General features: G+C 48.7%; 4 protein-coding genes and 2 non-coding genes across 10 annotated transcripts; 2 read left to right on the top strand and 4 right to left on the bottom strand.

The window, feature by feature from the left end:
- The first annotated feature begins 1,758 nt into the window (after positions 1–1,758).
- On the top strand, positions 1,759–16,263 carry ntmt1 (N-terminal Xaa-Pro-Lys N-methyltransferase 1). Of its 3 annotated transcripts, none has more exons than XM_080212111.1 (5): positions 1,759–1,905; positions 2,422–2,504; positions 8,145–8,326; positions 10,796–11,048; positions 15,084–16,263. In XM_080212111.1, the coding sequence occupies exons 3-5, from the start codon at positions 8,165–8,167 to the stop codon at positions 15,338–15,340; spliced, it is 672 nt and encodes a 223-aa protein (XP_080068237.1). In that variant the 5' UTR covers positions 1,759–1,905; positions 2,422–2,504; positions 8,145–8,164; the 3' UTR covers positions 15,341–16,263. The 3 variants fall into 3 exon arrangements, with proteins under 3 accessions (XP_080068237.1, XP_080068235.1, XP_080068236.1); XM_080212109.1 differs by having other exon boundaries at positions 8,113–8,326; XM_080212110.1 differs by having other exon boundaries at positions 2,422–2,527; positions 8,113–8,326.
- A 5,964-nt stretch (positions 16,264–22,227) lies between these two features.
- Positions 22,228–22,438, bottom strand: LOC145358459 (small nucleolar RNA U3). Its single transcript, XR_013889481.1, has one exon. It is a non-coding gene; the product is annotated as a small nucleolar RNA U3 (small nucleolar RNA).
- Positions 22,439–25,878: 3,440 nt separating this feature from the next.
- LOC145358232 (paired mesoderm homeobox protein 2-like) lies at positions 25,879–43,036 on the top strand. The gene is made up of 4 exons (XM_080212070.1): positions 25,879–26,260; positions 38,487–38,665; positions 41,354–41,532; positions 42,385–43,036. The coding sequence occupies exons 1-4, from the start codon at positions 26,044–26,046 to the stop codon at positions 42,518–42,520; spliced, it is 711 nt and encodes a 236-aa protein (XP_080068196.1). The 5' UTR covers positions 25,879–26,043; the 3' UTR covers positions 42,521–43,036.
- A 9,768-nt stretch (positions 43,037–52,804) lies between these two features.
- card9 (caspase recruitment domain family, member 9) lies at positions 52,805–79,649 on the bottom strand. Its single transcript, XM_080211974.1, has 13 exons — positions 79,553–79,649; positions 74,014–74,232; positions 71,919–72,056; positions 68,457–68,782; positions 67,407–67,586; positions 63,766–63,909; positions 62,231–62,356; positions 61,525–61,716; positions 60,793–60,834; positions 59,001–59,046; positions 56,523–56,608; positions 54,252–54,334; positions 52,805–53,667 (listed from the first exon to the last, which is right to left on the bottom strand). Exons 2-13 carry the CDS (start codon positions 74,201–74,203, stop codon positions 53,541–53,543), a joined length of 1,680 nt encoding a protein of 559 aa, XP_080068100.1. The 5' UTR covers positions 74,204–74,232; positions 79,553–79,649; the 3' UTR covers positions 52,805–53,540.
- Positions 79,650–88,944: 9,295 nt separating this feature from the next.
- snapc4 (small nuclear RNA activating complex, polypeptide 4) lies at positions 88,945–132,139 on the bottom strand. 3 transcript variants are annotated; one of them, XM_080211865.1, is made up of 22 exons: positions 131,757–132,139; positions 129,405–129,448; positions 126,057–126,236; positions 123,929–124,051; positions 122,218–122,296; positions 120,216–120,297; positions 116,673–116,777; positions 114,692–114,764; positions 113,750–113,914; positions 112,346–112,493; positions 109,242–109,348; positions 107,802–107,896; positions 107,187–107,281; positions 106,021–106,106; positions 102,921–103,370; positions 101,574–101,784; positions 100,024–100,094; positions 98,592–98,639; positions 98,003–98,030; positions 95,659–97,400; positions 93,423–93,536; positions 88,945–89,215 (listed from the first exon to the last, which is right to left on the bottom strand). In XM_080211865.1, the coding sequence occupies exons 1-21, from the start codon at positions 131,878–131,880 to the stop codon at positions 93,435–93,437; spliced, it is 4,158 nt and encodes a 1,385-aa protein (XP_080067991.1). In that variant the 5' UTR covers positions 131,881–132,139; the 3' UTR covers positions 88,945–89,215; positions 93,423–93,434. The 3 variants fall into 3 exon arrangements, with proteins under 3 accessions (XP_080067991.1, XP_080067990.1, XP_080067992.1); XM_080211864.1 differs by having other exon boundaries at positions 93,433–93,536; XM_080211866.1 differs by lacking the exons at positions 120,216–120,297; positions 122,218–122,296; positions 123,929–124,051; ... (1 more) ...; positions 129,405–129,448; positions 131,757–132,139 and having other exon boundaries at positions 93,433–93,536; positions 116,636–116,740.
- Positions 129,791–129,886, bottom strand: LOC145358465 (Z30 small nucleolar RNA). Its single transcript, XR_013889485.1, has one exon. It is a non-coding gene; the product is annotated as a Z30 small nucleolar RNA (small nucleolar RNA).
- Positions 132,140–134,709: the final 2,570 nt, after the last annotated feature.

The following is a 134,709-nucleotide window of genomic DNA, read 5'->3' as shown; positions in this document are numbered from 1 at the left end:
TAAAGTTCTGGGGACCCAGGTTCTAATCCCACCACCAAAAATCAATCAAAATCTGGAATTAGAAGTATAACGATGACCATGGAACCATTGTTGATTGGTGTAAAAACCCATCTGGGTCACCAATGTCTTTTAGGGAAGGAAATCTGCTGTCCTTAGCAGGCCTGGCCTACGTGTGACTCCAGAGCCACCATAATGTGGTTGACTCTCAACTGCCCTCTGAAATATCTGAGCAAGACACGGTTGTATCAAACTGCCTCAATGAAAATAAACAGAACTGAAACCTCAGAGACCAGCCTGTTGACTCTGCAAAGTCCTGCTTACTAATATCTGTGGGCTTGTGCCAAAATTGGGAGAACTGTCTCACAGACTAGTCAAGCAACAGCCTGATGTAATCACACGCAGAATCAATGTCCCAGACACCACCATTCCTGGGTAAGTCCTGTCCCAGAGGTGGTGACACAGTGGTATACAGGCAGGAAGCTGGAAGTCCTCAACATCGACTGGACCCAGTGAACTCTCATGGCACCTAGTCAGTACTGACTCAGTTGTCCTCCATGTTGAATGTCACTTGGAGGAAACAATGAGGGTGGCATGGGTGCAGAATGTACTCTGGGTGGGGGACTTCAATGTCCATCACCAAGAATGCCTCAGTAACGTCACTACAGACCAAGCCCCAAAGGACTTCACTGATGGACTGGATCTGCAGCAGGTGGTGAAGGAACCAATAAGAGGGAAAAACATACATGACCTCATCCTCACAAACCTGCCTATCATAGGTGTACCTGTCCATGACGGTATCGGCAAGAGTGACCACCACACAGCCCCTGTGCAGACAAAGTCCTGTCATCACACTGAGAATATGTTCAATCATGTTGTGTGGCATGATCACCGTGCTAAATGGGATAGATTGCAAACAGATCTAGCAATGCAAGACTGGAAATCTATGAGTCGCTGTGGGCAATCAGCAGCAGTGGAATTGTACTCCAGCACAATCTGCAACCTCATGGCCCAGTATATTCCCCCATTCCATCATTACCATCAAACCAAAAGAGAAAATGCTGGAAAATCTCGGCAGGTCTTGGCAGCATCCTACAGAGATTTCAGATTCCAGCATCCACAGAAAATTTATTTTTAAGACGGGGATTAGCCCTGGTTCAATGGAGAGTGGAGGTGGGAATGCCAGGAGCAGCACCAGGCATACCTAAAAATAAGCTGTGAACCTGGTGCAGACATAATAAAGGACAGTATGGTGCTGGCAGAACCTGGCCTGGGCCCCGGGGTGCTGGCAGGGCCTGGCCTGGGCCCCGGGGTGCTGGCAGGGCCTGGCCCGGGCCCCGGGGTGCTGGCAGAACCTGGCCCGGGCCCCGGGGTGCTGGCAGGGCCTGGCCCGGGCCCCGGGGTGCTGGCAGGGCCTGGCCCGGGCCCCGGGGTGCTGGCTCTCACTGGGCATTGACCTTGCAGAGGGAACACTCACTGGGTTTCGGTGAGAATGAACCATTGTCTTTTCCCTAGACTACCCGCCCCCATTGCACCGGGAGGGGGGGGGGGGCGGGTTGGGGACTCTGTGAAGCCACCCCTAGCCGATCTGCCGCTCCCCCGCAGCCGGAACCTGAGGGCGCGGCGCCGTCTCCAATAGCAACCGGCTGGGCGGGGACAGGGGACAGGGGACAGGCACTGTGGGCGGGGACACTGTACGTCACGGCGATGGGCGTGGTCTCGGTGACGTGGCGGGGCGGGGCTGCCGTCAGTTGGCGCTGAGCGGCTCCGGCGAGTGAGAGTTGCGGGAGAGAGAGCGAATCCGGCCGGCCTGAGGCGCAGCCCGAGTCCCGGTCCCGAAGCCGCTCCCTCACAGCGCAGCGCCCAGGCCCCCCGACAGAAACTTCTGGAAGCGTCTCGAGCTGTTTAGTAAGTGCAGCAACCCCCCCACCCCCGACACCCCCCCCACCCCCGACACCCCCCCCACCCCCACCCCCGACACCCCCCCCACCCCCACCCCCGACACCCCCCCCACCCCCACCCCCGACACCCCCCCCACCCCCACCCCCGACACCCCCCCCACCCCCACCCCCGACACCCCCCCCACCCCCACCCCCGACACCCCCCCACCCCCACCCCCGACACCCCCCCCACCCCCACCCCCGACACCCCCCCCACCCCCACCCCCGACACCCCCCACCCCCACCCCCGACACCCCCCCCACCCCCACCCCCGACACCCCCCCCCACCCCCGACACACTCCCCCCACCAACCCCCGACACACCCCCCCACCAACCCTCCCACTCCCCCCTCCCCCCCCACTCTCCCTCTCCCTCTCCCCCTCCCCACCCCCACTCTCCCCCTCTACCCCCCCCCCCCCCCTTGCGGCCCTGAAGGTCTATTGTCACTTCTATTTATATTTTTAATCTGTGATTCCCTCTCCAGAGTGACCAGGCAGCTGGATATCCAACTGCTCCGTTGAGGTGTTGACTGCAGCTGAAATTGAGAGACTCCCTCGCTCTCGGAAGGTGAGAAGTCCCTGAGCCTGAAGGTATTCCACTCGTCCCCTTCTCTCTGACACTGTGAAGGACAGAAGGCTGACAGGGAGGGGATCATTTCCCCAATATAGCTGTGGGATTTCTGGCAAGGCAGCTCTGTGGGAGGCTTCTCACCATGTGTCTCAATCCCACAGCTGTTAAAGCAGTCAGACTATTCTGAGAGGGGACTGCCTCCCAGTTCTGTCCCAGGAGAGAACAGCAGTGTATTTGGAAAGTCACAACCTGATCAAGTAGAGGCAACATGGTTTCATGAAGAAGAAATCACATCTGCCAAATTTACTAGAGTTCTTAGAGGAGGTCTCAGCCAGAGTGGATAGAGGAGGATCAGTAGATGTTGTTTATTTGGAGTTTCAAAAGGCATTTGATAAGATGCCACTCAAAAGGCTGCTAAGCAGGATAGGAGCTCATGGTGTTGCAAGTAATATTTTGGCATGGATGAAGGATTGGTTCCGCATGCATGAGGACGGTCTCAACAGGGATCTTGGGTTTATGCCGCACTATCTGTAACCCCCCATGACTTGCCTGGGTTTGCAAAACCTCACTGTACTGTCTAGAGATAATACACATCTTTTTAATCTGTGCTTAATGCTCCTTCCACTCACATCGTCGGCCTCTTTAAGACTTGAATAGCAAGTTAGTTGTAAAGATTCGCATTCTAATCAGTAATCTGTAAACTGTCTGTGCTGTTATATGCTCTGTCTGAGGCCAGAACTCTCCATTCACCTGACGAAGGGGCCAACCCCGAAAGCTTGCAAGTTTACTGTCAGATAAATCGGTTGGACTTAACCTGGTGTTGTCGGACTTCTTACTAAGGGGGGGACTGCCATATGAGGAAAGATTAAACAGCTTGGGTCTGTATCCTTTGGAGTTTAGAAGAATGTGAGGTGATATAATTGCAATATAAGATTCTTAGGGGGTTAGACAGGATGAATAATTTGATTTATTACTGTCATATGTATTAACAGTGAAAAGTATTGTTTCTTGCGAGCTATACAAACAAAGCATACCATTCATAGAGAAGGAAAGGAAAGTGCAGAATGTACTGTTACAGTCATAGCTAGGGTGTAGAGAAAGATCAACTTCAAGGTAAGTCCATTCAAAAGTCTGACAGCAGCAGGGAAGAAGCTGTTCTTGAGTCGGTTGAGATGTGACGTCAGACTTTTGTATCCCTTTCCCAACAGAAAAAGGTGGAAGAGGGAATGTTCGGGGTGTGTGGGGTCCTTAATTATGCTGGCTGCATTGCCAAGGCAGCGGGAAGTGTAGACAGAGTCAGTGGATGGGGGGCTGGTTTGCGTGATGGATTGGGCTACATTCATGACCTTTTGTAGTTCCTTGCAGTCTTGGGCAGAGCAGGAGCCCATAGCAAACTGTGATACAACCAGAAAGAATGCTTTCTATGGTGCATCTGTAAAAGTTGCTAAAAGTTATAGCTGATGTGCCAAATTTCCTTGTTTTTTTTCCCTTGTTTTCTAAATGTTAATGTTGGGAGGATATTTCCGTTCGAGTGTCTGACCAGAGGGCAGAGGGGTGGCGTGATGGTTAGCATTGCTGCCTCTCAGCACCAGGGACACAGGTTCGATTCCAGCCTCGGGTAACCCTGGAGTTTGCATGTTTTCCTGTGTCTGTGTGGGTTGTGGGTTTCCTCCCACAGTCCAAAGATGTGCAGGTTAGGTTGATTGGCCATGATAAATTGCCCCTTAGTGTTGTAAGATGTGAAGGTTAGGGGGATTAAAGGCTAAATGCATGGGCTAATGGGGACAGGATGAGGACTCCTGGGTAAGATCCTCTGGAGATTTGGTGCAGATTCGATGGGCCATTTCTGCACTGTAAGGATTCTGTGATAGTCACAGAATAAGAGTGAGCTCATTTAAGGTGAATTTGAGGATGAATTTCTTCTTTCAAAGATTGGTGAATTTTTGGAATTCTTTACCCCAGGAAGCTATGGAAGCCATGTCCTGGAATGTTCTCAAGGCTGAGATGGATAGGTTTTTAATCAGTTGGGGAATTAAGGGTTACCAAGAGAAGACAGGAAAGTGAACTTGGTGAGTGTCGGATCAGCTATGACTTTATTAAATAGTGGCATAAGCTTGAAGGGCTGAACGGCCTACTTCTGTTCCTATTTATTATGGTTAGTCCCATCACTACACCGATCACAGTCCAAAACAAACCCTTGACCTGTTCCAGCTGAGACCTCCTTAACTTCTCAGCCTCTGACTACCCTCCAGACCACAATGCAGTCTCTTCATTATGGTCTGTGTGATGGATGTCGTACAGTCTGAAAGTGTACAGATTTATTGAATTGCAGCCTCTCTCACCTGTGAAAACAGTTTACCCCTTTACCTTATTGGAAATATTAATAGTTTACAATGAAGAACTCTGGCAAAATGTCATCCAGACTTGAAACATTGGCTCTATTCTCACTCTGCAGATGCTGTCAGCCCTGCTGAGATTTTCCAGCATTTTCTGTTTTTGTAAACTCTGCTAATCTGCTAGCTCATCCCTTAAATATCTCCATCTTGTGTGAAGGGATCAAAGCTCTCAGTCTCTCTTCACAACTGTAAGCCCCCCTCAGGTCTGTACCACGCCTATTCTATTTCTGTAAATTTGACGAATGAACTGCTAAAACCTGTACACAATGCTCTAACTGCAGCCTGTTGTTAACCTCCTTACATTTCCTACGTGGCCACATTTCAATGAGTACTCACCAGCTGTAACGAGATTTGAGAGGTTAGGTGGTTGTGAAAAGTGCTGTATAATTGCAAGTCTGTCTTTGCTTTTGTATTCCAAACGTCTACCAGGCCAGGAATTCTCTGCCTTTTGTGGCTCTCGATGGTTTTGTTCCTGCTGTACTTCCAAACAATACCCCACTCGTTCCCCCCCACCGCCCCTGTGCACTCGGTGTGGAATGTTACAATTTCAGCAATATTCAGCTTCCTGATTGAACTGTGTCTGGTAACCTTTCTATAACCTAATTACCAGAAATATCCAAACTACACCCGACACACATCACGCTCGTGTTTCACTTTCATCTTACTAGTTTCACAGAATCTCAGTGCAAAAGAGGCCCTTCAGCCCATCGAGTCCTCACTGACACATATGAAACATCTAAACTCCCATCCAACCCTGCTTGCCAGCACTTGGCCCAAAGCCCTGAATGTCACAATGTGCCAAGTCATCATCCAGGTATTTTTTTTAAAGAATGTGAGGCATCCTGCCTCCAGCACCCTCCCAGGCAGTACATTCCAGACCCTCACCACCCTCTGGGTAAAAAGTTTTTCTTCCTGCCCCTCACCTTGAACTTGTGTCCCCTCATAACTGACCCTTCAATTAAGGGGAACTGCTGCTCCCTATCCCACTCTGTCCATGTCTCTCATAATCTTGTACGCCTCGATCAGGTCACTCGGTCTTCTCTGCTCCAATGAAAACAAATTTTGAGTTAATGTAATCTGGGCTGAGAGTTGTGAGATGAGGGAGTGCTGCAAGGTTGCTGTCAGTTGAAAGAGATGTTAAACTGAGTCTGCTTATATAGGTGGACGTAAAAGACCATGCCATTATTTGAAAAAGCACAGAGGATTTCTCCCCATGTCCTGGACAGAGTTTATCTTTAAGCCAGTAGTGGTGATCGAGTACCTGGTCGTTCTCATCCTGCTGTGTACAAATTGGCTGCTGTCGTTTTTACATTACAGCAATAATTACACTTCCAAATTAATCACTTTGCAATGCCCAGAGGATATGAAACACACTGTATAAGTGTGAGCTTGTTCTTGGCGCAGTTACCTCATTGATGGCCAATTTCTACCAGTTGCAGTTTAAGATCTACGCAGATTAATGAGAATCTGGATCTCAGGTGTCTGGCTGATGCTTCTGGCATGTCCTCATGCAAGCGTGGATCTCGTGGCCTGTAGCTGACTGAGGTAAAGAGCAGTAGAAGGATCACTGATTCACTGCTTGGTACCTGAACAATCCTCTTCCTCGTACCCCTGTCGCAGCTGAGAAAGTGGGATCAGCTTTCTCCACCTGATGTACTTGTGACGGAGCGGGAGACTGACCTACGCTTTGTAGGGGAAGAATGTTTCTGGATCTTTGCAAAATAGTTGTTTTGGAATTGGTGATGAACAGGCTTGTCAGCTTTCTGGATCCTACAAGACAACTTAAGCTGACACTTTAACAATGTGTGACACTGCGACTCCAACATGGTACAGTCAGGAACTGGATATTCCTGTCACTGAGTGAACATTCTCAGAGGCTCATATTGACACAGGTTCATCAGCTTGAATCCGGTGCATTTAGTAACAGGCCTCCAGCTCATATCTCACAACATTAGCTGCATCACTGTAATAGGTACAGTACTGATGGGGACAGGTCTGTTGCTGTATAACACTGGGGTACAGTACTGGTGGGGCACGGGTCTGTTGCTGTATAACACTGGGGTACAGTACTGGTGGGGATGGGCATGCCCCTGTATAACACTGGGGTACAGTACTGGTGGGGACGGGTCTGTCGCTGTATAACACTGGGGTACAGTACTGGTGGGGGCACGGGTCTGTCGCTGTATAACACTGGGGTACAGTACTGGTGGGGGTGGGTCTGTCACTGTATAACACTGGGGTACAGTACTGGTGGGGCACGGGTCTGTCGCTGTATAACACTGGGGTACGGTACTGGTGGGGGACGGGTCTGTCGCTGTATAACACTGGGGTACCGTACTGGTGGGGATGGGCATGCCCCTGTATAACACTGGGGTACAGTACTGGTGGGGACGGGTCTGTCGCTGTATAACACTGGGGTACAGTACTGGTGGGGGCGGGTCTGTCGCTGTATAACACTGGGGTACAGTACTGGTGGGGGCGGGTCTGTCGCTGTATAACACTGGGGTACAGTACTGGTGGGGGGCGGGTCTGTCGCTGTATAACACTGGGGTACCGTACTGGTGGGGACGGGTCTGTCGCTGTATAACACTGGGGTACAGTACTGGTGGGGGCGGGTCTGTCGCTGTATAACACTGGGGTACAGTACTGGTGGGGACGGGTCTGTCGCTGTATAACACTGGGGTACAGTACTGGTGGGGACGGGTCTGTCGCTGTATAACACTGGGGTACAGTACTGGTGGGAGTGGGTCTGTCACTGTATAACACTGGGGTACAGTACTGGTGGGGACGGGTCTGTCACTGTATAACACTGGGGTACTGTACTGGTGGGGATGGGCATGCCCCTGTATAACACTGGGGTACAGTACTGGTGGGGACGGGTCTGTCGCTGTGTAACACTGGGGTACAGTACTGGTGGGGATGGATCTGTCACTGTATAACACTGGGGTACAGTACTGGTGGGGACAGGTCTGTCACTGTATAACACTGGGGTACAGTACTGGTGGGGGCACGGGTCTGTCACTGTATAACACTGGGGTACAGTACTGGTGGGGCACGGGCATGCCCCTGTATAACACAGACCTGTTGGAACGTATGAGCTGTTCCTGCACTGTAAATTCCTCTGTACCCTGGCTATTCTCTGTGATGTAATCTTCTGTCCAGTGAATCTGGTAATGTATACGTGGGATTTATTTCTTGTTTCTCTCTAGTCGACCCGTAGTTTCTACCTCTGTTCCCCCAGTTGGGCTGGGTATCAGCACCATGACTGCGGAGCTGATTCCGGATGAAGATGGGTTCTACTCCAAAGCCAAGAAATACTGGAAGAATATCCCCCCCACAGTGGATGGCATGTTGGGGGGTTACGGACACATCTCCAGCATTGACATCAACTCCTCCAAGAAGTTTCTGCAGAGGTTTATTGGGGTGAGTCTCTTTCTCGCTACTGTTCTTTCTAACATTTATTCAATCCTGCCTCTGAAACGGTTTTATTTTTCGTGATCCCAGACTAACCTCAGCATGTGCAAGTCTAACCGAATGACAAATGTGATGAGTTTAATGTGCTCCTAGGGGTATAAAAGTGATGGGACAGGCTAACAGATATTGGGTTGTAAGTGCTTTGGGCACTAACGGTGAGGTTACAATTTAATTTATCTTTTTAAGTACAAGTGTAAAGTTTGAACCAGCACAATTAGCTAATGTAAGCATAATAGAACCATAATACAGCAGAACATTCTGCAAGAGTAATTCACCGAGCGCATCTCCCCTGCCTTTTCCCCAAATCCTGTAAATTCTTTCTCTTCAGGTAAATTCTCTCTTAGGATAGGTTTCTAATGAGTTTGATCCTGTTTGGGGATTAATGTTTAAAGAAGAAATCCAGACAGTAGGACTAGAGGGCACAGCCTCAAGATAAAGGGGGGCAGTTTAGAACGGAGTTGAGGAGGAACTTCTTCACTCAAAGGGTGGTGAATCTCTGGAATTCTCTGCCCGTTGAAGTGGTGGAGGCTACCTCGCTAAATATATTTAAGACGCGGGTTGATAGGTTTTTGACAGACAAGGGAATTAAGGGTTATGGGGAGAGGGCGGGAATGTGGAACTGAGACACGACAGATCAGCCATGATCTTATTGAATGGCGGGGCAGGCTCGAAGGGCTAGATGGCCTACTCCTGCTCCTATTTCTTACGTTCTTATGAAATCCAAACACCTTGCAATTCAACTCATTGTCCTTGCTTGTGCATAGATTACTTTTCCCTAGTCTGTATTGCTCTTCCAAGCTGACTGCTTCCTGACACAAGGCTTTGTGAGGACCACTAGTTCTCTTCCATTAGCTGCAAACTAAGCAAATCTTCCTGCTGCTTTTCCCCCTCATCCCAAACTGAACTGCCTGCTTCTGTCAGCAAGCACAGATATTTTAAAATAAAAGAGCCTTCTACCCAAGGCCCTACTCTAAATCACTATCTCTGTGGCAATGTGGAACAGCACCACCTGGAGGTTCTCCTCCAAGTCACTCACCATCCTGACTTGGAAGTATATCGCTGTTCCTTTGCTGTTAGAACATAAGAACATAAGAAATAGGAGCAGGAGTAGGCCATCCAGCCCTTCGAGCCTGCCCCGCCATTCAATAAGATCATGGCTGATCTGTCGCTGCTCAGTTCCACTTTCCTGCCCTCTCCCCATAACCCTTAATCCCCTCTCCTATCAAAAACCCATCAACCCGTGTCTTAAAAATATTTAGCGAGGCAGCCTCCACCACTTCAACGGGCAGAGAACTCCAGAGATTCACCACCCTTTGAGTGAAGAAGTTCCTCCTCAACTCCGTTCTAAACCGCCCCCCTTTTATCTTGAGGCTGTGCCCCCTAGTCCTATTGTCTTTTTTGAGCGGGAAGAGTCTTTCCACCTCTATCCTATCCATCCCATTCATCATCTTATACGTCTCAATGAGATCTCCCCTCATTCTTCTAAACTCTAACGAGTACAAGCCCAGTTTATTCAGCCTCTCCTCATAGCTCAACCCCCTCAACTCCGGTATCAGCCTAGTAAACCTCCTCTGCACTCCCTCCAAGGCCAAAATATCTTTGTTACTGGGTCAAAATCCTGGAATTCCCTTCCTAACAGCACTGTGGAAATACCTACACCTCAGACTGCAATGAGTTCAAGAAGGCAGCTCACTGTCACCTTCTGAAGGGTAATTGGGGATGGGCAAAAAATGCTGGCCTAGCCAGTGACATCCACACCCCATAAACGAATCAAAAAAAGCTTTGTGTTTATGCAAACAACTGCAAACAAATAATTTGGCCTTCAACCCAATTCTGTAATTCTGCAACCCATAGGAATAATTTATCTTTATAATGGATAAAATTGCCCCTCTCCAGACTCCCTGATGCCTTTACACATTTAGTCGTTGATCATTTGTTCAAATTTTTATTTCTGCTGTGGTATAAATTCTGATTTTACACAACAAACACAGACTGCCTTATGTATGTCACAAACCCAGGCTTGTTTTAATTGCATTTACATCAGAGTTTTTAGCAGATTCACATCAGATGCTCACATTTTTCTACAGTTTAAATCTTTATTTCCTTAAGATAAAAGTTGTATTCTAAAACATTTATGAATTATAAGCCAGATATTCACAACAAACAGAACAGAATTGTTTCTTTCCTGTCTCCCACTCCAATAAAAAATGTTTTGATGTGTTTAAGCGTGAGAGCCAGGGGATGTTTAATTCATCCGGCTGTGAATGGGTTTATCCCAATCCATGGCCTCCCTCTTATTGGAAAATGACTGAATTTTGGTGCCTGCCCAGTACCCAATACAGACCTGATCGTTCTGGGCCACTGGAGAGTGACTGCACTGTCTTGCAACAATTTTACGCCATCTTTCACTGTCAACAGGAAGGCTCGGGGAAAGCCGGCATGGGCTGCGCTCTGGACTGCGGTGCTGGGATTGGCAGGATCACCAAGAGGTTGCTGCTGCCTCTGTTTAAAATTGTCGACATGGTGGATGTGACGGAGAGCTTCTTAGCTAAGGCGAAGGCGCATCTAGGGGAGGAAGGCAGTCGTGTGGGCAACTACTACTGCTGTGGCCTGCAGGACTTCATCCCACAGCCCCAGAGATATGATGTTATCTGGATCCAGTGGGTAATAGGTAAGGCACGGAGTGAAATTGCTGTTAGTCAGTGAGTCTGTCACACGTATTGAGACCAAGTGCAGAGTTAGAGGGCAGGGAATCAGAGCCAGAGTGTGAACATAGAATTCTAAAATGAAGACTGCGTTATATTCAGTCCTTACTGCATCCTCATTTATAATAGTATTTGCCCATGTAAACCTCTTACCCCATTACACTCTCCCACCTGTGGTCGCACTGAACTCCTCATCATGGAAGCATATAGTAACATGACGTGTTTACAAGGGAAGGTTTCATTATAAATGCAGATCATAGAATCCCTACAGTGCAGAAAGAGGCCATTCAGCCAATTGAGTCTGCACTGACAACAATCCCACCTAGGCCCTATCCCCACAAATTTACCCCACTAATCCCTCTAACCTATGCATCCCGGGACACTAAGGGGCAATTTAGCATGACCGATCAACCTAACCCACACATCTTTGGACTGTGGGAGCAAATTGGAGCACCCAGAGGAAACCCATGCAGACATGGGGAGAACATGCAAAGTCCACACACTGTGACCCAAGCCAGGAATCGAACCCAGGTCCCTGATGCTGTGAGGCAGCAGTGCTAACCACTGTGCTGCCAGTTACAGAATTTGAAATGTGTGTCCACATTTGTAGTGAAGTAAATTGATAGGATGTGCATGTAGACATAAGATAATATAATTTTTCACTGATTTCAAGAATCAAATTATGCATCAGGGTCTTGAGACCAAGTGTGATGTTCAGGTGAAACCAGGTGCAATGACTAATAACAGGTCCCATTCGATGCCCAATTTAAAAATCCTCCTTTCCATCTTTAGTTTCACAAAATACTTTTCACCTGATTATTTAAACTGAAATAGCAAAACATTCTGCAGTTTGAGGCAGAGAGAAGCAGTTAGTTACGGCAGGTGGACTTCTCTGTCGGGCTGACACCTGTAAATCTGAAGTGTGACAGGTTTTTACATAGGCAGTTTCTACTATAAACTCATGCAGAGGAATTTGAAAGAAGGGACCACAAGTGTAAGATTTTTAATGCACTCTGCAGCAATTCTGCCTCTTTTCCCCAATCTCTGGAAACTCTATCTCTTATTGAGGTACATCGCACAGGCATCAATAACTCTCTACTGGGTGAGCTTAATGCTGTACGAACTCCACTGCCTAAAACATCTGCATTTAAAATGGGCCGTCGGCTGTATGAACACCACGTTGAAAGCCATTAGCTGTTTAGATCAGCGACGCTCTCAAATCCTCAGTCATTAGGTCTTAATGCTGCTCTGTGTACTTCAGAGACAGCTGTGTTTGCTCACAGTTCATCCCTCCTTAAGGGGCACTTGAAGAAAAACCACTCAAGAAAATAGTAGCACTTTCAGATCCAATTACATTAGCTTTAGTACTTTCACTCTCCCATAACTGGTTTGGGGTTATAGTTTGCAGTAGCAAAGGTAATTTTCTTCAACAATATCAGTCAGTATGTATTAATGTACAGTTACACCAGTTACACTGCTCATTGTGTATGCTGTCTGATATTCATGATGGGAACTATATTGATGAGTTAGCTGACTTTGAGAGAACCAGAGAATGGTTATGCACAGATGGAGGCCGTTCTACCCATCGAGTCCATGCCAGCTCTCAATAGAGCAGTTTAGTTCGACCCACTCTTTGCTCTTTCCGTTCAGATGTTTATCTAATCCCCTGTCACAGGACACAATTAACCAGCCTTTCAGGCTGTGCGTTCCAGATTCTAACCACTTGCTGCATACAATCATTCGTTCCACGTGCCATGATCTTATTGAATGGCGGGGCAGGCTCGAAGGGCTAGATGGCCTACTCCTCCTATTTCTTATGTTCTTATGATGTCTTTGGTTCTGTTGCCAATTGCCTTAAATAGTCAGGTCCAGGCTTGTTCTCAGTTACTACTCACTCAGGTAGTCATAGAATGTGCAGCAGAGACAGGCCATTCAGCCCCACTGTTCATGCTAACATTTATGTACGTGGGCCAAAGGGCCTGTTTCCATGCTGTAAATCTCTGACTATGACATCAGATCATTGGTTTAAGGTAAGGAATGGAGACACCAGCACAAGTCAGGAGCATGATAGAATACTTCCCACTCGCCTGGATGGGTGCAGCTCCAACAACACTCAAGAAGCTCAAAACCATCCAGGACAAAGCCCCGCATGATTGGCACCACATCTACAAACATCCACTCCCTCCACCACTGACTCAGTAGCAGCAGTGTGTACTATCAACAAAATGCACTGCAGCAATTCACCAAAGTTCCTTAGCACCTTCCAAACCCACAACCATTTCCAGCTAGAAGGACAAGGACAGCAGATTCATGGGAACACCACCGCCTGCAAGTTTCCCTCCAAGCCACTCACTGTCCTGACTTGGAAATCTATCGCCATTCGTTCACAGTCGCTGGGTTAAAATCCTGGAATTCCCTTCCTAATGGCATTGTGGGTCGACCTGCAGCAATTCAAGAAGGCAGCTCACCACCACCTTCTCAAGGGCAACTAGGCCAGCCAGTGATGTCCGTGTCCCACAAATTAATAAAAATAAAACAGCTGATTTTCCCCAATCCCCATTGGCCCTGGGCCCTTTTCTACCCCCCCACCCATCATTCCAACTGAGTGATGCAGCTGAGAATCGAAGCTACGTCCTGAGCACAGAGCGAATAGACAGCTGCCCTGGACTGTGCACATTTACCCAGTACAACACAGACCAGAAACAAATGATACTTACCCTGTGAACTGAGCTGTTCTCTAAGGATTACTGTTGTCTTGTCATTGTAAAATCCAGCCTGTCTTTAATGAGCCTCTGCTGTCAGTGTCCCCTCGTGTGTCTGCGACAGCCCCTTATCACTCAGTAACACCTCTGAAACCTAACAACAGTTACCCGTCAGGGGATTTCCCACCCTGGAAATTCTCTCTGATCTTTGGGTGCTGAGTCAAGCTGGAATACCAGTATCTCTGCCCCCTCCCTGTCACCCCAATACCAGGGGCTGGGATACCGTTAGCCCTGATGCCCCTCCTTCCCAGTACCTCGCCTCAAGCACAACACTGGGGGTTGATCTTGCACTGAGCAGTGTTGAAGGCTAATGACAAGCTGTCCAAGCCTGGTGCCTCGAGGTGCAGTTCCGCAGGGATAGTGAGCAGCAGCAGGACTCAAGCTGCCAGCCCTCTAGCCCAGTAATTATGCAGACACTGTAGGTAGAGACTGTTCTTAGTGGCCATCACCCTCAGCACATGCTGGAGTCCGTGTACAGGGCACTCTTGTTGTAAGTGACTCGGCACAATGGAGAGTGATGTTAGCAATGAGCCAGTCAGCACAATATTCAGCTCACAAGAGGCGCTTGTATAAATTTCTGCTGTCAATTCAACTGGGCAATTCACAGGATTTATAAATAGAGGCAGAGAGTACAAAAGCAAGAGAGATTAAATTAAATCTTCATAAATCATTGGTCACCTGGCACATATGGTCTGACTGGGCTTTGCACTTTAGGGAAGAAGGCAAGGCCTTGGGGAGGGACGGAGGGGATGTTCCAGGGAACAGGGAGTTCAGATAGATGGAGAAGCTGGGATTGTATCCTTAAGAATAGTGATAGTTAAGGGGGAAGTATGGAGGGTTTTGATGGAGTACGTAAGGAGCAAGTGTTTCCAGTGGGAGAGGGTGGGTAACCAGAGGGACACAGATTGGAGAGAAAAGAACCAGAGGAGAAGATGTGGAGAATTAGATTTGACCCAACGAGTTGCTGTGATCTGGAAGGTGATGGAAGCAGATTCAAGAGGAACTTTCAAAGGGGAAATTGGATTCTCACTGGAGAAATTTGCCAGGCTGTAGGAAAGAGAATGAGACTAATTGAATAGCTCTTTCAAAGAGACAGCACCGGTGTGATGGGCAGAATAGCTGCTTCGTGCATTGTAATTTTTACAATTCTATGAATGTAGGCCAAGGTATGAATTATGTTCCACGGCCTCCTGTAGTTTCCATAAGGGGGTCACTGAGTCTCTCTCGACATTGTTTCAGGGCACTTGACTGACGCTCACCTCACCCAGTTCCTAAAGAGGTGCCAAAAGGGTCTTCGCCCCAACGGGATCATCTGTGTGAAGGACAATGTGAGTCAGGATGGGGTGATTGAGGACGAGGTGGACAGCAGTGTCTGCCGGGACCTGTCCTCTCTGCGGGCCATCGTGCGACTAGCGGGTCTTCACGTGCTAGCGGAGGAGAAACAGGACAACTTCCCGGATGAGATTTACCAGGTGTACAGTCTGGCCCTGAGGTGAAGCTCACTGACACCCCTACCTCGCACAGGGGGTCACTGGGGGAGAGTGAGAGAGGTAAAGAGAAGAGAATGGCACACGGCTCCAGGCACTGGGTGTGATCTAGAAGAAACCTGAAGCATAACACAGAGCACAACTGAATCAGACTTCATCCCAAAATGACCTGGAACCGCCTTTCCCCCAGTGGATATATCTGAGGGAAGCATTGAACAGGATGCTGAGAGACAGTGTAAACAGTTTCATGTCCTTTTCTGGAATCTGACTACACCTGTATCATCACTGCATTTCTTCAGAGCAGAGTTTCCAGGGAAGAGGTGGGATACTGGGGTATTTTGTATTTGTCGCGCAGAATGAGCTGGAATCAACTGGTTGTTTTTTCCGTTCACCAAAAGCTATTAGCTTTCCAATAACAAGTCCCTGGCAGGAATGAAGCTTCTGATCTGGGTGAGAGTTCAGTCCAGCAATGAGGGAATGTTGTACCCTTCAAGATCACGTCTTGTAACCAGAGGCCCAATCTGGCCAGTGTTTCTCCCTTAGCCAGAATTATCTATCCACCCACTGCATTAACCCCCTTGAGAAACCTCAGTCTGAGCAACCTTGGTTCCCCAGTTACCTCAGCTTTGGGGCGTTACTTACGAGCAGTGTCTCCTTGCTAATGTTAGCCCGGTATGAATCTCAGACTAAGTATTTCCAGGGTTTTGGCCTTTTTTAATCGATTACTCACTCTGGGGAATTCTCACCATTAGAGCCTTCCAGTCTCTGCCTCTGTGCTCTCTCTCTCTCGACCACCCCCCAGTCTTGTGTGGCGTTTGAAGTTTGGAGGAAACGCGTTCAGATCTCACAACAGGTTGAGGCCCAAGAAACTTGGTTCAATTTTTAAACAATACAATTTATCAGATATCATAATTTATTAAATAAATGGATTATTTTTGTGTGACATGTGTGTTTTGTCATTTGAAAGTATCACTGCTGTAGGAATTCCCTCCTACAGCTCTCTGTTATGGCATTTACTGCCTGCAGGAATAACCCAGGATTGCTATAATGTGTGTAATTATTGTGCTCAATGCACCAGTTCCATGTTTGATATTTATAAAGCTGACTGGCCCTGGACGATACGCTGCTTCTCTCACCTCTGGATCAGATGCTAATAGGATTGAATTCTACCCTTGGGGCTTGAATGTAAAATCTAGCCTGAGACTCCCAGGAACAGTGCAGAGGGGGATTCTGCACAGTGAGGGGTGGGGTGGGGGTCAGTGGAGAGAGGGTGCCACACTGATGGTGCACTGCATGATCTGGGGGGATGGTGCAGGCAGAGCACGCTGTGTAGTCTGGGGGATGGTGCATAGTCTGAGGGGAGGGTGGAGTGGATGGTACTGATGGGGCCTGGTGAGGAGTTAAAAATCACCAGAAGCTGCAGGTACTGAATTGTTTGAGCTAATTAACTTGGTGAAGGAGCACTACAACCCTCGGCCTTCTGTAATAACGCAAAGATATAAGATTAATTCTGCGGTTAGAGAGGAGAGACAGTCTCGAGCTTTGTGGCCAGACTTTGATGGCGAGCAGACCACACCGAGTTTGTAGCTGCACTGGGTGTTACGCTGAGAGACTGTTTATTATGTGGGATCAAAAATCCCAACACCCAAAAGAAGCTGAAACAAAAGTCTTGCTGTAGAAAGCAGTCAAAATGGCCCAAGTGACTGAAGCATGTGTGAGCTACCAGGCATGTGCAAGTCGTCTGGCATATGCAGGTCTCCAGGCTTGTACAAACCACCAGGCGTGCAGAATGAGGGACACAGTTGTGGTGGAAGCGGCTGCAGTGAGGAACAGGCCGGGGGAGGGCACAGCGGAGCCTGAGAAGAGTCACTCATAATCTGGGTTTTAGATATGCTTTAGGTGTGGAGGAAACTCCCCTTGAAGGACGTGCCGATGCTGAAATTATGTTTAATTGTAAAAAGAAGGGTCACTAGCAAGCTCAGTGTCAAGTCAGGCAGGCTGCATAAAATACTCCATTAAAAAAGATACAATAGGTACCACCCCTGTGAATAAACTAGTGGAGGAACCAGAGGTGGAATCCAAGGCTTCTACACACAATCAACTCAGCAAGGTGCCACTTATCAAGATTGTCCAAATGGTAAACAGCAGGCCCCTGAAGATGGAGGTTGATACTGGCACGGTGGTCACTGTCATTAGGGAAAAGACGTTCGAGCATCTCCTGAAGAGGCTACAGCCCTTGAGCCTCAGCCTACCTTGTACATAAACTGGAGAAACATTTAAGAACATTGGGCACAGTTAAGGCCCAGGCCAGAAACTCCAAGGTATTTGGTGAAGGCGGTAAGAAATCTCACGACACGTGGTTAAAGTCCAACAGGATTATTTGGAATCAAGTTTTTGGAGCGTTGCTCCTTCCTCAGGCAATTCCCTTTTATGAAGTTAGCCGAGACATTTGGATTTGATACAGGTGAACGTAAGATGTTTCATTCCAGGTATGATTCAGGTAACCCACGAGCATGCTCCTTTCAAACTAAGTTTATTTAAGAATGTAGTTAGAATATAACACAGAATTGGCATAACTTTTACCAATTACAAGATTTAAATATTACATAGTATAACCCCTAACAGCTAGCTATCTCTGTTGTTCCAAGTCAAACAGCATCTCACCCACATCCTTCTTCAGAGTTGGCACAGAAGTGATGCCGGGCTTGCAGCTTTTTAACACCTGCTGTGAATGGGCCCTTTGAATGTTGGATTAAATCTCTGCTCCCCCGTCTTGGAATTTCCAGAAAGTTCCTGGAGAGACAGACAGGGACACTGCCTTTTTCCATCAACTTCTCACAGCTACTGAAACAAAGCTAAAACCTTGGAAAGCTCTATTTAGAAAAAGCTGTCCACAGGCATGTCAGCTGACATGTCAATCATCCTCAATCAGGCTCCACTCAGCAATCCCCAAAGAACCATAAAACCACAGGACACTGCATTAGGCCAGATTAAACACCATGGCATTTAATCTGCCCCAGTAACAATACAGGACACCAGTTAAAGACATCACGGCACCAATAAAATGTCACACAGGAACATGATTGAAATACATTTCATAAAGACACAATACTGCCACAGGACAACCTCTGTGCTGGTTTTGTATAGCAGCCAGTCTGCTCCGCTGCCCATTATGGTGATTGAAGGACAACAGATCAGTCTCATGGGGTGGGACTGGTTAAAACCGATAAAACTGAACTGGCTGGAAATATTCAAGGACCAGGATGGACGATTTCAAGAACTCCAGATTTAGCACCGAGTTAAGGAGGAACTTCTTCACACAAAGGGTTGTGAATCTGTGGAATTCCCTGCCCAGTGAAGCAGTTGAGGCTACCTCACTGAATGTTTTTAAGGCAAGAATAGACAATTCCTTTACTGTTCAAAAATTTAAGGGTTATGGTGAGCGGGCAGGTAAGTGGAGCTGAGTCAGCGAAAAGATCAGCCATGATCTTATTGAACGGTGGAGCAGGCTGGAGGGACCAGATGGCCGACTCCTGCTCCTAGTTCTTATGTAAAAACCGGGAGATGTTCAAAGGGAGCTTGGTCAAATAAAAGGGGTCAAAACTAAATTTATTTGAGCCCTGTGCCTGCTCTTTCACCATGCGCGTTATATCAGAAAGTAAGGTCTAACTGAAAAGGCTGGAAGACTTGGGCACCATCAAGTCTGTACAGTTTTCAGAATGGGCCACACCCATCAAACCCACCCTGAAACCAGACTGTACCATGAGGATCTGTGGGGACCATAAGCTGAGAACTGGATCGTTACCATAGTCCCAGGGTGGAGGACTAAGTTAACAAGGGGCATCAGATACACTCCCACTCTTCCCTTCGCCAGCCCCACAATCCCAAGCTTCCTCTGGATATGGCCTCCTGAGCTTCCCCCATTTTAATTGCTCCACTGGCAGGAGTGTCTGCAGCTGCCTGAAGCTCTGGATTCCCCTCTCCAAGCCTCGTTTCCTGTCTGTATCTTTCCTCCTCTCAAGGTGATCTGGCCCAACATCTTCCCATATGGCTCAGCCTCAGGTTTTTGTTTGATAACACTTCTTGTGAAATAGCTCGGGATGTTATAAAGGTGCTACGTAAAGAAGAAGATGGCCTCAATTGCTTCACTTGATGAAACCTGTGGAATGAGCAAAAATAAAATCCTCTGGATCCTGTTACTCATTTTCCTGCTGCCTTTCATCTGGCTATTTGAAGGTTGGGAGGTTGATTTGAGAATGGCCTACTTGGGGCCCCTACCGGAGACCCCTACTGATAATCCCTGCACTGGGGGGGGAGTGGGGCGGGGGCATCTATTGGGGGTCCCTTACTGGGTGTCCCCTACTGGGAGTCCCTGCACTGGGGGTTCTCTACTAAGGGTCCCTGCACTGGGGTCCTCTATTAGGAGGTCCTTGGACTGAGGGCCTGCTACTGGGGGTCCCTGCACTGGGAGGTCACCTTCTGGGGGTCCTTGTGCTGGGGGTCCCTGCGCCAGGGGCCCCTACACCAGGGGTCGCTGTACTGTGAAGTGGTTTTTCTCGACTGAAGATACTGTCGCTCGTTGCCAGGATTCGAATCCAGGATAGCGTGCGAGCAGTGGGTGGGTTTGCTCTTTGCTGTAATTTGTTTAGCCGCTGCCTCAGCTGTCCCTCCTCTCTCGCGTTCTTCAGCGGCATCCCGACTGATGGGAAAGTGGCTAAAAATCATTGATTACAGATGTGAAGAGATTCAAACCAGCTGCTGATGTTGCAAAATTATAATGATAGAGTGGGGGTGGGTGGGGGAAGGGGGGCAGGAATGTAGGGGCGATCTTTAATCTAGTTGGAACCAGCTGCATGATAACCACGTGATGATCAGGGGCCTTGGTTAATTCAGTCTGACATGGAAAATGAAATTGCAAAGTATGCCCCTAGTGCTTGTCTATCGTAGAATGACCTGCACTAACAACAATCCCACTCAGTCTCTATTCCCATAACCCCTCATAGTTACCCCAGCAGTCACCCTGACACTAGGGCTAATTTAGCATGGTCAACATTACCCGAACTTGATGGTTTGAGTTATAAGGAGAGGCTGGGTAAACTGGGACTTTTTTCCTTGGAGCGTAGGAGGCTGAGGGATGATCTTATAGAGGTCTATAAAATAATGAGGGGCACAGATCAGCTAGGTCATCAATATCTTTTCCCAAAGGTAGGGGAGCCTAAAACTAGAGGGCATAGGTTTAAGGTGAGAGGGGAGAGATACGAAAGGGTCCAGAGGGGCAATTCTTTCACACGCAGGATGGTGAGTATCTGGAACGAACTGCTAGAGGTAGTAGTAGAGGCAGGTACAATTTTGTCTTTTAAAAAGCATTTAGACAGTTGCATGGGTAAGATGGGTATCGAAAGATATGGGCCAAATGTGGGGATTGGGACTAGCTTAGTGGTTAAAAAGAAGGGGTGGCATAGATAAGTTGGGCTGAAGAGCCTGTTTCCATGCTGTAAATCTCTATGACTCTAATCAACCTAACCCACACATCTTTGGACTGCAAAGCTACCAAAGTTACTGAGCAACTGCAATGTAGTAAATCCCCCTCAGAGCTGATTCACTAGCCATCCTGAGTGCAGTCTTGCCCCCTCTCATCACCTCCACACTTGCCTCCACCTCACACACGCTCCATTCTAATTCAGACAGCACTGTTCCTTCCTGGTAACTGGGTCACGATCCTGGAATTCCTCACCAAACCACACTCTACCAACCTTGACCGCACAATCCTGAATTGGTTCAGGAAACCAGCTCACCACATTCAGAAAGCAGCAAACAGGCGGACTAAATATCGGCATGTAAATCTTTCCAATAGGACTGAGGGCAGATGGTAAGATCGGGAGAATTTCCTGGTCAGCTACACTGCAGAAAGCAACGGTAAACAACTGCGGCACTTTGCCAAGTATAACCATGCACCAATCCAATGGAGGTCCAATGGCTTCTTAGGATATTATAAGAACATAAGAACATATTGGACCAGAAGGAAGAGGGAAGTTCAAGTACTGAACAGCTATGGTCTCAACGCCTCTACTTTCTCAGAAGACTAAGGAAATTTGCCATGTCAGAGACAACTCTCACCATCTTCTATAGATGCACTATAGAAAGCGTTCTTTCTGATTGTATCACAGCTTGGTATGAGCTCCTGCTCTGCGCAAGAAACTACAAAAGGTTGTGAATGTAGCTCAATCCATCACACAAATCAGTCTCCCATCCATTGACTCTGTCTACACTTCCCACTGCCTTGGTAAAGCAGCCAGCATAATTAAGGACCCCACGCACCCTGGACTTTCTCTCTTTCCAACTTCTTCCATCAGGAAAAAGATACAAAAGTCTGGGATCACATACCAACTGACTCAAGAACAGCTTTTTCCCCGCTGCTGTCAGACTTTTGAATGAAGCTACTTTGCATTAAGCTGATCTTTCTCTACACCCTAGCTATGACTGTAACACTACATCCTGCACCCTCTCCTCTCCTCTCTATGATTGATATGCTTTGTCTGTATTGCATGCAAGAAGCTTTTCACTTTTCACTGTGTACTAATACATGTGACAATAATAAACCAGATCAGATCTAATGTGCATCACACCAATGACTGTCACAGTGGTTAACACTGCTACCTCACAGCTCCAATGACCCAGGTTCAATTTCTGGCTTGAGTCATTGTCTGCGTGAAGTCTGCATGTTCTCCCCATGTAGAACCTTAACTCGAGCTGGTGTCAGTGGATAATCTGTAGATAGCATACAGTGAAAAGTATTGTTTCTTGCACGCTGCACAGACAAAGCACATCATTCAAGAGAAGGAAAGGAGAGAGTGCAGAATGTAGTGTTACAGTCATAGTTAGGGTGTAGAGGAAGATCAACTTAGACTGTGTTCTCTTTCGCCATCTCTCTACAAGAGAGAGAAGGAACATTCACCAATGACACTAAGCAGTTGCTAAAAGCAACACTCAATGCCAGCTTCCTGCTCAGAAGAGAACACTATAAATCCTCCTCGAGGTTTGTGAGACCACACACTTTAGAAATACATTTCTCTCAGAAGACACTATAGAAATGATCCACCTCTTCAAAACACTCAATCAAGTTGGTGAGACATGACCTTCCCCATACAAAACCTGATGCCCGTCACTAAGTAGCCCATTTTCCTCCAAATGTGTGTGTAATCTGTCCCTCAGGATCTTCTCCAAAACCTTCCCCAGCACTGACGTAAGGCTCACCGGCCTATAATTCCCTGGATTATCCCTGCTTCCTTTCTTAAACAAGGAAATAACATTGGCTATTCTCCAGTCCTCTGGAATCTTGCCTGTGGTGAAAGAGGATGTGAAGATATTTGTTAAGGACCCAGCTATTTCTCCCCTTGTCCCCCACAGTAACCTGGGTTAGATCCCAATCCAGCCCTGGGGACTTGTCTACCTTAATGGAATTTAGGATACTCAATACTTTCTCCTTTGATATATTGACATTCTATAGTGCATTGACATACCTATCCTGACCTCAACATCCATCATGTCCTTCTCCTGGGTGAACACCGGTATAAAGTACTCATTAAGGATCTTACCCACTTCCTGTGACTCCACACATAATTTCCCTGCATTGTCCTGGAGTGGGCCGTCTCTTTCTCTTGCTCCCCTCTGATGTCTGGGCAGAAGTTCCATCCTAGCTCCATCTTATTTCCAGGTGAGATCAGGATGGGGCTTTGCCTCCAGAGGGGAAATTGTTCGTATTCTTTCCATATCAGCCTTCGCAAACCCATTCGACCTGCCAGGGATGTGTCCTGTTCCAGCATGATATCAGCAAGCTAGTGGTTTGTGTTTTGAGATACAGGGAAGAGGACTGGTGTTGGATTCCTCAGTCATAAGAACAGAAGAAATAGGAGCAGGAGTAGGCCATCTAGCCCTTCGAGCCTGCCCCGCCATTCTATAAGATCATGGCTGATCTGTCGTGGCTCAGTTCCACATTCCCGCCCTCTCCCCATAACCCTTAATCCCCTCTTTTATCAAAAACCCATCAATCCGCTTCTTAAAAATATTTAGCGAGGCAGCCTCCACCACTTCAACGGGCAGAGAATTCCAGAGATTCACCACCCTTTGAGTGAAGAAGTTCCTCCTCAACTCCGTTCTAAACCGCCCCCCCCCCTTTATCTTGAGGCTGTGCCTCCCAGTCCTACTGTCCTTTCTGAGCAGGAAGAGTCTCTCCACCTCTATCCTATCCATCCCATTCATCATCTTATATGTCTCAATGAGATCTCCCCTCATTCTTCTAAACTCTAAAGAGTACAAGCCTAGTTTATTCAGCCTCTCCTCATAGCTCAACCCCCTCAACTCCGGCATCAGCCTAGTAAACCTCCTCTGCACTCCCTCCAAGGCCAAAATATCCTTGCGCAGGTGTGGCGCCCAAAACTGCACACAGTACTCCAGCTGCGGCCTCACCAATGCCCTATACAGCCGCAGCAAGACCTCCCTACTTTTATATTCAATCCCCCTCGCTATGAAGGCCAGCATCCCATTCGCCTTCCTGACCACCTGCTGCACCTGCAAGCTGGGTTTTTGCGACTCATGCACAAGGACCCCAAGGTCCCTCTGCACCGTCGCCTGCTGCAGTTTTTCGCCACGTAAGTAATAATCCTTTCTACCATTATTCCTACCAAAGTGGACCACCTCGCACTTGCCAACATTAAATTCCATTTGCCATTTCCTGGCCCATTCGCCCAGCCTATCTAGATCCTTCTGTAGACTCTCCACACCCTCCGCACAATTTGCTGTTCCACCAATCTTGGTGTCATCAGCAAATTTCGACACCCTACACTCGGTTCCCTCCTCCAGATCATCTATATAAATGGTAAATAGCTGAGGCCCGAGCACCGACCCCTGGGGCACTCCACTAGTCACCATCCGCCAATCCGAATAGCACCCATTGACCCCCACTCTCTGCCTCCTATTTGACAACCAATCCTCTATCCACGCTAACACCCTACCCCCAACTCGTCCCCTGACCTTCTGCAATAACCTCTTGTGAGGTACCTCGACACTATGTCCAGGACCAGGCCTGATTAAGCCTCTTTCACACTGTATTCCAGGCTTGAGACAGAAGCTACAATATTCCCCTGATTGCCAATGTGTTCACTTTCACAACCTGCATCCATACCCAAGACCACAGACACTTATTCTATATATAAACCACCAGGACACTTGATTAGGTTCCAGTCTGTAACTCACTCCCAGGCATCTATTCTATATATAAACCACCCCAAGCCCCTCGATTAGATTCCAGTCTAACTCATTCCCAGCTATCTGTTACTTTGTATATAAACCACCCCAAAGCCCTCGATTAGATTCCAGTCTGTAACTCAATCCTAGGTATCTGTTATTCCAAATATAAACCACCCTGAACCCCTCGATTAGATTCCAGTCTGTAACTCACTCCCGGGTATCTGTTATTCTATATATAAACCACCCTGAACCCCTCGATTAGATTCCAGTCTGTAACTCACTCCCGGGTATCTGTTATTCTATATATAAACCACCCCGAACCCCTCGATTAGATTCCAGTCTGTAACTCACTCCCGGGTATCTGTTATTCTATATATAAACCACCCCGAACCCCTCGATTAGATTCCAGTCTGTAACTCACTCCTGGGTATCTGTTATTCTACATATAAACCACCCCGAACCCCTCGATTAGATTCCAGTCTGTAACTCACTCCCGGGTATCTGTTATTCTACATATAAACCACCCCGAACCCCTCGATTAGATTCCAGTCTGTAACTCACTCCTGGGTATCTGTTATTCTACATATAAACCACCCCGAACCCCTCGATTAGATTCCAGTCTGTAACTCACTCCCGGGTATCTGTTATTCTACATATAAACCACCCCGAACCCCTCGATTAGATTCCAGTCTGTAACTCACTCCCGGGTATCTATTATTCTACATATAAACCACCCCGAACCCCTCGATTAGATTCCAGTCTGTAACTCACTCCCGGGTATCTGTTATTCTACATATAAACCACCCCGAACCCCTCGATTAGATTCCAGTCTGTAACTCACTCCCGGGTATCTATTATTCTACATATAAACCACCCCGAACCCCTCGATTAGATTCCAGTCTGTAACTCACTCCCGAGTATCTGATATTTTATATATAACCCCTCCATCCTGAGGGGAATGGTAAGGGTGTGAAAGTTTGGGGAGGTCCGTTTGCGCTTTGGACTGGGCCCTGATCCCAGAACAGGCAACTTTTCCCAAACCTCTGAGCATCCCTGTTTCTGGGTATTTTTATTTATTCTTTCGGAGTGGGAATGTGAGGGTGGGAAGGGAGGGTAGCTGTTGCTGGGAGGGGTGTGTAGATTTGGAGAGTTGTACTCTGTATAAAAGCCAACGCTGTTTGAATCTTTCTGTAAAAAGGTTTTTTTTCTCCAAGTTGTGTTAGTGTCCCGGGGGAGAGACTGAGCTGGGAGGAGTGCAACTGCCAGAACGCTGAAAGGATTTCTTCCACGTACGTCAGCCAGATTGGATCCTGAGTGTTTGAAAGAAACGGAAAAGTTTCCCAAAAGTTTGGGAAAAGTTTCCCAGAAGTTTGAGGGAAGATTGCAGTAATTTTCTGCAGCTGTTTCTGCTGCTTACAGGCTGGGGAAGGCTCCAGGGAGGGGGACAGGTTTAGTTGGTCAAACGGATGGAGAGGAGCTCCCCGCAATCGGCCCGGCTGGACCCGCCAGAAGCTGCCCACAGCAAGAAGAGTTTCTCGGTCAGTCATCTGCTGGACCTGCGGCGAGCGGGCGGCATGAACCGGGAGAGCGAACCGGCTGTGGGGGACAGGGAGGCCGGCAGGAGAGGGAAGGATCAGCCCGGCCTCAGTAACAACTGTGGAGGCGGAACGGCTTCACAACACGGTGAGTGATAGAGAGGGAGGGAGTGATAGAGAGAGGATAGAGAGGGAGAGAGTGATAGAGAGAGAGTGATAGAGGAAGATAGAGAGGGAGAAAGAGAGGATAGAGAGGGCATAGAGGGGGAGTGATAGAGAGGAAGATAGAGAGAGGCTAGATAGTGAGAGGATAGAGGGGAATGAGAGAGGAAGAGGATAGAATGGGAGAGATGGAGAGGAGAGAGAGGAAGAGAATTGAGAGAGAGAGGATGGGGGGAGAAATAGAGGGAGATTGAGAGGACAGAGAGATATAGGAGAGAGAGGATAGATAGAGAAATTGACAGATATAGAGAGCGTAGAGAAATAGACAGAGAAAGGATAGAGAGAGAGAAAGACAGAGAGGATTAACAAAGCGATCAGGGGCTATGGGGAAAGGGCAGGAGAAATGGGATGAGAAAAATATCAGCCATGATTGAATGGTGGAGCAGAGTCGATGGGCCGAGTGGCCTAACTTTGCTCCAATGTCTTATGGTCTTAGAATAGCAAGAGGATAGTTGGAGATAAAGTTACAGGATAGAGGAGGGTGACGGGGGGGAGGGTGACGGGGGAGGGTGGGGGAGGGTAGAGGATAGAGATACAGAATACAGCGAGGGACAGCTACAGGTTTAAGATAGAGGGAGAGATATATAGAAACAGATATACTGGATAGAGAGAGAGGAGAGGGAGATACAGGATATACAAAGAAAGAGAGACAGAGCCATAAGAGTGCCTACAGTGCAGAAACAGGCCATTTGGCCCATTGAGTCTGCACCGTCTCCCACACAGACACGGGGAGAATTTGCAGACTCCACAGAGACAGTGACCCGAGGCTGGAATCAAACCCGGTCCCTGGTGTTTTGAGGCAGCAGTGCTAACCACTGTGCCACCGTGAGAGGGAAAGAGCTAAAGAGGGAGTGTTGGAGGGACAGAGGGAGCTTTGAGCACTCCTTGAGGCAGCGACCTCCACATTCTCACCACCCTGAGAGATGTTTGCTCAGAATTCCTGGCACGATATTTTGGGGATGATTTCACTCTCTCCCATTTGCTGGAATTCTACTGCCTTGCCCGCCACAGAATTGGAGCGGGCGAGGGACGGATAACAGACGGGAATTTCCAGTCCCCCTCGAGCGAGGCCATAAAATCCCACCCATTCTGTCTGTATCAACCCCTACCCCCTAACCCCCGCCCCATCCTATCCCCCTGCTGTGCCCCTCTCTCCCCCTGTCCTGTTCCTCACTCTCAGCCCTGCTGCGCTGTCTCCCTCTCTCCCCTGGCTCTCACTCTCACTGACTCTGTTCACCCTTCCATTGGAATGGTTTCTCTCTCCGCGGAATCCACCAGTCCGGCTGAGCATTTCCAGCATTTTCCAGAAAAACTAAGAACCAAAATAAGAATCTGAGTGAATTGGTATTGGGATCAGGAAGAAGACTGGGTAAAAACTGGGAATTGTAGCAAATATTGAGGATAAAAATGGAGGCAAATTGGATAAACAGAAAACTGGGATAATCTCAGCAGAAATTGAGAAAACAAACTGACAGCAACTGGATTAACTGGAAGTAAAATTGGAATAATCTCCCCAAGAATTAAGGAAAAGATTGGACTAAAAAAGTTAGATGAAGGATGGACAGTGGGAATTGAATTAAACACATCCCAGTGTATCTGTACTGGGAAACTCTCAATTCTCTTTAATCCATCATTTCCAAACCTCTCAATTTTAATTATAAGCCGTGTGCTGGGAAGATTAACTTGTCGGAGTTGGGTTAAATACTTCTTGATCATGGAGTGTCTTTGTTCATTTACTCAGGGGGCAGCAGTCAAGTTAGAAAAACAGAGATGGTGATTTTAAAAGTTTAGAATCATTCGTCTCAAAGGAATCAAAATATTGAAACAATTCTAAAACTTTTCTTAATATGGCTAACTTCCTCAAAAACCTCTCAAACAAAACCAGTTCACTACCTTTGGTGACATGCTTCTGAAGCCTGGTCCCTGCTGGATCACAGGAAATTCAGCAGCTAATCTGTGCACAGGAAGATCCCACAAACAATATGATAATGACCAGATAATCTAATGGTCTTTAGATACACTCCTCAGGACAGGGAACAAGCTCCCAGTACCTAGTCTGTCAAACCTGTCACTCACACGCTTGCTCACTTGCTCACTCACCCACCCACCTCACTCACCCACCCACCTCACTCACCCACCCACCTCACTCACCCACCCACCTCACTCACCCACCCCTTCACTCACCTTACTCACCCACTCACTCACTCATTCACACACACTCACTTACTCACTCATTCACACACACTCACTTACTCACTCATTCACACACACTCACTTACTCACTCATTCACACACACTCACTTACTCATTCATTCACACACACTCACTCACCCATCTACTGACTCACTGGATAGTTCTGGAAATCACATTGCTCTCCTCTGTCTCACTCCCCAGCCTCATGACTGCTCCTGGGCCCGGGAATTCTGTTTGCAGGCCAGGGAGGGAGTGGCACCTCTAAGGGAGGAGCATTCATGAGTTCCATTGGCATTGACTCAATCCTAGACTAAGAAAGCAGAGACAAGGCCATTCAGCCCATCAGACAAAGAATGGTAAACCAATCTCTTGTCATTTCAGACTGGGGGAGTTCTCTTGCATTGAATAAGTTCATTGTGCCATTTTCAAAATATTCTCAGTGAGGTGAGAGGGAAGGTTTCCAAAAGAGCAAAGTGGGGGGAAATGTAAGTCTGATTGTGTAAGCCATCCAGATGTATAGAACAGGCTACAATAGAAATAATAATACACACAGGCCCCTCCCAGAGAGTGGCACGGCAACACAGTGGTTAGCACTGCTGCCTCACAGCGCCAGGGACCCGGGTTTGATTCCGACCTTGGGTCACTGTTTGTGCGGAGACTGCACGTTCTCCCCATGTCTGCGTGGGTTTCCTCTGGGTGCTCCAGTTTCCTCCCATCGTCTGAAAGATGTGTGGGTTGGGTGGATTGGCCGTGCTAAATTGCTTCTTAAGATCAGAGGGACTAGCTAGGGTAAATGTATGGGGATGGAGCTGGGTGGGATTGTGGTCAGTGCTGACTCGATGGGCCAAATGGCCTCCTTTTGCACTGTAGGGATTCTATGATTCTATATTCTTGTTATTATTCATTCTGGGGTGTAGGCAGACTGGCTGAGTGCTAACAGCGAGTGGGCAGTGATGCAAAATGATTGGAAAGACTTTGGAATGTTGGCCTTTATCTCAGAGGGCTGGGTGTTACGTTCCAGTTTATATGAAGCTCAGTTAGACCCGACCTGGAGATTTAGGTTCAGGTTTCAGGATGGAGACGCTACGCTTGAGGGAGAACAGCTGGGATTCACCAGCCCAGGATTCAAAGGGTTAAATGATGAGGGTGGGTTACACAGATGCTTGTGTTATTCTGGGATTGCCTTGAGTAAGGAAGGTGAAGGGGTGATCGAAACGAGGGTGTTGAAGATGATGAAAGATTTTGGTTGGGGTGAGAGAGGGAAATGATTGCCTCTGTGGGGGGGGGGGGGGGGTCAGTGGGACAGGGACCAGAACAAGGGGCGCAGAACCTTAAAATTCAACCAAGGATGCCCAGGGGTGATCATAAAATCCCGACAGTACAAAGAGGCCATTCGGCCCATCACATCTGTACCAACCACAATCCGACCCAGGCCCAATTTCTGTAACCCCACACATTACCTACTAATCTCCTGACACTAAGGGACGGTTTAACACGGCCAATCTACCTAACCCACATATCTTTGGACTGTGGGAGGAAACCGAAAAACCTGGAGGAAACTCATGCAGACACGGGGAGAATGTGCAGACTCCACACAGAGAGTGACCCAATCCAGGAATCGAACCCGGGTCCATGGCACTCTGAGGCAGCAATGCTAACCACTGTGCCACCACACTGCCCTGACCTCGTGAAGTGTTTTCCCACACAGAGAGGAGGGGAAGTCTGCCACTCTCTGTCCCAAAGAGGTAGAGGCCAGGGGTTAATTGAAGCTTTCAAAGCTGAGACTGATCCTGTCACCATCTAGCCTGCTCCAACATTCAATTAGATCCCGGCTATCTGTACCTTCACCCCATTCGCACACCAGGGAACCATTATCCTTAGTACCCATTTCCAAACGAATCCCAGTACTTAACCAACAGAGCACTGATTGCACTGTCAGAGGGTCAGTGCTGAGGGAGTGCCGCACTGTCAGAGGGTCAGTGCTGAGGGAGTGCCGCACTGTCAGGTGGTCAGTGCTGAGGGAGTGCCACACTGTCAGAGGGTCAGTGCTGAGGGAGTGCCGCACTGTCAGAGGGTCAGTGCTGAGGGAGTGCCGCACTGTCAGAGGGTCAGTGCTGAGTGATTGGACAGTGTGCCCTCTCTGGTGGTTTAAAAAATCCCTGGCAATTAGTCATCAAGGAGTTACCCCCCCACCCCCACCCTCCCCCACCCCCACCCATGACACCACCCAAACCCTGTCCACCGGACCAGCAGATTTCGGTCACTCGTGACGTCTTGGAAATGTTGATCATGTTGCTTTCATTGGGATCTTGCTGTGCACAAGTTTGCTGCTGTGTTTCCCAGATGGCAATAATGAATAGATTTTAATGTAAAATATTTCAGGATGTTTTGGGATTCTGGAAAGAGTTTACGGAGTGCAAGCCTTCCTTTCAGAGTCTCAGGGCAGGGCTCTGATGAATGACTGCTCCCATATTTCCAGCACAAAGGTTCAGCACAGGAAATCCTCCCTCCGCTCTCCCTAAAATATGTCTCAATATTTTCTTCTGTGGCTTCATGTCAAACCACCAAAGATAAATAGAGGGGAACGGAGCAGAATGACCCAGTTTTGGATTGTCTCGACTCCAGTGAGAGTCAGTGTGTGTGGGACCCGTACCCCAGAGAGAGTCAGTGTGTGTGGGACCCGTACCCCAGTGAGAGTCAGTGTGTGTGGGAGCCGTACCCCAGTGAGAGTCAGTGTGTGTGGGACCCGTACCCCAGTGAGAGTCAGTGTGTGTGGGACCCGTACCCCAGTGAGAGTCAGTGTGTGTGGGAGCCGTACCCCAGTGAGAGTCAGTGTGTGTGGGAGCCGTACCCCAGTGAGAGTCAGTGTGTGTGGGACCCGTACCCCAGTGAGAGTCAGTGTGTGTGGGAGCCGTACCCCAGTGAGAGTCAGTGTGTGTGGGACCCGTACCCCAGTGAGAGTCAGTGTGTGTGGGAGCCGTACCCCAGTGAGAGTCAGTGTGTGTGGGACCCGTACCCCAGTGAGAGTCAGTGTGTGTGGGACCCGTACCCCAGTGAGAGTCAGTGTGTGTGTGACCCGTACCCCAGTGAGAGTCAGTGTGTGTGGGACCCGTACCCCAGTGAGAGTCAGTGTGTGTGGGAGCCGTACCCCAGTGAGAGTCAGCACTTTAGGGAGAGTTTATAGTTTATAATGGTGTTTGATTGGTGGATTATTATAAAGGTTTGATGCTCTGTGCCAGCGTGTGGAGTGATGAGTTTCTGCTGCCAGTACTGATATTCCCATCACTGATTTGATGTCTTTACTCAGCGCAGTGTCTGATGGATGATGAGGGGATTTCTGATCAGCCTCCAGAGGCAATTTGGAATGGTTGGTTGTTGGCAGAAGCTGCTTGTTGTGAGGGTCTGGAGTTAGTGTCACAGCAGGAGGAAATATGTGGGTTCAGCAGATGGAGACTGGAACCCTGTGTGTGTGTCTGTGAGTGTGTGTGTCTGTGAGTGTGTGTGTCTGTGAGTGTGTGTGTCTGTGAGTGTGTGTGTCTGTGAGTGTGTGTGTCTGTGAGTGTGTGTGTCTGTGAATGTGTGTGTGTGTGTGTCTGTCTGTATGTGTGTGTGTGTGTATGTGTGTGTCTGTGTCTGTGTGTGTATGTGTGTGGGTGTGTCTGTGTGTGTATGTGTGTGTGTGGGTGTGTCAGTATGTGTGGGTGTGTCAGTGTGTGTGTGGGTGTGTCAGTATGTGTGTGGGGGTGTGTGTGTGTGTGTCTGTATGTGTGTGTGTGTGTGGGTGTGTCAGTGTGTGTGGGTGTGTCAGTGTGTGTGTGGGTGTGTCAGTATGTGTGTGGGGGTGTGTGTGTGTGTGTCTGTATGTGTGTGTCTGTGTGTCTGTATGTGTGTGTGTGTGTGGGTGTGTCAGTGTGTGTGTGTGTCTGTGTGTGTGTGTGTGTCTGTATGTCTGTGTGTGTGTGGGTGTGTCAGTGTGTGTGTGTGGGTGTGTCAGTATATGTGTGGGTGTGTGTGTGTGGGTGTGTCAGTATATGTGTGTGTGAGAGTGAGGCCCCACATGTTCACGCTGACTCACTCCAATGCCGACTCCCACCGCGGGTGTTCATCCAGCTCCTGGCTCTGCCCCAGCTGATGTGTTTTGTTGTTAACCCTTTTGCACATTAGAGAATGTATCTGGTAAACTGTTCTTTCCTCTCCACTCCCCCACCACCTCCCTCCTACTCATCCTCGTTCCTTCTCTCTCATCTGTCCCCATCTCCCCCCTCCACACCAGCTTTCCACCCACTCCTTCTCTGTCTCTGCACATTAACCCCTTCAGGACCCGTCCTCAGATGGACAGAGGAACAGGAGGAGGCCACTCGGCCCTCCGAGCCTGTTCTGTCACGGCTGATCTGTATTTTAACTCCAACAACCTGAGTAATTTCTGTAACCCTTAATCCTGTTAGTCAATCTATCAATTGGTGTTGACATTTTCAATTGGCCCCCGACCTCAGCGGTTTTTGGGGGGAAGGGGGTTCCAGATTTACCGCCCCCACCCCCCTCCTCCCCCGTGTGAGGAAATACTTCCTGACATCACCCCTGAACTGCCTGGCTCTAATTTAAATACTCTGCCCCCCTCCCTCTTGTTCTGGACCCCATGTGACCCCCCCAGAGGAAATAGGTTCTCTCTATCGACCTGACCTTATCATTTAGCACCTCGTTTACGTTGCCCTTTGACTTCCAATACCATAAGGAATATATTCTTTCATTCACATTTGTGACCTTCTCTAAAATGTCAGCTGGGTTCACTGGAAGGTCACCAGCCCTTTAGTTCAGTTTATTTATTGGTGTCACAAGTTGATCCCCTTTTGAGAACCCACAGCAAATCCCCCAAAGAGGAATACCTCGCTTCGTAATCTGTTCAAAGTGTTTGGAAAGGAGTGTGGACTGTTCCTCATTAACATTTAGAGGTTCGTTAACATAGAAACCTGACACTCACTTTAAGTGAACAATTAGCAAGTTATTTATTTAACAAACCAGGAGCTTTAACTAAACAAGTAATATATCGCTTAAAGATCTGGAATGCTGTTCAAATAAACACAAGGTCCATTCATTACCTAAAAAATAATAACAGATAAAAGCAAATTACTGCAGGTGCTGGAATCTGAAACCGCTGGAAAATCTCAGCAGGTCTGGCAGCATCTGTAAAGAGAGAAAAGAGCTGATGTTTCCAGTCTAGATGACACTTTATCAAAGCTGAAAAAATAATAACAGACTTTAGTTACTCTCAGAAAAAATATACAACCAGATGGTTTGACTTTGGAGTTCTTCTGTTGATTCTGTTGTCTGTAAGCTTTTGGTACCCTTCATTAGATGGTTGGGGAGTTCCTTTAAGAGATATTTTAAGCTGGCACAGAGCCGCTCTTGCCCTCTCTCGGTGTTGCGAGGTGGCAGCTCTTCAGTTGAGCTGCCAGCGGGCAGTTGAGTTCCTCTTCATAACCCTGAGGATCGAATCAACTTTCCTATACCAGGACTGGTATGATGTTGTCAACAACAGCCAAATTCAAATTTGATAGGTTCCTAATAGCTGAGGTTCTTCTTTAAATTGATAGGCTGTCAGAATTCAAAAACCTCCATAGCCTATTACCAAGGCAACCCTGATGCTTGGTCATTGTTACAAATGTTGCAATCTGTGTACCCGGTGTGCCTCTGCATTTTAAACATCCAAACACTGAACCCAAAACCAGCTTTTAAAGAGACCACAGTTCACAAACTCAACTTCACAACATTAACACTGCAATGAAGTTACTGTGAAAATCTTCTAGTCGCCACACTCTGGCGCCTGTTCAGGTACACTGAGGGAGAATTTAGCACTGCCAGTGCACCTCACCAGAAGATCTTTTGGACTGTGGGAGGAAACTGGAGCATTTGGAGGAAACCCACACAGACATGGGGAGAATGTGCAGACTCCAAACAGACAGTGATCCAAGCCGCGAATCGAACCCGGGTCCCTAGCACTGCGAGGCAGCAGTGCTAACCTCTGTGCCATCGTGACTCTTAACATGTTAAAATAAATTATTTGAACACTTTATTAAAATATTGCCAATCAGGAGGAAAGCCTCTCAGACTAACAGACAAGAATCTCCTCATCAGATAACAGAGACTGGTTAGCTGTCTGGTTGGCTGGTGCAACCTGATTTGATTTATTATTCTAACATGTATTAAGACATAGTGAAAAGTATTGTTTCTTTCATGCTATACAGACAAAGCATACTGTTCATAGAGAAGGAAAGGAGAGAGTGTAGAACATAGTAAGTACTGACCCTCTGACAGTGCAGCACTCCCTCAGCACTGACCCTCTGACAGTGCGGCGCTCCCTCAGCACTGACCCTCTGACAGTGCGGCGCTCCCTCAGCACTGACCCTCTGACAGTGCGGCACTCCCTCAGCACTGACCCTCTGACAGTGCAGCACTCCCTCAGCACTGACCCTCTGACAGTGCAGAGTGCTGTCAGTCTGGGTGTCTCTGGAAGGTTGGAATATGCAGTTGCCTGAAACTGGAGATTAATCTCAGGCTGGCGAAGGAAATCCTGAGTGAAGTGGTTTGCCTGAGCTGAGACCCGCAGGGTGGGTTTGTCAGCGGGGTGAGTGCTGTTCAGGCCAATGTCACAGACAGTTCCTGATCAGTGTTTATTGAGCTAATGTGATCCAGGCAGCCAGAGATATTTACATTTCAAAACAAGGCCCAAGATATGAAATGGTTGGCAGCTCCCTGGAAATCTAATGAGAAACATTTTGGATGGAGAAGGATTTCATTGTTGGTGTAAACTGACAAGAAAGGAATTGTCCAACCGAGACCGAGAGAGGGGGACAGAGGAGAACACAGAACGTTCCAGCGCAGTACAGGCCCTTCAGCCCTCGATGTTGTTCCGACCTGTGAAACCAATCTAAAACCCATCTAACCTGCACTATTCCAATATCATCCGTATGTTTATCCAATAACCATTTAAACGCCCTTAGCGGGAGAGAGGAAGAGAAGGAGACAGTGAGAGATAGGGAGAGGGAGAGAGACAGGGAGAGGGAGAGAGAGGGAGAGACAGTCAGAGAGGGACAGACAGAGAAAGGGACAGACAGAGGAGAGGGAGACAGAGAGATGGAAAGAGAGAGACGGGGAGAGAGAGAGATGGAGACAGAGGGAGAGACACAGAAAAAGGGAAGCAGAAATATAGAGACAAAGAGAGGGAGAGAGAGAGGGAGGTAAAAATAGGGAGACACGGCGAGCAAAGTTAATTCACTTTGGTTCAGTTTCATGGCAGCATTCTGAACATTAATAGACAATTATTTAAACTTACTGATTTTTTGAAATAAATTCATGACCAGTGCCTCCAAGAACTGGAATGAAAGCCCCTGAGTAGGAGACGATAGCCTGCATTTATATAGCATCTGTAACATCCCAACCCTTGGTGCAGGATGAATTTCCTGAGGCAGGTTTGAGTGAGGTATGGAAAGGGAATTGGATTGTTATCGGGAAAGAAAGAATGTGCAAGACAGTGGGCTAAGGCAGGGAAGTGGGATTGGCTAGAATGATCTTTCAGAAAGCCAGTGCAAACTGAATGGGCCGAATGGCCTCCTATTGCACTGTACAGATTCTAGGAATTGTCAGACTTGAGGGTAGTGTGAATTTACACAGGGTGATAGGGTCCCTCTCCCATAGAGCCTCTCAGTATGGCACGGTGGCACAGTGGGTTAGCACTGCTGCTTCACAGCGCCAGGGACCCGGGTTCGATTCCTGGCCTTGGGTCACAGTCTGTGCCGAGTTTGCACATTCTCCCCGTGTCTGCATGGGTTTCCTCCGGGTGCTCCAGTTTCCTCCCACAGTCTGAAAGGTGTGCTGGTTAGGTGTATTGACCTGAACAGGTACTGGAGTGTGGCGACTAGGAGAAATAACTTCATTGCAGTGTTAATGTAAGCCTTACTTGTGACACTAATAAATAAACTTTACATGGAGGGTGAATGGACATGTTGCCATGCTCACATTGCAAAGTGAGGAGAGACTTAACAACTAATCAAATTCCTGAGGCTGCAAATCATTTCTCTGGAACTCTTTAGTGACTGTTAGTATCGATGGTCCGACTGCTGCTCCACCCTGACTATGTCAACCCTATCAAACCCCTTCAGAACTTCCTCTTCTTAATCAATCCCTTTGTCTTCCATTCCTGAATTCTAAACAGGGGTACGGCTCCCACACACACTGACTCTCACTGGGGTACGGCTCCCACACACACTGACTCTCACTGGGGTACGGGTCCCACACACACTGACTCTCACTGGGGTACGGCTCCCACACACACTGACTCTCACTGGGGTACGGCTCCCACACACACTGACTCTCACTGGGGTACAGGTCCCACACACACTGACTCTCACTGGGGTACGGCTCCCACACACACTGACTCTCACTGGGGTACGGCTCCCACACACACTGACTCTCACTGGGGTACGGCTCCCACACACACTGACTCTCACTGGGGTACGGCTCCCACACACACTGACTCTCACTGGGGTACGGGTCCCACACACACTGACTCTCACCATCCCAGATCCTAGACACTTCTTCCAGGTGAAGCGATCCTTCCCATTCCCCTCCTTCAGTCTGGTCTCCTGCATTCGCTGCTCCCAGTGTGATCTACTCTACATCGGAGAGACCAATCACAGACTGGGTGACCGCTTTGCTGAACATCTTCACTCCAAGCAGGACCCAGACCTTCCTGTCGTTTGCCATTTCACCACCACCCTGCTCTCCTGTCCGTCCTGGGCCTTCTGCAATGTTCCAGTGAATCCCAACACAAATTGCAGGAACAGCACCTCATATTCCGATTGGGAACTTTACAGCCTTCCCAGACTGAACACTGGGTTCAACAACTTCACAGCGTGGACCCTCCCCTCCACCTTCACCCCATTTCCATTTATCTCATTTCTTCTTAGTTATTGAATAAAATTTAATTTCTTCCATCATTTCATTTTGCACCTTTTTGAAATCTGGCTTTCCAACATTCCCCACTCCCACAGCCCCCCCCATCTACCCCCATCCCCCCACCCCCACAGCCCCCCCATCTACCCCCACCCCCACAGCCCCCCCATCTACCCCCATCCCCCCACCCCCACAGCCCCCCCATCTACCCCCACCCCCACAGCCCCCCCATCTACCCCCATCCCCCCACTCCCACAGCCCCCCCCCATCTACCCCCACCCCCACAGCCCCCCCATCTACCCCCATCCCCCCACCCCCACAGCCCCCCCCCATCTACCCCCATCCCCCCACCCCCACAGCACCTCCCATCCTCCCACTCCCACAGCACCCCCCATCTACCCCCATCCCCCCACTCCCACAGCCCCCCCATCCACCCCCATCCCTCCACCCCCACAGCACCCCCATCCCCCCACTCCCACAGCCCCCCAATCTACCCCATCCCCCCACCCCCACAGCACCTCCCATCCCCCCATCTCCCCACCCCTGCAGCACCCCCATCTCCCCACCCCTATCTCCCCACCCCCGCAGCTCCCCCCAGCTATTCCATGTCTCAGGTTGTCCTTTCACCCCCTGCCTCCCTCTGCCATTCACACACTCCGGTCTCTCTGTGGCCGCTATTAGCACCGGGATCACTGCCATTTACATTCCCATTGACCTTTTGTCAATCCCCCCCCGCCCGCCCCCACCCTAACAGTTTAAATCTCATTCTCCTTTCTGTTGTCTGTCGCTCTGACGAAGGGCCATCCAGACTTGAAACATTGGCTGGATTCTCTCTCCACAGAGGCTGTCAGACCTGCTGAGATTTCCCAGGCTTTTCTGTTTCAGATGGCAGGGTCCGCAGTAATTTGCTTTGATGATTTTTTTCTCTGCTCTTTCCTGTTGTTCTGTGTGAGGATGTAGTGATCTGTTGGGCTGCTGCTGTCTGATTCTCTCCCTCTCCCCTGCTCTAGGACACTGTCTGTCTGCAAACCTTCAGAAACAAAGGCAGAAGCAGCGACGAAATCGGACGACGTTTAACAGCTCCCAGCTACAGGCCCTGGAGAAGGTGTTTGAGAGGACGCATTATCCAGACGCATTCGTGCGCGAGGAGGTGGCCAAGACGGTGAATCTGAGCGAGGCCAGAGTGCAGGTCAATCCCAACCTTCAGAGTCTGTGCAGGGAGCAGCAAGTGGAGAGACACAGAGTCTCTGATGGGGAAATGTCAATGTTTATGCTTCACATAACAAACCTCTCCACACTCCGATTCCCACCCTCCCCACTGTCCGCACATCAACTGCCCCCTCCCTTCGATACATCAATACCCTCCTCCCCCTCACCCCCCTCACCTCCCCCATCCAGCCCATCCAGTGACTGCAGCCACTCATCAGTTGATTGGCCAACTCACCCTTTCCCTGACATTGAAACATAGAAGATAGGAGGCCATTCGGCCCTTCGAGCCTGCTCCGCCATTCATTACGATCATGGCTGATCATCCAATGTCTGATCAATAGCCTCATCCTGCTTTCTCCCCATAACCTTTGACCCCATTCACCCCAAGTGCGATGTCCAGCTGCCTCTTGAATACATTCAAAGTTTTGGCATCTACTCCTTCCTGTGGGAATGAATTCCACAGGCTCACCGAGTGAAGAAATGTCTCCTCATCTCCGTCCTAAATGGTCTACCCCCAATCCTCAGACTGTGACCCCTAGTTCTGGACTCCCGGGAACATTCTCTCTGTATCTACCCTGTCTAATTCTGTTAGAATTTTATAAATCTCAATGTGATTCCCCCTCATTCATCTGAACTCCAGTGAAAACAATCCTAACCTGGTCAATCTCTCCTCGTATATCAGTCCCATCATCCCCGGAATCAGCCTGGTAAACCTTCACTGCACTCCCTCGAGAGCAAGAACATCCTTCCTCAGATATCTCAACTGTGAACTTGAACCCGTTCCCTGGGTGATTTCAATTCACTAATTGGACAGAGGGAGAAGCTGGTAAACTCTCTACCCAGTTCCAGGATGCCTGAAGGGTTGATAGAAGTTTAAAAATTCTTCCGTAGGGTGTGGGTGCCATTGGGCTGGGCCAGCATTTATTACCCATCCCTAATTGCCCCTTGAACAGAATGTCTCGGCCGTTTCAGAGTCAACTGTGGCTCTGGAGTCACATATGGGCCAGGCTGGGTAAGGACGGCAGATTTCCTTCCCTAAAGGACATCAGTGACCCAGATGGGTTTTTACAACAATCCATGAAATTTAAATTCCACAGGGGCCAGGGTGGGATTTGAACCCGTGTCCCCAATCCATTAGCCTCTGGGGATTACTAGTCTAGAGCCATTACTGATACAGTGCCATCTCCTCCTGCAGCACCTCACCCACTTCTCCCCCACACCCCCCACGAGGAGTGCCTGTCAGGTAGCCACCAGACCCTGACCCCACAGAGACCAGCACAGATCCCGCACGAGCTCCGTTTGTGCCTGGAACCCACTGCCCGGGGGGAGGCAGTGGAAGCGGATACGATCGTGACTTTTAAGGGGCGTCTGGAAAAATCCTTGAATAGGATGGGAATAGAGGGATATGGTCCCTGGAAGGGTAGGGGGGGGGTTTCAGTTCAGTCGGGCAGCGTGGTGGGTACAGGCTTGGAGGGCCGAATGGCCTGTTCCTCTGCTGGAATTTTCTTTGTTTTTTTTTGTTCTAACCCCAGGAAACAGCCCAGACCAGGAGCAGGCTCATCACAGGAAATAAAACCAATCTCTCTGACCAACACCTGGTCACCCATGGCCTCCTCTCCTGGTTCAACGTCAAACTTCATTTGATAATTGTTCCAGTCAGACACCCTGAGTGTCCCACTCGGGTAAAGAAAAGGGAAGTTTATTTATTAGTGTCACAAGTAGGCTTATATTAACACTGCAATGAAGTTACTGTGAAAATCCCTTAGTCACCACGCTGTGGCGCCTAAGTTCGGGAGAATTTAGCGCAGCCAATGCACCCTAACCAGCACGTCTTTCAGACTGTGGGAAGAAACCGGAGCACCCAGAGGAAACCCACACAGACACGGGGAGAATGTGCAGACTCCGCGCAGACAGTGACCCAAGCCGGGAAGCAAAGCTTGGTCTCTGGCGCTGTGAGGCAGCCGTGCTAACCCACTGTGCCACCGTGCTGCCCTTATATAAGAAGTGCTGCATAAATGTGATGTGGAGTTGCTGGTGTTGGACTGGGGTGGGCACCGTAAGTAGTCTCAACACCAGGTTAAAGTCCAAAAGGGTTTAATTTGGTAGCACGAGCTTTCGGAGCACTGCTCCTTCAAGGGTGATCTTATAGAGGTCTATAAAATAATGAGGGGCACAGATCAGCTAGATAGTCAATATCTTTTCCCAAAGGTAGGGGAGTCTAAAACTAGAGGGCACAGGTTTATGGTGAGAGGGGAGAGATACAACAGGGTCCAAAGGGGCAATTTTTTCACACAGAGGGTGGGTGAGTGTCTGGAACGAGCTGCCAGAGGTAGTGGTAGAGGTGGGTACAATTTTGACTTTTAAAAAGAATTTAGACAGTTACATGGGTACGATGGGTATAGAGGGATATGGGCCAAATACGGGCAATTGGGATTAGCTTAAGGGTTTTAAAAAAGGGCGCATGGAGGAGTTGGGCCAAAGGGCCTGTTTCCGTGCTGTAAACCTCTATCCCTCTATGACTATGAGTTGTTGTTTGATACGTTAATGGGGTGAGATAAAGAGGGGGCTGCAAGGAGACCCGGTGCAGCATGTACGGTTGGGCTGAATGGCCTGTTTGTGTGTTGTAATTTCAATGTCAGTCAAAACATCCCACCCCTCTCTCTCTCAGGTCTGGTTTCAGAACCGGAGGGCCAAGTTCCGCAGGAATGAACGGACGGTGTTAGCTGGGAGGACAGTCTCACTGCTCAAATCGTACAGAGTGGAAACAGCCATCGAACAACCTGTAGGTGCCCGACACACCCCAGTCAGCACAGAATACCCACCCTGGTCAGCAAACCCCTCCTACAGGTAACCATCACCAAAATCAACCTTTCACACTAACTATCAGTGAGCTGGAAATTCCCCACACAATGTATTCCATTTCTTGTTGCAATAATTTCAATAGAAGCTGCTTTGAAACTGGAATCCAACAGAATGTAAACCAGTGATGAGCAACAGGGAGAGAGTCTCTGTGTCTCCAGGTAAAACACACACTGTCTCTGTGTCCCTGGGTATCAGACACACAGTCGCTGTGTCTCTGGATAACAGACAGTCACTGTACCCATCCTGGGAGTGTTTGATGGGGGACAGTGTAGAGGGAGCTTTACTCTGTATCTAACCCCGTGCTGTCCCTGTCCTGGGAGTGTTTGATGGGGAGACAGTGTAGAGGGAGCTTTACTCTGTATCTAACCCCGTGCTGTCCCTGTCCTGGGAGTGTTTGATGGGGAGACAGTGTAGAGGGAGCTTTACTCTGTATCTAACCCCGTGCTGTCCCTGTCCTGGGAGTGTTTGATGGGGGGACAGTGTAGAGGGGGCTTTACTCTGTATCTAACCCCGTGCTGTACCTGTCCTGGGAGTGTTTGATGGGGAGACAGTGTAGAGGGAGCTTTACTCTGTATCTAACCCCGTGCTGTCCCTGTCCTGGGAGTGTTTGATGGGGGGACTGTGTAGAGGGAGCTTTACTCTGTATCTAACCCCATGCTGTACCTGTCCTGGGAGGGATGATGTAGAGGGAGATTTAAATGGTCTGTTCTGATTTCCCAGTGTCCCAGGATGGTGTGGACGTGTGTTGGGGTTGCTGGGGGTTGGGGATAAACCCCAGAGTTGTTTTTAATATAACTGTACTTCTGTGTGAAGATTCTGTGATTTGCATTTTGATAGCTCGGTGCCCCCTTACAGCCCGACTGGATCGAGCTCGAGTATCCCCGGAGCAACAATGGCCAACAGTATCGCCAAACTCCGGCTTAAAGCTAAGGAATTCAGCCTCCAGAGAAGCCAGGCACCTCCTGTCGACTGACCGGGTCAGCCCAGCACCCAGCCAGGGTGACCCTGGGGGTGAAGTCGCGGGGACAAAGCTGAGTGTGCAGGACTGACACGGACACAGTGGGTGAGCCGGCCGCACTCTCAGAACCACCTCACCTCCGGAATGCTGCTGCTTGCTGTGCCTGGGACTCCTGATTCTCAGGGAGTCTCCTGGACTAACGCAGGAAAATGTATGAAACTCAATACTAACCGGTGGGTCACAGATCCATTAGACCAGCGCACTCAGTGTTCAATACAGGAGCGGGTCTGCAGCACAGCCTGAGAGGTCGGTAATAGAACCCCCCCCACTCACCAATACCCCAACCCCCAATTCAACCAAACCAGAATCCTGTCCCAACGTGCATTGATTTCCTGGAGGCAGAGGAGAAGAAAATTTACCGAAGCACCCCAAATTCACCAAAGCACAGACATTCTCAGTCCCACACACACTGACTCTCACTGGGGTACGGGTCCCACACACACTGACTCTCACTGGGGTACGGCTCCCACACACACTGACTCTCACTGGGGTACGGCTCCCACACACACTGACTCTCACTGGGGTACGGCTCCCACACACACTGACTCTCACTGGGGTACGGCTCCCACACACACTGACTCTCACTGGGGTACGGCTCCCACACACACTGACTCTCACTGGGGTACGGCTCCCACACACACTGACTCTCACTGGGGTACGGCTCCCACACACACTGACTCTCACTGGGGTACGGCTCCCACACACACTGACTCTCACTGGGGTACGGGTCCCACACACACTGACTCTCACTGGGGTGCGGGTCCCACACACACTGACTCTCACTGGGGTACGGGTCCCACACACACTGACTCTCACTGGGGTACGGGTCCCACACACACTGACTCTCACTGGGGTACGGGTCCCACACACACTGACTCTCACTGGGGTACGGGTCCCACACACACTGACTCTCACTGGGGTACGGGTCCCACACACACTGACTCTCACTGGGGTGCGGGTCCCACACACACTGACTCTCACTGGGGTCGGGGTTCAGTGGGGCCAGTCTTGTATCCTTTTTCCTCCTTTGTTTTGGTTGTGTGTTTGATCTTTGGGAGGGGTGAGAGGGAGAAGGCCGACGGTGAATTTAATGCATAAGTTAATCCTCTTTGAAGACATATTGTTCTGGTTTTTGGAGTTTGCTCCGGAATCAGGTTCTGCCTCTCTGCCTGGTAATGTTTCCTGGTTTTTCATTGTCCTCGGTGAACAGAACTTCCATTGAATTTTTGGAGACAGTTTCCATCAACTTCCTGTTTCAAAATCTGTTATCCATCAGACTCCCATCCCTCAGTTTCTGGGATGTGACTTTATCCCAATCCCATTTGAGACTGGATTCTCCAGGCCTCAGATACATCAAAGGGAGGTGATGGACTTGTGGTATTATCGCTAGACTATTAATGCAGCGATTGTTCTGGGGACCCGGGTTCGAATCCCGCCACGGCAGATGGTGGAATTTGAATTCTATAAAAAATATCTGGAATTAAGAATCTACTGATGACCATGAAACTATTGCTGGAAAAACCCATCTGTTTCACTAATGTCCTTTAGGGGAGGAAATCTGCCGTCCTTACCCCGGTCTGGCCTACAGTGACTCCAGATCCACAGCAATGTGGGTGACTCTCAGCTGCCCTCCAAGGGCAACCAGGGATGGGTAATAAATACTGGCCCAGCCAGCGACGTCCATGTCCCAGGAAGAATAATCCTCTCCATCCAGCAGCTTCAGGTTAGAAACACAATCCCACAGGTGAAAGGTCGTAGCTGTTCCAGAATAAAAACAGTAGTTTTGTGTTTGGGAAGTTATTGGATTGGGGCGGTGCGGGAAGACTGACCCTCAGACAAAGCAGCTCGCTGCTTCTGGTTTCTTAATCCTCCAAAGAAAACTATTAAATAAATCAAAGTGAATTCTCAGATTGAAGACACTGTGACTGGAAACGTTAACCCTGTTTCTCTCTCCACTGTGGAGTATTTCCAGAACATTCTGTTTATATTTCCGATTTCCAGCATCCGCCGTATTTTGGTTTGATGGTTTCCTATTCTCCATCTGTCAAAACCAACTACAACAACGTGCATTTATATAGCACCTTTCAATACAATAGAAAGGCCCAGGGCGCTACGCAAATGAAGTTATCGAAGAGTGTCTGAGCTATGTGAGGAGGTACAGGGTCAGCTCGGGCCGCGAGCTCGGGTTTTGAGGGGAATTTTAAAGGAAGCAGAGACAGGAGGGGACTGATGGGATTGGGTTAGTATGGAGAGAGGATTAAACAAGCTCGCAGTCTCCCCCCAGACCCTGCTTCTTATATCTTTAAACGAGACAGTGTGTGGGTGAGGTTAGGGAGAGGATTCCAGAATGGAGAGATCCAGACAGCCAGTGACAAAATCGGGATGCTTAAGAGGCCGGAATTAGAGGAGTGCGGAGATCTCAGAGATTGGAGAGAGCTACAGAGACAGGAATGTTGGAAGTTTTTCTTCATTATTCACAAGTAAGGCTTACATTAACACTGCAATGAAGTTACTGTGAAAATCCCCTGATCACCACACTCCAGCACCTGTTCAGGTCAACGCACCCTAACCAGCACATCTTTCAGACTGTGGGAGGAAACTGGAGCACCCGGAGGAAACCCACGCAGACACGGGGAGAACATGCAAACTCCACACAGACAGTGACCCGAGCCGGGAATTGAACCCAGGTCCCTGGCGCTGTGAGGCAGCAGTGCTAACCACTGTGCCACCGTGCTGCCACAGGGATGTAGGGGCTGGAGGGGGTTACAGAGATAGGGAGGGTGTGTAGGGGCTGGAGGAGATTACAGAGATAGGGAGGGGGTGTAGGGGCTGGAGGAGGTTACAGAGATAGGGAGGGGGTGTAGGGGGCTGGAGAAGATTACAGAGATAGGGAGGGGGTGTAGGGGGCTGGAGGAGATTACAGAGATAGGGAGGGTGTGTAGGGGGCTGGAGGAGATTACAGAGATAGGGAGGGGGTGTAGGGGCTGGAGGAGGTTACAGAGATAGGGAGGGTGTGTAGGGGGCTGGAGGAGGTTACAGAGATAGGGAGGGTGTGTAGGGGGCTGGAGGAGGTTACAGAGATAGGGAGGGTGTGTAGGGGGCTGGAGGAGGTTACAGAGATAGGGAGGGGGCGCAGGGGCTGGAGGAGGTTACAGAGATAGGGAGGGGGTGTAGGGGGCTGGAGGAGATTACAGAGATAGGGAGGGGTGAATGGAGTGATAGGGAGGGTCCAGAATGGAGCTAAGTGTAAAATAAGAGCAACTCTCCAGAACCACACTGGGGGCAGAACGAAAGCCGATACACAGGAGAGGGACATGAATCCCCTCCCAGTGCACTGCTCCCTCTGACTGCCAGTCTTCACACCACAGAGAGGAGAAAATCCCATTCTCCCAGAGCTGATTCAAGGATTAGTTCCCTCCTCACTCCCTCCCCTCCTCAATCCCTCCCTCCTCACTCCTTCCCTTCTTCAATCCCTCCCCCTCATCACACCCTCCCCCTCCTCACTCCCTCCCCCTCACACCCTCCCCCTCCTCACTCCCTCCCCCTCACACCCTCCCCCTCATCACACCCTCCCCCTCATCACACCCTCCCCCTCCTCACACCCTCCCCCTCGTCACACCCTCCCCTCTCACACCCTCCCCCCTTACTCCCTCCCCTGGCTTCCCTCCTCCTCACTCCCTCTCCCTCCTCAGTCCCTCCTTACTCACACACTCCTCTCCTCCTCTTCCTTCTAACTCTGCTGCTCCTGCCGGATTAACCAGTTCCTGGATATTTCTATTCATTGGGATGAAAGTTTTCCCATCTCCGTTCTTCCCCGTGTGGAAACGGGGCAGTGAGTTTCTGATTGGATCAGAGAGAGTTTTGGATAAATAATCCCCAGGAACTGAGATCACGAGAATTTAACCTCAGTCAAAGTGACAACCTGTCAAATTGTCATAAAAAATCCAGCTGGGCTGTGAATCCCCTCGAGGAGGAACCTGCCCTCTTGTCCTGGGTGCAGTCTGTCCTGGTCTGAGTCCGGGTCCCAGTCTGGTCTGGCTCTGAGTCTGTCTGGGTCTGCCCTGGTCCAGTCTGTCTGTGTCTGGGACTGTAGGTGAGCACAGTAAGCAGTCTCACAACATGAGGTTAAAATCCAACAGGTTTATTTGGTACAAACGCCACTAGCTTTTGGAGCGCTGCTCCTTCATCAGGTGAGTGGGGACTTCTGTTCACAAACAGGGAATATAAAGACACAAACTCAATTTACAGTCTGTACCTTTAAGACTTGATTACCTGTAAAGACTCGCATTCCAACCATTATTTTGTAAATTGAGTTTGTGTCTTTATTGCCCTGTTTGTGAACAGAACTCCCACTCACCTGAAGGAGCAGTCTCCGAAAGCTAGTGGCTTTTGCTACCAAATAAACCTGTTGGACTTTAACCTGGTGTTGTGAGACTTCTTACTGTGTTTACCCCAGTCCAACACCGGCATCTCCACATCATGACTGTCGGTAACTCCAGCTCCCTGCAGTGATGTCCTGGAGCTGAGATGATTGACCTCCAACCACCTTCCTGTGTACCGGGAATGAGTCCAACCAGCGGAGAGTTTCCCCTGATTCCCATTGATTCCAGTTTCACTCGGGCTGCTCGATGTCACACTCGGTCGAACGCGGCCTTGATGTCGAGGGGCTGTCACTCTCACCCTCACCCTCTGGAATTCAGCTCTTTTCTCCGTGTTTGAACCAAGGCTGTAATGAGGTCAGGAGCTGAGTGACCCCCTGGAGAAACCCAAACTGGGCGTCACTGAGCAGGTTATTGCTGAGCAGGAGCTGCTGGATCGCGCTGTCGATAACCCCTTCCATCACTTTACTGATGATCGAGAGTAGACTGATTGGGCGGTAATTGTCCGGGTTGGATTTATCCTGCTTTTTGTGTACAGGACAGACCTGGGCAATTTCCCACATCGCTGGGTAGATGCAAGTTCTGGAGCACAAGTCTTCAGGATTACTATAGAAAGTTCTCAGGACCCGTTGCCTTTGCAGTTCCAGTGGCCTTTAGCCATTTCTTGGTATCACGGGGACCAAATCAAATTGGCTGAAGACTCTGTGAGGTAGGGAACCTCTGGAGGAGTTACTCCGAGGGACTGAGTTACCCAGCAACGTTTCATTGACAATACTGCCACCTGCTGCTCCGCACCGGCCCTGCAGAGTTTACTCACTGGATTCCGACTCTGAGTGAGGAACAAGTCCCAGCCAAAATAAAACAGGAAAGGATAAAAAATAAAGAAGGAAAGAGACAGAGATGGAGAAAGACAGTGAATTTCCTAAAGTAATTTGATAAGAAGCCATGGAAAGTTAATAAGGGAACTAGGGCTCATGGATAATGAAAGATAATAATTAGCGTAGAGAGAGGATTGGTTAATGGACAGGAAATAGAAGAGAATGTAAATGGAATTGTGATCTTTGTGGTGTAAGGGTGGCACAGAGGGTTAACGTGTACCACATAGTGATATAAGGAGTCACATGACCCAGACGCAGGGTCAGTGAAGGTGTTGAATGTTTTGTCCTCAACTCCTTCCTGTGGGAGTGAATTCCACACATTCCCCACCCTCTGGGTGAAGAAATCTCCCCTCACCCTCAGTTCTAAAAGGTTTACTCCTTATCCTCAAACTCTGACCCCTAGTTCTGGGCTCCCCCCACCATCGGGAACATTCTTTCTGAATCTACCCTGTCTAACCCTGTGTGAATTTTATAAGTTTCTATCAGATCCCCTCTCTTCTAAACTGCAGTGAATATAATCCTAACCGACTCAGTCTCTCCTCATATGACAGACCTGCCATCCCAGGAATCAGCCTGGGAAACCTTCACTGCGCTCCCTCTATAGCAAGGACATCCTTCCTCAGAAATGGAGACCAAAACTGCACCCAATACTCCAGTGTGGCCTCACCAACGCCCTGTACAATTGCAGTAAAACATCCCTATCCCTATACTCAAATCCTCTCACTATGAACAGACCATTTACCTTCTTCACTGCCTGCTGTACCTGTGTGCTTACCCTCAGCGACTGATGCACAAGGACACCAAACTCTCGTTGAATATCCACTTCTCTCAATTTACACTCGTTCCAGTAATAATCTGCCTTCCTATTATTGCTACCAAAGTGGATAACCTCACATTTATCCACAAAAGTTTATTTATTAGTCCCAAATAGGCTTACATTCACACTGCAATGAAGTTATGTGAAAATCCCCTATACATTACACTATCCCCTATACGTCCCAATCCCCTATACATTACACTGCATCTAATTTCTTCTTGAAATCAGTCAACATTTTAGCCTCAGCTACTTTCTGTGGTGTCTGCCCACACTCTCAGCCTGTCCAAATCACACTGAAACATCTCTGCATCCTCACAGCTCACCCTCCCACCCAACTTTGTATCGTCTGCAAATCTGGAGATAATACATTCAGTTCCCAGTTCCAAATCATTAATATATAATGTGAACAGTTGGAGTCCAGCACAGATCTCTGTGGAATCCCACGGGTCACTGACTGCTAATTAAAAAAAGCTAATCAACTTTCTATCCATCTCAAGACATTACCTGCAATCCCGTGTGCTTTAACTTTCCATAGTCGTCTGTTACGTGAGACCTTGTCAAAATCCTTCTGTGCGTCTAAATAAACCACATCGACTGGTTCTTCTCAATCAACCCTACTAGTTACATCCTCAAATAATTCTCTGAGGTTTAGGAGAATGAGGTGAAACCTACAGGCTGAGAGAGAGAGAGGTTTCTGCTCCCACGGGGAATCAGGAATATGAGGATAATGGAGTCAAAATGCAAGATCAGCCATGACTGCACGGAATGGTGGAGCAGGCTCGATGGGCCGAATGGTCTCCCCCTGCTTCTGTTTCTTGTGTTCTTGTGGCAGACAGAATGAGGAAAAACAAAGAAGTGAATGTGAGAAAGAGAGAAATTCTGAGAGAGACAATGAGAGAAAGAACGAGAAAATAGGAGGAAAGAGAGCAAAGTCCTGACCTTCAGCAGCAAGGTTACAGATGATGAAATCAGAGTCTCTCTGGCATTAGTGAAGCTGTTAATGAATGAAAGTATTTATTACCAAACTATCAACAGCACAGCCTCTACTTGTTTCACAGCAAGAACCCAAATCCAGCAGCACAGTAACAGTCTAATAATGTGTTCTCAGTGACGTTAGTGAAGAGATAAATATTACCCAGGACACCAGCGAGAATTTCCCTCCCTCAAAATACAGGAGATTTAAACTCACCCAACAGTACGGCACTCCCTCAGCACTGACCCTCTGACAGTGCGGCACTCCCTCGGCGCTGACCCTCTGACAGTGCGGCATTCCCTCAGCACTGACCCTCTGACAGTGCGGCACTCCCTCAGCACTGACCCTCTGACAGTGCGGCACTCCCTCAGTACTGACCCTCTGACAGTGCGGCACTCCCTCAGCACTGACCCTCTGACAGTGCGGCACTCCCTCAGCACTGACCCTCTGACAGTGCGGCGCTCCCTCAGCACTGACCCTCTGACAGTGCGGCACTCCCTCAGCACTGACCCTCTGACAGTGCGGCACTCCCTCGGCACTGACCCTCTGACAGTGCGGCACTCCCTCAGCACTGACCCTCTGACAGTGCGGCACTCCCTCAGCACTGACCCTCTGACAGTGCAGCACTCCCTCAGCACTGACCCTCTGACAGTGCGGCGCTCCCTCGGCACTGACCCTCTGACAGTGCGGCACTCCCTCGGCACTGACCCTCTGACAGTGCGGCGCTCCCTCGGCACTGACCCTCTGACAGTGCGGCGCTCCCTCGGCACTGACCCTCTGACAGTGCGGCACTCCCTCGGCACTGACCCTCTGACAGTGCGGCGCTCCCTCGGCACTGACCCTCTGACAGTGCGGCACTCCCTCAGTAATACACTGTGAGCCTGATATATGGGTTGATGATTTTGAGTGGGTTTAGCTTCCTGGCTCAGTGGCCTGAGTTTTGCATTTGAACCCTGGCTGATATCAAGTGAGCAGGAGTTAGACATCACATTATAGTTTTTACAAAATGTATATCCACACGCTCAGTGCTAGTTCTAAGCTTTTGAAATGGTCATTTGCAGTCAGGTCGATAGAGATGGAATGTCCTCTATAGAATGGATCTCAAACCTCCCGGTTAACCCATAATGACGGAGATGTTTCAGCCACAAAACTAACTTCGAGACACTGAGTAAACATCCCTTATTGAAGAGATTGTGGAGTGGAAGGGGATGGGTTATGGCCTGATAGCTTGTGGAACAGGAAACGTCACTGAATTGTATAGCTCATTCTGCTGGTTTAATATCTGGGTAGCAGCTCAGAGTGAGGGAACCCCAGCCGGTTTGGCTCCGTCTACACTTGTTATTGTTGGATATTCTGTCCCACCGACAACAAGACTCATTTATCTCGGTATGTGGATCTCAACACCATTATCCAGCATCGGTTCTCAACCTGCCAGTCTCTATGAAGGGATACCTCATTGGTCTATAATTCAGATTCTGGAACCCACGTGAACCAATATTTATTTTCTCAGTATTTTCTATGTTCTCAACCCTACTTTTCTCTGTCCAAAAATGTACTGGTTAGGTGGATTGGCCATGCTAAATTGCACCTTAGAGTTAGGGTGGCACAGTGGGTTAGCACTGCTGCCTCACAGCACAAGGGTACCGGGTTCGATTCCCGGCTTGGGTCACTGTCTGTGTGGAGTTTGCACATTCTCCCCGTGTCTGTGTGGGTTTCCTCCAGATGCTCCAGTTTCCTCCCGCAGACCAAAGATGTGCTGGTTAGGTTGACTGGCCATAAGAACATAAGAATTAGGAGCAGGAGTCGGCCATCTAACCCTTCGAGCCTGCCCCGCCATTCAATAAGATCATGGCTGATCTGAAGTGGATCAGTTCCACTTTCCCACTTTCTCCCCATAACCCTTAATTCCCTTGTCTACCAAAAACCTATCTACCCGTGTCTTAAATATATTTAGCGAGGCAGCCTCCACCACTTCAATGGGCAGAGAATTCCAGAGATTCACCACCCTTTGAGTGAAGAAGTTCCTCCTCAACTCTGATCTAAACTGCCCCCCCCGCCTTATTTTGAGGCTGTGCCCCCTAGTCCTGCTGTCCTTTCTGAGCAGGAAGAATCTCTCTACCTCTACCCTATCCATCCCCTTCATTATCTTATACGTCTCTATAAGATCCCGCCTCATCCTTCTAAACTCCAACGAGTACAGACCCAGTCTATTTAGTCTCTCTTCATAGTCCAACCCCCTCATCTCCAGTATCAGCCTAGTGAACCTCCTCTGCACTCCCTCCAAGGCCAAAATATCCTTGCACAAGTGCGGCGACCAAAACTGCACAGAGTACTCCAGCTGCGGCCTCACCAGTGCCCTGTACAGTTGCAGCAAGACCTCCCTACTTTTGTATTCAGTCCCCCTCGCTATAAAGGCCAACATCCCATTTGCCTTCCTGACCACCTGTTGCACCTGCAGACTGAGTTTTAGCGACTCATGCACAAGGACCCCCAGGTCCCTCTGCACCGTAGCATGCTGCAGCTTTTCACCCTTTAAATAATAATCCCTCCTACTATTATTCTTGCCAAAGTGGATAACCTCACACTTGCTAACATTATACTCCATCTGCCAGGTCCTTGCCCACTCGCTCAGCCTATCCAGATCCCTCTGCAGACTTTCCACACCCTCTGCACAATTTGCTTTTCCACTCATCTTCGTGTCATCAGCAAATTTCATCACCCTACACTCAGCCCCCTCCTCCAGATCATCTATATAAATGGTAAATAGCTGAGGCCCCAGCACCGATCCCTGCGGCACTCCACTAGTGACCAACCGCCAATCAGAATAGCACCCATTGATACCAACTCTCTGCCTCCTATTAGACAACCAATCCTCTATCCATGCTAACACCTTACCCCCAACTCCATGCCCCCTAACCTTCTGAAGCAACCTTTTATGCGGCACCTTATCAAACGCCTTTTGAAAAGCGAGAAACACCACATCCACCGGTTCCCCTCTGTCTACCGCACTAGTCACATCCTCACAGAAATCCAATAAATTCGTTAAACACGATTTCCCCTTAACGAATCCGTGCTGTGTCTGCTCTATCAAACAATTCTTCTCTAGGTGCCTCGCTATTTCTTCTTTGATGACGGATTCAAGCATTTTTCCAACAACAGACGTTAAACTAACCGGCCTATAATTCCCTGCCTTTTGCCTGCTACCTTTTTTAAACAGCGGCGTAACATTAGCCGTTTTCCAATCTTTCGGCACTTCCCTGGAATCCAGCGAAGTTTGGTAAATAATCACTAAGGCATCCACTATCACCTCTGCCATTTCCTCAGAACCCTGGGATGCCATGCTAAATTGACTCTTACTGTCAGGGACTAGCAGGATAAATGTAAGGGGTTATGGGAATAGTGCCTGGGTGGGATTGTGGTTGGTACAGACCCAATGGGCTGAATGGCCTCCTTCTGTACTGTAGGGATTCTATGGATTCTAGGAGGATGTCAGGGGGATCTGCAAGGTAAATGTGTGAGGCTATGGGGATTGGGCCTGGATGGGATTGTTATCGGTGCAGGCTCGATGGGCCGAATGGCCTCCTTCTGCACTGTAGGGATTCTATGATTCTCCCGTTACTGTCCGAGTGTGGAGGTGCTGTTCTAAACCTTCTCCTGCGTTTGGAGTCTGCGCAAATAAACTAACCCTTCGAGTTCATCCTGTCTCCAGTTTGTTGTGGGGTTATTAATAGAAATGGTGATTAAACAAAAACCGAAGGATTGGAGAATACATCATCGCTTAGAAACAGGAAACAATCAAAGACTCTTTGTGTTTCCAGAGGGTGTTAGTGAGTAGTTGGTGCTGTTTCAGTTCACACCTCTCCTGTCTGTAACACACGTCTCTCTGATGGTGATGAGCTGGGTGCAGAGTCTCTGTGGAACAAGTGGATTATCTCCTGATTGCGGTCTTTCCCTCTCTGTCTGAGGAGTCAGTGTCGGAATTCTCACTCCCTGTCGTGTTCTCCCAGTTTTCCTGCTTCCGGTCTCTCTTTTTGTTCAGTCGGATTGCACATTTCCTGCTCCGGAAATGAAACAAAAGAAAAGGATTTTAGTTGCAGGATTTGCCGAGGACTTTAAACCCCTTCCCATCCCAATAGACAGTGATATGGACAGGGAGAGAGTGAGAGAGAGACAGAGTGAGAGAGACAGAGAGTGAAAGAGAGACAGACAGACAGTGTGAGAGAGAGAGTGAGAGAGAGAGAGACAGAGTGAGAGAGATAGGCAGGGAGTGAGTGAGAGAGAGAGACACACACACACACGGTGAGAGAGGCAGACAGAGAGTGAGAGAGAGAGACAGACAGACAGACAGAGAGTGTGAGAGAGACACACACAGAGTGAGAGAGACAGAGAGTGAGAGAGAGAGACACAGAGTGAGAGAGACAGGCAGAGAGGGAGAGAGAGACAGAAACAGAGAGAGACAGACGGGGAGAGAGACAGTGAGATAGTGAGACAGGGAGAGACAGACAGACAGACAGAAAGAGAGACAGAGAGACAGTCAGACGGTCAGGGTAAAGGTTGATCATGTGGATAAGATGCTGCTAAATGTTGTGATGTTCTGATTTTCACAGTGGAATATTGAGCTGAGGATTTTATTAAAAACCTTCTGTAATCTTCGAAGCTTTTCTTCATTCTCCACCGGCTGTTCTTCACTTCCAAACGTTCCTCAGCGACCGTGGGTTGTAACTGTCAGAGAGTGAATATGAGTTACAGCCACAGCCCCAGGTCCAGTGATACCGAGAACAGAAACAGCCCAACGAGCCCACGCCACCATCTTAACACCACCAGTCCCCCCCTCCACCCATAACCCTTATCTATGCTTATGGCCATCCAGATTGAGGGAAACTAATTTAGGGACAATTTATTATCTCCAATCAGCCTAACAGCACATCTTTGGGGTGTGGGAGGAAACCGGAGCACCCGGAGAAAACCCACGCAAGCACGGGGAGAATGTGCAAACTCCCGCAGACACCGGCCCAAATCCATGTGTCTGCACAGCAATCAGTGATAGTCACTGAGCTGTCGTCTTGCCCAGTATCTGGTCCAGTTTAAGCACACAATAATGTCATCTACACACCCAGCTGTTCCCCTGCAGCTATTCCCCCTACACCCCCTCCCCCTACACCCCCTCCCCCAGCACCCCCCTCCCCCTACACCCCCTCCCCCAGCAGCCCCCTCCCCCTACACCCCCTCCCACTACACCCCCTCCCCCAGCACCCCCTCCCCCAGCAATCCCTCCCCCTACACCCCCTCCCCCAGCACCCCCTCCCCCTACACCCCCCTCCCCCTACACCCCCTCCCCCAGCAATCCCTCCCCCTACACCCCCTCCCCCAGCACCCCCTCCCCCTACACCCCCTCCCCCAGCACCCCCTCCCCCTACACTCCCTCCCCCAGCACCCCCTCCCCCTACACACCCCTCCCCCAGCACCCCCTCCCCCTACACACCCCTCCCCCTACACACCCCTCCCCCTACACCCCCTCCCCCTACACCCCCTCCCCCAGCACCCCCTCCCCCAGCACCCCCTCCCCCAGCACCCCCTCCCCCTACACTCCCTCCCCCAGCACCCCCTCCCCCAGCACCCCCTCCCCCTACACTCCCTCCCCCAGCACCCCCTCCCCCTACACCCCCTCCCCCAGCACCCCCTCCCCCAGCAGTCCCTCCCCCTACACTCCCTCCCCCTACACCCCCTCCCCCAGCAGTCCCTCCCCCTACACCCCTCCCACTCACCCCCTCCCCCTGCACCCCCTCCCCCAGCACCCCCTCCCCTACACCCCCTCCCCCAGCACCCCCTCCCCCTACACCCCCTCCCCCAGCACCCCCTCCCCCTACACTCCCTCCCCCAGCACCCCCTCCCCCAGCACCCCCTCCCCCAGCAATCCCTCCCCCAGCAGTCCCTCCCCCTACACTCCCTCCCCCTACACCCCCTCCCCCAGCGCCCCCTCCCCCAGCAGTCCCTCCCCCTACACCCCTCCCACTCACCCCCTCCCCCTACACCCCCTCCCCCTGCACCCACTCCTGCGGGACTTTGCTGGGAGTTGATAGGCTCGATAGTGAAACTATTTCTGTAGTGGGGGAGTCGTGGACAAGAGGATATAATATTAAAGTGAGAGTGATTCAGGAGCAGTTAGGGAACACTTCTTCACACAATGAATGCTCGATGTGTGTAACTTTCTCCCACAAAAAAACAGTAAAACCTAAAATAAATCACTTTAAAATCTGAGATGGATAAGGGTGGTACAGTGGTTAGCGCTGCTGCCTCACAGCGCCAGGGACCGGGTTTGATTCCCGGCTTGGGTCACTGTCTATGCAGGGTCTGTACGTTCTCCCCGTGTCTGCGTGGGTTTCCTCCGGGTGCTCCGGTTTCCTCCCACAGTCCGAAAGACCGTGTTGGTTAGGGTGGATTGGCCGTGCTACATTCTCCCTCAGTGTAACCTGAACAGGGGCCAGAGTGTGGGGAGTAGAGGATTTTCACAGTAACTGTAATGTAAACATATCTGTGACACTAATAAATAAACTTAAACTCTTGTAAGACAAGATTATAAAGGGTGTGGAGTCAAAGCAGGTGGATGGAGTTAGGATAAAGCTCAGTGTCAGGAAGCAGCAGTGAGCTGTTTGTATTGGTGGAGATTCGAAATAAGGAATAGATTGAAGTGGTTTTAATTTAGTGATTCTGGGTGGAGAGGGTAAAGGATAGAGATTCATACAAAACAAAGGTTCTTTCATGTATAAGGATGTTCAGTTTCATTTTAAACTGTTTCTATTCCGCTCACAGAGTTTACAGGATGAAAAGTAAACAAGGATTTGGGAAAAAATGAGCAGTTGCCAAGCAACCAGGGAAGTTTTTTGGGTTTTTTGGGTTGGGACACACTCACGGTCTTGCTGCCAACATGTCTGCCGGATGCTGCGAGCTGATTGGTGCTCTCCCCCTGAGCATTCTGGGAGCTCAAAGTACAACTTTCTGAAAGAGAAACTTTCACATCAAACACAGAGGAAAAGACAAATCCTCACCCCCCACCCCCCCCCTCACCCACCCCCCCACCCACCCCCCCACCCCCCCACCCCCTCACCCACCCCCCCCACCCACCCCCCCACCCCCCCACCCCCTCACCCACCCCCTCGCCCACCCCCTCACCCACCCCTCACCCACCCCCTCGCCCACCCCCTCACCCACCCCCCCACCCCCTCACCCACCCCCCCACCCACCCCCCCACCCCCTCACCCACACCCTCACCCACCCCCCCAGCCCCTCACCCACCCCCTCACCCACCCCCCAGCCCCTCACCCACCCCCTCACCCACCCCCCCCCTCACCCACCCCTCACCCACCCCCCCACCCCTCACCCCCTCACCCACCCCCCCCACCCCCTCACCCACCCCCTCGCCCACCCCCTCACCCACCCCCCACCCCCTCACCCCCCCACCCCCCCCACCCCCTCGCCCACCCCCTCGCCCACCCCCCACCCCCTCACCCCACCCACCCCCCCACCCCCTCGCCCACCCCCTCACCCACCCCCTCGCCCACCCCCTCACCCCCTCACCCCCCCTCACCCACACCTCACCGCCCCCTCACCCACCCCCTCACCCACCCCTCACCCACCCCTCACCCACCCCCCACCCCCTCACCCACCCCCTCACCCAATCCCTCACCCAACCCCCCCACCCCCCTCACCCACACACCCCCTCACCCCCCCCTCACCCATCCTCAACCCAACTCCTAATCCAACCCCCCCACCCACCCACAACACAACCCCCAACCCAATGCCCTCACCTCCCCCACCCATCGCTTCACCCAACCTCAAGACAACCCCTCACCCGCCGCTAACCCAAACCCAACCCCATCCCCAACCCAACTCCCAACCAGCACCCAACACAACCCGCCCACCACCCCACTGCCTCACCCCATGTTTTTACCCACCCAACCCCCTCACCCACCACCCTCACCCTCCCCAACCCACACCCCCATCCACCCCCAACCCCACTCTTAACCCCACCTCCAGCCCAATCCCCTCACCCACCCCCCAACCCAACTCCCTCATCCACCCCAACTCAACCCCCAACCCAACCCCAACCCACTGCCTCACCCACCCACCACCAACCCCTCACCTGCCCCCCACCCACCCCAACACCCACACCCTCATCCACACCTTCACCTACCCCCTCACCCACATCCTCACCCACCCCCTCACCCACCCCCACCCACACCCTCACCCACCTCCTCACCCACACCCTCATGCATGCACCCTTCCCCACAAACACCCCCATACACAACCATACCTACACCCCCATTGCTCTGACAGTGCGGCACTCCCTCAGCACTGACCCTCTGACAGTGCGGCACTCCCTCAGCACTGACCCTCTGACAGTGCGGCACTCCCTCAGTACTGACCCTCTGACAGTGCGGCGCTCCCTCAGTACTGACCCCCTGACAGTGCGGCACCCCCTCAGCACTGACCCTCTGACAGTGTGGCACTCCCTCAGCACTGACCCTCTGACAGTGCGGCACTCCCTCAGCACTGACCCTCTGACCGTGCAGCACTCCCTCAGTACTGACCCTCTGACAGTGCGGCACTCCCTCAGCACTGACCCTCTGACCGTGCAGCACTCCCTCAGCACTGACCCTCTGACAGTGCGGCACTCCCTCAGCACTGACCCTCTGACAGTGCGGCACTCCCTCAGTACTGACCCTCTGACCGTGCAGCACTCCCTCAGCACTGACCCTCTGACAGTGCGGCACTCCCTCAGTACTGACCCTCTGACCGTGCAGCACTCCCTCAGTACTGACCCTCTGACAGTGCGGCACTCCCTCAGTACTGACCCTCTGACAGTGCGGCGCTCCCTCAGTACTGACCCTCTGACAGTGCAGCACTCCCTCAGTACTGACCCTCTGACAGTGCGGCACTCCCTCAGCACTGACCCTCTGACAGTGCGGCACTCCCTCAGCACTGACCCTCTGACAGTGCGGCACTCCCTCAGCACTGACCCTCTGACAGTGCGGCGCTCCCTCAGCACTGACCCTCTGACAGTGCGGCACTCCCTCAGTACTGACCCTCTGACAGTGCGGCGCTCCCTCAGTACTGACCCTCTGACAGTGCGGCACTCCCTCAGCACTGACCCTCTGACAGTGCGGCACTCCCTCAGCACTGACCCTCTGACAGTGCGGCACTCCCTCAGCACTGACCCTCTGACAGTGCTGTGTTGCTCCTGCACGGTGTGTCTCTATTTAATTTTGTGTCCCTATCTGTGCACTCGGATTTGAACCTCTGACCTCCTGAGTGTGAGTTACAAGCAGCCAGTCAGCCACAGGGCCCCAGCCTGGACTGGGTTGTAGAATTGGGGATCACTGATACTTACGCTCGACAGACCCCGGTTCCTCGACTCGGATTCCTGTCACTGTGATCTGATTGGAGAGAGTGAGTGTGTCAGTGTGAGGCTGGTGTTAACGTCATCATCATCTCCCTCCTAATGAACCAACCCAAACCACCCAGTAAAAACCCATCCTCGCCTCTGTGTTAAACACAGTGGTTTGTGCAGCTGAGGAACCCGGTGCAGAAACCTCCCATTCCATGTTGACTGAGCAAAGTCTCAGAGTCTTACAGCACTAAAAACATAGAAACACAGAAACTAGAAGCAGGAGGAGGCTATCCAGCCCTTCGAGCCTGCTCCATCATTCACTTTGATCATGGCTGTTCATCCAATTCAATATCCTGGCTCCCCCTTCCCCCTCCCCCCACAATATCCCTTTAGCCCCAAGAGTTATATCCAATTTCTCCTTGAAATTACACAATGTTTTGGCCTCAACTACTTCCTGTGGGAGTGAACTCCACACATTCACCACCCTCTGGGTGAAGAAATTTCTCCTCCCCTCAGTTCTAAAAGGTTTCCCCCTTATCCTCAAACTCTGACCCCTCGTTCTGGATTACCCCCACCATGGGGAACATTCTTTCTGAATCTACCCGGTCTAACCCTGTTAGAATTTTATAAGTTTCTATCAGATCCCCTCTCACTCTTCTAAACCCCAGTGAATATAATCCTAACCCACTCAGTCTCTCCTCATATGACAGACCTGCCACCCCAGCCTGATAAACCCTCGCTGCATCCCTCTATAGCAAGGACATCAGATAAGGACACTAAAACTGTACATAATGCACCAATCCATCCTCATCTCATTTTCCAGCACTTGGTTCCTGGTCCTGTAAACTCTGGGGCTTCAAGAGCTCATCTAAATGCTTCTTGTGAGAGTTCCCGCCTCTCTCACTCTCTCGTGCAATCACTCACATCACTTTCTCTGCTCTAAGGAAAATAACCCCATCCTACCCTGGATCGTCATCGCTGAAAGTCTCCGTCCCAGGCAACATCCTAGTGAATCTCTCTGCACCCTTTGTAGTGCAATCATATTCTAATTCACTCAGAGGGTGGGGAGTGAGTGGAATCAGCGGTGATGGTGGAGGCGAACTCGCTGGGGTCTTTTAAGAGACTTCTGGATGAGTACATGGGATTTAATGGGATGGACATGCACCCCAAGGTCCCCCTGATCCTCTGCATTTCTGAGTGTCCTACCATTCATTGTGTATTTCCTTTGCCTTCTTAATCCTCCCAAAATGCATTACCTCACACTTACCAGGGTTTGTCACGGTTCTGCCCATCTGACCAGCCCGTCTATAACATCCTGGAAGCTTTCCTCCTCACCATTGACCACACTGCCAATTTCTGGGTCATCTACTGATCGGACACCCACATTCCTGTCTGGATCTCTAAAGCACACAGCAAGGGACCAGCACTGATCCCTGTGGAACGCCACAAACAGTGACAAAAACAATCTTCAATCCTCACCCTCTGCTACCCGCCAAAGACACCCCCTCCCCTCTGCACCGAATTCCCAGTTTGCTCCAGAATCCCAGATAACCACACTCGCTCTGGCTGTATCTCACTCAGGATGTGCTCTCTCCCCAGCTGCTGATGTGGGAATAGTGACGGAAGTGTAGGAGTTATTCTCAGGGTTGTCCTGCTCCGGGGAGGGGGCAGGGGGTGTTGGAGGAGGAGACACGGGAACCTCAAAGAGGAAACTACTCAACTTCCAGCCAAATCACCCTCACAGGACTAACGTCTCCGAATTGTGAAGGAATGAAACCAGCAAGAGACTCACCTCCTGAGAGGATCTGGAAGACATTTCGTCCGCATCGGAGGTCTAAAACAGATCAAGGGCAAATGAATTATCGACCTCGAAGAAAAATTCAAATATTCCAATCTAAACTGATCCTGGAAATCCCAAACTGATTCCCCAAATCCCAAAATGGTCCCTGGAATCTCAAACAGAAACCTCCAAATCCCAAACTGAACCCCCAAATCCCAGGCAAAACCCCAAACTCCCCAGCAGAGCCCCCAACATCTCAGATATTTACAAGATGTGGGCATCGCTGTCTGGGCTGGGGTCTTTTGCCCATCCCTAATTGTCCCTTCAGGGTATTTATTATTCAACCACATTGCTGTGGTTCTGGAGCCACATGTAGGCCAGACCAGGTAAGGACAGCAGATTTCCTTCCCTGAAGGACATTAGTGACCCAGATGGGTTTTTACAACAATCGACAATGGTTTCCTGGTCATCAGTAGATTCTTAAATCCAGATTTTTATTGGATTTAAATTTCATCATCTGTTGTGGCGGGATTCGAACCTGGGTCTCCAGAACATTCCCCTGAGTCCCAGGGTGACCAATCCAGGGATTATATCATTAACCTGCTGCCTCCCCCATTTACCGAATCCCGGGATCCTAGATTGAACCCCCACGTTCCAAATTAGACCCCAACATCCCAGACGGAGCCTCCGCGTCTCACCTGCCCCCTGAGTCCCGGGGAGAACATGTCATTAGCTAGATCTTACCAGGCTTCCTGAAGCTTGATTGACTCTCTTGAGCTTAGCCTGAAGACTCAACAGATGTTCCTCTTGTCGGAACAGATCGATCTGTAACTCGTCACATTTCTCGCCCTGCTCACGAATCAGCTTCCGATAAACATCATTCTGCTGCAGAGTCTGTGTGTGCAACTTGTGAAAATCCTCTCTCGACTTCAGAGCCTGTGGGAACAAGAGAGTGATCACCAGATACAGAGTAAAATCCCATCTACACTGTCCCCCATCAAACACTCCCAGGACAGGTACAGCACGGGGTTAGATACAGAGTAAAGCTCCCTCTACACTGTCTCCCCCATCAAACACTCCCAGGACAGGTACAGCACAGGGTTAGATACAGAGTAAAGCTCCCTCTACACTGTCCCCCCATCAAACACTCCCAGGACAGGTACAGCACGGGGTTAGATACAGAGTAAAGCTCCCTCTACACTGTCCCCCCATCAAACACTCCCAGGACAGGTCTGATCTCTGTCGATAATGATCAGTGTGAGAGTCAGGCAGACACAATCACACATCTCTCTGTATGAATGCATCACGCTAACTGCAGAATAATAATCGCAGGGTGCACTTTGCAGCAAACACAGCTCCTATACGATTATATTTAGCTGTTTGTTTGTAATTGGGTGAGATTATTCCAATTATTGTAACCATTCGAGCTTCAATGTCACTTCACAATTACCTGATCTCTCTCTATCGCCACCTCCTGCATTTGCTGCAGGGTTGTCTCAATGCGATCTTTGTACATCTGCGAATCCTTCCTCAACGTCATGCATTGGAGCTCAAACACCTCCTTCTCCTCCAGGAGCTGCAGAGAGTGAGAGAACAAGGTGGGAATAAGGATTGGCCAATAGCTGTCACTCTGTAGCTGTACAGAGCTGGGAATATGATCCCTGGAATGAGCTGACTCTCTGCTGCCAGATTCCAGGAGATGAGAAATCACCGGAATATGGGATTGAGGAGCAGGAATAGGTCGTTCAGCCCTTCTAACCTGTCCCACCATTCAATAAGATCACGGCTGAATGAGTTGTGGTTTTGGTTTCACTCTCCTGCTCACAGTGGCACACTGGTTAGCACTGCTGCCTCACAGCTCCAGGGTCCTGGGTTCAATACCAGCCTTGGGTCACTGTCTGTGTTGAGTTTGCACATTCTCCCCATGTCTGTGTGGGTTTCCTCTAGGTGGTCCGGTTTCCTCCCACAGCCCAAAGATGTGCGGGTTAGGTGGATTGGCCATGCTAAATTGACCCTAGTGTCAGGGGGATTAGCAAAGTAAATATGTGGGTTTAAGGAAATAGAGTCTTGTGGGATTGTGGTCAGTGCAGACTCGATGGGCCGAATGGCCTCCTTCTGTACTGCAAGGATTCTATGATTCTATGAACTATTCCCCTTGACAGTTAATGCCATTCCTATCACCGAATCCCATTCTGTCAACATCCTGGGGGTTACCATTGGCCAGAAACTGAACTGGACCCAGCCGTATACACACAGCGACTCCCAGAGCGGGTCAGAGACTGGGAATCCTGCAGTGAGTGACTCACCTCCTGACCCCCCAAACCCTGTCCACCATCTACAAGGCACAAGTCAGGAGTGTGATGGAATACTCCCCCACTCGCCTGGATGGGGGCAGCTCCAACAACACTCAAGAAGCTCAACACCATCCAGGACAAAGCAGGCCTGCTTGATTGGCACCCCATCCACAAACACCCACCCCCTCCACCCTGACAAACAGGGGCAGCAATGTTCTTTAGACAGCACCTTCCAAATCCACGACCACTTCCATCTCGAAGGACAAAGGCAGCAGATACCTGCGAACACCACCCCCTGCAAGCTCCCCTCCAACTCACTCGCCATCCTGACTTGGAACTATATCGCCATTCCTTCGCAGACGCCACACAAACAGAAATCCAAGCTGGGAATTGAACCTGGATCCCTGGCACTGTGAGGCAGCAGTGCTAACCACTGTACCAGCCTCCCGGTTGGAGATAGTCATTGCCTAGCGTTTGTGTGGTGTGAATGTTACTCGTCAGCCCAGAGCTGGATATTGTCCAGGTCCTGTGTGTTTGGACACGGACTGTTACAGTATCTGAGGAGTTGTAACTGGTGCTGACATTGACCCTTCTTTGTAACGAACCTGCTGTCAGCCAGCAAGGGCAACCTTGTCAAATGCCAAATTTCCCAATGACACTCACATCCCAGGATAAGATAAAAGAGAAATACCTTATCCCGCATTTCCTCCACATCCTGAAGCTCTTTGCGTAGATTGTAAATGCTGTTGACAAGCTCCTGGTATTCCTCCAGTGCTGTCCTCCGATCATCCTCCAAAATCTGGATGTACATCTTATTTGTATCAACTTTATCAACCTTTAGTTTGTATGACAAACAAATAAATGCAGATTAGATCAATGAGAATTGCAGTTTGTTTCTGTCTCTTAGCTACAATATACAGGTTAAGTGGGTATACGGAGTTAATTATACAGCAACTGATTACATGGAAGTACAGAGCAGCCTGTTTAAATGGACACTCCCTTAAAACTGAGATTCATTGGAGAGAGTGTGGCGCTGTCACTAGGCTACTAATAGGCCACTAATCCGGAGCACCAGGCTATTGCTCTGGGTACATGGGTTCAAACCCCACCACGGCAGGCAAAGGCAGCTGGTCTCAAATGATGGAGCGATTAAAACTGGGAATAAACAAGGAACACAAAGATCTCGGAAAATTGTGAGGGTTACAGAGATAGGGAGGGGGTGTAGGGGCTGGAGGGGGTTACAGAGATAGGGAGGGGGTGTAGGGGCTGGAGGAGGTTACAGAGATAGGGAGGGGGTGTAGGGGCTGGAGGAGGTTACAGAGATAGGGAGGGGGTGTAGGGGGCTGGAGGAGGTTACAGAGATAGGGAGGGGGTGTAGGGGGCTGGAGGGGGTTACAGAGATAGGGAGGGGTGTAGGGGGCTGGAGGAGGTTACAGAGATAGGGAGGGGGAGCTGGAGGGGGTTACAGAGATAGGGAGGGGTGTAGGGGGCTGGAGGAGGTTACAGCGATAGGGAGGGGTGTAGGGGCTGGAGGAGGTTACAGAGATAGGGAGGGGTGTAGGGGCTGGAGGAGGTTACAGCGATAGGGAGGGGTGTAGGGGCTGGAGGAGGTTACAGAGATAGGGAGGGGTGTAGGGGCTGGAGGAGGTTACAGAGATAGGGAGGGGGTGTAGGGGCTGGAGGGGGTTACAGAGATAGGGAGGGGGTGTAGGGGCCTGGAGGAGGTTACAGAGATACGGAGGGGGGTGTAGGGGCTGGAGGAGGTTACAGAGATAGGGAGGGGTGTAGGGGCCTGGAGGGGGTTACAGAGATAGGGAGGGGTGTAGGGGCTGGAGGGGGTTACAGAGATAGGGAGGGGGTGTAGGGGCCTGGAGGAGGTTACAGAGATAGGGAGGGGTGTAGGGGCTGGAGGGGGTTACAGAGATAGGGAGGGGTGTAGGGGCTGGAGGGGGTTACAGAGATACGGAGGGGGGTGTAGGGGGCTGGAGGAGCTAAAGAACAAAGAAAAGTACAGCACAGGCACATCCAAGCCTTATGATGCCCTAAATAAAATTAAAAAACCCTTCTGCCCTTACTCGATCCGTATCCCTCTATTCCCTCCCTATTCATAGTTACCCATCCAGATGTCTATTAAATGTTGCTAATGTGCCTGCTTCCTCCACCGCCTCCGGCAGCGCATTCCAGACACCCATCACTCTCTACATGAAAAACTACCCCCGCACATCTCCCTTAAACTTTCCCCTCTCACCTTGAACCTGTGCTCCCTTGTAATTGACGCTTCCATCCTGGGAAAAAGCCTCTGACTATCCACCCTGTCTGTGCCTCTCATAATTTTATAGACCTCTATCGGGTCTCCCCTCAGCCTCCGTCTTTCCAGTGAAAACAATCCTAGTTTATTCAACCACTCCTCCTAGCCAACACCCTTGAGACCAGGCAACATCCTGGTGAACCTTCTTCACACCCTCGCCGAAGCTCCCATGTCCTGGTAGTGTGGCGTCCAGAACTGCACGCAATACTCCAAATGCAGCCTAACCAAGGTGTTATATAGCTGCAATATGATTTCTCAATTCATGTACTCAATGCCCTGGCCAATGGAAGCAAGCATGCCATACGCCTTCTTAATCACCTTGGCCACATTTAGGGAATTGTGGACCTGCACGCCCAGATCCCTCTGTATGTTAATGTTCCTAAGGGTTCTGCCATTTACAATTAAATTTGATCCTTCAAAACGCATCACCTCACATTTGTCTGGATTAAACTCCATCTGCCATTTTTGTGCCCAAGTCTCCAATCTATCTCTATCCTGTTGTATCTCTGACAATCCCCGGCATTATCAGCAATTCCAACAATCTTCATGTCATCTGTAACCTTATTAATCAGAACCCCCCCCACATTTTCCTCCAGATCATTTATATAGACTACAAACAGCAGAGGTCCCAGCACTGATCCCTGTGGAACACCACTAGCTACAGATCTCCATTCTGAAAATCACCCTTCCACCACTACCCTCTTCTATAACCCAGCCAGTTCTGTATCCATCCAGTCAGCCCATCCCAAACCCCATTTTAATACAAAACCTGCTGCCTGTCACTAACTAGCCCATTTTCCTCCAAATGTGCAAATATCCTGTCCCTCAGGATCTTCACCAAAACCTTCCCCACCACTCACATCAGGCTCACCGGCCTGTCATTCCCTGGATTATCCCTGCTTCCTTTCTTAAACAAGGGAATAACATTGGCTATTCTCCAGTCCTCTGGAATCTCGCCTGTGATCAAAGAGGATGTGAAGGCCCCAGGGACTTCCCTCCCGCAGGAACCTGGGATAGATTCCAATCCGACCCTGGGGACTTGTCTACCTTAATGGAATTTAGGATGCCCAAAACTTCCTCCTTCGATATATTGACGTTCTACAGAGTGTTCACACACCTATCCTTGACCTCAACATCCGCCATTTCCTTCTCCTTAGTGAATATTGGTATAAAGTACTCATTAAAGATCTCACACACCTCCTGTAGCTCCACACTTAACTTCCCTCCATTGTCCTTGATTGGGCCGATTCTTTCTCTTGCTCCTAATAAAAAGCCTTGGGATTCTCCTTGCCCCTGTTTGCTAAAGACATTCCATGGCCTCTTTTAGGCCTCCCAATTCCATGTTGAACTTCCTCTCTATTTTCACTGCACTCCTCAAAAGCTTCATCAGTTTTTAGGTGAGGGTGGGAGGATTGAGGATGAGGAGAATGAGGGTGAGGAGATTGAGGGTGAGGAGAATGAGGGTGAGGGGATTGAGGATGAGAAGAATGAGGGTGAGGGGATTGAGGGTGAGGAGAATGAGGGTGAGGGGATTGAGGGTGAGGAGAATGAGGGTGAGGGGATTGAGGGTGAGGAGAATGAGGGTGAGGGGATTAAGGGTGAGGAGAATGAGGGTGAGGGGATTGAGGGTGAGGAGAATGAGGGTGAGGGGATTGAGGGTGAGGAGAATGAGGGTGAGGAGAATGAGGGTGAGGGGATTGAGGGTGAGGAGAATAAGGGTGAGGGGATTGAGGGTGAGGAGAATGAGGGTGAGGGGATTGAGGGTGAGGAGAATGAGGGTGAGGGGATTGAGGGTGAGGAGAATGAGGGTGAAGGGATTGAGGGTGAGGAGAATGAGGGTGAGGGGATTGAGGGTGAGGAGAATGAGGGTGGGAGGATTGAGGGTGAGGAGAATGAGGGTGAGGGGATTGAGGGTGAGGAGAATGAGGGTGAGGGGATTGAGGGTTGCTGTCTATGGAATAATACCTGGTAAATCAGCAGCTGCAGAGGGATAATACGAAGGGACAATCCCGAGGGAGACTCACCTTCATGGGATGCACCAGCTCTTGGATTTTTGCTTTGAGTAAATCGTTTTCCCGCTGGAGCTCCCAGATCAGTTCCTGCTTTGGCCGCTGCTCCATGGCGTGTTTGAGTTTCATGGTGTGAGTGCGTTCCACCTTACACCCATCCTCAGCCAGCATCAGACTGTGTTTCAGCTTCTCAATCTGTAACAACAACCTTCCACTTAGAGTTCACACAATTCCCCATCACCATGGCAACACCACACACTCTGAGACACATCACACCAACATTCAGGTACTGGTGTCCATCGGGATTGTGTCCAATGGGAGTGAATGGGAAGGGGTTTGAGCCATTGGGATTGCGTACAATGGGAGTGAATGGGAAGGGTTTGATCCATTGGGATTGTGTCCAATGGGAGTGAATGGAAAGGGGTTTGATCCATTGGGATTGTGTCCAATGGGAATGAATGGGAAGGGGTTTGATCCATTGGGATTGCGTACAATGGGAATGAATGGGAAGGGGTTTGATCCATTGGGATTGTGTCCAATGGGAGTGAATGGGAAGGAGTTTGATCCATTGGGATTGTGTACAATGGGAGTGAATGGGAAGGGGTTTGATCCATTGGGATTGTGTCCAATGGGAGTGAATGGGAGCCAGGACGATGTGAGTCCAAAGTTCACATACACAAAGGCAAAACCCTGCAGAAGCTGAAAATCTGAAATAAAATCAGAGACTGGGGGGGTCAGGGCAGTGAGTACAGGGGGAGAAACAGAGTTAACGTTTCAGACTGTGACTTTCCATTCAAACAGTCTTAGTGGTTCTGAGAAATGTCACGGAGCTGGACATTAACACTGTTTCTCTCTCCGCTCTCACTGCCCGACCAACTCAGTACTTCCCCCATTCTCCTTATCACAAACTCCAGCAAGCGAGGTCAGGATGAGATTATCACTAAACGTAACTCCGAGGAATCCACACCTCTCACAGACCCAGGGGCAAGGAGGGTGCTGAGAGTTGGGAGAGGGGAACCCATGGGGAGTGGGATTAATGAGAAATATTTCATTCCTGGAACCCACCTCCAGCTGCAGGTCCCTGTTCTTCATCAGGACCCCATTCTTCTCCTCACTCTGCAAAGCAAAGTCCTTGGCCCATTTATAATTCTCCTCCTTACATCTCTTCAGTTCCTCGCTGTAATTATTCCGTTCCTCCCGCATCTTCCAAAAGCGTTCCTGGTGTTTCTGAAGCTCGTTGACTTTCACCTGCAGCTGTTTGATGTGATCGTCTTTCTTTGTCAGCTCACTGGTCAGGTCCTGTAGCCGCTTGTTGGTCTGGATCACCGCCTGCTGCTGTTTCTGGACCTCCGCCATCAGTAGCTGAGTGAGGCTGGACTCACCTCCGGCATCTGCCCAACACAAACAGCCTGAGTTAACACCACAGTCCCGGTCAGGGACCAAAACTAACATCAACCAGCTCCCAGCTCTGTGGGAGCAGCGAGAGCGCACAGTACAGGACAGGCAGGTCCCCCCAAAAAGGAGGGATAGAAATGGCAGGATTCGGGAACCGTGGGTAGCTGGGGAAATTGTAAGCTTAGTCAAACGGAAAAAGGAAGCACACAATAGATCTAGACATCTAAAAAGTGACAAAAGCCTTGAGTAGCATGGTGAAAGGAGGAAGGAACTTAGGAATTAGGAGGCTAAAAGAGGCCATGGAATGTCTTTAGCAAACAGGGGCAAGGAGAATCCCAAGGCTTTTTATGGATATATTAGGAGCAAGAGAGTAACGAGAGGAAGAGTCAGCCCAATCAAGGACAATGGAGGGAAGTTATGTGTGAAACCACAGGAAGTGGGTGAGGTCTTTAATGTGTATTTTGTATTGGTATTCATGAAGGAGAAGGACATGGCAGATATCGAGGTCAGGGACAGGTGTGTGAACATTGTAAAGAATGTCAATATATCGAAGGAATTGCTTGAAGGTGGGCAAGACCCCGGGGCCGGATGGGATTTATCCCAGTTTACTGCGGGAAGCAAGGGGAGAAATAGCTGGGGCCTGTTGTTTGTATATAAATGATTTGGAGAAAGTGTGAAGAAGGTTCACCAGGATGTTGCCTGGTCTGGAGGGTGTTGGTTATGAGGAGGTGTTGAATAAACTGCGATTGTTTTCATTGGAAAGACGGAGGTTAAGGGGAGTCCTGATAGAGATCTACAAAATTATGAGAGGCAGAGATAGTGGATAGTCAAAGGCATTTCCCCCAGGGTGGAAGTGTCAATTACACGGGGGGGCACAGGTTCAAGGTGAGAGGGGGGGATGTTTAAGGGAGATGCTGAGGGGGGAGTTTTTCACACAGGGAGTGGTGGGTGCCTGGAACGCGCTGCCAGAGGAGGCGGTGGAAGCAGGAACATTAACAACATTTAAGAGACATCTGGATGGGTACAGGAATAGGGAGGGAACAGAGGGATACGGACTGAGTAAGGACAGGAGGGTTTTGTTTTAATTTAGTCAGGGCATTATGACCAGCACAGGTTTGCAGGGCCGAAGGACCTGTTCCTGTGCTGTACTTTTCTTTGTTCTTTTTCGCTCTAATCACACTCTGGGTTTCCAGTCTCTTTGCAGCTTTCCCCAGTTCCTTGCTTGCGAATCAATATCACTGACTATTCCTCTGTGAGAGGCAGCACATGGATATTTGATCCCGTCCTCCGTCAGTCCCACAACATCTCAATGGAAGGGGTTTAAAAGACATTGAATACCAAACCTCTCAGCTTCATAAAGATGGGATGCCAAGAAAGGACGTCCGGTGAGTTACCCGTAACTATTAAGTTGATGGGATTTCGGTTTTTGGGCATCAGTTATCTCAGCTCTCTGTTACCACGTAGACAATAGGACAGGTGGAGACTAACCAGGAATCGAACCCAGGTCCTTGGAGCTGTGAGGCAGCAGTGCTGAGCACTGTCCCACTGTCCCATCTACAGCTCATCATCTCTTGTGTGAATAAGTGTGAGGGGTCGTATGGACGCTTAGCTCTGCTTCAGTCGATGCGACGACTTTGTTTTAAGATATTCCTGCCTCTGCAATTACATTTAAATGCTAGATTGTCGGGGTTAACTAACACGGCGAAGCTTAAATAATTGACTACATTTTAAAACTCAGAAGGCATGCTGAGTAGCTGAAAATTGAATTTGTGAAAAGTACGCAGCGAGGTTTGATGACACAGCTACAGGACCTGTGTTTGTCAGAGACAGCTCGACGAAAACATTTCCAGTAACCAGATAAGAATTAAGATGTGTCTTAGTTTCAGTGTGTGTTCAGAGTTCAGTTTATTTCCGAGTTCGGTTCAATGTGATTAGCACAGAGCAGCAGGGAAACCCAGCCTCTCTCCAACTTGTCTCTTTTTGTCCCTGTAATGATTTTTCTTCAAGTTCTGTTCAGCAAAAGAAATTCACTTTAAACTCTGTACTGGTGCCGCCAACATCTATTCAAAGGGATGAACGATTCCATAATGTGTCTCTCTGTTTGAGGGAATGGGGGTTTGATTGTGATTACATTTCAGCTGTAAACATCAACCGATTTTAAACTTCTCAGAAAGTTTGCTTGTGTCTATTGCCAGAAATCAGAAAACTCAAACCATTCAAAACACTCCTTCATAAACAAAAAACCTTGCTGCCTTTAACTGGGAGGGTGAGGAGTAAAGGAGAAAGGTTGTCCCGCCATCCCTTCCCACCTGTAGCAGGAGAGAGACAGAACTTTAGCGAGGGATTTACCAGGATGTTGCCCTGGTACGGAGGGCATTAGCTATGAGGAGAGGTTGGAGAAACTTGGTTTGTTCTCACTGGAGCGACAGAGGTTGAGGGGGAGACCCTATAGAAGTCTACAAGATTATGAGGGACAGAGTGGATAGTCAGAAGCTTTTTCCCAGGGTGGAAGAGTCAGTTACTGGGGGGTAAAGGTTTAAGGTGTGAGGGGCAAGGTTTAAAGATGTACGAGGCAAGTTTTTTACACAGAGGGTGGTGGGTGCCTGGAACTCGCTGCCGGGGGAGGCAGTGGAAGCGGATACGATAGTGAGTTTTAAGGGGCGTCTGGACAAATCCATGAATAGGATGGGAATAGAGGGATATGGTCCCCGGAAGGGGAGGGGGTTTTGGTTCAGTCGGGCAGCATGGTCGGTGCAGGCTTGGAGGGGCCGAGGGGCCTGTTCCTGAGCTGGAATTTTCCTTATTGTTTGGAATTCCCGATTTTGGAGCTCAGGCTGTTGATGACACGGCCGTAGAGGCGGATTCCATTATAACCGGGAATGTCCGAGACAATGTGGAGATCTCAGAGTTTAAGGTGTTGGAGGAGGAGGTTGTGGAGATTGGGAGGGAGGGGTGAGGAAGTATCTTGAACAGAATGACTAGAATTGTTAGATTGGGAGCTAACTTAGGCCAAAGAGGTCAGCGGGATGGGTGAGACGGGGATGGTCTCAGTTGGAACCTGAGGCAGTGATACTTCAGGTGAGTGGGTGGAGGATAGGGAAGCCGAGAGGAGAGTGCGAGGGAAGGTCTTACCAAGGATGACGGAGAATGTGCGGGTGGGGTCCTTTCCAGTTATCCGCCTGTAAAGTTCAGGATAGTACAGCTCCAGACTTTCCAGGAATGCGATGTAACCCTTACAGCCCGTCCGCTGTAAAATGTCCAACAGCATTCCTACAAAAACCAACAAGAGATGGTCAGGATTCCCCGGGCTGTACCTGCTCCCCCACACCACCCCCTCACTCCCCGGGACTTACCAACAACCTGCTGGAAGGTCCTGAGGCGAAACCAGTCTCTGACAGGCTCCTGGGCTCCGAGGGGTTAAATCACATCATCTCAGCCTCCTTCAGCCGAAAGTACCTCTTGGTTCAGACTCACCTCCCAGCACTGACCCTCTGACAGTGCGGCACTCCCTCAGCACTGACCCTCTGACAGTGCGGCACTCCCTCAGCACTGACCCTCTGACAGTGCGGCACTCCCTCAGCACTGACCCTCTGACAGTGCGGCACTCCCTCAGCACTGACCCTCTGACAGTGCGGCACTCCCTCAGTACTGACCCTCTGACAGTGCGGCACTCCCTCAGCACTGACCCTCTGACAGTGCGGCACTCCCTCAGCACTGACCCTCTGACAGTGCGGCACTCCCTCAGTGCTGCTCTGTAGTATCAACCAGGATTGTTTGCTGAAATGTCTCGAGTGAGCGAGGAGACACTGGCCTTCTGACTCTGAGGGGGGTCCTGAGATTGTCTCTGGGCTCATATGGACTGAGGCAGTGGGGATCAGTTCAATAATCTGATCAGAGCTCCTTCTGGAGTGGTTAGTGCCAGAGGCCCTGGAGGGAGAGGTTGATCCCATAGCCCACCGAACCTGTGCTGGCTGTTTGAGAGCTCAATCTCACTTAGAATCACATCTCAGACTCTTTGCCGTGACTTGTAACTTAATCCACTTCAGCTACATGTCTAAGAATCTTCTGGAAGCTCCAACAATCTTTCAGATAGTTTATTCCAGATGTTAAGCAGCCTCTGTGTGTTGTGTGATGACACTCCACCTTTGAGAATTCTATTTCTCATGTTTCCAGTCCAGGATCTGTTAGATTTTTTTTTAATCATCAATTCCACTGGGTTTGCATCCAGCAGCCCCGTGGTGTTACTGCAGCAGCATAATTGCTCCTAATTTTTCAAATGTTTGTTTTGACCTGAACTAATGCAGTACTGCTGTTTTTAGTGTTTTCCACTGGGGTTTTGCAGAGTAGGTCTTGATTAGGTTGGGTAAGTTGAGAATCAGGTGACTGGGTGAAGCTGGGCTTACACAGATGAACCCAGTTCAGATACTGTTTGGAATTTGCAGGCAAAAGTTGCCCTTTCCCTCTCTGAGGTGTGGAGACTGGGACCTCCCAGAGACCAGGTTTCTTTCTTTGAAGTTTTCTTTTATTTGAGGATACATCTTCCTCTGGAGATTGCTGTGGGACATTCAGTGTTTATTGGATCAATGTTCAGAGGTGTTAAAGGGGTGGAAATCGAGCATCCAAGTAAGCGTATCTGTTTTGGTGCTAACTGGTTCTGAAGAGACCTATGACTATGGGGTTATTGCTTGAATTGGAACAATAGAGATAGCTAGCTGTTAGGAATTATACTTTGCCTTGTTTAAGTCTTGCAATTGGTAAAAGTTAAGCTAATTCTTGTTATATTCTAACAATATAACAATATATATATTGTTATATTGCTAGAATATAAACTTTGTTTGATAAAAGCTTCCTTGAATCAAATCTGGAGAGAAACATCTTAATTCACCAATGTCAAAATCAAATGTAAAAGTTAATTTCATAAAATACCTTGGAGTTTCTGATCTGGTCTTTAACCGAAGATATCGCCTCATTTTCCCTTTAATGCTTTCGATAAGGATTTTAAATCTCTGACGTCTGCTTACCAACCTTCCCCTCATTGGAAATAATTTCTCTTTATTTACCCGGCCCAGATCCCATAAGGTTTTAAACGTCTCCGTTAAATCTCTCCCTTAACCTTCTCGGCTCTAAGGGGAACAATCCCAGCTTCCCCCAGTCTCTCCGCACTAACTGAAGTCCCCCGTCCCTGGAACATTCCGGTAAACCTCCTCGGGCCCCTCTGAGGACACACCTACTTTCCGTCGCCTGGTGACCAGGTTGGGGTCATTGAAGATTTGTTCCTCGTCATCGTGGATTAGGACTTTGCACTGCCGGAGATAGGGGGTGATCCGAGACGGTTCCACCGTCGAGGTCAGTTTCGCTCGGTAATTTTCCAGATTGTTCCAAAGCTCATTGGCATCAGTTTCGCTCTCATCCGACATTGTGATTCCAGATCCTGGGAAGAGATTTCCTGGAGATGTATCCCAGACATAAGGAATTCCAAAATAAATGTGACTGTTAAAGTTTGCCTGGGTCCCCACCGGTCTGCCGCACCCCCCCCTCCACCCCCACACCCTCACCATCACCCCCCTCCCTGCCCCCCTCCACCCCCCACACCCTCACCATCACCCCCCTCCCTGCCCCTCCCCCCACCCCACACACCCCCACCATCAACCCCCTCCCTGCCCCCCTCCACCCCCACACCCCCACACCCCCACCATCACCCCCCTCCCTGCCCCCCTCCACCCCCACACCCTCACCATCACCCCCCTCACTGCCCCCCTCCTCCCCCCACACCGCCACCATCACCCCCTCCCTGCCCCCCTCCACCCCCCCACACCCCCACCATCAACCCCCTCCCTGCCCCCCTCCTCCCCCCACACCCCCACCGTCACACCCCCTCCCTGCCCCTCCCCCCACACCCCCACCATCAACCCCCTCCCTGCCCCCCTCCTCCCCCCACACCCCCACCGTCACACCCCCTCCCTGCCCCTCCCCCCACACCCCCACCATCAACCCCCTCCCTGCCCCCCCTCCGCCCCCACACCCCCACCATCACCCCCCTCCCTGCCCCCCTCCACCCCCCACACCCCCACCATCAACCCCCTCCCTGCCCCCCTCCACCCCCACACCCCCACCATCAACCCCCTCCCTGCCCCCCTCCACCCCCCACACCCCCACCATCAACCCCCTCCCTGCCCCCCTCCACCCCCACACCCCCACCATCAACCCCCTCCCTGCCCCCCTCCACCCCCACACCCCCACCATCACCCCCCTCCCTGCCCCCCTCCACCCCCACACCCCCACCATCACCCCTCTCCCTGCCCCCCTCCACCCCCACACCCCCACCATCACCCCCCTCCCTGCCCCCCTCCTCCCCCCACACCCCCACCATCAACCCCCTCCCTGCCCCTCCCCCCACACCCCCACCATCACCCCCCTCCCTGCCCCTCCCCCCCAACCCCCACACCACCCCCCCCAACCCCCACACTACCCCCCCAACCCCCACACCGCCACCTCACTCCCCCCCCCGCCCCTCCCACCGCCCCCACAAGCTAACAGTAACTGTATTGACAAAACAAAAGCAAAAAAATCACTCTTGGCTTGACAGAAGTCAGAGGGTGGTTGTAGAGAGTTGTTTTTCAAACTGGAGGCCTGTGACCAGCCTCAGGGATCAGTGCTGGGTCCACTGTTATTTGTCATTTATATTAATGATTTGGATGAGAATATAGGAGGCAGGGTTAGTAAGTTTGCAGATGACACTAAGATTGGTGGCATAGTGGACAGTGAAAAAAGTTATCTCCAATTGCAACGGGATCTTAATCAATTGGGCCAGTGGGCTGACGAATGGCAGATGGAGTTTAATTTAGACAAACGCAAGGTGATACATTTTGGTCGATTGAACCAGGGCAGGACTTACTCAGTTAATGGTAGGGCGTTGGGGAGAGTTACAGAACAAAGAGATCTAGGGGTACAGGTTCATAGCTCCTTGAAAGTGGAGTCACAGGTGGACAGAGTGGTGAAGAAGGCATTCGGCATGCTTGGTTTCATTGGTCAGAACATTGAATACAGGAGTTGGGACGTCTTGTTGAAGTTGTACAAGACATTGGTAAGGCCACACTTGGAATACTGTGTACAGTTCTGGTCACCCTATTATAGAAAGGATATTATTAAACTAGAAAGAGTGCAGAAAAGATTTACTAGGATGCTACCGAGACTTGATGGATTGAGTTATAAGGAGAGGCTGGATAGACTGGGACATTTTCTCTGGAGTGTAGGAGACTGAGGGGTGATCTTAGAAACATAGAAACATAGAACAGTACAGCACAATCCAGGCCCTTCAGCCCTTGATGTTGTGCCGAGCTATGTCCAAACTCAAGATCAGTCTATCCCACTCCCTATCATTCTGGAGTGCTCCATGTGCCTATCCAATAACCGCTTAAAAGTTCCTAAAGTGTCCGACTCCACTATCACAGCAGGCAGTGCATTCCACACCCCAACCACTCTCTGAGTGAAGAATCTACCTTGGACATCCCTCCTATATCTCCCACCATGAACCTTATAGTTATTCCCCCTAGGAACAGCTACATCCACCCGAGGATATAGTCTGTGCGTGTCCACTCTATCAATCCCCCTCTTACTGAGGTCTATAAAATAACGAGGGGCACAGATCAACGACATAGTCAGTATCTTTTTCCCAAAGGTAGGGGAGTCTAAAACTAGAGGGCATCGGTTTAAGGTGAGAAGGAAGAGATACAAAAGTGCCCAGAGGGGCAATTTTTTCACATAGAGAGTGGTGAGTGTCTGGAACGAGCTGCCAGAGGCAGTAGTAGAGGCGGGTACAATTTTACCTTTTAAAAAACATTACATGGATAAAGTGAGCATAGAGAGATTTGGGCCAAATACGGGCAGTTGGGACTAGTTTAGGGATTTTAAAAGAAAAGAGTGTCTTGGACAAGTTGGGCCGAAGGGCCTGTTTCCATGCTGTAAACCTCTATGAGTCTATGACTCTATAAAACACTGCGGTGCTGGAAATCTGATATCAAAACAGAAAACACTGGAAAATCTCCGCAGGTCTGACAGTGTCAGTGGAGAGAGAAGCAGAGTGACTCTTCCCCTGGGTTAAAGCAATGTGATGGGCTCTGGATTGTTCCAGACAGGGTGAAGCAGAGCAGATGGTCAGAGATAGATGGGAACTTGATGTACCAGTACACCATCCTGCCCTCAGGACCACGTTTCCATCCCTCAGCCTGCCCCCGTGAACCCCAGCACAAGCTGGAGGAACAGAAGCTCCGTTTCCAATCAGGCATTTCACACACATCCGCACTCAACAAGTTCAACAACCTCAGCCCAGAATCTCTCTCCTCTATCCTGACCCCCCCCCCCCCAATTTTTAATCCAATGTTGTTGTCTCAGTGTCTCTCTCCACGGTACAAACCCCACCTCCCCCCACGGGGTCACTGCTTGTTCTGAAACGTTGCTTTTATTGAATGCTCACCGATGCTCTGGCTTTCACTTTCTTGCCTTTGTGCTGCTGTCACAACCTTCTTTAGTCTTTAACACTGCTATTAACACAGCCTTTATCTTGTATCCTTAACTTCTTTGTGCAATCTCTCCAAGCTGCCACTAATCATTGACTTTCGATTGAGTTCCAGCTGCTGTAATCCCCTGAAACAGAATAAAACCCATCACATTTCTCCCCCCCTGCCCCTTATCTCAAAAGAAGTCGCGCAGACTCAAAACATTAACTCTGTTTCTCGCTCCACAGATGTTGCCAGAACCGCTGAGTTTCTCCAATATTTTCTGTTATATTTCTGTCTATCAATCCAACTCCTTCAAACTAGACACAGAACCCGTCCCCCAGTGAGAGTCAGTGTGTGTGGGACCCGTACCCCAGTGAGAGTCAGTGTGTGTGGGAGCCGTACCCCAGTGAGAGTCAGTGTGTGTGGGAGCCGTACCCCAGTGAGAGTCAGTGTGTGTGGGACCCGTCCCCCAGTGAGAGTCAGTGTGTGTGGGACCCGTACCCCAGTGAGAGTCAGTGTGTGTGGGACCCGTACCCCAGTGAGAGTCAGTGTGTGTGGGACCCGTACCCCAGTGAGAGTCAGTGTGTGTGGGACCCGTACCCCAGTGAGAGTCAGTGTGTGTGGGACCCGTACCCCAGTGAGAGTCAGTGTGTGTGGGACCCGTACCCCAGTGAGAGTCAGTGTGTGTGGGACCCGTACCCCAGTGAGAGTCAGTGTGTGTGGGACCCGTACCCCAGTGAGAGTCAGTGTGTGCGGGACCCGTACCCCAGTGAGAGTCAGTGTGTGTGGGACCCGTACCCCAGTGAGAGTCAGTGTGTGCGGGACCCGTACCCCAGTGAGAGTCAGTGTGTGTGGGACCCGTACCCCAGTGAGAGTCAGTGTGTGCGGGACCCGTACCCCAGTGAGAGTCAGTGTGTGTGGGACCCGTACCCCAGTGAGAGTCAGTGTGTGTGGGACCCGTACCCCAGTGAGAGTCAGTGTGTGTGGGACCCGTACCCCAGTGAGAGTCAGTGTGTGCGGGACCCGTACCCCAGTGAGAGTCAGTGTGTGTGGGGCTCGTACCCCAGTGAGAGTCAGTGTGTGTGTGGGACCCGTACCCCAGTGAGAGTCAGTGTGTGTGGGACCCGTACCCCAGTGAGAGTCAGTGTGTGTGGGACCCGCACCCCAGTGAGAGTCAGTGTGTGTGGGACCCGTACCCCAGTGAGAGTCAGTGTGTGTGGGACCCGTACCCCAGTGAGAGTCAGTGTGTGTGGGACCCGTACCCCAGTGAGAGTCAGTGTGTGTGGGACCCGTACCCCAGTGAGAGTCAGTGTGTGTGGGACCCGTACCCCAGTGAGAGTCAGTGTGTGTGGGACCCGTACCCCAGTGAGAGTCAGTGTGTGTGGGACCCGTACCCCAGTGAGAGTCAGTGTGTGTGGGACCCGTACCCCAGTGAGAGTCAGTGTGTGTGGGACCCGTACCCCAGTGAGAGTCAGTGTGTGTGGGACCCGTACCCCAGTGAGAGTCAGTGTGTGTGGGACCCGTACCCCAGTGAGAGTCAGTGTGTGTGGGACCTGTACCCCAGTGAGAGTCAGTGTGTGTGGGACCCGTACCCCAGTGAGAGTCAGTGTGTGTGTGGGACCCGTACCCCAGTGAGAGTCAGTGTGTGTGGGACCCGTACCCCAGTGAGAGTCAGTGTGTGTGGGACCCGTACCCCAGTGAGAGTCAGTGTGTGTGGGAGCCGTACCCCAGTGAGAGTCAGTGTGTGTGGGACCCGTACCCCAGTGAGAGTCAGTGTGTGTGGGACCCGTACCCCAGTGAGAGTCAGTATCAGGGATTTTCATAGTAACTTTATTGCAGTGTTACTATAAACTTACTTGTGACACAAATAAATAAATTTTAGAACTTTGTGGAAGTTGTCAGGTGAATATTAATAAAACTGATCAGAAACAGAAGTGAAGTATTTGTGTCAAAGAGCCAAAAACATCAGCAATTACAATTCTGTCAGAATGAGTTTTGCCACAGCCCCCCTATCCCTCTGCAGGAAGACATGGTGTGGAGATGCCAGTGTTACACAGTAAGGAGTCTGTCAACACCAGGTTAAAGTCCCACAGGTTTATTCGGTAGCTGAAAGCTGGCAGTGGGAAGTGACAGTGCCCACGCTTTGTGGAGTCTGGCTGATGGAATCTCTTTGTTGAGGTGTTGGCTGACGTGAAAACCTCAGCTCAATGTGTCCCACAGCTTTACAGTGTGAAAGGTCACTTTTAGTAAAAAATAGAACACACTCACCCACCTGTCCTGCATCAATGGCTCTGATCCTGGCTTACACAGCAAGATCCCAACTCCCAGTAAACTCCTCGTCGAGGTTCCAGCTTCGAGTGGGGTAAATGTGAACTTTGACAGCTCGGTGCTAACTCTGAACAGCAGCAAACCCCAGAAAGAGGAAGTTTCGCTGTGTCACAAGTTGGAACAATGTTTGGGTTGGGTCACCGATTCACTGTCATCTGACTGTCTGTCAGAGAGTGCTGGAGGCAGTTCAGCCCCTCCAAGCTGTGCTAGCTCTCTGGAACTGCTAGTTTTTGAAAAGAATTATTTTAACATCGAGGGCGTGGTTACGGAATAATGATGTTTTGGGACTGTTATCCTGAGGTGTAAATGAATTTGAATATTGAAAATGAAATGCTCTCTCGCTGAGAAGGCTAACATACCATTTGCCTTTTTGTTTTACAGTTTGCTGCACCTGCATGCTTACCTTCAGTGACTGGTCCACAAGGACACCTAGGTCGCATTGCACATTCCCTTCTCTTAATTTATGGCCATTCAGATAGTAATCTGCCTTCCTGCTTTTGCTATCAAAACGAATAACCTCACGTTTATCTAAATTATACTGCACCTATCATTCATTTGCCCATTCATACAATTTGTCCAAATCACACTGAAGGATCTCTGCACCCTCCTCCCAGCTCACCCTCCCATCCAGCTTTGTGCCATCTGCAAATTTAGAGATATTACATTCAGTTTCTTCATCTGAATCATTGATAAATATAGTGAATAGTGCTGGAACCTGTAGCGTATAGGTCCCAGCACTGATCCCTACAGTACCCTACTAGTCACGGCCTGCCATTTGGAAAAAGACCAGTTTATTCCTACTCTCTGTTTCCTGCCTGCCAACCAGTTTTCTATCTATCTCAACACAAAACCCCCAATCCCATTCGGCTCAAATTTTGCATGTCGGACTTTGTTGAAAGACTGGCCAACATTTATTACCCATTCCTAGTTGCCACTGGATAGCTCTGAAATCTCATGTAGGCCAGACCGGGTAAGGACAGCAGATTTCCTTCCCTAAAGGGCACATTAATGGCCCAGATGGGTTTTTCCGACAATGGTTTCCTGCTCATCAGTAGATTCTTAATTCCAGATTTTTTTAATTGAATTCAAATTCCACCATCTGCTGTGGCGGGATTCGAACCCGGGTCCCCAGAGCATTAGCTGAGTTTCTGGATTAATGGTCTAGCGATAATATCACGAGGCCATCGCCCCCTAAACCACATTCACCAGCTCTCCCTGGTCAACTCTACTAGTTACACCCTTGAAGAATTCCAGTAGATTTGCCAACCATGATTTGCCTTTGATAAATCCATGCTGACTGTGTCCAATCCTGCCACTGTTTTCCAAGTGCTTTGCTATAAAACCTTTGATAATGGATTCTAGCATTTATCCCACTACTGACATCAGGCTGACTGATGTATAATTCCCTGTTTCTCTCTACCTCCCTTTTTAAATAGTGGGGTTACATTAGCTGCCTTCCAATCCAGAAACCATCATTGCATCCACTATTTCTCAGGCCATTTCCTTAAGTACTCTGGGATGTAGATAATCAGGTTCTGGGGATTTATCTGCCTTCAATCCCATTAGTTTCCCCAACACCATTTCCCTATTAATACTGATCTCCTTCAGTTCCTCCCTCTCACTAAACCCTGTGTTCTCCTGGTATATTATTTGCGTCCTCCTTTGTGAAGACAGAGTTAAAGGCTGTATTTAGTTAGTCAGCTTTTCTTTGTTCCCCATTATAAATTCCTGTTTTTAACTGCAAAGGTTCACCAACCCTTCTATCCTCACATACCGATAGGAACTTCTACAGTTTGTTTTTATGTCCCTGTGAGTATACTCTCATACTCCATTTTCCCCCTAATCAACACTTTTGCTAAATTCTAAACTGCTCCCAATCCTCAGTTCTGTTGTTTTTTTTCTGACCTATTTGTGTGTCTCATCCTTGGATGTAAAACTATCTCTAATTTCCCTTGTAAGACCATAAGACACAGGAGCAGAATAAGGCCACTCGGCCCATCGAGTCTGCTCTGCCATTCAATCATAGCTGATATTTTTCTCATTCCCATTCTCCTGCCTTTTCCCTATAACCCCTGATCCCCTTATTAATCAGGAACCGATCTATCTCTGTCTTAAAGACACTCAGTGACCCGGCCTCCTCTGCGGCAAAGAGTTCCACACATTCCCCACTCTCTGGCTGAAGAAATTCCTCCTCATCTCTGTTTTAAAGGTTCACGAAGGTCATGTAGATCATGGAAAAGCCTGGGAACTACAGGCCGGTGAGCCTCACATCTGTGGTGGGTAAATTGTTGGAAGGTATTTTGAGAGACAGGATCGACAGGCATTTAGAAACACAAGGACTGATTAGGGACAGTCAGCATGGCTTTGTGAGTGGAAAATCATGTCTCACAAATTTGATTGAGTTTTTTGAAGGGGTAACCAAGAAGGTAGATGAGGGCAGTGCAGTTGATGTTGTCTACATGGACTTTAGCAAGGCCTTTGACAAGGTACCGCATGGTAGGTTGTTGCATAAGGTTAAATCTCACGGGATCCAGGGTGAGGGATCGAAATGGATACAAAATTGGCTTCTTGACAGAAGCCAGAGGGTGGTTGTAGAGGGTTGTTTTTCAAACTGGAGGCCTGTGACCGGCGGTGTACCTCAGGGATCAGTGCTGGGCCCACTGTAATTTGTCATTTATATTAATGATTTGGATGAGAATATAGGGGGCATGGTTAGTAAGTTTGCAGATGACACTAAGATTGGTGGCATAGTGAACAGTGAAGAAAGTTATCTCCAATTGCAATGGGATCTTGATCAGTTGGGCCAGTGGGCTGACGAATGGCAGATGGAGTTTAATTTAGATAAATGCGAGGTGATGCATTTTGGTCTATTGAACCAGGACAGGATTTACTCAGTTAATGGTAGGGCGTTGGGGAGAGTTACAGAACAAATAGATCTAGGGGTACAGGTTCATAGCTCCTTGAAAGTGGAATCCCAGTGGACAGAGTGGTGAAGAGGGCAGTCAGCTGCTTTCCATGCCTCCAGCCCAGAGAGAGCCGCTGCTGAAACTACAGAAAGGCGGAGAGGGCACCTCCATTCTGAGGTGTGTTCACAGGAGGAGAAGACAAATAAGGTTTGTGCTGGGAGCGAGGAGGTGAAACTCTTGAGAGGAAATGACTCCAGCAGCAGTGACAGACCCAGGAGAAACCTCCCCCCTCTCCAGATACCGCCCCCATCCCGCTATGCAGTGGGGAGGGTGGGGGGAGGGGGGGTGCAGATTCCTCTCCTGGTGGCCCAGGGAACTGGCCCTGAGCTCCAACCATCCTCTGGTCAGTGGATAACAGCTGCCCAGACCACTGATAAAGTGAGCTGGTAACGGGACGGTGTGGTCAGCCCTCCCAGTGTGCCCCCTGGCATCCTATTACATATCACCTCATTCCTCATCAACCACGTTTACCAACATGTCCGCAAACTAGCTTCAAACCTTCTCCACTCACTGGCTTCAACTGTCTGGCAAAGTGAGATAGAAGAAACCTGTCCTGGGAGTGTTTGATTTGGGGGACAGTGTAGAGGGAGCTTTACTCTGTATCTAACCCCGTGCTGTACCTGTCCTGGGAGTGTTTGATGGGGGGACAGTGTAGAGGGAGCTTTACTCTGTATCTAACCCCGTGCTGTACCTGTCCTGGGAGTGTTTGATGGGGGGACAGTGTAGAGGGAGCTTTACTCTGTATCTAACCCCGTGCTGTACCTGTCCTGGGAGTGTTTGATGGGGGGACAGTGTAGAGGGAGCTTTACTCTGTATCTAACCCCGTGCTGTACCTGTCCTGGGAGTGTTTGATGGGGGGACAGTGTAGAGGGAGCTTTACTCTGTATCTAACCCCGTGCTGTACCTGTCCTGGGAGTGTTTGATGGGGGGACAGTGTAGAGGGAGCTTTACTCTGTATCTAACCCCGTGCTGTCCCTGTCCTGGGAGTGTTTGATGGGGGGGACAGTGTAGAGGGAGCTTTACTCTGAATCTAACCCCGTGCTGTCCCTGTCCTGGGAGTGTTTGATGGGGGGACAGTGTAGAGGGAGCTTTACTCTGTATCTAACCCCGTGCTGTCCCTGTCCTGGGAGTGTTTGATGGGGGGGACAGTGTAGAGGGAGCTTTACTCTGTATCTAACCCCGTGCTGTCCCTGTCCTGGGAGTGTTTGATGGGGGGGACAGTGTAGAGGGAGCTTTACTCTGTATCTAACCCCGTGCTGTCCCTGTCCTGGGAGTGTTTGATGGAGGGGACAGTGTAGAGGGAGCTTTACTCTGTATCTAACCCCGTGCTGTACCTGTCCTGGGAGTGTTTGATGGGGACAGTGTAGAGGGAGCTTTACTCTGTATCTAACCCTGTGCTGTACCTGTCCTGGGAGTGTTTGATGGAGGACAGTGTAGAGGGAGCTTTACTCTGTATCTAACCCCGTGCTGTACCTGTCCTGGGAGTGTTTGATGGGGACAGTGTAGAGGGAGCTTTACTCTGTATCTAACCCTGTGCTGTACCTGTCCTGGGAATGTTTGATGGGGGACAGTGGTGGTCTGGGGTGGGCTGGGAGTTTGGGGGTTGGGTGTATAGGGATTCACTCTGTTTGTCACCTGGCTGCCCCTTTCTAATATTTATCATTCCTTCTTTCTCATTTGACAATGTTCAGATCACACGATAATGAAACAAGATCCCTGGTTCCCCATTTCAGTTTAGATTATTTATCTGAGAGAATGCAGGTGGATATTTCAGTTTAACTCTTAGATGATGTTTCTTCACAATCCTGGAGCTCATTATAAACAATGGAATTATCACAGAATCATATAGAGCAGAGGAGGCCCTTCCACCCATTGAGCCTGCACTGACACACCAGAAAACCCACCTAACCCCACTTGCCAGCACTTGGCTCATAGCCTGAATACTACGACGTGCCAATGCTCATCCAGGCATTTTTCAAAGGATGTGAGGCATCCCGCCCCCACCACCCTCCCAGGCAGCACACTCCAAACCGTCACCAACCCTCTGGGGAGAAAGATTTTTCCTCACATCCCCCCCTAAACCTCCTGCCCCTCACCTTGAACCTGTGTCCCCTCGTAACTAACCCTTCAACTCCCGGGAACAGTTGCTCCTTATCCACTCCATGTCCTTCATAATCTGTACACCTCAATCAGGTCACCCCTCAGTCTTCTCTGCTCCAGAGAAAACACAGGAAGAAGTCTCACAATACCAGGTTAAAGTCCAACAGGTTTATTTGGTAACAAAAGTCAGGCAAGTGGGAGTTCTGTTCACAAACATGGCGATAAAGACACAAACTCAATTTACAAAGTAATGGTTGGAATGTGAGTCTTTAGATAATGGTTCTTTAGACTCACATTCCAACCATTATTTTGTAAATTGAGTTTGTGTCTTTATCGCCCTGTTTGTGAACAGAACTCCCACTCACCTGATGAAGGAGCAGTCTCCAAAAGCTAGTGGCTTTTGCTACCAAATAAACTTGTTGGACTTTAATCTGGTGTTGTGAGATTACATACTGTGTTTATCCCGGTCCAACACCGGAATCTCCACATCCAGAGAAAACAACCCAAGCCCATCCAAACTCTCTCCATAATTTAAATGTTCCATCCCAGGCAGCATCCTGGTGAATCTCCTCTGCACCCCCTCCAGTGCAATCACATCCTTCCGATAATGTGGTGACCAGAACAGCACACAGTGCTCCAGCTGTGACCTCACCAAAGTTCTATACAACTCCAACATGACTTCCCTGCTTTTATAATCTATGCCTCGATTGATAAAGGCAAGTGTCCCATATGCCTTTATCACCACCTTCTGCTTTCAGAGATCTGTGGACAAACACGCCAAGGTCCCTTTGTTCCACAGAACTTCCTGGTGTCCCCCCATTCATTGAATACTTGTCAAATTACTCCTTCTAAAGTGTATCACCTCACACTTTCAGGGTTAAATTCCATCTCTCACTTATCTGCCCATTTGACTATTCTGTCCAAATCTTCCCGTAGCCCAAGACACTGTTAACCACCCGGCCAATCTTTGTGTCATCCACAAACTTACTAATCCAACCCCCCACATAGTCATCAATGTCATTTATATAAATAAAATATAAATTTATATAAATGATGAATAATAGGGACCAACACAGATCCCTGTGTACGCCACTGGACACTGGCTTCCACTCACTAAAGCAGCTTCTCTCAACACCCTCTGTCTCTTACAGCTGAGCCAATTTTAAATCCACTTCATCAAATTATCCTGTTTCCCATGTCCATTTACCTTCTTTATAAGTCTCCCATGTGGGACATTGTCAAAGGCTTTGCTGAAATCCAGATAAACTATGTCGACTGCGCTACTCTCGTCTACACACGTCACCTCCTCAAAAAATTCAATCAAATTTGTTAGGCATGAACTCTATCTGATGAATCCATGCTGACTAGCCCTGATCAAGCTTTGCCTCTCTAAATGGAGATAGATGTTCTCTTTCAAAACTTTCTCTAACAGTTTCCCTACTACTGACATGAGACTCACTGATCTGTAATTCCCTGGTTTATCTCTACAACCCTTCTTAAATAGTGGAACCACATTTGTTGTTCTCCAGACCACTGGCACTTGCCCCGTGGCCAAAGAAAAATTTAAAAATCTGGGTCAGACCCCCTGCAATCCCCTCTCTTCCTCCCCCAGCAGCCTGGGACACAATTCATCTGGACCTGGAGATGTGTCCATTATTAAGGCTGCCAACACTTCCAATACCTTGTCCTTCCTTGTGTCAATGTGCTCAAGAACCTCACAGTCGCCCGGAATTCCATACCATGGTTCTCATTCTCTTGGATGAAGAGGGATATGAAGTATTCCATCAAGGTCCTCTGGATCCACCTACAGGTGGCCCCCTCGGTCACTACTCTTTCCCTGCTTATCCGCTTCCCATTAATATACTTAAAGAAAACCCTGGGATTTTCCTGACTTTTACCAGCCTGAGTTTTCTCAAATCCCCTCTTTGCTTTCTTTATTAACTTCTTAAGCTCCACCGTGCACTGTCTGCCCTCCACTGATGTCTTCGCTGATTTAAGATATGAAACAGGCAAAAGCAGGTTCAAGTGACAAGAGAGCATTCTCAGCCTTTTGGCTAAGATCCGGTCCAGGGTGGGGCACAAGTTTCATCTTGTCACCCTGGATCCTGTTTGTCTCTCTTGTGGGGACCATGAATTAGATTCAATTGGATTTTGAATTTTATTTTCTGAGCCAGCAAGGAATGGAATCGGGTTTTTCTGATCCACTCTGAGTCTTGGCTTTGTAAGGATGGAGTTTTTAAAAAATTAAGAAACATTTGGAGAGTGAATTTGTGTGTGGGGAACATGCATCAAGCAAGGGCAGAGAAACAGACAGAACAACAATGTAGCTTCAACTCAGATCAGCAGATGACATGCAGGGAAAATTGCAGATAGTGGTTCTCATATACATCCATTTCCCCAGTTCTTCTAGGTTGTACGGATTGTGGTTTGGAAGGTGCTACCAAAGAGCTTTGGTAAATTTCTGCAGTGCATCTTGCAGATGGTACACACTGCTGCGACTGGGGTGGGGGTAGTAAGAAGTCTCACAACACCAGGTTAAAGTCCAACTGGTTTATTTGGAATCATGAGCACTTCTCTGTCCGTCAGATGAGTGCCTTCTAAGGGCTGAGTCAAGTGAATGCTCCACTCATCTGAAGGAGTGACAGTCCGAAAGCTCGTGCTTCCAAATAAACCTGTAGGACTTTAACCTGGTGTTGTGAGACTTCTTACTATTTAGGTGAGGCTTTGTGTTAAAAGCTCTGCGGCAAAGAGAGAAGTTGTTGTCTTCCTCTAAAGCTGTGGCAGACAGTAGTTGCTGGTTGTCCCTCTGGAGCCGAGAGCTGTCTCTTATACCCCCAATGGCATACCAACATCCCCAAAATAGGACTTGTTCTCAGGTTACCAAAACATCAAATTTAAATCTAATAGGCTGCTATTAGCCAAGGGCCTCGTTTAAACTGATTGGGCAAAATTCAATAACAGCCCATTGTCTTGGCAACACTACTGCCAACCTCTCAACACCAATGTTTCAATCTGTGTACTGGCACCATACGCACCTGCACTTTTTAAACTAAGCATAGAAATATAAGTTACCTTTGAAAGGGACCGCACAATTATACAACTCTTAGCGTTGTAAAATTAAAATGAAAAAAAATTGTAAAAAGACCAGCTTCGCAAGTCCTGGCTGGTTTCGAGCTTCTTGAGTTTCGTTGGAGCTGCACTGATCCGGGTGAGTGGAAAATATTCCACCATACTCCTGACTTGTGCTGTGGTGGACAGGATCTGGGGAGTCAGGAAATGAGTTAGTCTCTGCAGGATTCCCAGGTTCGGACCAGCTCTTGAAGTCACAGTATTTATGTGGTGAGTTCTGTTGGGTTTCTGAAAACGGTTCCCAAAGGATCGATTTCACTTTACAGGAAGTGGTTTTAATTCAGATGATCTCTTTCAGAGTCTGACACCACCCCAAAAGAGGAACTTACTCTGACTAAAATGTGTGTGGTTAGGATCCTGGTGACATCTCGGAACATAACTAGCCTGCCAGGAATGCGGGATAGTGGGAAGGGTGGGAAGTGGGAAAAAGAGGCAAGAAAAGGGAAATCTGAGCCAGAGTACCTGCTGGAAAAGTGTGGAAGTGGAGTGTGAGCAGCTGTCCATGCTGCATAGCTGCTATTCCCAGTCGGAACTGGCCCACAGTCATCAGGATTTTGGGTTGAATGTTCGAGGGGCAGCTGGGACCCCTGCTATAGGAAGAGTTAGGACATGGAGATGTGGAGGAACAAACAGCATCACAAAACAGCCCTGCTGAGGAATCTCTTCACACTTCTCTACACTCTAGTGAACGTCCTGTGCGCAGCACAGTGCTCAGCACTGCTGCCTCACAGTGCCAGGAACCCAGGTTCGATTCCTAACTTGGATCACTGTCTGTGTGGAGTCTGCACATTCTCTCCGTGTCTGCATGCGTTCCCTCCAGGTGCTCCGGTTTCATCCCACAGTCCGAAAGACGTGCTGGTTAGGGTACACTGGCCATGCTAAATTCTCCCGTAGTGTACCTGAACAGGTGCCGGAGTGTGGCAGCTAGGGGATTTCCATAGTAACTTCATTGCAGTGTTAATGTAAGCCTTACTTGTGATGAATAAATAAACTTTAAACCACCCCCCTCCCTCTGTTTCTGAGACAGAATGTCACTATTGAGCTCCACCCCCTCTGGGTCACCGCAGGGCCAACACAAACCACTTCTAATTTAAAAAAGAACTTTATTAAAATACCTGCTGTATCCTACTGCAGATATTATACAAAAGAGGAACAATTAGATGCAGATTCTGTACTCATGACAAGACAGACACCAACAGATTGACTAGAATTCCAGCTGCCGTAGTCCACCCAGTATTAAATCAGAGTGAACGTTAACAAGTAATATTCGATCAACATTTGATTCCCGCACTCCAGTCTTTAGGTGGGTTAATAAGTGTAGATGTAGCTGTTGAGGGAAGCTCCTTCATACTGCTCGTGTCCCCTCACTACCGAGTGAAGAGGATCCAGAAACCAGGGATCTCCATTCCTGCAATTAAAGAATATCATTAAATTCTGGCACAGAGTCAGCGAGTTCCAGCAAAACATACACAGAAAGTCCCACTCCACCAGCAGAGAAACCCTCCCCTCCCCACCAGCATAAAATCTCACAAACACACACATACAAAATCTCTCACGCCACAGCAGTGGGGCTAGTAACCCAGAGTAATGATCTGGGACCCAGGAGGACCACCCGGCTGTAAATAACAACAGAGAGCCCAGCCCTGTCGATTTTGCAATGTCTAATTACTAACACGTGGGGGCTCGTGCTGGAACTGGGAGAGCTGTCTCAGAGACTGGTCAAATAACTGCCCAACACCGTCACACTCCCAAAATCATATCTTGTAGACATCATGTCCTACTGGTAGGACAGGCCCAGCAGAGGTGGCAGCGGCACAGTGGTATCAGACAGGAGGGAGTCAACAATGCCTCCGGACCCCAAGAAATCTCATGGCATCAGGTGGAATATGGATAAGGAAGTTTCCTGCTCGAAGATGAGTTACAGTAGTTGTGAATTAACGTGTGTAACATTGTAAAATGGCAGGGAGAGGCATTGCATGGTGCCTTTAAAAGGTGGCATCTTTTCGGTGCTTAGAAAATTTAAAAAATGCAAGTACACAGAAGTATTAGTATCAAAAGGCCAGGCAGCAGTGTTACCAAGGCAACAGGCTTTCAGACTTTTGCATTTAATAAAAAATCAACCAATTTAAATTAGGCACTTCGATACCAAGAACCTGTTAAATTTGATGGTTTTGGCAACTGAGGATCAATCCCATTGTGGGGATATTACTATCTCAACACAGGTATGAGAGGAGGGCAGTGGGACAAAAGCAGAAAGCAACCGACAGAGTGACAGTTCTTAGCTTCACTTGTGTCTTCAGAGAAAGCAGAGGCTCAATAATGAAGGTACCAAAGAATCAACAGAAAAGGCCCAAAATATTCCAGAAGACAGAACTGTAATTTAGAGAGTGACTAAAGTTCTATTTATTTTATGAATGAGTGGGAATTGTATTTATTGGAACACTGATTCCATTAGAATCGTTGTTTATTCAGTTTAATAGTTTAGTTAACTTGTCCACCATTAGATAACAAAATAGTTACTTGTTGATTTGAGAGTGTCAGTGAGTCATTTGGATTTAACCATTAAAAGTTGCAGAAGAGCCGATCACACCACTTCACATCACTCACTAACAGATTGCAAGGCAAGGAACTCCGCTTTGAGTTGGGGGGGTGTGGGGGGTGTTCCACCTCTGTTTTTGATAAGAGAGGGGATTAAGGGTTATGGGGAGAGGGCGGGAAAGTGGAACTGAGCCACGACAGATCAGCCATGATCTTATTGAATGGCGGGGCAGGCTCGAAGGGCCAGATGGCCTACTCCTGTTCCTATTTCTTATGTTCTTATGTTTATAACACTACATCCCAGTGTGCACCCTACCCACACCCCCTCCCCTTATCCCCTCCATTCCCCCAGTAAGGCTGTAACAGACTTTCCAAAGTCTCATGACCACAATGTGTTCTGAATAAGAGCTGGCAACCTATGCTGTCTGCACGATTGCCCCATCAGCTCCTGATCTGGTTTCACTGCCTCTTCCTATTACTGCTTTCCTCATTCTTGAAGCTGCCTCCAAAACCTTCCCTTCCTTGTTGTCTCAGGAAACCCAGCACACCGAGGGCATGGTTATCGCGGCATCACTCCCGTCACAAATTCTGTCACACTGTTAGTTGGGTACACTGCAGCTTCCAGCCTGCCATATAATCTCTACAGTGCAGGCGGTGGCCATTCAGCCCATCGAGTCTGTACCAATCACAATCCCACCCAGGCCCTATTCCCCCGCAAACCCACATATTTATCCTGCTACCCTGACACTAGGGTCAATTTAGCACAGCCAATCTAACCTGCACATCTCTGGACTGTGGGAGGAAATCCACGCAGACACGGGGAGAATTTGCAAACTTCACACAGTGACCCAACACCGGCATTAAACTTGGGTCCCTGGTGCTGTGAGGCAGCAGTGCTAACCACTGTGCCACCTTTGCCTGCTGCCACAGATGATAAAGACCTGAATCACTGTTGCATGCCCTGCGGTTGGGTATTTCTCTCAGCGATATTGGTTGAATGGGAGGAGAATGGAAGCGCTGTGGGAACCAGACTAATCCATTCTCTCCATAGCAACCGTTTCAACAAACTGAACGACTGAGGAAATGTTATTTGAATAACAAACTGGCCAGTAAGAAAGAGTGCTTGGATTAATTATGAAAAGTTTACAACACAAGCCATTCGGCCCAGGCCAGTCCATGCTAGGCTTTAAACTCCACACAAGTCTCCTCCTAACTCATTTCTCCCTAGCGTCGTATTCCTTTCTTCCTCATGTTTTTATCCAACTTCTCTTTGACACAGCAGTTAGCACGGCTGCCCCATAGCACACAACGGACCTGGGTTCAATTCCCAGCTTGGGTCACTGTCTGTGTGGAGTGTGCACATTCTCCCCATGTCTATGTGGGTTTCCTCCAGGTCCTCCAGTTTCCTCCCACAGCCCAAAGATGTGCAGGTTAGGTTAATTGGCCATGCTAAATTACCCCTTAGTGTTAAGGGGATTAATGGGTAAAATACTTGGGATTACAGGGATAGGACCCGAGTGGGATTGTGGTCAGTGCGGGCTCGATGGGCCGAATGGCCTCCTCCTGAACTACTGATACTACTCGCCCCAGCCACTCGCTGTGGGAGGGCATTCCATCCTCGCCCTCTGGCCGGAGAGGATTTTCCTCTATTCTCCACTGGATTTATTAAGACCTATCACATATTGGTGGCGCCTGGTTGTTTCCCTCCTGGAATGTAAGCGACTTTGCGGTTTATCCTATCAAACTCCCTCAATGTTAAAGACACTCCCCCTAATCTGGACCATTCAGTCTTCGGACGACCACTCCATTCTACTTTTTTTTTTTGCCTTTTTATTTTGCCACAGCTGTGCCAGGATAAGCTGCGTGTGGTCTCTCACCAATTCTCAATTACATCTCAATTGTACAATGCTTGTGCTGCCAGCCATTCTGTGGCAACTACTGCTCAATGTGTAGATATCAGACAACAACATAAGCGAGTCAGCTGTGACACTTCCATGTTCAAATAGCCCAACAATGCTCAGGCTCTGATCCCCTCTCCACTCCTTATAACAAAGGCAAACTCGCTGCCTCACTATTAGATATTCTCAGTTTGACACTAAGGAAGGGAATATGGCTCCTAAATCTAACTCCACTCCTGCTCTCTCGCATGGAGAAACTATCCCATTGTCACTAAAGAGGGGCTAGGGAGTTCTCCCCAGTGTTCCTGCTAAAATTCAACCCTCAAACATCACTTACTGGAACTCATTTGCTCATCATGCTGTTTGTGGGAGCTTGCTGTGCTGCTGATTCATAGAATCCCTTCAAGTGCAGAAGAGGCCATTCAGCCTGTCAAGTCTGCCCAGACCACAATCCCACCTAGGCCCTATCCCCATAACCCCACATATTTACCCTCCCAATAGGGTTGATTTATCGTGGCCAATCAACCTAACCCACACATCTTAGGACCGTGGGAGGAAACTGGAGCACATGCAGACTCCACACGGACAGTGACCCAGGCTGGGAATCAAACCCAGGACCCTGGCGCTGTGAGGCAGCAGTGCTAACCACCGTGCCGCCCCGTGGATTGGCTGCCACGTTTCCCTAAATTACAGCAGTGACCACACACAGCACTTCATTGGCTGACGAGTGCTTTGGGATGCCTGAGATGATGAAAGGCACTATGGAAATGCATTGTTACTCAAGGCCCTCACACGTGGTTTGAGTTACTATGCCCTACTACCCATTGCAACCTATTTCATTACATCAGCGAGATAAATGCGCTAAATAAATGCGCCTAGTTTGGGGGCGTTTAAGAGATCTGTGGATAGGTTTATGGATGAAAAGGGATTGGTTTAGGTTAGAGGGTCATTGTTTTTTAACTGGTCGGCGCAACATCATGGGCCGAAGGGCCTGTTCTGTGCTGTGATGTTCTATAAACCATGCCACAATCCTCACATGAAACTTCAGTACTTATTTTAAGACACTGGTGTAACACTATTTCCCAATCCCCCACAACAGCCACAGAAACATTACAACATCAGAAACTAGTTTCACTGTCAGTCACTGGGAGTTTCGGGCAGCTGGCATTGTGTTAATACCCTGCTGCACCTTCACTGCTTCTTCCTTGGACGAAGACTCCATCTGGTTACCACTCCCGTCTCGGTCTCGGGGGCAGCAGGAGGAGTTGGGGCAGGCTGGTCTTCAATAGTTTCCTGTCAAAATATCAAAAACAATATTATACAACCGTGAGTAGCAGGCAGCAAACACCCGCCGAAGGAACCTGAATGATGGCTTCTCAACTGTGAAAGCGTCACAGCCATGAACAGTTAACCCAGCCAATGCAGTCACTCTGAACAGATCCAGTCAGACAACTGGAAGGCCTGGGGATTTTGGCGGAAAACAGGAACCCGAGGAGCCATTCAGCCCTTTGAATCTGTTTTGCAATTCTATATGCCTGAGATATAGCCACCCACCTGCCTCAGTTTCATATTCTTTAATATTCCTGTCCCTCACAAAATTATCAATTAGCTTTGAATTTTGCTGGAGTTCAGACAAATAGTGGGGTGGATCTCAGATTTATAAAATTCTAACAGGACGAGATAGGCTAGATGCAGGGAGGATGTTCCGGATGGTGGGGAGAGTCCAGAGGCAGGAGTCATAGTCTGAGGTTTCGGGATAGACCACTTAGGACAGGAGTGAGGAGACATTTCTTCACCCAAAGAGCGGTGAGCCTGTGAAATTCATTACCACAGGGAGGAGTTGATGCTAAATGCCCTGGTCTTGGTCCCCAGTCATGTCAGAGACATGGCGCTAACTACACAGTGACAATCAGGGTAGAATCTGAGAGTCTGGATCAGGACACAAGCAATCCCTGCCCACTTGCTTCTGGGTTTTGCTTAGCTGGTAAAACATTAATTCAACAATATTTTTCAGGTTCCTTTTTCAGTAAAAGTTAACAATGACAGACTGGTCTGGACTTCCTTCCCGATAGTCTGGGTACAATTAACCCTTTGGTCAGTCAATATATCCCCAGTTCTGAAGTATTGCTTGTGAAGTGCCTGTTTAACACAAGAACCCCCTGGGGAGTCGATGGTCTAGTGCTATTATCACTAGATGACGAATCCAGAAACTCAGCTAATGATCTGGGGACCCGGGTTCGAATCCTGTCACAGCAGATGGTGGAATTTGAATTCAATAACATCTGGAATTAAGAATCTATTGATGACCAGGAAACCATTGTCGATTGTCGGAAAAACCCATCTGGTTCACTAATGTCCTTTAGGGAAGGAAATCTGTCATCCTTACCCGGTCTGGCCTACATGTGACTCCAGATCCACAGCAATGTGGTTGACTCAACTGCTCTCAGGCAAGTAGGGATGGGCAATAAATTCTGGCCCAGCCAGCAACACCCATGTACCAACAGTGAATAAAAAAACCCTGCATTTTTGGACAGCTGCTGGATTGTCCTAACAAATCCAATGAGGTGACTCGTCTCCCTGCTGTCCTTACACAGTCTGGGTCTACACATGACTCTAGTCCCACACCAACATAGCTAGTGCTTAATGATTCTCTGAAAAGGTCACTCAATTGTACAAAAGTGGTTGAAGGAGGTAGCTCACCAACATCTACTCTCAGCAGCTAGGGATGGGCAAAACAGCAGTCTTACCAGTAATGTCCACCTCCCACTATTTAATTAATAACATACTTTAGTAAGGTCCAAGGTGATCAACGAGCCAACATTGTCATATAGCCATGAGTCAGGACCAATCCCAATTTGCTCACCTGTCTGTTTGAGTTTTTTTAATCAAGGCAACAAATGGCCTCGCTGCCCCACAGATTCAGGGGCTGAGTACACAAACAAAAAGTGTCCCACTGCAGTAGAATACGACACCCTGGATGCCCCCGTCTCTGTCCCCATGAATGTGGACCTGAGGTCCAGTCACAATCATAACGTCAGCTGGACATTGAAGTGAGGAGATGTGAGGGACTGCAGGGAGACGGTGGCACAGTGGTTAGCACTGCTGCCTCACAGCACCAGAGACCTGGGTTCAATTCCGGCCTTGGATCATTATGCAGAGTTTGCACATTCTCCCTGTGTCTGTGTGGGTTTTCTCCAGGTGCTCCAGTTTCCTGCCAAAGACATGCGGATTAGGTGGATTGGCCATGATAAATTCTCCCTCAGGGAATCTAGCGAGGATAAACGCATGGGGATAGGGTCTGGGTGGAATTCTGGTCAGTGCAGACTCAATGGGCCAAATGGCCTCCTCCTGCACTGTAGGATTCAATGATTCTAAGAGCAGAGTTCAGGTACAGAGGCTGCTGTCTCTTACTCACCTGGCCACCTGGTAAGTCACAACCAAACGACAGATCAGTGACAGAGACATCAAAGGGCTGGTTAAACACTTTGTCGACCACTTCATCTGTAACCTCCTCATTGGCGACTGCTTCGCCTGAGAAAGAGTGCAGCTGAGATTCTCCAGTACTGTCCTCACTCTCTCCATCCATGTCCGTGCACTCAATTCCGTCCTCGGAATCCTGGTCGGGGTCTCCCATCAATGGTCCGATGGTGGTCTGGACTCCCCGTGGCGGCAGTGTAGCTAGAAAGGCGGGCAGTGTGAATGCGGAGAGGAATCGGGATTTCAGGAGCTGGTAGGCAGGATTATTGTGCAGGCGGGCAGCCACCAGTGTCCGGGCTCCCTCCAGTCTCTCCCTGGGGTCAGTCCCCTCAGGAATGGCCAAGCCGGACAGATTCTGCTCCAGGACTCTCTTGTGTAGTAGCAGCTTTGAGAAGGCTCGCAGTGTGCAGGAAGAGGGTGGCAGATAAGGCAGGACAGTGGGCATGCCTGGCACCTGCACACCACCCTTACCCTGTAGCCAGTCTTTCATTACTGTATCCTGCTCATGAGACAGAAGCTTAAAGTTGATAGAGAGTCTGTCTGGCTGTGGGTTTGACAGAGGTTGAGCCAGGCTGCTGGGACCTACACTCATACAACGAATATCCGGGACTCCCTCTGGCAGTGAAGGCCCTCCACTCTGGTTAAGGTGCACAGAGATGTTGGAGTTAGTAGAGGTGGCTGGTAGCAGCTGTCCAGGCAGTGTTGAGCTAGTGGCCAGCGTTAGAACGTGGGCTGAAAGCAGAGGGGGAGGGGAGGTCAGTGGCTGCTTTGATGCTGCTTTAGTGGTTTGCACTGGAACAGAGACACAGCCATCAGCTACTGCCTGACTGCCTGAAGGGAAGCAGAGGGCAGGTACCTGAACCGGAGTGGCCACTGACTGCTGGTTGCCTGAGGGCACCATGGAGATGGTCAGGGTGGTAGTGTGCTGAGAAGAGGAGGGCATGGCCTGGTTGGCTGGGGCACAGAGCTGGCTTATCGGATTGGATACAGCAGTGACTGAGCCTGGAGGGACATAGACTAAACCTTTAGGAGTGAGCATGGCCATGATGGGTATAGTAGAGTTGGACAGCATCAGAGGAACCATCACACCATTGGACTGCAAAATGCTCGGAGCCACTGGCATTGGGGCGATTGGTTTCAGTTGGCGGGTGGTGCTGGCAGTGCCAACTTTAACGGGCGGAGCAATTGTGTGAGAGGACACGGCAGGCTGGACTTGGTTGCTCTGCGGTGTTGTCCCTGGGGCATTCGATGGCGAGTGTTGGCCCAATGTTGGCTGCCCAGGGGCACTGGGCACTGACTTGTCACAAGCAACTTGCTGGACTGAAGAGCGACCCAGAGGCTTTGATCTCCTCCTCGGCAAGCTGGTTTGAGCACGCGAAGGTGGGCATGTTTGCCTAGATCCCTGGAACACTTGGGCAGCAGGCATCCTGCTGGGTGAGGCTGTCAGCTGTGCCAGTGCTGCCAGTGACTGAGACACAGCGGTGGTGGCACAGGCTTTGGCTTTCCGTTTCTCAGCGAGTAACTCCAGGACGGTCTTTGGCTTGTTCCTTGGAGGGGCAGAGCCCAGCTTAAACTGAGTGACTTCCATGGTCTGCCCGTTGCCTACGTTGATGGTGCCATCTTTTACCTGCTGCAGGGAGCAAGGGCCTGGCCTCGACTGGTCAGCATGCTGCTCCTTCCCTAGTAAGAGGAAGAGAAGAGCAGTGAGAGTGAGAGGCAGCAGGAACGAAGAAAAGGAAAATGATTCCATTGAAGAGAAAACCAAAATTAAACTTCTGGCATCACAGAATCTTAAGGAAGCCATTCAGCCCATTGGATCAGTGGTAGCAGTGAAACGTTTGCTTGTGGACACTGACTGTTAGCCTCAGTTTAAAGAGCAGAGACCCTCTCTGGGAGATTCCCCAATCCAATTCTGATATGTTTCACAAGGGAAGGTTCACCAGCCACTGTCCACTGTTCCAATAGAAAACAGTGAATGCACGGCAGAATGGGTTTCACCAGCAATAGGAAAACTCAAAGCTGGTCGCTTGGAGGACAACCTCCTGGGGTTGGTAGGGGTGGACTGACCACCAGCATCCACAAACTCACAACCCAGTGACCATGGGCAGCAGCACGGGAACACAGCAGCTTCCCTGGTTGGAGCTGGGTACCCAGGTTTAGCTGGGGGATGGGAGGAGGTGCAGAATGGAGGAATGAAAAATAAAAGGCACTTTACTGAGAAATTCACAAATTAAGTGAAGAGAAAACATGCATTCGGAGATGTATTTTCTAAGATATTATACCTGCCAAACTTTGTGCATCTTTGTTCATCTGAGAGAGAGAGAGAGAGAGAGAGGACATGGTGAGGATAAACTGACACTTCCCTAGCACAGCGTGTAACCCAGTACAATACAACCCATCAGTATACAATTTACCATTAAAATAAAAACAAAGTGAGGAAAATTAACAACAACATGTGACCTGCAAATTTAATCAGCTATTCGACTGTGACAGGGATCCAGCCTCAGTGAGGCTTGTATTTTCCAGCAGAAATCGCTGGATAACAATTGGGTGCAATTTCCAGCAAACCCAGGGGCACAGAAGCCAATGTGGACAATATCACTGGCCTGGATGGGACTGCCCTGGTTTAAGTGGCTCAGTTAAACTCCTCAATCACTGGGGCAGTAGCTGTGCCCTACCAAACAGCTGCAATCTTGATCAGGGCCTACGTTCACTCTAAAAGCCTTCATTCATCTCACATCTGCCCAAGCACCAAACTTCCGCCCTCGCCCTCTACGTATGGCCGAGTAATAAAGTCCCTTTTGCCCAGTATCTAGTTTGCACAAAGCCTCTCCCCATTGCTGCTTTGCCAGTTTGCTGTAATCAAGTTACCTTTTCTTTTATGATCTGCATGCAGCCGTTTTTGTCAATCCGAAGCACCTGTAATCAGTACAAGGACAGAGTGAGCACTTGGATCTTTCCTGAAAGGGTTAATTCAGGCTGGCTACTCAGACCCATACAGCACATAAGGCAATTAGACCATGGTAGGCAGCACAGTTAAGCCTGATTGTGAATGCCCACAAGCATTCATTTCCAGCAAGAGGCACCATGCACAAACGCTGGCCATCACTCTGAACGGGGGTAAATCACAACATGAGAGCTGATTGGTGGAGAGCAATTGGAAAGTCATGTGAGTGGAGTCAACCTTGACCAATAGGATCAGGAAAAAAACTGCTCTCACATCAGGCAACAAGAACTCGACAAACACACCACGGTGTTAGATACAGAGTAAAGCTCCCTCTACACTGTCCCCCCATCAAACACTCCCAGGACAGGTACAACACGGGGTTAGATACAGAGTAAAGCTCCCTCTACACTGTCCCCCCATCAAACACTCCCAGGACAGGTACAGCATGGGGTTAGATACAGAGTAAAGCTCCCTCTACACTGTCCCCCATCAAACACTCCCAGGACAGGTACAGCATGGGGTTAGATACAGAGTAAAGCTCCCTCTACACTGTCCCCATCAAACACTCCCAGAACAGGTACAGCACAGGGTTAGATACAGAGTAAACCTCCCTCTACACTGTCCCCCCATCAAACACTCCCAGGACAGGTACAGCACAGGGTTAGATACAGAGTAAAGCTCCCTCTACACTGTCCCCCATCAAACAGTCCTAGGACAGGTACAGCACGGGGTTAGATACAGAGTAAAGCTCCCTCTACACTGTCCCCATCAAACACTCCCAGAACAGGTACAGCACAGGGTTAGATACAGAGTAAACCTCCCTCTACACTGTCCCCCCATCAAACACTCCCAGGACAGGTACAGCACAGGGTTAGATACAGAGTAAAGCTCCCTCTACACTGTCCCCCATCAAACAGTCCTAGGACAGGTACAGCACGGGGTTAGATACAGAGTAAAGCTCCCTCTACACTGTCCCCCCCATCAAACACTCCCAGGACAGGTACAACACGGGGTTAGATACAGAGTAAAGCTCCCTCTACACTGTCCCCCATCAAACACTCCCAGAACAGGTACAGCACAGGGTTAGATACAGAGTATCCTCAGTCTGAATTTTAAGGACACTCATTGCTGAACCAGTGAGCGTTTTGCTTTTCCCGGAATACAAATGCGCATTCCCAATTTACTGGCACAGCATTAAGCACAGGCTGCCAATACAGACCAGAACAAATTCTGATGTTGGCAAGAGGACAGATGTTTCCACCCAGTTTTTCACAGCTGGTTTCAAACCAGACCATGACTCGGCTCAGTGCACACATTATTTGCTTTAAAAAACTCAATAGCCCAGAAATTCCTTACCTGTATCAGGAGTGCAAAAACAGGTGTGCTGCTTAAACCGGCCATTTCCAGCCTCTCACGGACAAGGTCAACTAGATGGGGGAGAAAGAAACAGCTTGAGAAATGACATTAAAACTCAGGTACTGCATCACTTCCAGCAGGTGCATGACCCAGTTGGATATCAATCTCTCGTGATGGTTTTGCCCCAAAAAAAATCACACTATACTGCACTCGCACTGCAAGAAATGCCGCCTTTGTCTTGTTAAATTTATTTTCTGGTTGCCAAAGCAATGAGGTCCTGTAGGTGAAGGTCTGCTGCAACATTGTGGGAGCCACCTTTTGGGATTCTACATTAAATGAGGACCACCCCCTCCACATTGCCCTCTTGGTTGGATGTAAAAGAAGCCATTGTCACTCCCAGTGTCCTGGGCCAATATTTATCCCTCACTAATGGGGAGGCCGTGGCCTAGTGGGATTATCACTAAACTATTAATCCAGAAACTCAGCTAATGTTCTGGGGACCCAGGTCTGAATCCCACCATGGTGGAATACTAACCCAACCTCAAAACACTTCACATTGTGATAAAGCTGCTGTGTATTTCCAGCACTTTCCATTCTCAGAAGATCACAGTGGTGTAACTCAGTGTTCCCCACCAGGGAGCAAATGTAGGTCAGGTAGCTCCGAGACAATGAACTCTCAAGTTTGTACCTGGGGTAGCAGGGGCTTGGACGATCTGAACTTCCCCTGGAGTGTGGGATGGGAAGATAGCTAGAGAGCACTAGACTAGACACAGTATAGGAGTAAATGAAGGACACAGCATACAAACACTGTGTAGCTTCATGCTGAGAATGTCACATGAGGGGGGATACATGAGAACGCTGTGTCAGTGGATGTTTGCTTCATAAGAATATAAGAACTAGGAAGAGTAGGCCATTCGGCCCCTCAAGCTTGCTCTGCCATTCATTAAGGTGTAGGTTGATCTTTTCGTGGACTCAGCTCCACTTACCCTCCTGCTCACCATAACCCTTAATTCCTTTACTGTTCAAAAACTCATCTATCCTTGCCTTAAAAACGTTCAATGAGGTAGCCTCAGCTGGGTAGGGAATTCCACAGATTCACAACCCTTTGAGTGAAAAAGTTCCTCCTCAAGTCAGTCCCAAATCTGCTCCCCCTTATTATGAGGCCATGCTTCCTAGTTCTAGTTTCACCCACCAGTGGAAATGACTTCCCTGCTTCTATCTTATCTATTCCCTTCATAATCTTATATGTTTCTATAAAATCTCCCCTCATTCTTCTAAATTCCAATGAGTATAGCCCCAGTCTACACAGTTTCCCCTCATAAACCAACCCTCTCAACTCTGGAATCAACCTAGTGAATCTCCTCTGCACCCCCTCCAGTGCCAGTATATCCTTTCTCAAGTAAGGAGACCAAAACTGTACACAGTACTCCAGGTGTGGCCTCACCAGCACCTTATACAGTTAACGGATGTTAACTTCAGGATGTTAGAGAGGAATGCAGCTGGAGATTCTTGTGCCATAAACCATCTCAAGCTGCCAAGTTATGTCTCACCTCCCCTTTGACTGAATATCTTTCCTTTAGTCCATCGGCACATCTCTGTAAGGAGCTTCTTCTCCAGGCTGGCAGCCTGTATCTGCCGCACGGTCTTCCTGGGATCCTTTCGGCCTCGCAGAGGCTTTCGTGGGGCTTCAGCCGCCACTGGGCATGGAGTAATATCGGGCACGGCTGGATCGGACATTCCATCTGGCACAGCCAGTTCCGTCTATGCAAACAAAACAAAAGGAAGTAACTAAGGATCTTTTTAAAATTCTGGTTCCTCCTGCCTTTCTCCACAGGTGTACAAGTGGGTTACCCACTTGGTCCCAGCCTCCCACTCCCCAGACCGTGGGCAAGCGAGGGTTTAGCTTTCTCTGTAACACACCCTCACCTTATTTCACAACATGGTATCATGGAATGTTACAGAAGAAAACCGTTTGGCCCATTCTGCCCATGCCAGCTCTTTGAGGGAGTGATCAGATTAGTTCTACATTTCTGATCTTACCCCAAAATGCTGTAAATTATTTTCTATCCAATGCAGCTTTGAAATGGTTATTAAATCTGAATCACAGAATCATAAAATCTTACAGTGAAGGAGACCATTCAGCCCATCAAGTCTGCGCCAACCACAATCCCACTCAGACCCTATCCCCATAACCCCATGCATTTACCCTAGCTAGTCCCCTTGATACTAAAGGGCAATTTAGCATGGCCAATCCACCTAACCCTTACATGTTTGCAGCACGGGAGAAAACCAGAGCACCTGGAGGAAACCCACACGGGGAGAACGTGCAAAGTCCACGCAGACAGTGACCCAAGGCCGGGAATGGAACCTGGGCCCCTGGCGCTGAGAGGCAGCAGCGCTAACCACTGCGCCACCCCACCAATCTGTTTCCTCCATTCTTTCAGGCAGCATACTCCACATAATACAATAAAGTTCTTCAGCCTGGTTACTGCCTGCGCTGACAGAGGGTCACACTGTTATACTGAGCCTTGCCCACAGACAGTGCTATTGCACTCACTAATAATCCAGAGCAAATGATACCCCACCTGCCTCCCCCCCACCCCTACCCCACCATAATGCTGAATGCCCAACACAAGAAAAGCTCTCAGGTGAGTTGACAAGAGTGAAGAAATCTACTGGGGGAAGGAGGGGAGAAAGATCAAGCTACTTCAGAGTGCCAGAACTCTAATTTCAACCCTCCCAAAACACTCACATTTTAAAAAACCCTCCATGAAACCAGCAACATTACAAATAAATGATAAAGGATGCGTTCTCGTTTTACTCACAAACACCACACGTAAACTCTCAAAGAACAGAGTTTGGTAAGTGGTGCAACTTCTTCCAGTCAGGACTCTCACCTCTATCGGTTTCTTCTCCGGTTCACTGGTTTTTGGGACAGCACTGTTCACGCGGGACTGGTTCCCCCAGATCCTGCTGGATTTGGGTCTCCCAAGACGGTTCTGACTTTCGATCTTCACAGTCACTGCCTCACGGCCCTGCCAATTTTCCAAATTCTTGGCCAGCTCGTTATCAATGACCGGGACCCATCGGTCCACATCCAACACGATGGACTCGGCAACATTCCAGCGTCGCACCCTCCTCTTCTTCCGTTCCATTTCCCGGGCTCTCTCTCGGTCCTCCTCCTCCTCCTCCTCTTCCTCCTCACCCACCTCCTCCTCTGACTCCACAAGCTGGAGTTCCTCAGAGGAGAATTCCGACGACTCAGAGCTAGTTTCCCATTTCTTCTTTCTAATGCGTTGCTTTTTCCTGGCTTTCTTTCGGGGCTTATTCTCAGCCCGTTTCTTAGCCTAAAAATAAATGAACACTTGTTTAAAAAAAAGACATAGAACACTACAGCACAAACAGGCCCTTCGGCCCACAAGTTGTGCCAATCATATCCATACCTAGCAAGCCATAGAACTATCTGTAACTCTCAATCCCATTAAATCCCATGTACTCATCCAGAAGTCTCTTAAAAGACCCCAGTGAGTTCGCCTCTACCACCACCGACGGCAGCCGATTCCACTCACTCACCACCCTCAGTGAAAAACTTAGCCCTAACATCTCCTCTGTACCTGCTCCCCAGCACCTTAAACCTGTGTCCTCTCGTAGCGACCATTTCAGCCCTGGAAAATAGCATCCAAGAATCCACCCTATCTATTCCTCTCAACATTTTATAAACCTCTATCAGGTCACCTCTCAACTGTCGTCTCTCCAGGGAGAAGAGACCTAGCTCCCTCAACCTATCTTCATAAGGCATGCCTCCCAATCCAGGCAACATCCTTGTAAATCTAAAGACATTTGCAAAGAAAGGGCTTTGATTTTCTGATTTCATTCACAAGTCAGGGGACAGCATGGTGGTTAGCACTGCTGCCTCAGTACCAGGGACCTGGGTTTGATTCCCGGCTTGGGTCACTGTCTGTGTGGATTCTGCATGTTCTCCCCATGTCTGCGTGGGTTTCCTCCCACAGTCTGATAGATGTGCTGGTTAGGGTGCATTGACCCGAACAGGCACCGGGATGGCGACTCAGGGTATTTCGCAGTAATTTCACTGCAGTGTTAATGTAAGCCTTAGTTGTGACTAATAAATAAATTTTATTAAAAAGCACTTTTCAGCCAATGAAGTACTTTTGAAGCATAACCTCTGCGGTATTCTCTGGGGACAGAATCCAATCGACTGAGTTGTTTATGCTTTCAGTGTGTTTCAGCTCAAGGGAGATGACCAGCTGTGTAGACGAGGGTAGAGTCGTCGTTGTAGTTTATATGGATTTCAGCCTTTGAAAAGCTCCCACATGGGAGCTTTGTAAACAAGGTAAATTCACATGGGATACAGACTAATTTGATAAAGTGGATTCAAAACTCACTCAGCTGTAAGAGACAGAGGGGGGGGGGTGACAGAAGCTGCTTTAGTGAGTGGAAGCCAGTGTCCAGTGGCGTACACAGGGATCTGTGTTGGGTCCCTATTATTCATCAATTATATAAATGACATTGATGACTATGTGGGGAGTAGGGTCAGTAAGTTTGTGGATGACACAAAGATTGGCCGGGTGGTTAACAGTGAGGCGGAGTGTCTTGGGCTGCAGGAAGATATAGACAGAATGGTCAAATAGGCAGATAAGTGACAGATGGAATTTAACCCCGAAAAGTGTGAGGTGATACACTTTGGAAGGAGTAATTTGACAAGTATTCAATGAATAGTAGGACACTAGGAAGTTCTGTGGAACAAAGGGACCTTGCCGTGTTTGTCCACAGATCTCTGAAAGTGGAAGGACATGTTAGTAGGGTGGTGATAAAGGCATATGGAACACTTGCCTTTATCAATCGAGGCATAGATTATAAAAGCAGGGAAGTCATGTTGGAGTTGTATAGAACTTTGGTGAGGTCACAGCTGGAGTACTGTGTGCTGTTCTGGTCACCACATTATCGGAAGGATGTGATTGCACTGGAGGGGGTGCAGAGGAGATTCACCAGGATGCTGCCTGGGATGGAACATTTAAATTTTGAAGAGAAGTTGGATAGGCTTGGGTTGTTTTCTCTGGAGCAGAGAAGACCGAGTGGCCTGATCAAGGTGTACAAGATTATGAGGGACATGGACAGAGTGGATAAGGAGTAGCTGTTTCCCTCAGTTGAAGGGTCAGTTACGAGGGGATATAGTTTCAAGGTGAGGGGCAGGAGGTATGGGGGGTGGGGGGGGATGTGAGGAAAAACCTTTTTCCCCAGAGGGTGGTGAGGGTCTGGAATGCACTGCCTGGGAGGGTGGTGGAGGTGGGATGCCTCACATCCTTTAAAAACATCCAGATGAGCACTTGGTGCATCGTAACATTCAGGGCTTTGGACCAAGTGGGAGATGGGATTCAGTGGAAGTTCAGGTGTTTCTAATGTGTTGGTGCAGACTCGATGGGCAGAAGGGCCTCTTCTGCACTGTGAGATTCTATGATTCTCATCAAATCGCAGACAAACGCACGTTTAAAATATTGCCCACCTCTGTCAGCTGGTTAGCTGGCTAACAGCTTTTACTGGAAGTCAGTACAGGGATAGCGGACATCAGCTGGGTCTGAGCGTCCCTGGGATAAAAGCACTCCAACACAGAAACCCCCAGCCCAAGCGTACAGAGTTTAACCATCCTCACCACAGCTGACATCAGTCAACACATCATAGGCCGAGATCGAACCAGAGGCTTAGCTGTATGGTTCAACACAACCAGCAGTTACTCATTCAGCATGGTAAAAGTCTGAAGAATGTGTGCAAAGGACAACAATTGGGAACCACTGATCATTACTCGGGACAGCTACTGCCACCAGTCAGAAACAACCATTAATGGATCAGGAAAACCCAAACTTTGCAAGTCTGTAGCAACTTCATCACAACAGGAGCATTCCAGGGCAGTCCATGGTGAAGCAAAGGATTTCACAGACAGCTGTAGAAACAGGAGCGAAATCACTATTTACAGACTCTTACCCTCAAACCTGATATTGCTCTCCATTTGTGGAGGCATTGCATTTCTGTTCTTCCCACCAACTCTGCCGCGATCTTGGACCATTTACCTGTAGAAAACGCAAAGACACATTCAAAAGACAGTACGAAATAATACACCATCTGGAACAGAGGCATGTGTAGCATGTACTGTCTCCTGATGCCACCTCAGGAGGCTTGGGCAATAGGGTAGTCGCAGACTCAGGACATGTCTTCAGTTCATGAGCTAGGGAACAGGAGGTGGTGCTTGTCATGTGGAGCAGTAGAAGTCAGTTTCCTGCTTCTTGAATCCTCAAACTGTGACCCCTGGTTCTGGACACCCCGACTCTCAGGAGCATCCTTCCTGCATCTATCCTGTCCAGTCCTGTTAGAATTTTATAAGTCTCTATGAGATTCCTCCTTATTCATCTGAACTCCAGCAAAAACAATTCTAACCTAGTCAGTCTCTCCTCATACATTAGTCCCTCCACCCCCAAAACAAAAGACAGCAGCGTGCTTCTGTTTAGTGTGAGCCACTCAGATAACTTGTGAGAATTTACTTCACTTAGTTTCATTTAGCAGTTGGTTAGAAATTGTTTGAGCTTTTTATTGCTTTCCAGGTGAGCATCTTAGGCTGTAAGATGCTATTGAATGATGGGTAAATTAAGGGTATCCAAAAATTTGATAAAGGCAAATCTGAAAATTTACAGGGGTGTTAATTTTGGCCTTGGGTCACTGTCTGCGTGGAGTTTGCACATTTTCCCCATATCTACATGGGTTTCCTCCGGGTGCTCCGGTTTCCTCCCACAGCCCGAAAGATGTTCAGGTTAGGCAGATTGGCCATGGTAAATGAGTTGGGGTGGAGGTTCTGGGGATAGGGTGGGACCGGGTAAGATACTCTTTTGGAGAGTTGATGCAGCCTCAATGGGGCAAATGGCCTCCTCCTGCCCTACAGAGATTCTGTGGTTCTGTGACAGAGTGCACAATGAAAGGAAAGACAGAGTCACGTGTACCATGTCCCTTAGAGTCATAGTCAGAAAATGGGGCTTAAAGATGGAGTGATGTAAAACAGCCTTTCCTGATTGTGCATGTCATATGACAGCACGTGTTACATGATTGTATATGACAGCACATGTTACATGTATGATTGTATGTGGCAACACTTCTCTTACCAACTCCATGTTTTTCAACCAATGCTCTGAAATCTCTCTCTTCCTCTGGTGACCATTTCCCTCTCCTGACTTCATCATTCAGTGTGTTCCGGAACCTGTGAAAGACTGCACACAGTCACTGCCTAATCCACAACCAGACACTATCCCCTACCCTTTGGCCAGCCACCACCTGAGCCCTTTCTCTCACCCGGCCAGGACAGTTTGTCTCCCCCACATCAGCCTCTCTACCACCAGCTTTCTCGACACAATGACACCCAGCACCAGTGGCTCAATGGGCAAAACGGAGGCCGGAGCCAGCCCTCAGCTTACAGCCAAGGTCCTGCCCAGGCCCACGCACCAACTTGTGCCCATATCACTGATCCTGAGCATGAGGGCACAGCACACCACTGGCCTCAGTTTGTCTGGGTATTTTTGGGGTGGTTGAAGGGTCAATGTGCTGCAACGCTCCCTATCGCCACCTGGCAATCTCTGCTGGAGTGTTGGTGTTGGGTGAGGAACGAATGACTGTCGGGTGCCATACCGAGACACACAGGACACCGATCAGAACCTGTGATATGGGCCAATACGCTCTTCCCTGACAGCAAGTCGCTGCTCTAGAAAGATGGAAGCACATACCTGCCTCGGCATTGAGAGTCCAGCCTCCCAGGCACCTCCTCCTGGATCTTGAACCAGTCCCGCCCTCCGTACTTTGCCACAGCTTTCAAGAGCAGCTGGAAAACAAATCATCACCGTAAAGATCTCCATCATGAACCCCCACAACACCAGCACAAGGGCAGCATTAACCGTCAAATCTTCCCCCACCACATTATCCACCAGGTGTAAGAACTTGGAGAAGCAAAGCTATTGTCACCACTCTGATCCTTCCTGCGATGGGTCCAAAACTCAACTCCCTGATTTTATATCTTGGAGCTCCAAACACAAACTGAGGATTTATTGTTACAAACATGTACAGCTCAGGTCATTTGGCCCATCCAATCTATGCTGGATAGATGGAGACATTTAAACTAAGGACCTGCCTCATTGCGCGCAGCCCCAAGGAACTGACCTGATTCCGTTCATTACACCCAGGGGTTTTACAGGGCCAAGGAAACAGATTGCAGCAGGTGAAGGCTAATTCTATCCACTGCCATCCTTGGTGTAAGGTTCAGTTAGGACAAGGCTGGGTTCAGTTACAGGTTAACCCACAGGATTAGGGCCCTCAGTCCTAATCTACTATTCTTCAGTAGAGACACCAATAAGAGACACTCTAACCACTGCCCCATAACATTCAATGGTGTTACCATCATTAAAACCCCCACTGTCAACATCCTGGGAGTTACCATTGCCCAGAAACTCAACTGGACTTACCACATTAACACAGTGGCAACAAGAGTAGGTCAGAGGCTAGGAATACTGCAGCGAGTAACTCACCTCCTGACTTCCCAAAGCTCATCCACCATCTGCATGACACAAGTCAGGAATGTGATGGAATACTAGCACTTGCCTGGATGCGTGCAGCTCCAAAAACACAAGAAGCTCAACACCATCCAGGACAAAGCAGCCCCGTTCGATTGGCAACATTTACAAATATTCAATCCCTCCACCACCGACGCTCTGTAGCAGCAGTGTGTGCACTATCTACAAGATGCACTGCAGCAACTTATCAAACATCCTTATCAGATTCCAAACTCATGACCACTTCCATCTAGAAGGACAAGGGCAGCAGGCAAATGGGGACACCACCACCTGTAAGTTCCCCTCCAAGCCCATCATTCTGACTTGGAAACATATCACTATTCCTTCGCGGTCACTGGGTCAAAATCCTGGAATTCCCTCCCTAATGGCATTGTGGGTCAACCCACAGAACATTGGCTGCAGCGATTCAAGGAGGCAGCTCACCACCACCTTCTCGAGGGCAACTAGGGATGGGCAATAAACTCTGGCGAGCCAACAACGGCCATGTTCAACAAATGAAGTAAAAAAAATTCTTCAATAGCAAGGAGGTAATGCATGTTGATTCACGGCCTCTCTACTTGGTACGTGGCTCAGTGGGGAATGGCCAGTGAGATAATTTACCTTATCTTCTGCTGGTGTCCAGGGTCCTCTCTTCACTGTGGGATCCAGGGTCTTTGACCAACGGTACAAAAGCTGGCTGCTATTGCGCCCCTCCATAAAATATGCAACTGCAATGAAGAACAACATTAAATTATAATTCAGCATTGAATCCACACGCATCATTCACACCAAGAGCCTGTAATCTGTGTCAGGGGAAGTTCCCATCAAAAAACTGAGTGGTTAAGGGTAATTGCCTCAGTGGTACACGGTTTACTCGCCCCATCTCTCCTGAAGAGGCTGATGTGCGCTGGAGCTCCCTCCTTGACAGCACCTTTGAAGTCCCCTCATCATACAGAATGCAGTGGTCTGATAAGGTAGCTCACCATCATCTCCTTAAGGGGCAGTTAAGGATGGGCAATAAACACTAGTGTTGCCAGTCCACATCCTGAGAATTAATTCATAAAATGTGCCTGCAGTGACCTTTCTCCAGGTGAGTTTTGGCAGTCTCAGACCATGAGAAATGGAGTATTTCTGATTCAGTCTATCCAGGGTTCAGAGTGATTAGGACTGGGCACTGTGGCTGATTTCCCTCTGCAGAACCCAGGTCATCTGCACCTTCTGCTAATGGCTGAGCCAGTAGAGATAAACCAGCTCAGCAAGGAACTGAACTGGGAACAGTGCAAGTCTTTCAGAGCCAGCATCATCTAGGAGGCCGGGTGGTTAGCTACTGAGCTATCAAGGAGAGATCCTAATAGACTTGGGAACAGAAACCCTGCTTAATCTTCCATCAAAAATAGGAGGTGGCCATTCTGATCCTCTGTTTCATAACTATACTCCCACACTCTTCCCAAACCTCTTGACATCATGGTTTAGAAATCTATTTCCTTCTTAAATAGTGACTTGCCCTTTATAGCTTTGTCGTAGAGAATTCCACAGGTTCACCTCATCTGAGTGAAGAAGCTTTTCTCATCACAGTCCTAAATGACCGCCCCCATATCCTGAGACCGTGACCCCTCGTTCTAGACTGTCCCCCTTCCTCACCCAAAGGAAACAACTTCCCTGCTTCCAGTCTATCCCTCTCTGTCAGAATTTTATGCTTCAGTGAGGGCCCCGCTCATTTAGAAAAATGTCAGTGAACACAGGCTCAGTCAGCCCAATCTCTCCTCTTATGACAATCCTGTCATCCTAGGAATCAGTCTGGTAAACCTTCGCTGCACTCCCTCAATGGCGAGTATATCATTTCTTAAATAAGGAGACCAAAACTGCATATAGGTCCCTCTCCAAGCCAGTCCCACCCTGATTTGGAAATATAATCGGCCATTCCTGCAATTCCCTCCCTAACAGCATTGTGGATCACCCCACAGTACGTGGACTGCAGCGATTCAAAGCGGCAGCTCACCACCACCTTCTCAAGGACAACTAGGGATGGGCAATAAATGCTGGCCAGCCAGTGATGCCCACATCCCATGAATGAATAAAAATACTCCATGTGTGGTCTCACCAAGGCCCTATAAAGCTGCAGTTAGAGGCACTATAATAGCGCCCCCACCCGCCCCTGCTTTCTGCCCTTGTTGAGGGCAGGTGACTCAGAACCCAGCACCTTTTTAATCTGAACTCAGATGGGTCTCACAGGTGAGACATCAGCAAGTGGCCCACAGACAATTCCCAGCGCATTGGTAGAGCTAACCATCAAACTGTACATCGCTTAATGTAGCGGACGGTCATCCATGGACAGCGGGTATGGGGCTTCCTTGGAACAGAAAAACCCAGCTATGTTCTCACTGACTGAAAGCTCAGGAGCTGTGAACGGATAGGGAGATAACATTGCAAAAAGCAGCAAGGATTCCTGCTCCACATTACCATGCAGTACCAGTTCCAACCTGTGATGCCTTCCATGGTTGGATAGTCGACTAGGCTGCACTTTCGATTGACCTCCACGAGACCTGTTCTGAGTTACACCCAATGGCATGATACTGCTCATCATCCTTTAGTTAACATATCATTACTTCTATATAACATCTGCCCAAATGAGTATTTGCAAAACCTGACAACTTGCTTTGGTTCATTGGCTATTAGAATCATACAATGCAGAAGAGGCCCTTTGGCCCATCAAGTCTGCACCAGCACCTGAGAAACACCTGAACTCCCACCTAATTCCATCTGCCAGCATTTGGCCCTTAGCCAAGTGCTCATCCAGGTACTTTTTAAAGGATGTGAGGCAGCCCAAATTATTACTCAGGGCTGGTAAATTAAAGCAAGATAATTTATTGCTACAAAGACTGAGTTTATCATTACTCTTCAGTTTCTGCATGAAGTGATTAATAAACAGTCAATTTTGGTCTCCCTGCCTAAGGGAGGATACACATGTCATAGCGGGAGTGCAGCAGAGGTTCACTAGGTGGGACTATCCTATAAGGAGAGATTGGTTTGACTGGGCCTGTACTCAGTTGTGTCGAGGAGGATGAGAGGAGATCTGATTGGAATGTATAAAATTCTAACATTTTGGACTGAGCTGAGGGTGGTGAACCTGTGGAATTCTCTACTACAGAAAGCTGAGGAGGCCAAATCATAACGCATTCAAGAAAGGAATGGATAATTTGAGAGACTTTAATGGCATCAAGGGGAATGGGGAGAAAGTGGGAACATGGCTTTGAGGTTGAGGATCAGCCATGGTCATACTAAATAGTGGAGCAGACTGGAAGGGCCGAATGGCCTCCTCCTAGTTTCTATGTTTTAATACTGGTTTTCCGAGCTTGCCGGCAGGTTTCCCCACCTCAAGGGGGTAGTACGGGGATTTAGTCCAGGCAGAGTTGTCTTTGGGCTGGAGGGGGAGGAAGTTGGTGAATTTCTGGGCTCAGCATGGGGCCCACACTGTAGCTGTGTGAAATACTTTGATTTCTATAACCAGGCTCCTACACAACAGGAGGGAGACAAGACACAGAGCAGAGCTCTCGCTACACTGCCCTTTCGATTCACATCAACACAGCACACTTTCCACATCGAACTTCACTCTCTATCAGCCCTCTGTCACTACAGCAACCTCTCTCTGCGTTGTATTTCACGCTGTGCAGCACAGCGGATAGCTTGGGCAGTTTGAAAGCAGCCTGTTGGCCAGAAGCACTCACTCTTGGTATATGGAATGAAGCTTCCCACTCTCATCTTTTGCACCAGCTCAGTCAGCATCTGATCCTCTTCCTCAGTCCATTCTTTCTTCCTCAGTTCTTTATTAAACTCCTGGTACTTCTGAAGGCACATGAAAGCAGTGCGGTTTGTCTACAGTGGGAGGGAGGGAAAGAGAGAGAGGAATGAAGAGTCTTAAATTCTTAAATTGCTTCTTTGCAAACAACGGCTGAATTTGACTCCATAGTTCACTGGTTTGAGCAATGGTTTTGTAAACCGTGAGTTGCAAGTTCAAGGGGCAGCAGCTGGCACAGTGGTTAACACTGCTGCCTCAGTGCCAGGGACCTGGGTTTGATTCCTGGCTTGGGTCACTGTGCAGAGTCTGCACGTTCTCTCCATGTCTGCGTGGGTTTCCTCCCAGAGTCCAAACATGTGTGGGTTAGGTGGGTTGGCCATGCTAAATATGTGGGGTTATGGGGACAGAGCAGGGGAGAGGGCCTGGGTAAGATGCTCTATCATAGAATTGGTGCAGACTTAATGGGCCAAATGGCCTTTTCTGCAATGTGGGGATTCAATGATTTGTTTATTTGGTTGTCACATCATTCATTCACACAGCGTCCCAGCATGGCTCAATGACTTTTTCCTCAGTTGCAAGACCTATGTCAGGATTTATGGACAGAGGGCAGACTGCTGACGGTGTGGTGGACAAGCTATCAAACCCAGGTCCACTGCCTCAGTTGGATAGAAAAATGCCAAGGCCACTATTGGCTGCAGAGCACAGAGCTCCCACTTTCTAAACTCAATCGCTAACAGATTTAAAGGCAAATGATATTTTTAAATGGTCATCTATCCTGGTTTCTACTGGTTTGGATCTTACTGCCTGCATCATACTGAGTACATTACAAAATAATTCCTTAAGGCACTTTGGGGCACTTTAAAAAGTTGTGAGAAGGCCTATCAAAATGTAAATCTGTCATTACCCCTTCCTTTGGTAACAATTTCTGCCTCATTGGAAAGGATGAGCTGTAAAGGGCAGCTGAATGTAGACAGTCCTTTCCCCTTCCATTCACAAACTCGGGCCCTCTCTCAAAGCACCCAGAATTCAAGCCCACACAGTTACCTCCTGGGTCAGATGTGTTTTCCTTTGATACACACCTAATGGAGCTGGTGGGAAGTTACAACGTGTAAACAGAATCAGCCAAGATTCAACCGTGACCAACTCCTTGTTCTAAAACCCGGCAGCGTTTAAGATGCTCATTGTTTCCTAAGGAAGAGGGTGAGGGTCAGTTGTGGGGCCTCCCACTGTCGAATTGCCTCACCGACAGTGTCCTGCAGTGGGCTTGCACAGAGAAGTCACTGTTTGCCTGGTTTAGGAGGCAGTCCGGGCAGGAGTAAAGCTACCTCTGTACCTGCAGCTCACTGGCAATCCACTCCCAGTCCATACAGCCTTTCCGCTCCGCAATCTCAATCAGCCTCTCCACCTCTGCATTGCTCCACTGTGTTTTGTTGATGCTCGGGTGCTCAGAATTCTGCCACAGGTTTTTAATATCTTCAGCTTTGCGACTCCCATCAAACTGCCAACACAAAACAAGCATTTCCTCATTAATGTGTGAGCGACAGGCTGAACACCGGTGGGGGGGCTAGACAAACCGGAGGGGAGAACAGCTTCGACAACATGTTCAGACCGCCCAGAATTCAAACCTACAAACCAACAGGTTCAACACTCCTCCACAAGACATTAACAGGCAAGTGCAGACCTGCTGAGAATTAAGGGTTATGGGGAGAAAGTGGGAAAGTGGAACTGATCCACTTCAGATCAGCCATGATCTTATTAAATTGCGGGGCAGGCTCGAAGGGCTAGATGGCCTACTCCTGCTCCTATTTCTTATATTCTTATGAAATTAGTAGATTGTTGTATAAAAAAGATCACTAATGTCTTGTTTAGTGGGTGGGTTGGGATGTACTGCTTTTACCTGATCGGACCTGACACGACTCCAGATCCACAGCAACATGGTGGACTCTTCACTGCTCTCGGAGATGGCCGGGTCATCACAGAGGTGATTAGGGTTGGGCAGTGAACACTGTCTCACCAGCGACACTCACATCCCAAAAAACAAATGTAGGAAAACAAGACTCCCAAACAGAAAGAGTCAGTCACTGCCGGCTGCCTAGTCTGAGACTGAGAGATAGATCCCTCACCCGTGCCCCTCAAACTGTTCTATTCAAAGCCTTTATATTCAGTGGAGGTTGGGGGGGGGGCAATGAGATGGTACAGAAGAGGGAGGAAAAGGGAAAAGAGAAAAGAGAAAATAAACACATTAAAACCAGATATAAAACCTGAAGATACTTACATCAATATTGGCAATCTTTATCCAGTCATGGTCATCAAACCTGTTTCCCAACAACTGCCGCTGGGTCATCTGGCTATAAGAAAGTTAAGGAGTAACACTCTTTTACAAAAGCACAGCTAGAGTTAATAGCAACGCCCAAACTCAGCCAGCTGCAAGTATTCATTGTTGTGTTTCAAATGTGAGAAACGTTTATGTCACCATTCAGTGACTGTACTCTCTGTAACATCAGGCCGCAAGGAACTACAAACAATCGTGAATGTAGCCCAATCCATCACGCAAACCAGCCTCCCATCCACTGACTCTGTCTACACTGCTGTCTCAGCAAAACAGTCAGCATAATTAAGGACCCCACGCACCCCAGACATTCTCTCCTCCACTTTCTTCCTTCGGGAAAAGATCCAAAAGTCTGAAGTCACGTACCAACCGACTCAAGAACAGCTTCTTCCCTGCTGCTATCAGACTTTTGAATGGACTTATCTTGCATTAAGTTGATCTTTCTCTAGCTACGACTAAGACTACATTCTGCACTCTCTCCTTTCCTTCTCTATAAATGCTATGCTTTGTCTGTATAGCGCGCAAAAAACAATACTTTTCACTGTAAATATATGTGGCAATAATAAATCAAATCAAACATTAACTTAATACAACTGTATATAAAACAAGAGCAATAAAAGATGCTTTGCTGAATTCACTGCAGGCAAAGTTTTTCAAATGGCAGAGTAGAGTGGCAGCTCTAACACATGATTCAGCTAAAGAATAAATTCACTGTGACAGCCAGCTCCGGTGTGGAACGAGTGGTAATTTATATACAAGATGGGAATGTCGCTCACAGCCAGGTCTGAAGCACGGTTCCCTCCCACCCTCTGACACAGACTCCATTAACACAGGCACCTGGCAGGTTTTACTACCACACCACTTACATTTGTCCAGAGTGGCCCGCACATCACAGAAGGCCATTTGGCCCATCCGGTCTGCACTGGCTCTCTAAAGGAACAGTTTACCTTGTATTGCTCCCCAGTCTTCTCCTCAGAACCCTGCATGTTTTCCCCTTTCACGTAATGATCTAATTTCCTCTTGAAGGCTTGGGTTGAGCCTGCCTGTATCACTCTGGCATCCAGATGTAAACCATTCACTGCGTCAAAAATTTTCTCCTCATTGCTGTTTTTGTCCACTCTGTCCCTTGTACTGGCGAGGAGAGTTTTTCCACGCTGACTCTGTCTAGACTCCTCATGGTTTTGGAAGTCTCTACGACTCTCCCGTCAGTTAAACATTACTCCAGTCCACACTCGGTTAATGGCTTCTCAAAGCAGCTTACCACAAGCAGTGCCTGCAGGGCAGTATGAGAAGGAGGCAGGCCATGGGGTGGGGGAGGCAGTCCGCAGAGGGTGAGGTTGCGGGGTGCGGGGGGGGGGGAGCAGTCATTGTGCTTTATTCCTCACTGTCTCTCCAGCCCCTCCCCCCTCATTCCAACAGGAACCTCGCCCTCAGGTGGGACGGTGCCGGATCACATTGTTTTTCCCATTTCTTTGCTACATTCGTTATTTTGGCTTTACGGACAGAGTAATAGGGGTTGAAAGTGGCATTCCTGCAATCAGCTTCAAACACAGCCAATAACATTCCCGGGAAGTTTCTGTAAAGTAATTGGAACGCCTGGGAAGGAAATAACTGCTGTTCTGATTCAACAATACACTCTGCTCGAGTTAAGCAAGGTTCAGTCAGGACAATATTAAAATTTCCTGTCACGATTGCTGTAGCTTTGTAAATTGGTCACACCAACCAGACGTCCACCCACACTAATTAATTAATTAATTAACGGTCAGTCAGTCCCGCAGACAGTGAATGAGAGAAGCTCCCTTACTGGTCCAATGCCCTCCAAATCAGACAACACTAAACCCAGGAATGGAGACCAGCTTGTGAGGAGACAATTACTTTTCAATTAGATACTCTTTTAAAAATGCCTGTTGGCAGTAAGGTATCTCACTTGATGTTGTCCATTTCTCGCTCCACTTCACTAATCTGTTTTGCCAACATCTGTTTCTCAGTTTCCTGGCGACAGAGTTCCATCTTCTTGTTCAGGTATTCAAGCCTAGACGTGTGAAAGGAAGGTGACAGGTGTTAATCCTGACCAGGGTTCAGGTTAACCTGCTGGACTTTAACCTGGTGTTGTGAGACTTCTTACTGGGTTCAGATCAGCCAGGGTTTCAGCTGTTGACTAACCAGTGACCTCTGCTGGAGACTCAACAAATGTCATGGGATGGATAGGATAGAGGTGGAGAGACTCTTCCCGCTCAAAAAAGACAGTAGGACTAGGGGGCACAGCCTCAAGATAAAGGGGAGGCGGTTTAGAACGGAGTTGAGGAGGAACTTCTTCACTCAAAGGGTGGTGAATCTCTGGAATTCGCTGCCCGTTGAAGTGGTGGAGGCTGCCTCGCTAAATATTTTTAAGAAGCGGGTTGATGGGTTTTTGATAAGAGAGGGGATTAAGGGTTATGGGGAGAGGGCGGGAAAGTGGAACTGAGCCACAACAGATCAGCCATGATCTTATTGAATGGCGGGGCAGGCTTGAAGGGCTAGATGGCCTACTCCTGCTCCTATTTCTTATGTTCTTATGTTCAAGTGAGAATCAGAGAACTGTTACAGTGTAAGAGATGGCCATTTGGCCCATTGTGTCTGCACTGGCTCTCCAAGTGAGCAACGTACTTAGCACCATTCTCCCTATGACCTACACACTCTTTTCAGCTAACTTTCTCACTCCATGTTGATTGCTTTGATCAAATCTGCCTCCACCACAGGCTCACAGCACATTCCAGGCCTTAACTGATCACTGTGTGAAAAGATTCTCTCATTTTGCCTTTGCTTTAAATCTCTGTTCTCTCATTCCTGATGCTTTGAGTGGGAATAGTTTCTCGCCATCTACTCTATCCATAGCCTTTGCGACTCAGTTTCAAGGCTCAACTGTGATGCCTTCTACAGTTCAATGCCCCACTAACACTCATCATCTAGCCCCGGGTGAGATACTGACCGTATCCCAGCAACAGAGCAGCACCTGCTGGGTGAGAGAAAGTTTAACACAAAGCGGAAAGAAATGGTGGGCACGGTGACTGGATAGTCCCAGGCCACCCCCTCCACCAGGGCATTCCAAACCCTGAAAGCTCAAAGGTAAGAGGGACGACATATTATAACACCAGTATGCCTTTGAGAAATGTTTTTGCTGATCATGTTATCTACAGCTTTGGTTGTCTGGTTAGATGTCCTTTTATTGCAGCTCAGATGCTTTAAATGGGGTTTTGTTTATTTTCACTCTGGGTCTAATGCACTTCCTGGGAGTTTACCATCTTTTGAATTGTTCGGGGGAAAGAGTGATTGACAGTCAGGCCACAGGACTTCTTTTCCTTCCAGTTTGGTTCAGGGTCAGAAGCTGTCCTAGTTTTCAAGTTGCAGCAGGTTTTGTATCTCCCTCCCTGATATTGTAAATTCTGCTGACTCGCTGGAAGCAGGTCCTCTTGCCTTCCTGGAGTGAGAATTCTGCTGTTGGTGGTTTGCCAGCTAGTAACTAACTAGTATAATTAATAAAAGTTATTGCTAATTTTCTGTGTTAATTATATTCTTAAATAAACTTTGTTTGGTAAAAACTCCTTAGTGAGTCATTCAAATCATACCTGAACTGAAACCTATCATGCTCACCTCAGCCAAATTTAAATTGCAAATCTTATGATCCAAATGAGCTTCATAAAACACTTTGGCATTTCTGACCTGGATTTTAACAATATCTTTTGAAGTTCTTCTTCAATCCCCTCAATCGCAACGAGTGTAAATGTTCACACAGACCTAGTGTTCTGTATAGACCCTGCTCCTCAATATGACCAAAATAAAAGACATACACAGAGCTCGAGAATTGCTGAAAGAGAGGTTTTTTGTCAAAGCTTTTCATCTTGCACTCATCAGGACATTTCACACGACTGGTATAAATCTGGTTCGATTTGGATTCTTGTGAAATGTCCTGATGAGTGCAAGACTAAAAGCTTTGACAAAAATGTCTTTTTTCAGCAATGCTCAACCTGCTTGTGGTGTTTTTCATATCCAAACATAAAGTGCTTTTTCACCAATAAAGTACTCGTGACTATAGTCACTTTTGTAATGTGGGAAATGCAGCAGCTAATAATCACACAGCAAGATCCTACAAACAGCTCTGCAATGACAACCTGATAATATCCTTGATTCATTCAGGGACTGATCCAGGTTGCTCTGGAAGATAGACAGGTGGCACTGATTGTACATTCTAGAAATTCTCACAGCGGCACAGTGGTTAGCACTACTGCCTCACAGCATCGGGGACCTGGGTTCGATTCCCAGCTCGGGTCACTGTGTGTGCAGTTTACATGCTCTTCCCCGTGGGTTTCCTCCGGATAGTCCAGTTTCCTCCCACAGTCTGAAAGAAGTGCTGGTTAGGTGCTTGGCCGTGCTACATTCTCCCTCAGTGTACCCGAACAGGCGTTGGAGTGTGGCAACTAGGGAACTTTCACAGTAATTTCATCACAGTGTGAATGTAAGCCAACTTGTGACACTAATAAATAAACTTAAACTTTTAGTTTTAAGAGCAGAGGAAGCACCCAACATCCACTGCTGTGCTCCTTGAGCAGCTTAAAGACACAGTCTGTCTACGGGTCTCCCAGTCTGTCTGGCTGAAATACTCAAGCAGATAGTATGCATTTCAACGCTTTGATTATTTTATATCCTGCTGGCAGCTCACCTCTGAATCCAGGCTGCTCTACACTGACCTGAGTAAACCCTGAGTAAATGGGATTTGTCAAGATGAGGATCACTCCTGTGCCTCTCCTCCAAATCTTTCCCAAAGACAACCTACCAGTCACCATGGGGCAGAGTACCAACAATTACTTACATTTAAATAGCACCTTTAATGTTGTTAAACACTCCAAAGGAACCACACACAGTAGTAGAAAACAAAGATAGGTAGGAGGCATGGCCATGGAGGGATCTGCAAACCAGGAATTTTTAAAAGCAAAGTAATGCCAGATGATTTATCCATGCAGGTCAGCAAGAGGAGTTCAACTTTACAGGGCTGCACGGTGGCACAGTGGTTAGCACTGCTGCCTCACAGCGCCAGGGACCTGGGTTCAATTCTGGCCTTGGGTCACCATCTGTGCGGAGTCTGTACGTTCTCCGTGTCTCTGTGGGCTTCCTCCGGGTGCTCCGGTTTCCTCCCACACTCCAAAGATGTGTGGGTTAGGTAGATTGGGGTAATTTAGCATGGCCACAGTGTCGGGGGATTAGCTAGGGTAAATACACGGGGTTTCGGGGATAGGGCCTGGATGGGATTGTGGTCAGTGGAGACTCGATGGGCCGAATGGCCTCCTTCTGCACCATATGATTCTATGAGACATTGCTATACATCTGCACACATCTCTGCACCCTCAAACACACGCTGGCACCAAGAACGCAGCACCTCAGATTCCACCCTGCGTTACTAACAGATCATGAGATAATTATAAATAAGGGGGTTTACCTCAAGAGTTTGGGCTGTAGCAGTCGCTGCGTCGCATCACTTGCGACCGAGAGCTTTAGCTTTTCCTTTTCGTTCTGCTTCCCTGTGAAAGAAAAATATCAAACACCTCATTCAGGTGACAGTGTGATTAGTGATTTGTCACCTGAACCTCAGTGACCCCCACCCCCTCCTGCAGCAGACAGTGGAGGGCACAATGAACTGATTAAAACAGGACATCTCCTTCCAGTCTGTGCAGCTCCCCCCCCGTTCCCAGCAAGAGAGACACTGCAGCCACCATCAAGGGATTATGGTGGCACAATGGTTCGCACTGCTGCCTTGCAACTAAGGACCCAGGTTCAATTATAGCCTCAGATGACTGTGTGGAGTTGCACACACTCCCTGTGTCTGTATGGGTTTCTTCCAGATCTCCGGTTTCCTCTCAAAGATGAGCAAGTTAGGTGGAGTGGCCATTGATCCTTTAGTGTCAAGATGTGTAGGTTACGGGAGTTAGCAGGGCAAATGCACAGGGGTTAAGGGAATGGGGCTCGGCCTGGGTAAAATACTCTGTTGGACGTATTAGGTAGTCAAGAAGACATATGGCATGCTTGCCTTCATCAGCCGCAAGTCACGTCGCAGCTTTATAGAACCTTTGTTAGGCTGCACGTATGTTCAATTCTGGTTGCCACACTTACAGGGGGCTTTGGAGAGGGTACAGAAAAGATTTACCAGGATGTTGCCTGGTATGGGTGGCACTGGCTATGAGGAGAGTTAGAAGTCTACAAGATTATGAGGGGTATAGACAGAGTGGATAGCCAGAAGCCTTTTCCCAGGCTGGGAGAATCAATTTCTAGGTTTAAGGTGTGAGGGGTAAGTTTTAAAAGAGATGTACAAGGCAGATTTTTTTTTACGAGAGAGAGGTGGGTGCCTGGAACTCGCTGTCGGGAAAGGCAGTGGAAGTGGATACGGTAGTGAGTTTTAAGGGGCACCTTGATAAATACATGAATAGAATGGGAAGAGGGGGATTTGGTCTCCAGAAGGGTAGGGGGTTTTAGTTCAGTCGGGTAGCATGGTTGGTGCAGGCTTGGAGTGCCAAAGGGCCTGTTCCTGTGCTGTAATTTTCTTTGCTCTGAGAGTCAGTGCAGACTTGATGGGCCAAACGGCCTCCTTCTTTACTGTCTGGATTCTATGATCATCTGGACCTGCAGCTTTCCTTTTCTGATCCAGGAGATGCTGCTGACAGGAATCGCTATCAATTCAATCCACAACTAGGAAATTCTCCAACCAACAAATTATTCAAATAAAAGATGGGAGCATCACGAGTGATGGTGCAGCTGTTAATGTGTCAGACCAGCTGAGGGAAGAACCTTCTCCTGCTTTTGCCTCAGTTTCCACTCCACAACAACAGAGTAAAATGTCCCAAGGTGCTACCCCACACAGAATGCAGAGGTTGAAGGCAGCAGCTGACTATTACCACTTTAAAAAGTCTGACAACACCAGGTTTAAGTCCAACCAATTTATTTGATAGTAAACTCACTAGCTTTCGAGGTTACCCCCTTCATCAGGTCACTTTCACCTGACAAAGGGGGTAACCTCGAAAGCTTGTGAGTTTACTATCAAATAAATCGGTTGGACTTAAACCTGGCGTTGTCAGACTTTTTACTGTGTTTACCCCAGTCCAACGCCAGCATACCCACATGATTATTACCACTTTCCCCCAGGGCAACTCGGAATGGGTGATAAACGCTGGACAGCAAGTGATACCCACATCCCGTAAACAAATAACCAAACCAGCAGTGTGTGCAGACAGAACGTGACAGCAAGCCACACAGAGGAGATACTGAGAAACTGAAAAAAAAACTTGGTCAAAGCAGGAGGTTTTAAGGAGCATCTTTAAAAAGGAGATGAAAATGTTTTCAGGAGGGAAGCCCAGAGTGTAGAACCCAGAGAGTAAAGGTCCAACCAATGGTGGAGTAATTAAAAATGAAAACAAGATGGCAGAGTTAAAATAGACACTAATACTTACAACTTGTTATTAAAAACTCATCAAATCCTTTGATGCCTTGTGTAGCTTTTTCCTTTGCGTCCTGGTTTGCTGGTGGACCCTAATCACAATGAGGGAGTAAGAGATTTAAACATTATAGAACATAAAACATTACAGCACAAACAGGCCCTTCGGCTCACAAGTTGCACCGATCATATCCATACCTACCAGGCCTATCTATAACCCTCAATCCGATTAAATCCCTTATACTCATCCAGAAGTCTCTTAAAAGACCCCAGCGAGTTTGCCTCCACCACCACCGACGGCAGCTAATTCCACTCACTCATCACCCTCAGTGAAAAACTTACCCCTGACATCTCCTCTGTACTTGCTCCCCAGCACCTTAAATCTGTATCCTCTTGTAGCGACCATTTCAGCCCTGGGAAATAGCCTCCGAGAATCCACCCTATCTGCACCTCTCAACATTTTATAAACCTCTATCAGGTCGCCTCTCAACCTTCGTCTCTCCAGGGAGAAGAGACCTACCTCCCTCAACCTATCTTCATAAGGGATGCCTCCCAATCCGGGCAACATCCTTGTAAATCTCCTCTGCACCCTCTCAATAGCTTCCATATCCTTCTTGTAGTGAGGTGACCAGAACTGCACACAGTACTCCAAGTGGGGTCTGACAAGGGTCTTATAAAGTTGCAGCATTACTTCCTGATTCCTAAACTCAATCCCTCGATTAATGAAGGCTAGCACACCATACAACTTCTTGACCGCTTCCTCCACCTGAGAGGCCGATTTAAGAGTCCTATGGTCCCAGACCACAGGTCCTTCTGCTGCTCAACACTGCTAAAAGTCCTACCCTTGATATTATATTCCTTCATCCCATTGGACCTGCAAAAATGGACCACTACACATTTATCTGCGTTGAAGTCCATCTGCCACTTCTCCTCCCAGTCTTGCATCCTATCTATGTCTCGCTGTAACTTTTGACATCCCTCCAGACTATCCACAACACCACCAACCTTGGTGTCATCGGCAAATTTACCAACCCATCCCTCCACTTCCTCATCCAGGTCATTTATGAAAATGACAAACAGCAAGGGTCCTAGAACAGATCCCTGGGGCACTCCACTGGTGACCGATTTGAATTTTTCAAAGAATTATGAGGAAGCTATTTGTTGCAATTTGCTATGGAAGAGAGTTATTTGATTGCACATTGTGGGTGTGCATGACATTAAGTCTCAATCATTGTCCAGAATTCTGACAGTGATTGTCAATAACTGTGGGCACTGAGTCAGCCAGGCAGAGTGGGACTGGAATCATGTGTAGACCAGACTGGTGGCAAGCTCCCTTTCATCTCAGATACGTGAAGCGGTTTGGTTTCAGGAATAGAGGATACCAGAGTGGGCCACACAGCTCCTCAAGTCCACTCCACGTTTTAATTAGATCCCAGTTTATCGGCTGCACCTTCCTGCCCTGTCTCCGCAAATGACAAACTTCTCCAGTCACTTCCCAGCTTCCAGCAACAACTCCCCAAATCAGAGAAAGGCACTGCTTCTCCCACTTTCCTGAAAAAAGCTGAAATATTCCAGAATGTCGGGTATCAGGGGATCTGCACAAACTCACCGCTCCAGTTGGTAAAAGGCGACAAATCCATTGGAGAGCTGACACAGTTAAAACATCCAACACCAGAAACTAATTTATATACTGACAAAATTATATCGTCAAGTTCAAAAGTACTCACCAGGCCGGTGACTTTATCCTTGAAATATGGCTTCAGGAAGTGCCCCAGGTACAAGGTAGCAGGCTGATTCTTGGATTTTGTTTTCTCCGACTCACGTCCAGCAATGTCACCCATGATTTCAATCTGGAGGAGAACAAGAATACCGTGTGTTCACTGCCAGAGCAGGGTCATCGCTGGAATATAGTCACGGTACCACAGAAAGGATATAAAAAGGGTGCAAGGATATGCCCAGCAACTACAGACCACTAAGTTTAACCCAGGTGAACCAATTTGATTTGGGTTTTTAATGAGGTAACAGAGGGGGTTGATAACAGGTAATCCGGTTGATGTGACGTACATGGACTTCCAGAAGGCATTTGATAACATGTCACATGACAAGCTTGTCAGCAAAGTTAAAATTCACAGAACAAATGGGATAACGAAGGGCAGCATGGATAGGCGGTTAGGTTAGAGAGAGGAAACAACAGCAGTAAAGGGCTGTTTTTCGGATGAGAGGGTGGTATATTGTAGAGCTCCCCAGGGAACCACTGCTTTTCTTGACCTATATTAATGACGTTGATTTAGGTGCGCAGGAGCCCTGAGGATGTGAAGAGGATAGTGACAGACTTTAAGAGGACATTTGCAGCCTGTGGAATAGACAGACATTTGGCAGATAAAATTTGATGTAGAGAATTGCAAAGTGATTTATTTTGGAAGAATGAGGGGGAGGCAATCTGAAATGAAGGGTGCAGGGGCAAAGCAGCCTGGGTGTACGTGCGCACAAATTGTTGAAGGTGGCAGAGCGGGTTCAAAAAGTGATTAATAAACAGAATCCTCAGTTTTACAAATAGAGGCATAAAGTACAAAAGCAAGGGAGGTTATGATAAACATTTATAAAACACTGGCTCTGTTTCAGTTCTGAACACAGTTTCAGTGTCCAATTCTGGGCACCACACTTTAGGAAGGATGGGAAGGCTTTGGCAATAGACCAGAAAAATAGGTCCAGAGATGAGGAGCTTCAGTTATGTAGACATTTTGGACAAGCAGAGGCCATTCTCCTTAAAGAAAAGAAAATTGATAGATGTCAGGAGAATCATGAGGGTCCTGAACAGAGTAGATAAGGAGATGTATCCTTTGGTGGAGAGATTGAGAAGTAGAGGACATCTGTTTAAGGCAAGCGGCAAAAGAACCAACAGTAACACGAGACAAAACATTGTCATGTTGCACAGCGAATGGTGAGGACCTGGAGTGTGCTGAAGGCACAGCCAATCATGGCTCCAAAAACAAAAGGAATTGGATAAATATCTGAAGAGAAAAAACTGTAGCACTCCAGGAAAAAGGATGGGATTTGGTAAGATACTCTTCCAGAGGGCTGCATGGGCACAATGGGCCGACTGGCCTCCTTGTGTGATGTAACCATTCTATAGTTCAACTGGCCCTGGATAGGATGCAGCAAAGAATACAGGAGCTGAATGAGTTAAATGACAAGGACCAGTTGCATAATCTGGACAGATATCACTAAGAATAAAAGATTAAAAGGTGAACTAATTGAAGTGTCGCTCAGTTAGATAGAGAGAAACTATTTCCTCTGATTGGGGAGTTAAGAACCTTAAATTAGAGTTAAGTTGATAAGGGCAAAGTAGGAAGCACATCTTCACACAACAGGGTATTGGGAATCCAGAGTGCACACTTCCCCCAAAAAGCTGTTGAAGTTGGGGACTGAATTCTGACTGAATGGCAGGGCAGACTCAAGGAGCTGAATGATTTCCTTCTGTTCTTCACCAATGTCCCAGACCTATTCCACATTAACATGGTAAACCCAGCAGTGATGAGGAATTGTAGACCAAAAGAGAAAATGCTGGAAAATCTCAGCAGCAACTGTAAGGAGAAAAGAGCTGACGTTTCGAGTCCAGATAACCCTTTGTCAAAGCTGATCATATTATATTACTCTTATTATATTGTATTATCATTATATATTGTATGAGGGTTGCAGACATCAGTGACTCTCCTCTCAGCCCCTGTGGTGAGATTAGTCGCAGGCAGCCCAGGTGCAGAGATTTCACATCGATTCCACTGTTGCCTCAGAGTTCAATGCCACAGGCTGCCCAAGGAACCGCTCCCCACACGACCCCAGGAATCTCTCACTCACCTGCTGCTCCTTATTGTGTGTAAGCAGCAGTTCAAGGTCTTGCAGCTTTTCCACAATCACCTCCTGGTAAACCAGGTTCATCTGCAGGCAGGTCTCGGGGTCCTCAGGGAGCTCATCTCCTTCTTCGTCCATGTTGCTGCCTGGGAGTTGAGGCACCAAGCCTCCAGTGAGAGCCTGCTCCTGAACACAAATCAAAAGGTTACTCCTTCCTCCTACCCTCTCGGCACCTACATAGTTTTTAGAAAGGGGCATGGGAACTCCTATAGAAGTGGCCCATTTCGACCCTACTTGAGATATAACAGGACACAGAAACCAATGGTAGGATTGAGCAGAGTCAACATGAAATGGAAATCAACTTTAACAAACATACTGGAGATTTTTGAAGATATAATTAGCAGAACAGAAATGAGGGAACTAATGATTGAAGTATATCTAGATTTTCAGAAAGCTTTTGATAAGGTTCTACATACTAGGTTAGAAATAAAGAGCACATGGGCTTAGGGGTAATATGCCAGCTTGGGCACAGTAAGAAGTTTCACAGCGCCAGGTTAAAGTCCAACAGGTTTATTTGGTATCATGAGCTTTCGGAGTGCTGCTCCTTCATCAGGTGAGTCCCTATTTAAGGTGAACATACGTACTGCCTTGGATTAAGAACTGGTTAATGGACAGAGAACACAAGAGTAGGAATAAATGGGGTCATTTTCAGCTTCACAGGCTGCGACTAGTGGGGTACCAAGGATCAGTACTGGGCCCCAGCTATTCACATTCTATATCAATGATTTATTGTAGGAATTAAATGTAACATTTCAGTTTGCAGATATCACAAAACTAGTTGGAATTGCAAGTTGTGAGGGGGATGCAAAGATGCTTCAAGCAGATTTGGAGGCTAAACGAGTGATCAAAAATTTAGCAGACGAAATACAATGTGGAGAAATGACAGGTTATCTACGCTGGTAGGAAAAATGGAAAGAGTGCATTTCATAAATGGAGAGAGGCTGGGTAGCATTCAGCTTCAGAGGGACTTGGGTCTCCTTACTCACCTCATTAAAGTTATTGAAAATCTGATTCCATCTTTACGGCCCTATGCCACTTATTAAATACCATTTCCGTTTCACTAGCAAATCCCCCAAAAGCTTGATTCTGTTTCTTAAATTTCACTTTGTGAACCCCTGGCACAAACTCATAAGCATGGAGAGCAGCAGTTTTCACTGTACCATAGTCACCAGGCAGTTTATGTAACAGTGTGCCTTCAAAACCTTCCCTACAAACACTGCACTAAAAATATTCAAATTTTAGTTTAGCCATTGCAGTTTTGTAGCACTTGGCTCAAATGACAAAATATATTTCAACATTTTCCTCCCTGATTTAGGTGCTAAGCGAATACCCCTTGCCAAATCAATCTCATATGAGGAGAGGTTAAGTCAGTTAGGATTATATTCACTGGAGTTTAGAAGAGTGCGAGGAGATCTCATAGAAACTTACAAAATTCTAACAGGGTTAGACAGGGTGGATTCAGAAAGAATGTTCCCGATGGTGGGGAGAGTCCAAAGCTAGGGGCAATAGTTTGAGGATAAGGAGTAGTTCTTTTAGAACTGAGGTGAAGAGAAATTTCTTCACCCATAGAGTGAAGAATGTGTGGAATTCACTCCCACAGAAAGCAGTTGAGGCCAAAACGTTATCGGATTTCAAGAAGACATTAGATGCAGCTCATGGGGCTAAAGGGATCAAGAGTTATGGGAGAAAGGGGAAGGAAAGGGGGGATCCGGATATTGAATCTGATGATCAGCCATAATCAAGATGAATGATGGAGCAGACTTGAAGGGCCAAATGGCCTACTCTTCCTTCTAGTTTTTATGTTTCTAAACCCAAGTCATTATTAAGTTTTACTGCCAGTCTCTGTTGTATAATTGAAGCCTTGTCAAGTTCAAATTTTCTTGCTTTCTTTTTCTTTGAAATTCCATCTTTTTCCCTATTCCTTCCTCTCTGTCTAACATTTCTTGTTCCCTCACCCTTTGCAATTCAAGGATTTCCTGCACTGTAGGGATTCTATGAGAAGATTTCACATTTTACAGTAGCAAGCTAAATTCAATGCAGACCAAACATTATTTACAAAATATTGAATACCAGTGAGAAGGGCTGGGGCCGGGGGGGCCAAGAAGAGCTCGGAGAGGGGTAGGCAGGCAAGAGCCAGGGCTGAGGTAGAGGGGTTAGCACGTTTATTTGGTATCACAAGCTTTCGGTATGCTGATCCTTCATCAGGTGAAGGGGCAGGACTTCGAAAGCTTGTGATACTGAACAAACCTGTTGGACGTTAACCTGGTGTTGTGAGACTACTTACTGTGCCTACCCCTGTCCAGTGCTGGCATCTCCATATCTTAGAGTGGCTGATCACATTAAAAATAACAAAAACATCTTATGACTTGGAAATATGGGGAGTGACGGCCTAGTGGTGTTATCACTAAACAATTAGTTCAGAAACTCGGCTAATGTTCTGGGGATCCGGGTTCAAATCCCGCCACAGCAATTGGTGGGATTTGAATTCAATTAAAAAAATCTGGAATTAAGAATTTACTGATGACAATGAAACCATTGTCGATTGTCAGAAAAACCCATCTGGGTCGCTAATGTCCTTTAGGAAGGAAATCTGCCATCCTTACCTGGTCTGGCCTATATTTGACTCCAGAGCCACAGCAATGTGACTGACTCTCAATTGCCCTCGGGCAACTAGGGATGGGCAATAAATGCTGGCCCAGCCAACAGTGCCCGTGTCCCACAAATAAATAAAAAAAGGTAGAACTTTATTACAACAAATGTATACACAAGACATAAAAACATCTTTTAAGTTGGTTTCTATTTCCCTATAATAATCATTTTTTGTGATTTAAATCTCCAATATAATGCGAATGTCTCCCAGCACAGGGGCGGCACGGTAGCACAGTGGTTAGCATTGCTGCTTCACTGCTCCAGGGGCCTGGGTTCGATTCCCGGCTTGGGTCACTGTCTGTGTGGAGTTTGCACATTCTACTTGTGTCTGCGTGGGTTTCCTCCCACAGTCCAAAGATGTGTGGGTTAGGTTGATTGACCATGCGTAAATTGCCCTTTAGTGTTCTGAGATGTGTAGGTTAGAGGGATTAGTGGGTAAAATATACAGGGATATGGGGGTTGAGTCTGGGTGGGATTGTGGTCGGTGCAGACTCGATGGGCCGAAGGCCTCTCTCTGTACTGTAGGATTTCTACGACTTCTTTCCGTATTCTTGGGAGGTCAAAAGGGTTCCACAGCCAGAAAGGTTTGGGAACCCTGATCGAGAGATACAGCAGAGGAGCAGAGCAATGTATATTCATTCTTACCAGAGAAGTACATGCACCTTCCTCATCGTCCTCATCACCATACTCTGCCAAAGCAAAAAAGATTGTTAGCCATTACTCGCTGCAAACCAGGAGGAAGAGACAGCAGAAAGAATTTCCCCCTCCCTTCAATATTAGCCACCAGAGACTAAACCGCAATGAGGGAATTACGCAACACTAAACACGAGTTCTCACATTCAATAACACTCATCAGCACCTCCTTCACAAGATACCCAATAAACTCTTTGGTCTTGTCAAGTTACATCCCAGTTAAGTAAATGAATAGAGCCCAGTACAAAGGGAACCTCAGGGACATCATTCTGAACTTGGTTGCTCATGTACCCAGACTATAAATCTGGCAATATATAATCGCTCCACACCTTATAGCTTGGCTCAGAGAGAAGATTCAATGTTCATCTCCTGGTCAGAGACAGCCCTCAGGGATTTGCCAATACCAGGTCATGATATTCCAACTCATCACGGCCTTCAGTCTACATTCACATCATCACTGATCGAAAGTCGGGATTCCATACACTCCCAGAACAGGTACAGCATGAGGTTAGATACAGAGTAAAGCTCCCTCTGCACTGTCCCCATTCACCTGACGAAGGGACAAATCCCAAGAGCTTGAGAGTTTGCTATCAAATAAATCGGTTGGACTTAAACCTGGTGTTGTCAGACTTCTTACTGTGTCCCATCAAACACTCCCAGGACAGGTACAGCACAGGATTAGATACAGAGTAAAGCTCCCTCTACACTGCCCCATCTAAAGCTCAAATGACACCACACTATCTCCCTTACCACTCCCTAGACAGACCACTCGCACTGCATTCCCACAGAGTCCAGCATACTCACCGATTCCACCCCACCCCCTTCCCCACTCTCTTCTCCCCCCCCATATTGTATACGTATTATCTCTCTACATATCTACATTATATATATTGTGTCTCTCACTAATCTCTTCCACATATATATCTGTCTCACTCTCCACGCTGCCCACTTTCTATAACATATATTATGGAAAGGATATATGTATTGTATGTATATATTGTCTCTATCAGTATCATATATACATATGCACACCTATCTCTCTCACCGACCACTCTCGGCACTACCCAACTCTCTCTACACACACTTCCATCACTCTCAATTATCTCCCCCATATATACTAACTGCTCTGCACCACCCAGTTCTACCTACACACAGACAAACACATATACACAGATAAACTAAATGGAAATGGGATAGTGAATATCATTTCACCTCATTCTCCATTTTATCACCCTCCCCCACCCCACCTTCTTCAGGCCAACAGCCGCATTTCTCAGGTAGTCCTTGACTAAGCTGTATCTTTGTTTTGCCATTCACACATTCTGATCACTTAATGAAAGCTTTCAACACCTTCTCAGCCTTCTGCATCCTCATTTACATTCCCTTTGTCCCACTCCTCTACCTCTCCCTACCCCCAAAGGCTCAAACTCTGCTCTCTTTCCTCTCAGCTCTGACCAAGGGTCATCTAGATTTGAAACGTTGGCTCTGCTCTCTCTTCACAGATGCTGTCAGACCTGCCAAGATTTTCCAGCATTCTTCTGTATCTGTTTCAGATTCCAGCATCTGCAGTATGTTGCCATTATGTTATGACTGTGTCTCTCTCTATTATATTAGATCTACACTATATCTATCTCTGACCCCTGTCCGGGCTGGGAGACAGATTATGTCTCTCACTGTCTCTTTTGTTATATTATATTATCTCTCTGTCTAAAACACACATGCACAGCACTCTCGGCACTGCCCAGCTCTATCAGTCTCTCTTTGTGTCCCTCTATATTGTTATCTCTCTGTACCATGTTATCTCTACACTATCTCTTTCTCTCTCTGTCTCTTATTGTATTATCTCAGTATGAAGTCTCAATTTCGGGTTAAAGCCCAACAGGTTTATTTGGCAGTACTAGCTTTTGGAGTTTCAAGCTCCTTCATCAGGTGAGTGAGGACTTGTGTTCACAAACAGGACATATAAAGGCAAACTCAATTTACAAGATAATGGTTGGAATGCAAGTCTTTACAGGTAATGAAGTCTAAAAAGTTACAGACAATGTGAGTGGAGACAGGGACAAACACAGATTAAAGAGGCATGTATTGTCTCCAGCCAGTATTGGCGCCGAGGGCGGTCTGCGTGTGAGAAAGATATAGACAGAGAGATAATATATATAAAAAAAACAGTGGGAGACAGATTAGAGAAAAACTGAACTGGGTGGCCCGGAGAGGGGACAGAGATAGATATAGAGGTAATATAATAGACACACACAGCCATAATATAAAGACAATAGATGTCTCTAGACTATCTCTCTCACTGACCGCTCTCGGCGCCGCCCAGCTCGCTCTCCGCCGCCACTCCGAGCCGCTGCTCCAGCTCCAGGATCTCCCGGCGGATGCGCTCCCTCTCCACCTGCAGCGGGTCACTGCAGCCCGGGGCCTCCATCGGGCCTCAGGCCGGGGCTCCGCACTCGGGCGGGTTCGGGCTGAGTCTCGGGCCGGGGTTCTGCGGGTGGTCTCCTGGCTCTGGCTCAGGCTCCGTCTCCGGGTTCAGGCCCCGGGCTCCACGCTCCGGTCTCAGGCGGGTTTAGGCTGCGAGTCCGGGCTCCGCTCTCGGGCCTCAGGCCGGGGTTCTGCGGGTGGGCTCCGGGTTCGAGCTCCGGGTTCAGGCCCCGGGCTCAGGCGGGTTTAGGCTCCGGTCACCGGGTTCGGGCTCCGGGCTCAGGCGGGTTTAGGGTCCGGGGTCCGGGCTCCGCTCTCGGGCCTCACGCAGCCGCCGCCATCTTGTGCGGCTGGTCTCCAGGTGACACAAACTTCCGCTTCCGGTTCAACCCGCGACCCCTTCACAATCAATCTGGGATTGTGCCCAGTGTGTAGGAATTGCCCATGGTTTCCATAGGGAATGCCCGTAGTGTCTATAGGGAATGCCCATAGTGTCTATAGGGGCCGCCTTTGTGGGTTTCTATAACAGTTGTCTATAATGTCTATTCGGGTTGTCTGTAGTAATTATAGAGGTTAGAAACTAGAAGCAGGAGTAGGCCATTCGGCCCCTTGAGTCAGCTTCGCCATTCATTTTGATCATGGCTGATCATCAAGTTCAATATCCTAATTCTCCCCCCCCCCCCCCATATCCCTCAGCCCCAAGAGCTATATCTAATTTCTTCCTGAAATCATACAATGTTTTGGCCTCAACTACTTTCTGCGGTAGTGAATTCCACACATTCACCACTCTCTGGATGAAGAAATTTCTCCGCAATTATCCTCAAATTATGACTCCTAGTTGTGGACCCACAATCGGGAACATTCTTTCTGAATCTACTCTGTCTAATCCTGTTAGAATTTTATAAGTTTCTATGAAATCCCCTCTCACTCTTCTAAACTCCAGTGAATATAATCCTAACCGACTTAGTTTCTCCTCAGATGCACCATAGAAAGCATTCTTTCTAGTTGTATCACAGCTTGGTATAGGCTCCTGCTCTGCCCAAGACCACAAGGAACTACAAAAGGCCATGAATGTAGCCCAATCCATCACACAAACCAGCCTCCCATCCATTGACTCTGTCTACACTTCCCGCTGCCTCAGCAAAGCAACCAGCATAATTCAGGATCGCACTCTCCAGACATTCTCTCTTCCACCTTCTTCCTTCGGGAAAAAGATACAAAAGTCTGAGGTCACATACCAACCAACTCTAGAACAGCTTCTTCCCTGCTGCTGTCAGACTTTTGAATGGACTTACCTTGCATTAAGTTGATCTTTCTCTACATCCTAGCTACGACTAACACTACATTCTGCACTCTCTCCTTTCCTTTGCTTTGAACAGTATGTTTTGTCTGTATAGCGCACAAGAAACAATACTTTCCACATGTATTGTCAATACATGTGACAATAATAAATCAAAATCTAATTTGATTTACAGATCTGCCATACCAGGAATCAACATGGTAAACCTTCACTGTATTCCTTCTACACCAAAGACATCCTTCCTCAGATAAAAACATCAAACTGCACACAATACTCCAGGTGTGGCCTCACCCAATGCCCTATACAGTTGCAGTAAAACATCCCAATCCCTATACTCCAATCCTCTTGCTGTGAAGGCCAACATACCATTTGCCTTCTTTACTGCCTGCTGTACGTGCGCGCTTACTTCCAATGACTGATGCACAAGGACACCAAGGTCTCACTGAGTATCTCTTAATTTACACCCATTCAAGTAATAATCTGTCTTCCTATTATTGCTACCAAAGTGGACATTTATCCACATTATACTGCATCTGTCATACACATGCCCACACTCTCAGCCTGTCCAAATCCTGCATCTCTGCATCCTTCTCACAGCTCACCCTCCCACCCAACTTTGTATTATCTGCAAATTTAGAGATAATATATTCAGTTCCCTCTTCCAAATCATTAACATATACTGTGAACAGTTGGGGTCCTAGCACAGATCCCTGCAGAACCCTACTACTCACTGCCTGGCCAATCAGAAAAAGACCCATTTGTGCCAACTCTTTACTTCCTATCTGCTAAACAGCTTTTTATCCAACGCAAGTCATTACCTGCAATCCTATGTGCTTTAACTTTACAAAATAGTCTGTTTTGAGTCTTTGTTGAAAGCATTCTGAAAGACTAAAAAAAAATCACATCCATTTGTTCTCCCTGGTCAACTCAACTGGTTACATCCTCAAAGAATTCCAAGATTCCTCAAGCACAAATTTCCTTTTGTAAATCCATGCTGACTTTGACTATATCATTGCACCAGGCTCAATACTGACCCTCTGACAGTGCAGCGCTCCCTCAGTATTGACCCTCTGACAGTGCGTCACTCCCTCAGCACTGACCCTCTGACAGTGTGGCACTCCCTCAGCACTGACCCTCCGACAGTGCAGCGCTCCCTCAGCACTGACCCTCTCACAGTGTGGCACTCCCTCAGTACTGACCCTCTGACAGTGCAACGCTCCCTCGCACTGACTCTCATACAGTATGGCGCTCCCTCAGTACTGACGCTCTGACAGCGCGGCACTCCCTCAGTACTGATCCCCTGACAGTGCGGCACTCCCTCAGCACTGACCCTCTGACAGTGCGGCACTCCCTCAGCACTGACCCCCTGACAGTGCAGCACCCTCAGCACTGACCCTCTGACAGTGCGGCGCTCCCTCAGCACTGACCCCCTGACAGTGCGGCACTCCCTCAGCACTGACCCCCTGACAGTGCGGCACCCTCAGCACTGACCCTCTGACAGTGCGGCACTCCCTCAGTACTGACGCTCTGACA

The sequence above is a fragment of the Carcharhinus amblyrhynchos genome, chromosome 25 (genome assembly GCF_965287045.1).
Source record: "Carcharhinus amblyrhynchos chromosome 25, sCarAmb.v2.hapA, whole genome shotgun sequence".
NCBI lineage: Eukaryota > Metazoa > Chordata > Chondrichthyes > Carcharhiniformes > Carcharhinidae > Carcharhinus > Carcharhinus amblyrhynchos.
Note: the sequence above shows the minus strand (reverse complement) of the source record. Positions and strands in the feature narration are given on the sequence as shown.

Bases quoted from the DNA above. Each gene is read 5' to 3' on its own strand.
- ntmt1 (XM_080212111.1), top strand. From the start codon at position 8,165: ATGACTGCGGAGCTGATTCCGGATGAAGATGGGTTCTACTCCAAAGCC. The intron at 8,327-10,795 runs GTGAGTCTCTTT...CACTGTCAACAG, and splicing joins TTCTGCAGAGGTTTATTGGG to GAAGGCTCGGGGAAAGCCGG. The intron at 11,049-15,083 runs GTAAGGCACGGA...ACATTGTTTCAG, and splicing joins CTGGATCCAGTGGGTAATAG to GGCACTTGACTGACGCTCAC.
- LOC145358232 (XM_080212070.1), top strand. From the start codon at position 26,044: ATGGAGAGGAGCTCCCCGCAATCGGCCCGGCTGGACCCGCCAGAAGCT. The intron at 26,261-38,486 runs GTGAGTGATAGA...CCCCTGCTCTAG, and splicing joins CGGAACGGCTTCACAACACG to GACACTGTCTGTCTGCAAAC. The intron at 38,666-41,353 runs GTCAATCCCAAC...TCTCTCTCTCAG, and splicing joins TGAGCGAGGCCAGAGTGCAG to GTCTGGTTTCAGAACCGGAG.
- card9 (XM_080211974.1), bottom strand. From the start codon at position 74,203: ATGTCGGATGAGAGCGAAACTGATGCCAATGAGCTTTGGAACAATCTG. The intron at 63,910-67,406 runs GTGAGTCTCCCT...TACAAACTAAAG, and splicing joins AGCTGGTGCATCCCATGAAG to GTTGATAAAGTTGATACAAA. The intron at 61,717-62,230 runs GTAATTGTGAAG...TTGTTCCCACAG, and splicing joins TGGCGATAGAGAGAGATCAG to GCTCTGAAGTCGAGAGAGGA.
- snapc4 (XM_080211865.1), bottom strand. From the start codon at position 131,880: ATGGAGGCCCCGGGCTGCAGTGACCCGCTGCAGGTGGAGAGGGAGCGC. The intron at 109,349-112,345 runs GTGAGTGCTTCT...TCTTCATTGCAG, and splicing joins CTTCATTCCATATACCAAGA to TTGCATATTTTATGGAGGGG. The intron at 103,371-106,020 runs GTAAGAGTCTGT...ATTTATTTTTAG, and splicing joins GAGCAATATCAGGTTTGAGG to GCTAAGAAACGGGCTGAGAA.